Below are 144179 nucleotides of genomic sequence, written 5' to 3'. Positions count from 1 at the left end.
ATCATCCTAGGGTGCCTATCATTTGTTTTGGCCTACAACTCCCACCATCCTTGACCATTGGTTGTCCTCACTCAAGCTGATACGAGTTGTAGTAAAAACATCTGGAGAGTACCACACTCGTGCTAGTTGCTCTGCGTGTTCTCCGACTGCTTTAGATGCAGTGTTTTTCTATATTAATCCATCCCACCACATGTTGATAGGATCTCTTCCGCTTTACATTTCTGCCCATTAAATCATGACATTTCTGTTTTTAGGGATTTCCCTAAACAATAATGGGAACAGCCACAGCTCTTGATGATTTATGATCGCTGGCATCACTCACTAGGACAGGAGCAGACCACGTGGTTCCCTCCAGATGTTTTCCCCCACTACAACTTCCATCAGACCCTGCCAGCATAGCCAGTGGTCAGAGATGATGGGAGTTGTGGTTCAACAGCTGGAGGGCATCATGTTTGCTAACCCTGCACGGAGGGGGAAAGTAAGAGAAATTGTGTTTCTTGTTTTATGCCAATTTATAATTGCCATTGCTTGGCACCCATCATTAGATCTTCCTGCAGGCTTCATACTCCAGAGCCGTATCACAAGTCTACAATTTCTGCTCATTTCAGTTAAGAAGAGACAGAGGGCTAAAATGGCCAGCTGTGCATCTCTACCCCATTTACTCCCATTGAACTCCTAGAGGGCTCCATCTTGTTCACACTTCTTTTGACTGTGTGGTGAGATTGCATGGAGGTTTGGATTCATATGCTGGTGTCACCCAGCTGTGCTGCTTTTTAATCTGACCCGGGTCCTACAGAGTCTGTGTTTCTTGCCATGGTGACATTTTGGAAGTAGGTGAGCTAACTGAAGTTGAACCACACTAGACTGAAATAATTTTGTTTGACACCTTTCACATGCTTGTCTATTTGACCAGGATACGATGACGTCAATTCATGCCTCTGTAACCTCAAGGTAGTCTGTTGTCACTTGCGTGCTCGATGTGGACTGTCATTGGTGACTGTTCAGGAACATCAGTTTGTATAGAACATGCCAGCTCTTTTGATCGCAGAAAAGAACTGTGTTAGTTCCCCATTGTGTTTTGGACACTACTGCTATGAAGTCCTCCATATCTATATCTACATTCCTCAAAGACCAACTTATTTTCTTCATTATATTATGAGCTTCAGAATCAACGAAGTGTATCACCAATGGGCCAATTACAAACAAGCATGGGAATGTAGAGAGGGGCATGCCCCACAGTTGCTGGGAATGCCCCACAGTTAATAACATAGGAAGAGGTTTGCAACAGGCCAAAGACCTGCCTGAACAAGGGGGTCTTCACTTGCTACTAGAATGCCATCAGAGAAGGGGCCAAAACAGCCTCTCTTGGAAGGGGGTGCCTAAGCCTGAAAACCTCCACATCCTCACATCCCTGCCTGAAGAATATTTGAACCCACGAAGGTTCATATTGATCCCAAGCCATTTAAGGATCTAAAGGTCATGGCTAGCACTTTGAATTGTGCTCAGATAGAAACAGTCAGCCGGCGAATATGTTTCATCATAACAAGGAAGGGAGTTTCACGTTCCCAATAAGTTGACCTCAGTCAACAATCTGGTTGTGGAATCTGAGCAAGTTGGTACAATGATGCTCTTCTTCCTAATTTTTTGTTACCCTTGCTGTGTGTTTGGCAAATGGTGGAAAAGAAATGGAACATAGTAAATGAGTGAATACATCAATTATAAGCTTTTTCAAAAAGGTCTAGCCAGTGGTTCTAGGCCATTTCTTTAATGTCAATAAATCAAAACTCAAATATGGGGTAAAATACACCATCCCTATTTTGGTCATTTGTGCATTTGATCAAGTTTTTCATTTGGTCAAGTTCTAGGTGCTTCTGACTTGGAGATATAGTTGATATAGCTATAGATATACAAGATATCGGTATATGTCTCTCTCTCTCTCTCTCTCTATATATATATCTTTAAGAGCAGGGAGTGGGAAATCATTCATTGGTGCCAACATATTTTTGTTGCATTGTGTGTTCTGCTCTACAGTGACTCATTTTTCCAGGTCGGGGAATTTGATTTCAGTTTGGCAATGAAAATTGTTGGCTCTGGAGTCTGCTGGGATTGTTGTGGGCCAAAAGTCTTGCATGGCTATCATGCAGGAAATATATATATATATATCTGTTTTTAGCATTTGGAACTTTGGCTCATGGAATTCATGTCATGGCTGCTATTTATACAAATACAGAGGTGTAAGCTTATCTTAACCTTTTTAATTAAAAAAAAAAGCACTGTAGGTCTGGAGATTCTGCGTGGCCATTTGGAAAAAAAAACCACTGTGCTTACATAGGTAATGCCTGTGTATGCTTACAGTTCAAACCCACTCCCCGCCCCCACTTTATTCAGTGGGGCTTATCAGTGGCGTAGTGTGGGGGGTGCAGGGGGGGCCGGCCGCACCGGGCGCAACATCTGGGGGTTAGGGTTAGGGGGCGCAAATCCACGGGTTAGGGGGCGCAAATTACTTGCCTTGCCCCGGGTGCTGACAACCCACGCTACGCCACTGGGGCTTATTCCAAGGCAAATGTGCATTGGATTACAGAATTTCTTGCCTTTGACTGCAATCTCATATTTCACAGAGTTTCTCAGTAGCAATCTATTAATTTTCAAGCTTATAAATGTATAACTCATTACGTCAAACTTCAAACATACCCTATTGTAGTCTAATAACTCTTTTGCCCTGCTTTCTGAAATTTAGAATTTCAGGGACCCCAAGGGAGTTAATATGACACAGAAATGACTAGAGATATTATAGTGATGTATACAACTATACCATTTTTAGTTTGGAATGTACCTCTACTTTCTCTAACTTTTAGATGAATAATGCAAGCCAGAGGAACTTAAGGATGAACTAGTCCTTATTTAGTTGTGGGATTTTAATGTGTGATGTTTCCACACAATGCAGAATTGTTTCTTTTCAGTATGCATTTTCATATGGTTGCATCTGTATTGCACAGTGGCCTGCTTCAAACATCATGCTAAGCCAGGGGTCAGCAACCTTTTTCAGCCACGGGCTGGTCCACCGTCCCTCAGACCTTGGGGGGGGGCAGAATATATTTTTTGGGGGGGTGAATGAATTCCTATGCCCCACAAATAACCCAGAGATGCATTTTAAATAAAAGGGCACATTCTACTGATGTAAAAACACGCTGATTCCCGGACCGTCCATGGGCTGGATTGAGAAGGCGATTGGGCTGCATCTGGCCCCCGGGCCTCAGGTTGCCTACACTTGTGCTAAGCTAAACTGTGGCTTAGCAGGGGCATGGAAGTCTTATTGGCTCCCAGAGAAGAGAGCTCACTGCTGCTCTTCTCCTTCCGGTCATTTTTGCTACCACACCAACATAAGGTAGGATTTGGCTTAGCATTTCATCTGAATCAGGAATTGTAGTCAAGCTTTCTCCCCAGTAATCATGAGCTACACCAAGGTTTTTTCTTGGTGCCTTGGTATTTTTTATCCCGTAATTTATAGACCTATTTGCTTGCTAGGAAATAATTTTCTGTCAGGTTGTACTGGCTAAAGAATGTAAAAGGTTGTATACTGCCATGCGTGGCTTGACTTGCTTGCTTGAGACAGATGGAAATTCCTTGCCTATGAACACCTGTGATTTTATGTAATATAGAGCTCCTACTTTTTTGCTCTGTGCCATGCTTTAAGCTCCATGATGTGGAGCTGCTATGCTAAGAATCTTGTTTTGCAATAGGTTTTGAAAGTTGCAAGTTCTGTGATTTCTTTAAACTGCAGCATCTCAGATATGCTTGGATCAAGCCCAGTATTGACTGTGGCTGTGACGAAAACAGTACCTCTTAAAAAAGAACGGCTGTTCTTGCTGTTTACATTTCTTAGGATTTAGATTTTGTTTTTCTTGGTTTATCTTTATGGTATAGCTGTGTTAAAAGAGGTGGAAGGATTGCCAGTTAATTTGCACGGTTTCAGCACTGTGTTCAAAATAACAAATGTAAGCATTGGAAATAGGTCATATTAGCCTCGCCCCTCTTTTTTTCCTAAATAAATGAAGATACAGTAAAGTATGGAAAACATCTGTTCTGTTTTCCCTTTCATCCTTATCTTCAACTTAAACAGTATAAGTTGCTTAAATAAAGATAGCTTTTGTGGACAGATCATTGGTTGGCTAAAAAATGTGCTAAATTTCCATCGATTATGTACTGCTTAATCATACAGTTACCCTGTTTTTGAACTAGAGCATGAAAATGAAAATGGAGTTAGCATAGTGATTCAAGAGCCCAGTCCTATGTATGCTTAATTGGAAACAAGTCCTGCTGAATTCAATGAATTATTCGCTAAGTGCTCCCCTAGAGAATGAACCAAGAAGTTCCAGGTTCAAATTAGAGCTTTTGCAGGCCATTTGTCCTCCACATAGGATAATCAGCTATTTAGGGGGGAGTGGTGAATTTTCCAAAATGTTGTCTTATCATATACTGTAGCATCAAAAAAAAACCCCTTCAAGCAGCAATGTTTTTTTGGGTTGTTTTTTTAAAAATAAAGAAAGAGGAAAAATAATTGGAACCTTTGACATACCTAATAAGGCAAGACAAAGTAAATAGAAATTTGCTACTCACTCTGCCTCCCCCTCACCCAAAACTAATCCAGTCTTCTGTGATGGTTTTTGATGCACCCCCTTGAAAATTGTTGGACCAAATACTTTGTTCTAGCAAAAATGAAAAATCTTAACTCAGCCACAAATTCACTAAGTGGTTTTAGACAACTCAGCTCTTCCTCAGTATGTAGATAATAATACTGGCCTACAATACTTGAAGGTTCTCAGACTTGCTGGTAGGAGAAGTTATTTGAACCTTTAGGAAAAATGACCTGCACTTTTCCTATAAGCTCACATTTTTAATTATTACTATTTAAGTAAGTTAGGGTTGCCATATTTCTTTTGGCAAAGTTGTTGAGTTTTTTTCAACATTATGAGCTGCCATATGCCTGGGTTTTCCCAGATGTTTCAGCCCATTTCATACCTGGATGCCATTTCCGATGGACAAATCATGGTTATTTTGGATGTATTGCAGCCCTAGGCAAGCCTTGTGCATTTTCTCCCCTCATACACATATCAGTGTGGTTTTGTTATGGTTTTTACAAAAGTTGTCTTACTGCTCTGCATGATATAATTAATAGTACCCTTCATATGTGGGCCATCATGACATTTCCAATTGACTAGGACATCAGGAGTTTCCTGAATGTTGATGTTCCCCTCCCTGGTAGTGTAGGAATCCCCCGCACCCTCCATTGTTACCATTGAGCTGGTTCGCATAAACATTGACTTGGTGAGATAGCTAAGGAGGTGGGCAGACTTCGGGAGAGGAGCTTGCAATTCCTTTGATCCACCTAGGGCCTTTTTGCTGACATGCACATTCATGTGGTCCCCAGATGGGGTGGAATTGTTATCTGGGAACCCAAGGTTGAATTATTATAATTATTATTAAGGCTGAATTATTATTTTGTTTACATCCTACCTCCCCCCCCCCAGAAGCTCAAGTTGGCATACATGGTTCTCCCCTTCTTCATTTAATCCTCACAACACCACTGTGAGGTAGGTTAGGCTGAGAGGCTGTGACTGGACCAAGGTCACTCAGTGAGCATGATGGGCAAGGGGGGATTTGAATCCTTGTTTTCCAGGTCCCAGTCCAACACTCCCAAGTACTATATCAGCTTAGGGGGTCTTGCAACCAGACCATTATGCTTGTGTTCCCTCCGTTGTGTGTGTACTGATCTTAACATTAACCACGATTAGCTGCACGCTAACATTTGCAACGTTAGGGGACGTGGGTGGCGCTGTGGGTTAAACCACAAAGCCTAGGACTTGCCGATCAGATGTCAGTGGTTCGAATCCCCGTGATGGGATGAGCTTCTGTTGTTCGGTCCCTGCTCCTGCCCACCTAGCAGTTTGAAAGCACGTCAGAGTACAAGTAGATAAATAGGTACCGCTCCGGAGGGAAGGTAAACGGCATTTCCGTGCACTGCTCTTGTTCGCCAGAAGCGGCTTAGTCATGCTGGCCACATGACCCGGAAGCTGTACACTGGCTCCCTTGGCCAATAAAGCAAGATGAGCACTGCAATCCCAGAGTCGGTCACGACTGGACCTAATGATCAGGGGTCCCTTTACCTTTACCTTTAACATTTGCAATCATGGTTAGGTAATCATAGTGTCCCTCAAATATATGTTTGTACTGCAACTCCCATCATCCTGCCTGGTTCTGTAAGCCATAGTATGAGAGTTGTAAGGTGTGAGCGAGAAGATAACAAGACAGCATGACAGACAAAAAGCTCTTTCACAGTTGCTTCGTTTTTGAAATGCCCTGATTGTCCCAGTTTCCAGAACAGTTGCCATGTTTGTGTGCATCTTGCAAGTGCCGCAAGGCAGGTGTATTCTCAGTGATTCTCAGTGATTGATTGAATGATTGGGAAGGTTGTTTTACACTGTGTACATAGTTGTGAAGGAAGCTCCTTCGCATGGAAGAATGTCTCTTTGATGTGGCCATAAAACACTAATGCAGGATGTAAATGCCAATTTGGCTCCTTAGCCTGAGGTAATGTTTTACTGCCTTAACCTTTGCACTAGACTCTAGTTAACCAGACTACCGCCTACTTTGCCTGATGGAAATACATCTAATTACTAGGTTACAAAAGATTAAAGAATTTAGATGGCAGGTTCAGAAGAACCTAAAGTGGGAAATAGAGTTAGGCTCAGTTCCACTGAGAGGTAGCAGCTGTATTCCTAACAAGTAAAATCGAACTTTAATTGGTCATTAGTATTTTAGATGCCTTATTTAAGATACTGCATTGTAATCTATTCAGTGTCTATTAATCTATTAATGCTGGGATAGCTCAGTCAGTAAAACATGAGGCTCTTAACCTCAGGGTCATGGGTTCAAGCCCATTGGTGTTCCATGGTGTTCTCTCTAGGGGTGTCTATTTGACACAACACATGAGGATAAAGTCCCATGGACTGCAAGAAGATCAAGCCTATCCATTCTGAAGGAAATCAGCCCTGAGTGCTCACTGGAAGGACAGATCGTGAAGCTGAGGCTCAAATACTTTGGCCACCTCATGAGAAGAGAAGACTCCCTGGAAAAGACCCTGATGTTGGGAAAGATGGAGGGCACAAGGAGAAGGGGACAACAGACAACGAGATGGTTGGATAGTGTTGTCGAAGTTACCAGCATGAGTTTGACCAAACTGCGGGAGGCAGTGGAAGACAGGAGTGCCTGGCGTGCTCTGGTCCATGGGGTCACGAAGAGTCGGACACGACTAAATGACTAAACAACAACAGCATGAGGATAAAGCAGGTCTGTGCCCACTGCCACAATCCTCTGGTGGATGCACACAGACCTTATAAGAAGGAGCCTAGGAGGGTCATTTGGCCTTGGGACTCAGGCTCAGAGAGGGCCTCAGATTTAGGCATGTGTTAATTTTTTAGCATCTGCTAAGTTTCACAACTTGTTTTATGTACAAAAAAGACACCCTCACAGTTTAAAACTGGAAGTTTAAGAAAACCAGAGATGTGGTTTCGTAAAAGACATTTGTCTGTTTATTAAATGATATAGCTATCACATTTAAGACTTCAAAATGTTATTGACGTGGTCAAAATAGTAATTCCAAGGCCTACAACCTTCCACTCTGGCTTTGAAGTAAATCCCCATTCCCTCTGGTAGAAACTATGCTGGAGCAATCTGTGGACACATGTGATGGCTTAGTTACCACTTGCTTCTCTCCCCCTGGCTCCCACGGCTTGCAGAGAGCTGCCTGTTTGGGGGCTGGGGTCAGGGGAAGCTCGGGCTTCCCCCACCCCAGCCCCGCGCCTGGGGAAAAAATAATTTCCCCCCCTTTATTTCCCCCCAAAAAAACTAGGTGCGCCTTATGGGACGGTGTGTCCTATAGGGCGAAAAATACGGCATATTTTATTTAGTTAATCATGTAGCAGGTTTATGCTAGGAAACGAATATGGATGCTGAATTTGATGTTTGTAATTTTTCTTTTCTTTTTTTGGTTTTTTTTTGGGGGGAAACCACACCAAACATTTAAGGGTGGTGGTAATCAGCTTACTTTGTTTCCCAGAAATCCTTTTTGGAGGAGGAGAGAAGTGGGGAGGGGTGTATCTTTTCTTCTCCCCTCCTATCGTCACCTACAAAGGCTTCTGAAGAATGGGAATTGAAAGAAAAACAAGAGCATTACTTTGGATCCCACTTCGGAGCTTTAAATCAGGCCTGTATTTCCTTCAGGGCCCTCAGACCCATTTGTCCAGCCCTGCCAGTGGAGTGACACTAGTATCACTCTGCTGGTGCAGAAGCCCTGGAGCTTCCTAACCAACTGAAAGACCCAACTTGGGGTGTTCCAGGGGAGAGGCTGAGCTTGCCTGGGATTTCCTGTATCCTGAGCTGGCCCTACTGTCATCACTTGACTTAATCCAGGACCAGTCTCTACACCACCTCCAGGCTGGCATAGCGGTCCAGGCTAGTCTTTGCCGCCATCTTCTGCCCAGGCTTTGAATTCTTTGCTGGCTCCACTGATCCATCACAGCCTGCGTTTGAAGTATGCCCATCACCTTTTTTCCATTTTAATGGCCACAGTGAAGTTACTGTCTGCTAAACGGTTACAGATTATTCAGTAGCTAATGTTGAGTTCAGAATATCTTGGTCTGCAACCTAATTGAGGAAAGTACCTTTGAATTACAGCTGTATCCATTCATCTGTAAAGTACACTAGCTTACCTATCATTCATTTATTTATTTTTAGTGAGCACACAAAGCTTTGGGAAATATGCTGCTTAAGTTAATTTTTATATTATTCTTTGAGACAGAAATCAATTCAGTGCAAAAAGGAGAAGGGATTGTTTTCCACATATTTCTAATGAAGTTTATCACTGTTTATCCTGCCAGAATCAGAGGCGGGTGATGTATTGCACAGAATTTAAAATAGTTCATTCTGCTGCCAGTATCTGTAAAAGGTTACATACAGTATGTGGATGTAACCCAAATAGGTGTCAAGATTAGAACAGTGGAACATTTTACTTATACTGTATCTATTCTTTATTCTTTTGGATAGGGAACTCTGGCAACTTTGGGGAGTGCTACAGCCCATTAAATAGTCCCCTACAGCAAATCTTTCAGAAGTGCTTTCAATTTTAAAGATCTTGAATGCCCCTTAATAAGTAGCATTATAACAAACAATTGCAGTTGAAGATGTTTGGATTATGGATTTTGGTTTAATTATTCTAGAACGCTGATAAGCACTTGAAAGCTTCATTACCCCAGTCCCAGTGCCATTAACTTTGAGAAGAGGTTTTTTTGACAAAGATATGTCTATATCTTATGAGTGAAGAGTTTTCTACCCCAAGATTGCTTGCTACTGCAGTTTCTACAATCATGATAGCGTGTAGTAATGGCCACCAACTTGGGAGGCTTTAAAGGTAGATTAGAGGAAATCATGTACGAATGAGCTAGCTGTTAGAGACTCTGTGTACAAGGTTCTGGGACCTGCCTGTGGGCTTCACATAAGCATTTGGTTGGCCACTGGGAACAGGGTGCTGGAATAGATCAACCCTTGGCCTGATGTTCTTCTTATGTTTCTTCAGAAAAATGTGCCTGATTACTGGTTGGTAGTAGACAGTTGGGACACACTGTGCCTTTATTTACTGGTTTACTGGTTAGAAGAACGGACCTCCGGAATGAATTAAGTACTTAACCCGAGGTACCACAGTACCTTTAAAGACCTAAGTGGTTTAAGATCGGGTTAGTTCAGGACTGCCTTAATTCAAACCAACTTGTCTATACCATGTGATCTGCTTCAGAGGCCTCACTCACTGCCTACCTGCACAGCCCCATTTGTTGAGCTCTTAAAATATCCTACTCATTTCTGATGCAACTTTTTGCTTACCGTATTTTTCGCCCTATAAGACGCACTTTTCCCCCTCCAAAAATGAAGGGGAAATGTGTGTGCGTCCTATGGGGCGAATGCAGGCTTTCGCTGAAGCCTGGAGAGCGAGGGGGGTCGGTGCGCACTGACCTCTCTCGCTCTCCAGGCTTCAGGAAGCTATCCGCTAGCCGTGGGAGACCCAGCTCTCCCAGGGCTAGCGGAGAGCTTGCCTGCACCCAGAAGCTTGGGGCGCGCTGAGCTCCGCACGCCCCAAGCTTCGGGATTAGCGCAGCGCTCCGCTAGCCCTGGGAGAGCCGCGCGGAGCCGCGCGCCTCTCCCACGGCTAGTGGAGACCTTGCCGGCACCCAGAAGCTTGGGGCGCGCTGAGCTCTGCACGCTCCGAGCTTCGGGCTTAGCACAGCACACCTGGGGGGGGGGTCCTTTATTTCCCCCCAAAAAAACTAGGTGCGTCCTATGGGCCGGTGCATCCTATGGGGCGAAAAATACGGTAAATAAATTCTAGGGAGCAGAGCTTGAAAAGCATTTTGGTAGTACTAATAGCTCACAACAGTGCTGTTTTCCATATCTGTGCACAAAGCATCAATTCATAATTTGACTGATGTCATGTATGGCGCACAGGCTGCTTTGTGAATACAAAATGTATTCCTGTGGGGTGGAGGAAGAAATGTTGAATGGTAGTATCCTTTTTGCAGAGAAATGCAAAACGTTTACTGATGTTAAAAAAGTTACTTGAAGCCTCTTCACAAGTTACTTTTTAAAGGTTTAAACCAAAGATGTTTTTATTTATATTCTGCAAGCAATTGAGAATACTCTTTTTTAAACAGGCTTTTGATTCTGTTGCTGCTTAATGTTTTGATTGCTGGTGCTCCTCTTAGCGTTTTTGTTTGTGCTTCTCTTTCTCATTTGTGTTTTCATGGGTGGATCATTGTTGCTTTTATGTTTCACTTTATTGTATGCCACTTTGAGCAACTCCTCTGTAGAGCTGGCAAAATGCAGTACAGTGGTACCTCGGGTTAAGTACTTAATGCGTTCCAGAGGTCCGTTCTTAACCTGAAACTGTTCTTAACCACTTTAGCTAATGGGGCCTCCTCCTGCTGCTGCACCGTCGGAGCACGATTTCTGTTCTCATCCTGAAGCAAAGTTCTTAACCTGAAGCACTATTTCTGGGTTAGCAGAGTCTGTAACCTGGAGCGTATGTAACCTGAGGTACCACTGTGTACATTTAAAAATAAATACAGGTGGTGACCATTTCATATGGGGGTTCAGTTCCTGGCCCTTGTGCACATCAGTGGAGCGCATAGACGTGTGTCCCACCCTGTTATACCCTATTCTGTCATACCCTTTTTATGACATGTTGAGCGACATTTTCAGGTCACTTCCAAGTTCTGCACCGTACATGTGTGTGCAATTGCACATCTTCTGGACATGCATTAATCAGTCATTGGTTGTTTTTAAATCACCATTTGCAGCAGGCCTCTGATCTCATTTTATCCCCCAAACAGTTCTAAGGATCTGAAATAACATGAATTTCCGAAGGATTCTTGCTGCAGAGAAGCCACATACTTATTACTGAAGTGCTGCAACTTTTCTGCAAAAGTTACTGAACAATTAACGGAAAGCTTATTTTTCCTGTAAGTGTCCCAGCTCCAATTGCAGTGGTGTTGGATTGGCATCTTGGGCTTTTAAAATAAAAGGAAATAGATAAGAGGATGCTTCAAGAAGTGATGGTCAAAAGCTCTGTGTACTCCCAGGAATCAATCTAGTAATATTTGCCATTTATTTAATTGTTTTTCTGAAAGTCATTAGCAGCCCAGTATAGATGCTATTCAGCTACTTAGGGAATCTCTCTATGTATTACATATTAAAATTACCACTTTGCATAAAGCCTTTCGTCTGCACCCAGAAACTCCAGTGGGTGCAGAATACCAATGCGAGACTCCTTACAGGGTCCTTGCCACAGGATCACATTCATCCAGTGCTATACCAGCTGCACTGGCTCCCAGTGGAGTACAGGGTCAGGTTTAAGGTGCTGGTTTTAACCCTTAAAGGCCTATATGGCCTAGGACCCTCATACTTACAGGACCGCCTCTCTTGGTATGCCCCGCGGAGGACCTTACAGTCTGCAAATAATAATACCTTGGAGATCCAAGGAGGTTAAACTGGCCTCAACCAGGGCCAACGCCTTTTGGCTTTGGCCCCTGCCTGGTTTAATGCTCTGTCAAAGGAGACCAGGGCCCTGTGGGGCTTGACATCCTTCCACAGGGTCTGCAAGACCCTTCAGTCCGGGCCCAGTTTGACCCCCCTCTATGGGACCCTGTAAATTACCTCTTTGGCCCTTTTATTGGCTCATGTGGGACCAACATAGATAGCTAGCCCTGATGAATACTTGAGGTTCCCGACTCCTATGGTAGAAATTCATGGGCAGTCATTTAATTTTATCCTGATTCTAATTTTAAGCTGTATTTTAATTAATTGTTTGATTGTGTTTTAATGTATTTGATATTTGATGTTTGCCACCCTGAGCCCAGTCTTGACTGGGGAGGGTGGGGTATAAATAAAAATTTACTTACTTACTTATTTGTAAAAGTCAGTATAATGTATTTTTATAGCCAGTTGCTACATTAATGCCCATTCTCCTACTCATTTCCCAGCTTAAAGGGTTTTAACCAAGCCTAAAAGTAAAAACACCATTGGATTCAGAAACAGCACCTGCAGGAACTTTAGAAGCCTCTGGCTTCAATAAATTTCCTGAAAGAAAATACAGGTGACTCCCTATTTTATGCAATTTGACCGACACACACTTTGGGTTTGGAATGTAACCCCCCTGTAAATGGGGAGTCGCCTGTATTGACTGACCTTCTAATTGGTGACTTGCGCAAAGGCTGTGGAACCTCTTAGGTTGAAAAAAATCCCTTGTGCATAACTTTTGGGGGGCCATATTTATATTTGGGCTTTAAAATAAAGTCCTCAGTTCCAAATGTAGATAAATAATTTCTGAAGAATCTGTGGTTTTCCTTTCTGAAAAAAGTATTCCAAATTTAAGCTATAGAACAGACTTGAAAATTACATCTCAGTTGTAGCTTCCTTGTACCAGTTCCTGAGAATTGTATTTTGGACAAGCTGCAGAACAGATGCCTTGTTGTTTAGTCGTTTAGTCGTGTCCGACTCTTCGTGACCCCATGGACCAGAGCACGCCAGGCACGCCTGTCTTCCACTGCCTTCCGCAGTTTGGTCAAACTCATGTTGGTAGCTTCAAGAACACTGTCCAGCCATCTCGTCCTCTGTCGTCCCCTTCTCCTTGTGCCCTCAATCTTTCCCAACATCAGGGTCTTTTCCAGGGAGTCTTTACTTCTCATGAGCTGGCCAAAGCATTGGAGCCTCAGCTTCAGGATCTGTCCTTCCAGTGAGCACTCAGGGCTGTTTCCTTCAGAATGGATAGGTTTGATCTTCTTGCAGTCAATGGGACTCTCAAGAGTCTCCTCCAGCACCAGAATTCAAAAGTATCAATTCTTCAGCGATCAGCTTTCTTTATGGTCCAGCTCTCACTTCCATACATCACTACTGGGAAAACCATAGCTTTAACTATACAGACCTTTGCTGGCAAGGTGCTGTCTACCCCAGTTTAATTGGTCTCCAGTCGTCCACACTAGCAGAACTACACTATCCACATCATAAATTGAATATGAAAGGTTACCAATCCATGATGTCATTAAAAAGGAACTTGGTTTTGGTACTGACCATATTTTGCCAGCAACCTCTTCATTGATGCTGAGCTGGACAAGTGTATTAGCAAGGCAGCTACAGCAATGGCTTGCCTCTCCAAAAGGGTATGGGAGAATGTGATGTTGATGTCCAATACCAATATGAAAGTCTACCAGGCTTACGTGTTGAACACACTGCTTTATGGAAGGGAGTCGTGGTCAACCACCAGGAGCAATGCCTTGACGCCTTCCATGTGCTGCGTTGGGAAGATTTTGGGTATCACATGGCAAGACAGTTTCTCAAACAAAGATGGGCATTCCCAAGCCCACATTCCCAGCATGTCCGTACTCCTGTCTCAGTGACATCTATGCTGGCTTGGTCATGTCCACAGAATAGAAGATGGTAAGACCCCCAAGGACATGCTCTACAGGGAGTTCGCTTCTGGCACCAGGTTCGTTGGCAGACCAACTCTGCGTTACAAAGATGTCTGCAAACATGATATGAAAGCTGGCAATATCAGCCCTGCCATGTGGGAATTCCTTGCAGACAACTGCAGTGCCTGGACACAGACAGATTGTGCATCCATAGCAGTGACCAGAGGAGGAAAGACTGCTGGGAGGAGCACTAATGGAAGAAGCACTGTGGCGCATCTGCAGCAGCACAACTGGATGCCTTCATCGGCTCCAGCTGCAACCAAACACCTTTCTCCAGTATCCATCTCTACAACCACAATAGGCTCTGTAAAATTCCAACAGTTCGACTTTACCCCCAAAGGCGCACTTCTCCATTGTCTCCCAAGACAGACAGATTCCGCCAACAAGAACAACATTTAGAACCTTAGCACTGGTAATATTCGCGGACATTAATTGGGCCATATAGTTTTAGGCGGCTTTGTAGGTATTCAGCTGTAGGTGAGATCTTCTTAACAATAATTAATCACATTTTCACAGATATTGAGGGCAAAATGAAACCAATATACAGATTAATTCCACAACAGGAGCCATGTCCAGTGGTTCTGGAATCATAGAGGCAATCTTCTATTGTTTCACAAATTTTTGTAGACCATGCAGGCCTGTTTTGGACAGTCTATCCAGCAATGAATGGGGACTGGCAAAGTGTTTTTTCAAACGCTCTTGTTTAGCTGTTCGTTAGGTAGAAAAAATAGGAGATTTATGGATCTCCTGGTGGGCTGCCAAAATAGCTGGTGGGCTATGTTTGGTTTGGTGGCTCACAAATTGTGCACTCCAGAACAGTTTAATGCTGAAGTGCATGTTTTGAAATATCTTGTGAGGATGAACCAAATAATGAATATGAACAATTATACAAAGTGACTGAGTGAGAGCTCATGGGTAATGACCTGATACAATCTTGCAGATTTGCTAGGTCAAGGGAGAGGCTGTGGTTTGTAGAGGCAAGGGAGAAGAATGGAGGTGCAATAGCTAAACTGAGTTCAGGAATGGAAGGTCATCACTCCTAGAACATGTTATTTTGCCCTTTGGGTACTTTGCCTTTCCAAACAAACTTGGAAGCATTAGTGGAACATGCATTTATTTATCCTTCCACACCTAATAGGAAAAATAAAATTCTTCCTGACCATGATGCTTGAAAAATATCAATAAATAATGCACCTTTGGGAAAAAATGACGGATTGGGAACCTCAGGTCTCCTGTTTGACCCTCTTCTCAGGCCATAGACCTTACTGGCCCTGCTCTTCATCATTCTTGAGTATTTTTTGCTGAAATGTGGCCTTGAACTCTGATAATGCTTCTCACTTTGCTAGATGGAGAATTGAAACCTCTACCTTGTGTGTGTGTGGCTAGAATATTGTTGTTGTTGTTGTTTACTCATTTAGTTGTGTCCGACACTTCGTGACCCCATGGACCAGAGCACGCCAGGCACTCCTGTCTTCCACTGCCTCCTGCAGTTTGGTAAAACTCATGCTGGTAGCTTTGAGAACACTGTCCAACCATCTCGTCCTCTGTTGTCCCCTTCTCCTTGTGCCCTCCATCTTTCCCAACATCAGGGTCTTTTCCAGGGAGTCTTCTCTTCTCATGAGGTGGCCAAAGTATTGGAGCCTCAGCTTCAGGATCTGTCCTTCCAGTGAGCACTCAGGGCTGATTTCCTTCAGAATGGAGAGGTTTGATCTTCTTGCACTCCATGGGACTCTCAAGAGTCTCCTCTAGCACCATAATCCAAAAGCATCAATTCTTCAGCGATCAGCCTTCTTTATGCTCCAGCTCTCACTTATAGCCAACTACAAAGGCAAGAGTTGGATACATTGCTCCACCCAATTTTGCTTCTGGCCCTGCCCCCCCCCCCCCCCGATTTTCAATGAGGGGAAAAAGTTTCCTTGCTCATGGAATATTGGGAAGTGTGTAGGACACTGAAGAAAATGTGTTATAACAACCGTGTGTAAGAAGGAGGCAGAAGTAGATTCCACCATGGCATGTGATGCTTAAGATTGTTGGTTTGTGTTTAAATCTGACTCAGAAAAGCAGGGCTCTCCCTGGGCATCATTAGTAATGCTAAAGGGACCCCTGACCATTAGGTCCAGTCATGGCCGACTCTGGGGTTGCGACAATCATCTCGCTTTATTGGCCGAGGGAGCCGGCGTACAGCTTCCAGGTCATGTGGCCAGCATGACTAAGCTGCTTCTGGCAAACCAGATCAGCGCATGGAAACGCCGTTTACCCTCCCGCCAGAGCGGTACCTATTTATCTACTTGTACTTTGACGTGCTTTCGAACTGCTAGGTTGGCAGGAGAAGGGACCGAGCAATGGGAGCTCACCCTGTTGTGGGGATTCGAACCAGCGACCTTCTGATCAGCAAGTCCTAGGCTCTGTGGTTTAACCCACAGTGCCACCTGCATCCCAGCTAGTAATGCTAGAAAGATATTTAAAGAAAGGACCCTTCTTAGTGCTAATCAATCTGTACTATGAGCACCATGGCAAATACCACTTATCTATATAATGGGCATTAGAAGCCCGTATATAATCAGTATGGGAAGTTCTCAACATTTTTTAAAACAACAACAAATCAGAGGAAAGAATATCCTAGGTAATAAACTAGCATTGCCTGAGCATCAGTAACATAGTGCTAGGAAGGAACTGAATCTGGGTATGTTTATCTAAAGAGAAATTTCTCGACTCTTGAGTATATTTCAAGAAGTCAGCAGATTGCGCAAGTCTAGCAATCAAGTCTGTGTTTGAGGGCAGCTGAGACACAGAATGTGTCAAGTGTCATTTTAAGAAAAGGACAACGGAGGAAACTGGGGGGGTGAGGTTTTTTTAAAATCACCGTATGCTCCCCCACTTCCTATAGAGAAATAAAGTGCTTGCGCTGAGTGAAGGGTGAAAGCAAGCTCTGATACGAACACATTTAACATTTTATTGAACAGCACAGAAATAGTGGAAAGAAAAAAATGCTCTCTGCAAGCCATAAATAGTACAGTAGTACAAAGCTTCTGTTCAAGGCTGTCTGGTGTCCTGAACAGGAGCGTTCTGTTGGGGCTTGGGAATACACTGCAAAAGGTTGTTGCAGGAGATCACTTTCGCTGAAGAATTTGTCAGCTGTCATGGAATTAAGTTCCATGCATTTGTATCTGCACATTTTGCAGCCGTTACATGAAACCTGTTAGCAATCTTCACTGAAGTGATATGTAGCTCGGTTTCAATAGACTTGGGTAAGTTCTCTAATGCCAGTGAGCTATTGAGCTTTGCAACTCAGACAATCTCAACTGAAAAATACTTGATTGTCTAAAATCCTTTACTTTGGAAGATTCTTTGTGGAATCTTTAGATGCAAACTGAAGTCAGATGATCATTCAGATTGTAGCTTGGAGAACTGAGATATGTGTGTGTGTGTGTGTGTGTGAGAGAGAGAGAGAGAGAGAGAGAGAGAGAGAGAGAGAGTGCAAGTTGGTTTCATTGCACCCACTGTACAGTGGTACCTCGGGTTAAGTACTTAATTCATTCCGGAGGTCCGTTCTTAACCTGAAACTATTCTGAACCTGAGGTCCCACTTTAGCTAATAGGGCCTCCCGCCGCCGCCATGCTGCCGCGATTTCTGTTCTTATCCTGAGGTAAAGTTCTTAACCCGAGGCACTATTTCTGGGTTAGCAGAGTCTGCAACCTGAAGCGTCTGTAACCTGAAGTGTCTGTAACCCGAGGTACCACTGTAAAAGGCTTCCCTATGCAGAACTGCCTTCAGATGTCTTCTAAAAGTTATATAGTTACTCATCTCCTTGACATCTGATGGGAGGGTGTTCCACAGGCAGGGTGCCACTACCGAGAAGGCCCTCTGCCTGGTTCCCTGTAACTTTGCTTCTCATAGTGAGGGAACCAGCAGAAGACCCTTGAACGAAGAACAATGGGGGTAGAGACTCTCCTTCAGGTATACTGGGCCGAGGCAATTTAAGGCCTTAAAGATCAGACCAACACTTTGAATTGTGCTTGGAAACGTACTGGGAGCCAGTGAAGATCCTTTAGGACCGGTGTTATATGATCCCAGCGGAAGTCACCAGTCTAGCTGCCGCATTCTGGATTAGTTGTAGTTTCCGAGTCACCTTCAAAGGTAGCCCCATGTAGAGCGCATTGCAGCAGTCCAAGCGGGAGATAACCAGGGCATGCACCACTCTGGTGAGACAGTCTGCGGGCAGGTAGGGTCTCAGCCTGTGTACCAGATGGAGCTGGTAAACAGCTGACCTGGACACAGAATCGACCTGTGCCTCCATGGACAGCTGTGAGTCCAAACTGACTCCCAGGCTGTGCACCTGGTCTTTCAGGGGCACAGTTACCCCACCCAGGACCAGGGAGTCCGCCATACCTGCCCACCCTCTGTCCTCCAAGAACATTACTTCTGTCTTGTCAGGACTCAACCTCAATCTGTTAGCCACCATCCATCTGCCAACCGCATCCAGACACTCACACAGGACATTCACCGCCTTCACTGGTTCTGATTTGAAGGAGAGGTAGAGTTGGGTATCAGCTCCATACTGGTGGGCTCTCCCAGCAACTTCATGTAGACGTTAAAAAGCATGGGGGAGAGGACGGAACCCTGAGGCACCCCACAAGTGAGAACCCAGGGGTCTGAACATTCATCCCCCAACACCACTTTCTGGACATGGCCCAGGAGGAAGGAGCGGAACCACTGCATAACATTGCTCCCAGCTCCTCTAGATGGTCCAGAAGGATGCCAGGAGAGCATACAGAGTTCAGCACTTTAGTAACTCAAAGAAGCAAAACCCATTTCAATACCCAGGATTTTTCAGTTGGCTAAAACGAAAACACAAACTGCTTGCATAGAAATATCTAAAGTTTTTCATAAATATAGCTGTGCCAAATATGAGCTGAGGTGCAGGGGCTGCAGCACAAAATCAAAGGGATAGTTTGTATCCTACACTGGTGCTGGTACACCCACCACCCAATTCTGCAATATGCTTTGCGATTGCAAATTTGTATACAGAAAGCCTGCAAATTACGCATATTTAGCTCTATGCACTTAGCAAAAAAAGAGAGAGAAAGAGAAAGAGAAAGGGGGCGTGCGTCCCAGGAGGAAAAGGACTTTGGCAGTCCTGTGTTTTGACTATACAGTATGTGGATTAGGCTTTAGGTGCACTCCCCAGAATGTAAACCCAGTGTAAGTTGGGGCATACTATACTTGGGATCTCAAAACACTTAAGATCCTTTGCAGTTACAGCTTTGTTTAACTGGAGTTTTAGCACATTAAAGGTTTTCTGAAATCTAATTTTAATATGCATCTTTTAAGGATTTCTGAAATCTATGTAGGATTTCTCTTTGTGTGTTGCTGTGTATGTTGGATGAAAATGGCTGTTGGAAGTAGCACTTGGTCTTTTCATGCTCAACTTTCTTGTTTTATGTTTAAAAAATGGTATTTCACTTAGTTTTAGGTTGTTTTTTGGGGGGTAAATGATTATTCACACAGGTTTGTTGCATTAATCCATCTAGTAATTTCTTTTGACTTTTCTAAGGTCCTAAAACGTCTTTCTGTCTTCTAGGCCCAAATGTCAGCATGATTGAGAACTGACTCAGAACCTCAAGTCTTTACTTAAACATCTGATACGTGAAAGGAAGGGGTTTAACAGACCACTAACCATGGCAGACCCTTCAGCCGAAGTTCCCTTTTCTGTGATCACACAACCACAGCTAATTGAGGTAAGCAGAAACAGTTACAAGATTTTTACTAAGCTCTGCTGCTAAATTTTTAAGTATGTGCAATTGTCAAGCTTATATTTCTAAGCTCTCGTGTAAAACAATCATGTACCATACTAAATGGCAAGAGTTGACAGCTGGTCAGCTGAAAAGGACCCCAAGCTGTGACATATTTTAAGCTTTTTCTAGCTACCACCGCTGGTAGGGTTTCTGAAGTATTTTTGGGGGGCTGGGGGAGGGACTTAACTTAATTCGGCTAACATTTTGCAAATGTAGTATAGGTAGAACCATATTTGGTTTTGCAGTACAGGTGGTAAAGTGGCTAGAGGCCAACACAGATATAGCTTTGTGAAATGTCTATATCCATTCTTAAAGGACAAAATGAGGGAAGCCTTTCTCAGATGATTTTGAAATAAAACATATATCCAAGATGTTGATAAACTGTCGCTGTAAAATGTACAGTTGATAAACTGTAAACTGATAAAGATGTTCGTGAAATTCTGTAATGTGTAGACAGTGCATGTTATTGCTAAGGAGTAGTGTATCCTGAGAAGTAATCCTCTGACAGCATTTTTTCGCTTTTGGTATGCCTGTTACAGAATATGCTTGTCAGCAGAGTAATTGCACTTTATATTCATTCCCGTCAAACCCCACCCCCACCCCCAAATGATTAACCTTCCAAAGTTACATGAAGATGAATTGTAGTGGCTTAAGATAAGATGGAAAATATGTGAAAAGCAAACAAATTGAAACAACCAGGGCAGCCTCCAAAAGCAATGCTTTATAGAATGCCAAGTATTTTCCCCTCCGTGATGTGGAATAGTTAGCACGTAATGCATATATTGAACACTAAAGCTGTAATGAAATTGTGGTCTCCTTGCCTGACCTGACCTCAGTGGGTCACTGATAGAAAACCCATTTTTCCCAAGGCCTCAGATTTCTGTTTACTTAGTTGTATATGCTGTTTACATATTTTTTCCCCCTGGGAAGGTTCATCAAAGCAAGTAAACCTTAGTTGAATGTCATCTATGTTTGCAAGAGTCTAGTATATTGCCAGGATTTTTTTAAAAGTAAAAAGTTTAGTGGTGTGATCATGCCCCCTAAAACCTTCTGTCTCCTGTCCAAAGGAAATATAACTTAATGGGGTCTGGATAATGGCTTTGCTTACTTTTTCTGCCATTCTATGAGTTTCACAAGTTGATTGTTCATTACCATCTGAGTGTTATGGTACAGTATTTCATACTGAGGAGTGTAGGTCTACAAAAACCAGGCAGCACTGAAAAACCCACTTGCACATCACTTTAAACCATAATTTAAAATAAGTTGTTCCACCCCTACTCCTGGTGTACCAGAGGAAACAAACTACACGATGGCCTTCTCATTATTTGTGGTTTGTTTCTCTGAAGTTGAAGAAGAGCAAATGTTTAAAATAAACTGTGGTTAAATGTGATGTGCAAAACCTACTCAACTTTGCACTGTTTTGAACATCTCCACTGCACAAGCATTTCAGAACAATCTTGCCTAAATCGACTCCCAGTACGTTTCCGAGCACAATTCAAAGTGTTGGTGTTGACCTTTAAAGCCGTAAATGGCCTTGGTCCAGTATACCTGAAGGAGCGTCTCCACCCCCATTGTTCTGCCCGGACACGGAGGTCCAGCACCGAGGGCCTTCTGGCAGTTCCCTCGCTGCAAGAAGCAAAGCTACAGGGAACCAGGCAGAGGACCTTCTCGGTAGTGGCGCCCTCCCTGTGGAACGCCCTCCCATCAGGTGCCAAAGAGATAAACAACTACCTGACATTTAGAAGACATCTGAAAGCAGCCCTGTTCAGGGAAATTTTTAATGTGTGGCATTTTAATGTATTTTTAATCTTTGTTGGAAGCCGCCCAGAGTGGCTGGGGAAACTCAGCCAGATGGGTGGGGTACAAATAATAAATTGTTGTTGTTGTTGTTGTTGTTGTTGTTGTTGTTGTTGTTGTTGTTGTTGTTGTTGTTGTTATACCTCCCCCACTTGCTGTTCTGGAGGTTCTTTCGGTTCCCCACCCCCCTACAAGCCAGTTGTGTGGGGCATGGACCTCTCTCTTGCTATTTGCTGAACAATTCACAGAATAATAGTTAGCATGTTTTATTACATAGTTGGAGACTGTGAGTTTGAGAATGCTAACCACATTTAAAAATCATAGCCTGATTGATTATATAAGGCCAGAATAGGCAGTGTGTTGTTGTTTTTCTGGCTTGAAGCAGCGTGACAGGGCTGTCCCGCCTCTAAGGGAACGAGACCCATGCTCGGCTTTCTGACACCACAGCAGAAAAGGAAGTGTGGTAGGAGAGAGGGCAAGAGGTAGAGTAACCCAGATGAGCACAGTAGGGTTTCTGCTGATTACATAAATTCTTTGGGAGTGTGTGTCGTGTGGGTCATAACTGTCTTGGCCACCACTATTTTTGTATGCTGCCCCTGGATTCAGCTTAATACAATGTCAACCCTGATGAAAGAGTGTGCTATGTTATTTGTATAAATGACAGTGATAAAATACTGGAAGTAGCCCTTAGGGAATGTGGCATTTTGAGTTTAGGCTATTCCCTCACTCTTTCTCAGAAAAAAGTCATTTGAGGGTTAAGGACAATGTGACTTCCTTGTGTATATTCTATTTCTCTCTCTCTCTCAAGCTATTTTCATTTTGTTGTTCCTTTGTAGTAATTTTACAATGAATAAATAGTAAGGAAGGTCAGCACCCTATTTGGTTTTTTCCTGGCAGTCTGTGGAGGTTTGTAATCATAGCTTCCAACAGGGTCTCTTATGGTTTGTAATCATAGCTTCCAAAGAGGTCTCTGACCTTCTTGACACACAGTTGTTTCCACGGACTCCCAGTTGCTAAAAATCCCTTTTTGGTAATGCACACTTTGCACAAGCTCCTCTGTCACACACAACTGTCCAGCTCATATGACATTCTTCGACAGTTGGTGCATATTATATACTCAGGTTTCAAACTAAAATGCAAATAGGAGAAAATAGATAATGGGATTTTCTTGAATTTTTCCTTTCGTCCTAGCAAGGAGGTGCAAGACAAGATTCAAACACTAAGATGTTGAAACCAGAACTTCCTTCAAAGGCTAATAGTTGGTTTGCTTTTTATAAAACAAGTAAACATAGAATCAAGAAGATGGTGTCTTAAAATGCCTTCTGCTTGGAGTTCAAATCTGTGGCCATATTTTACATAATACTTTAGTTGGAAGAACTGTTTGCTTGCAGTTGTTGACTGCTTTGGAATAGTAGCTGGCTGGATCAATGACTGAAGGATAATGGAATCTTATTTGGCATACTGTTGTTTTCTTAAAATAAATTACAGTTTGTGTATCTTATATTTTATTGAATAGACTGTATTTAGAGTTTGTTTATTTTTAAATTCCTTTCACAAAGAAGAAAAAGTTCCTAACTCACACTAGAATTTTCAAGGTTTAAAAATATATTTCTACTGAAATCCAACCTAGATACCATTTGCTCTGAACCAAAATTTAGGAACAGTAGCAAGTTTTCAAAGCGTATCAAGAACAGCAAACCACAATCCAATTTTCTCATATTACAGCTCTTCATTCCTATTTATTTATTTGTTTGTTAGGTTATTGTGACTTTTCAGCACTTGAAGTGAGCGAGGCAATATAGGGGACATACAACTCAGTACATATTTGCCAAGGACAGAAGTGTTTGACTCTCAGCCCATTACAGTGCAAATCTGTCCTTGCAAAACCAAAAGTGGATGATATAAATAGTGGGAATGACTGAAAGTGGTATGTTCTGGTACTTTTAAAATGTCTAAATATAAATATACACAAATTTATTATGAGTATGGAATGAATGAAGAGAACCAGAGGATAATGGAGATAGATAGTTGGTGCAAAAGATAAACAAACATTAAGGGACAGTGTGAGCAGAAGGGAACAGCATGGATTCCATAAAATGAAATTTTCATGTTGCCTCTGCCCACGGTCTAAGGTTTACTGTCATGCAGCAGAATAGAGCAAGCAGGCTTGAGAATTTACGTTTTCTGCACCTAAGTAATAGGGCCCCCCCTTTAAATACCACCCATAAATAGGTAACACAGCAGGGAGTAGCAAACCCAGTGAATTGCATTCTGTAATCAGGATCTGTTCACAGCATTGTTTCGGAATAAAAATTGTTGCTTATACAGTCATACCTTGGATCTCGAACAAATCAGCTCCCGGACGATCAAAGCCCAGAAGTGAGTGTTCTGGTTTCCGAATGATTTTTGGACGCTTCCATGGCTTTGGTTTCTGAATGTTTTGGAAGTCAAACGGACTTCCAGAACGGATTCCGTTCGACTTCCAAGGTACAAATGTAATTAACTTTCAAAAAAGTAGGCAATATTGTCTGCTGGGATATTCTTAGCTGAAGCCTTTCAAATAACTTAGTCTATTACAGAGGCAGTGATAGATTGCATACTCCTGTTGACTTTTCAGCTCCTGTAAGATTTCCATTGAATAGTTTTCAGACTTGCTAGTTCCACATTGTCTTTTAGCTAGAAACTGAAATCCACTGATGTTCTTACGTGTAATCCTGCCAGAAGAAATCTATTACGCATTGCATTCTCTAATTACTTACAGCATGCATACATATGGCCACACTAGAAGGCACAGTTACATTACAGACAAAACTAGTTTAGCAGTTGTTCCCTTTTCTTAAAGAAGCCTTAGAACTATAATTCTGCGAGGAAACTTGGAGTTCGCTAACTGATAGCATGCAACAATTTCATCAAAAGATGTTCCTTAGCTTTGCATGGGAGAAGCTACCCCACATAAACTGGAATGATATATATTTAAATTGTCAGGACACTTTTTGTTTTCCTCACATTAATTCTGAGGGTGCTATGTAACTGAACTACTTTATTCATTCATTGCTATCCTATTGTGCCATACATGCCTAAGGGAATGTTTGGTTCTTTATCTTTTTTATGTTTCCCCTCCTTTGATTTTGTTGTTGCTTTCCTTGTTTTGTACCTATAGAAAAATACAATAAAACTGTTTATTAACAAAAGTTTTAACATTTGTAGCGCAGTGATAGTTAATGCAGTACTGGTGTGAAACCTAATTACTGTATTTTTCGCGCTATAAGACACACTTTTCCCCTCCTAAAAAGTAAGGGGAAATGTGTGTGCGTCTTATGGAGTGAATGCAGGCAGGAGGCTCTGCTCAGCGCTCCCTTTAAAGAGCTGTGTGGAGCATGTGTGCGGCTCTTGGGGGCTTTTCCCCCATGAGGGAGAAGGGAGCGCAGCTCTTGAGGGAGCCTTCACCCCCCTGCCCGGGAGAGGCTGCATGCAGCTATCCCATAAATCAGAACACCAAGAGGCTATCCCAGAAACCAGATCCCTCTTGCTGTTCTGGCTTCTGGGATTCAGAATACAGTGGTGCCTCGCAAGATGAAAAGAATCCGTTCTGTGATTCTCTTCGTCTAGCGGTTTTTTCGTCTTGCGAAGCAAGCCCATTGACGGATTAGCGGATTAGTGCTTTTAGCGGCTTTTAGCGGCTTATCGGATCAGCTGATAAGCGGCTTAGCGGCTTAGAAAAGGGGGGGAGGAAAAAAAACCAGCAGGAACTCGCAAGACATTGTCGTCTTGCGAAGCAAGCCCATAGGAGATTCGTTTTGCGAAGCACCTCCAAAACGGAAAACTCTTTCGTCTAGCGAGTTTTCCGTCTTGCGAGGCATTCGTCTTGTGAGGCACCACTTTATTTTTTTTCTTGTTTTCCTCCTCCAAAAACTAGGTGCATCTTATTGTCTGTTGCGTCTTATAGAGCAAAAAATACGGTAGCTGAATTTTCTCTTCCAGTGACTTGTGTAATACTTACGCAATCTATTTGACCACTGACTAGACAGCAAGGTGGGAAATTAATTAAGCTCGAAAGGCTTTTATCTGTTACATATTTTTTTACCCATAGAGGTAACTTTTGTTCAATACTACACATTACTATTAAAGATGGGCAAGCTCCCTCTCCCTCATGTCAGGTTAGCTCAGAAATGAGTTGAGCTACAGTATTTCCAAAACAAGTCCCAAGCCAACCCAGTCTTGTCATGCCCTGGACTGCCCTTCTCTTTAAGGATAACTGGCCAAGTCAGTGGCAGTGGAAGCAGAAGCACATGGGGAGAGAGAATTAGAGGAATCTATCCCTCCAGGACAAGATTAAAGGCTCTTGGGTATATGAGCTCCATCTCCTGCAGCTTCTCCCAAGGTCCATCCGGTCCACCAGGTCTTTGGTCCTGGCACATAGTTATGTGACGCAAACCTCCCCACATTTCTCCCCCCTTGCCCCACCACTTCTCTCACCTTCAGCAGCCTGGTAAGTTATCTTTAAAGTGGATGGAGGAAGGTGAGTTGGGAACTGCATGGACTGATGTGGAGGGTAGGAGTGAAACTGGGAATTCTTCTCTGGCTCAGATTATAACTTGGGGCTTGGGAATGTGTTGATTTTTTCCCCCTTTTTCTTTTTTTGGAGGCAAAGTATTGTTTCCAGACCTGAGCCCAGATAGGTTCACCAGCATCCCTATTCAATGCATATACTTCTTGTGGAAATATATTAATAGTATCTAGAACAAAACTGGTAAATTTGAAATGGATACCAGTGACTACAGATCTGACCACCTGTTAAATTAGACAGATTCAGCTCCACCAACATGTCATTTTCCATACATTCTTTTTTTTTAAAATAACCACAGTTTTAAAGCTTTTGTTTTGTTGTTTTGTTCTTTGATTTTGATTGCCTTTTCTTGTGGTCTTTAGTTTTCTAGCACTGCAGTACTTCCATAGCCTAACTTCTAATTCTGCTCTGTCTTCTTCTTTTCAGTCTACAGTGATGAGTGAACCCCAGTGCTACTACAACGAAACCATTGCTTTCTTTTACAACAGAAGTGGGAAGTACCTAGCCACTGAATGGAACACTGTGAGCAAGCTTGTCATGGGCCTCGGGATTACAGTATGTGTCTTCATCATGCTAGCCAACCTCTTAGTTATGGTGGCCATCTACGTCAACAGGCGTTTTCACTTTCCTATTTATTACCTAATGGCTAACTTAGCTGCTGCGGACTTCTTTGCAGGGCTGGCATATTTTTACCTAATGTTTAACACAGGACCCAACACTAGAAGACTGACCGTAAGCACCTGGCTCCTTCGCCAGGGTCTCATTGACACTAGCCTGACAGCCTCTGTTGCCAACTTGCTGGCTATCGCCATCGAGAGGCACATCACAGTCTTCCGCATGCAGCTACATACCCGGATGAGCAATCGGCGCGTGGTGGTGGTAATTGTTGTCATCTGGACTATGGCTATTGTCATGGGCGCCATACCAAGTGTGGGCTGGAATTGCATCTGTGACCTCGCCCACTGTTCCAACATGGCACCACTCTATAGTGACTCTTACTTGGTCTTCTGGGCTATTTTCAACCTGGTCACCTTTGTAGTGATGGTGGTCTTGTATGCTCATATCTTTGGGTACGTGCGCCAGAGGACTATGAGAATGTCTAGGCACAGTTCTGGACCACGTAGGAATCGGGATACCATGATGAGTCTTCTGAAGACTGTGGTCATTGTACTTGGTGAGTATGTTTGGCAGATTTTCTTTTCTCACAGCCATCCCAAATGGGACACCATTCAATCCTTGCTGGGAAGATGGAGGACTCCTTCCCCGCCAATACTCTTGTTGTGTTGCATTTCAAGAAAATGCTGAGTGTTAAAAGTATTTCATGATGTAAAATACACATTTCAGTTGTGCCTTGTTCTGTGACTGTTTATTCCTAAGTCTTCCAAGTCATAGACTGCTGGGATGAATGACTTGCTCAGTTTGCATTCCTATTTTTATAAGATCACTTTCACCAACACTTAACACCAGCATTCTAAATTGTACAAGTTACAGAGTTAACTTCCCTCCGTCCTGCACCCCAGCTGTATCCAGCATTTATCGTGCAGGTGGAAGTGCCGCTGCAATCGTGGAAGGCCTTCCACATGAGCTCCAGCTATTGATGCTACTAAAGTACAGTGGTACCTCGGGTTACAGACGCTTCAGGTTACAGACTCTGCTAACCCAGAAATAGTACCTCGGGTAAAGAACTTTGCTTCAGGATGAGAACAGAAATTGTGTGGCGGCGGCGTAGCAGCAGCAGGAGGCCCCATTAGCTAAAGTGGTGCTTCAGGTTAAGAACAGTTTCAGGTTAAGAACGGACCTCCGGAATGAATTAAGTTCTTAACCTGAGGTACCACTGTACTGTGGAAAGGAGGCTCACTGCATTGGCTTCCTCCTTGCTCATTGGAAGGGACACTTAACTTTTAAGGCATAAGAAAAGCCCTTCCATGTTTAATAATAATAATAGTTTATTATTTTTACCCCACCCATCTGGCTGGGTTTTCCCAGCCACTCTGGGCAGCTTCCAACAAAATATTAAAAAAACAATAGTCTGTTAAACATTAAAAGCTTCCCTAAACAGGGCTGCCTTCAGATGTCTTCTAAAAGTCTGGAAGTTGTTTTTCTCTTTGACATCTGGTGGGAGGGTGTTCCACAGGGCAGATGCCACCACCGAGAAGGCCCTCTGCCTGGTTCCCTGTAACTTGGCTTCTTGTAGTGAGGGAACCGCCAGGAGGCCCTCGGCACTGGTATGGTATACAACAAAATAACTATCTGAAGATATTATATTTGGGTCTTTTTGTTTGATAGTTAATGCCTAGCATGTGCAGTTTAGCATGTCTTGACGCCAGATGGTTTGCTGGCTATTATTCAGCATCCTTTTATTCTGTTGGTTCAGTATGAAGATAACTACATTCTGAAAGCTGGATGTACATTCAGGCAGTTAATAGGAGTGAAATGCTCATTTTCCCCTGCTGAAAATATAACAAAGGCTTTGCATGTTAATGTTAGTCATACCCGACTAAGCCTCACTAAGTAACAGTGATGATTCTTACATTGTTTTGATAGTAATTGTTAGGACCGGAGCCAGCACGTGCTGTGGCTTTCAAAATATTTAAACACACACATAGCTCTCAGCAGCAGCAGCCCTCATTTTACAGTCTCTCTCCAGTGTTTACATGCACAGGGATGTGAATTTAATCATGGTCCATTATCCTTTACTAATTATTGTCTGTGGGACAGAGATGTACTTCTGTTTATGAAGCTGTTAACAATAACTTTGCTAGCTATAGAAAAGAAGATTATCCCTCTTTTCCCCTTAACATATCTGCAAGCAATATTGTAAGGAATACAGGAAATTTAGGCAGCTGTTTGAACGTGTTATGCTAAAAATCTTGGAAGTTAAAACTAAAGAAGAGGATTTTCAGGAATTGGTGTTTGAGTGAAAACTAATTTCAAGGAGAGATACTAAGTTGACTTTGCCTTTGGCATAGAAAGGCAGAACATAAATATCAACACAAATGGGAAAAATTAATTCCACTTATTAAGGTGTAAGGCCTGTTGATTTGAGTTGGATTAACTTCTGAGTAAACAAGTTCAGGATTGTGCTACACTTAGAAGTACTGCTTACTTCTAAGCAGTAGCGGATGGCATGGTGCAGCCACAACACTCACCTGATCCCTCATCTGTTGCATCACTGCCACTCACCTGAAGGTGGAGGTGCAGGGGCAAGACCAACACTGCAAATACACCAACAGAGCCAGTCTGGCACTCTTGCTAGTGCGTTTGCACCTCACCACCGCCTTGCCCCTCTACTTCCCAGAAAGCAGAAGTGACACGGACAACCTGGGGTCAGGTGAGCACCACCACCTGGTCGTTATCTAAGGCCCCATCTGCACTATGCGCTTAAAGCAGTATTATACCAATTTAAGCAGTCATTACATAGTGCAGATGGGACCTAAATAAGCATGTTTAAGACTGCACTACACAAATACGGGTGACATGTTTAAACAGTGTGTGGCGCTGTGGATTAAAGCACACAGTCTAGGACTTGCCGATCAGAAGGCCGGCAGTTCGAATCCCCACAACAGGGTGAGCTCCCGTTGCTCGGTCCCTGCTCCTGCCAACCTAGCAGTTCGAAAGCACCTCAAAGTGCAAGTAGATAAATAGGTACCACTCTGGCAGGAAGGTAAACGGCGCTTCCGTGCACTGCTCTGGTTCGCCAGAAGCGGCTTAGTCCTGCTGGCCACATGACCCGGAAGCTCCCTCAGCCAATAAAGCGAGATGAGCGCCGCAACCCCAGAGTCGGTCACGACTGGACCTAACGGTCAGGGGTCCCTTTACCTTTTACACAAACACCAGGGGATGCCAAGTGCAAATGTTGTTTTGATGGCTTACAAGAAGAGGTTGCCTGGTTTTTCAGGGGTGATAATTACTTTTCAATATATAAAATAAAAACATTACCGTATTGGCCCAAATATAAGCCGTACCCGCAAATAACTCGCACCTTTTAAATTGAAGGGGGGGGGGGAGAGAAAAAAGACAATACCAGGGCTGCTTCTTTCCTCCTTCTTTCCAACGGCTTAGGGGAAGCTTGGGAGCGGTGGGCGGACTGTGTGCCATTGCCCCACTGTCCCAGGCTGCTCTCTGGGGAGGGGGAGCCATGTCGCTTTGCAGGTGGCGTAAGGTCATGAATATAAGCCGCTTTTTAACTTTTCACTGTTGGAATTTGGGGGGAAAGTGTGGCTTATATTCAGGCCAATACAGTAGTTTTCTTTAATAAGGAGAAGAAAGAAATGTGTTTGATGGTTTCCTGAGACCATCTTTTTAGAATTCTACGAAAGCTTAAGCAATTTTATAATTAAAAACTTGTAAACACTTCTACAGAGTTCTGAACACATTGAGAATAAATAGCTACTGAGATCTGTCACATCATATCTGAATACAGTGGTACCTCGGGTTACATATGCTTCAGGTTACATACGCTTCAGGTTACACACTCCGCTAACCCAGAAATAGTGCTTCAGAACTTTGCTTCAGGATAAGAACAGAAATCGTGCTCCGGCGGCACAGCGGCAGCAGGAGGCCCCATTAGCTAAAGTGGTGCTTCAGGTTAAGTATAGACCTCCGGAACGAATTAAGTACTTAACCCGAGGTACCACTGTATAGCACTGTTTATTATTAGGTTTATATTCTTTACCTTTCTTCCAATGAACTCAAGGTCTGTATGTGGTTTTCCCATTTTATCCTCACAGTCCTGTGAGATAGATTAGACCAGGGGTCAGCAAACTTCTTCAGCAGGGGGCCGGTTCACTGCCCCTCAGACCTTATAGGGGGCTGGACTATATTTTTGTGTGGGGGGAATGAACTAATTCCTATGCCCCACAAATAACCCAGAGATGCATTTTAAATAAAAGGACACATTCTACTCATGTAAAAACACGCTGATTCCCGGACCATCCGTGGGCCGGATTTAGAAGGTGATTGGGCCAAATCCTGCCCCCGGGCCTTAGTTTACCTACCCATGGGTTAGACTGAGAGACTATGACTAGCCCTGTGAGTTTTATGGCTGTGTGGGAATTTTAACTAGGCTTCCTCAGTCCTAGTCTGAAACTGGACTCTAAGCACCACATTGTACTGGCTACCCAATATCTGCCTGTCAACCCAAAGCTGTAGTTTTTGTTCAGACAATTAACAAATTTGAATAGTGCCCCAAGTATACATTATTTTTTAGTGTCAGAAGCATGGCTGTATGGTGTTCATCACCAGTTTAGTAGGCTTCAGAGAAGTGGGAGCATAATACTTTCTGTTTGGACTTTCAGATTTAGACTTCCATAACTTATCAAGCACTTGGGTTCTTCCAAACTGAAATGTTTTAATGGAGTTCCCGAGTAGAAGGTCAAGCTGCCAATTATCCCTCATTTTTAAAGAGCTGCCATCACTGAAAGAGCAAATGAGTGGAAAATTCTGCATTCTACCTCAGGCATTTCTTTCTGTACAGCATGAATGGCAATGTTAGCAATCTGACTCTGCCAAGACTGTATTTCCTAGTCTTGGAAAAGCTAAATAGGTCTAATATATGCTCTCAGACATGCGTGTGGAAAAGATTACTGAATGTTTATCCACATGTTGCATGGATTTTTCCAAATAAACTTTTGGCTTTATGCATCAGTAAACCTTGTATACAATACTGTGTGGAGAGAGAGAGTAGTACTTCGGCTTCTCCATTGCCCTAGACCTAGTTGTTGCATCTGTTATCCGAGACAAAATGAAGGCTCTTGATGTGAAGGAGGAAAGGGGGAAAATAAATATTTGTGTTCTTTTAAAGGAAAAGTCCCTGCAGCTAGCTTTTAAACAAAGTTTGAGCTGCCTTAACTCTTTTTATATTGGGAGAATTAGGTATACACCTAATCCGATTACTGGATAAATGGCATTTTAATGTCTGTTGCATGAATGTATGGCAAAGAATGCCTTAGAGTCATGGCCTGCATGTGACAGAATGAAGAAGTGTGCGAGTTCTCCCTTCACACAGCTAGGAACGTAATCGGGAGATGCTGCAAGTCATTCAGCCATCGCAATAGTTTTTGGATATTGAAAGAGGAGGCGTCCTAACAACAATAGAAATAGGATCTTCACTTGCATATATAGAATATAAGGTAAAGGTAAAGGTACCCCTGACCATTAGGTCCAGTCATGGCCGACTCTGGGGTTGCAGCACTTATCTCACTTTATTGGCCGAGGGAGCTGGTGTACAGCTTCTGGGTCATGTGGCCAGCATGACTAAGCCGCTTCTGGTGAACCAGAGCAGCGCACGGAAACACCGTTTACCTTCCCACTGGAGCGGTACCTACTTATCTACTTGCAATTTGACATGCTTTTCAAACTGCTAGGTTGGCAGGAGCAGGGACCGAGCAACGGGAGCTCACCCCGCCGCAGGGATTCAAACCGCTGACAAGTCCTAGGCTCTGTGGTTTAACCCACAGTGTCACCCGCGTCCCTGTATAGAATATGGTGGCTCTTCAAAAAGGAAGCTGCACTCATGTCATGGAGATGTGCTTTTGTGCAATGAGTTTAAGATCAGAGGTTAAGTGCTTTCGTTTTTGAAGAGCCTGTGAATCCATTTAAACCCACATTGTATACAGGCAACTTCTCTTTCTTTCTCTCTGAAGTAATTCCCTTTTTAGTATAGTTGAGGGGTGGGGGCACGGATCTTTCCAATGAACAGAAAAGTGTTTTCATCCATCCCCTCTGTACTCATAGAAGGGCCAAACAAGAGAATCTTGTTTATCTGCCCAGTAAATGCCTAACATTGTGCCTGCCATCTCTTTTACAGCCTTGCTTTGCTCCAATAGGATGGTTTCCCTTCTCCAGATGGGGGGAAATCTGCTCCTGGTAGCATGAGTGATGTGGGATCCAATCGAGTTTCACAAGAGGGTTCATTGTTTTGACTTATGACTAAGATGACTTGAACCTCTGGCTGGAGCAGTCGGGAGCTGGCACACTGCATCATCCCACAGAATTGCTGAAATGTTTAATCTTGGGGCAAAGTCAAAACAGAAGAGATGCCCCCCCCCTTCATGCTCTTTTTGTGTTTCCCCCCCTCGGAATAAAATATTTTAAACAGAAGGAAATGATTTCATAGTTTGAGCTCTTTTCTCTTTTTAACAAGGCTGCTTTTGAAATAGCTAAAGTAATGGAGAACATAAAACTCCTTCTCCATAGCGTGCCTCTTTGCTCTGGGGCTTACATAGAAATTGATTTATATAGCATACATAGGCATGAAAATGGACCTTGGTCAGGCACTGATTCAAAGCCTAGCAGAAAAGTTTTAAATTTGAAATGTGCTTTAGAAAACAGAGCTTACGGGAACATTGTTGGTGCAGTATACTTGTGCTTCAAGCAGACTGAAATACTAGGCATCCTTTCCTGGATCCAAGGCCCTCTGAGTAAATTTGTCCAGGATTCAGGTGTTAAAAGAATTTATTTATTTTTTTAGTTTTATGGAATTTCCAAGACAAATAAAAATGCACTCAGTACATTAGCTAGGCAGCCCAGGAGCCACTTAAACACATCTCTGTCTCATGCCACTAACGGGGCATGGAGGGAATTTGCAGTGGACTGGCCACATCACACAGTACAAAAACTTTGTAATGCTGTACATGGGTGTTGGAACAGTTGTCATTGGGAGGGCATTTTCTGAGGCACCCCTATTACTAATATTTTCACCTGGTTTGCACATAGTACTAAACCATGGCTTATTAAACTGGCTTAGCATTATGTGCCAACCATGCCCACATGCTTGTTGTTGCTTAGTCATTTAGTCGTGTCCAACTCTTCATGACTCCATGGACCAGAGCATGCCAGGCACTCCTGTCAAACTCATGCTGGTAGCTGCGAGAACACTGTCCAACCATCTCGTCCTCTGTTGTCCCCTTCTCCTTGTACCCTCCATCTTTCCCAACATCAGGGACTTTTCCAGGGAGTCTTCTCTTCTCATGAGGTGGCCAAAGTATTGGAGCCTCAGCTTCAGGATCTGTCCTTCCAGTGAGCGCTCAGGGCTGCTTTCCTTCAGAATGGATAGGTTTGATCTTCTAGCGGTCCATTGGACTCTCCTCTCCTCCAGCACCATAATTCAAAAGTATCAATTCTTCAGTGATCAGCCTTCTTTATGGTCCAGCTTTCACTTCCCACATACTTAACTTTGTAATAAATCTAGATGCCAACTTTGCAGCCACATACACCCGGACAACATCATTATTGGCCCCAGTAACATCAAACATACCATCTCAGGCCTATTTAATTGTTCATCTTCCAACATTATATATGCTATCAAAATACCAACAGTGCCCTTCAGCTCTCTATATTGGACAAACAGGACAGACCTTACGCCAAAGAATAAATGGACATCAGGAATCATAAAACAGAAAAACCAATAGGAGAACACTTTCTCCCAGAACATTCTATACAAGATCTTAAAGTAGCTGTCTTATGGCAAAATAATTTTAGAAATACACTTGAAAGAGTTGCTGAATTATAAATCATTACCAAACTAAAAACTATGGAGAGACCTGGTCTGAATAGAGAGATTGGATTCATGTCCCATTATACATGCTAAAGCTAATTTTGATCATCTATCCCTTTAAAAATCCCTTGCCCTTCCCTGTGGAACCAGCTGCCATCATTAACAGTCATCAACAGTTATAAGGTTATAGTGACCTCTGGTTCAGAGTATCTGAAGAAGTGTGTATACACAAGAAAGCTCATACCTAGAAAGTTTAATAGTTGGTCTTTAAGGTGCTACTGGAACATCTTTCAATAATTTTTTAAAAAATCTTTCATCATTGTTATTTATTACGACAGACCAACACAGCTATCTACCTTTGGTTTGTCTACTGCCAATAAACCATGATCTGAAGCCATAGCTTCTTGTTGCCTTACAAACTGTGGTTTGTTTTAAGTATGGCTTGGCATTATGCTTGATCAAACCCATCCACATTTCTTTAACCATAGTTTGACCACCACACCCCAGAGGTTCGCAAAACTATAAGGTGTGAGAGCAGCTAGAAGGCAGATCAAGCTTTGAAGAGACAGACTATGGTTTGTTTGATCATCTGGAGGCTAGCCTGTGGTTTGTTAAACAACCATGGCTTAATGTTATGTGAAAACTAGGCCATTTAATAAATGCCCCGTTATGCAGTGGGAGCAATGAACATAAAATGAAAGCTGTATTATCACTAGTCCAGCATTCTCTTTCCCACAGTAGCTAACCAGCTACCCATGGAGAACCCAAAAGCAAGGCATATCGGCAATAGCCATCACTCATATTGTTGCGTGTCGAGACCCCGCAGCCCCCCCCCATTGGAAATAACTCACACAAGGACACGCATATTAGGTTTATGTTTTTGGGCAAACTTTACAGTGGTACCTCGGGTTACATACGCTTCAGGTTACAGACTCCACTAACCCAGAAATAGTGCTTCAGGTTAAGAACTTTGCTTCAGGATAAGAACAGAAATCGGGCTCTGGTGGTGCGGCGGCTCTGGTGTTCCCATCGGGGTCGTGTCAAGGCCTTAGCTCCCCCAGCAGGGCTTCAGACTAGATCAACACCCCCAGATTCCTTTAATGGAATACCCTTAAGCATGGAGGGGCAGGTGATGGCCACACCTCCCCTCCCCCACACAAGGTCAAAGTAAGGCATATCGGCAATAGCCATCACTCATATTGTTGTCTCCCAACAGCTTGTAACTGAGGCAAGCTGCCTCTAATCCTACTAACCATTGATAGCCTTCTCCTGCTTTACTTTGCATGAGCAAGTCACCACCACATCCTGTGGTACTGAATTCTGTAGTTTCGCTACACGCTGCCTTTTGTCTGTCTTGAATCTCATCACTCTTCAGCTCCAGTGGACGATCTGAGGTTCAGTACTGCAAGAAAGGGAGAGGGAGTCTCTGTCTACACGCTTCGCACCATAAATAATTGTACACAGCGACTTAAATTATGAGATGAATACTGAGTCAATTGCAATAATGCACCGCATGAATAAATTTTGTACAGACATATATATATATATGTGCACATTGGCTTAGATAGGGGCCACTGTCTTTCATAAAAGATTCACCTTATTGAATTTGGCTCCCAAGAGGACCTCTGACACAGCAGCGTTGGTGTTCCTAGAGATTTTGGAAGATAACTGGGTTTTGTAAGGGTTTTTGAATGGCCAATGGAGCAGATCATTGTTTGCACAGCTGCAGTTAAAGAATGTCTGTTAGAGTGGGTATTCCAAGTACTTTGAAGTGTGTGAGTGAGTGAGAGAAAGAGAAAGGAGGATGGTTTTTTCCTTTGCACAATAGCTTCGTTTTATATCCACATGTTCTGTTAAAAAGCATGTATCCTAGTCTCCTCCTATATTTTATATTACCTGTTTTCATTGCTGCCTGATCATCATTGTTGTTAACAATAATTCACCTAATAGTTTAGTTTGAAATCACTTGGGAAACTGAAAGCAAAGTAGGCTGGTCAAGCAAAGAACCTCAATGAAAGATTAATTAGTCAAAATGCCACCAAATAGAACAGCTGGTTTTCTCCAGTATTTACAAGTAAAGCATATGTTAAATAACTTAAAAAAAAGATACAGGTTAGTAATAAATTACACAATTTTTGAACTGTTAATTACAAATGTAAATCAGTTGCCAGGAACTTTAGAACAAATTTGCACAATCATTGCAGAATCAGAAATGCTTAGTAACCATTACCAGGCAAAATGGAAGGCAGACATTCTAAGAATAATACCAGTAGAAAAATGGATATGGAAAAATATTCCATGATTTACCTTCTGTAGGAATCTTCAGGATTTTTCTTAGTAAAACAATCACTCAGTGGGATTTAATACCAGCCAGACTGAATAGAATTTATCCAACTTGGACAAATCATTGTTGGAGATGTAAAGCGTCCAGTACAGATCATGTGTTATGGGAATGTCGTATAATTAAGACCTTTTGGCAAGCTGTTTTACAAGAAATAAGAAATATCATTGGTTATGGGATCGGGATTTTGTTTGGTTATCTTAGAGCTACTACATCTGAGGAAGATTTAGAAAAGGTGGTCTTATTTATTAATGTCAGCTAGAATGCTAATTTGTCAAAACATGGGGGGAAACCTAAACCACCATCTATAGACACTTGGATTTCTAAGGTATGGGAAATTGTCTATATGTGATCAAGCTGACAGGCACAATTAGAGAAAAAGAAGGCAAAATGAATGACAATATTGTGAATGTTTTTTATCAACCGTGACCGGCTAATGGGTTTACGACCCAACTTAGCTTTTTACAACAGCCCGGCACGCTTCCTTCAGCTGCGCGTTCTTGCTTCCTCTGGTCACGGCTAGCAGAGTGAACACAGCGGTCAAAGCTGTCACGTTGCTTCCCACAGACACACAGAGCCTTCTTTCGTGTCTATTTACAGTTCTTTATTGTAGGGGGGAAAAAGAGTTTGGTTATCATTTGTTGGAACAATGAAGTACAAGATCCAGTTAATCCATATCTGTTGTTACTAGGAGAAATATTATAAAAATTGCCCATTTTAAAATGTGATGAGTGCTAATGTTGATATTTGTAAAGGAAAAAACAATTAAAAGAAGGTAAAGGGACGCGGGTGGCACTTTGATCTAAACAACAGACCCTTGGGCTTGCCGATCAGAAGGTCAATGCTTAGAATCCCAGTGACAGGGTGAGCTCCTGTTGTTCAGTCCCAGCTCCTGCCCACCTAGGAGTTCGAAAGCACGTCAAAATGCAAGTAGATAAATAGGTACCGCTGTGGCGGGAAGGTAAACAGCATTTCCGTGCGCTGCTCTAGTTCACCATAAGCAGCTTAGTCATGCTGGTCACATGACCCGGAAACTGTCTGCGGACATACGCCAGCTTCCTCGGCCTATAGAGCAAGATGAGCGCCAGAACCCCAGAGTCGTCCGCGACTAGACCTGATGTTCAGGGGTACCTTTACCTTTACAGGAGATTTACAATAATAATTAATTCAATGCAAAGCTATAGAAAATTACTGTACTATACCCAAAAGTATAGTACAAGCACTTTTATTCCTGACAAGCTACAAGTTAAGGTGTTGAATATGGTGCCGGTACACCTTCATTATTGCGTTCCTCCACAAAAAGAAAGCTTTGTTTTTGATGACCCAGTAATTCCAGCAGTGTGACACATCAGCTAAGGGTGATTCCAATAGGAAAGAGTTTAACAAGGCATGCTGGAGTTTTGACCATTTCCCACTTCCAACCTCCCCCCGCAATCAAGAACTCTTTGCTGTCATAGCAGATTGAAGCTGACATTTCACCATGCAGGCCTTACTATCTGTTTGCTGTACAGCTCAAGGAAATGCTACATTTTCATAGCTTCAGTGAGGATTAGTGACATAAGTGGAAGGTAGTTATTTTCAGTAAAGTATCTATATGAGGTCATGGAAACCTGTTCAGTGAATTGAGCGCTCTCTCTCACTCTATATATATATATAAAAGGGAAGAATTTCAAGAGGTGCTGCTGCAACTGAGTGGAAAGCACTACAGCAGCTTTAAGTTTTGATGTCTGTTCCTGTTTTGTCAACCCTTCCTGATTACTAATGGCAATGGCCATAGAATTGTAGAATTGTGAAGTTGGAAGGGATCCTGAGGCTTATCTAGTCCAGCCCCCTGCAATGCAGGAATCTCAACTAAAGCATCCATGGCAGATCCAACATCTGCCTGAAACCTCCAGTGAAAGAGTCCACCACTTTCTGAGGGAATCTGTTCCAGTGTCAAGCAGCTCTTACTTTCACAAAGGTCCTCCTGGAATAGCATTAGCCTTTTTTGCTGCTACAACACTCCATTGACTCACGTTAAGCTTGTGGTCTATCAAGACCCCTAGATCCTTCTTACATGTACCCCTGGCAAGCCAGGTGTCCTCCCATCTTCTGTTTCTGCAGCTGGTTATTCCTGCCTAAGTGTAGAACCTTACATTTGTCCATATTGAAATCCATTTTGTTCCTTTTGGTCCAGTTCCCCAATCAGTTAAGGCCATCATGAATTCCGATTCTGTCATCTGCGGCATTAGCCAACCCTCTCAGTTTGGTGTCATCTGTAAATTCGATGAGCACCCCCTCAATTTCTTGATCCAAGTCATTTTCAAAGACGTTGGACAACAACGGGCCCAGGATAGATCCCTGTGGCACCCCACTTACGAATTGTGAATGTTATGTACTGAAGTTCTCACCCTGGGCCAGCAGGGGGATACTGTAGATAGTTATGCAAATGAAGGATCGAAAGTGACGTTCAGTGATTGGATAGTTTGCATGCAAATGAAGGATCGAAAGTGACGTTCAGTGATTGGATAGTTTTAGAAAGAGCTCCTCAGTTCAGTTCAGTTCTGGCCTTTGAATAAAGAAGAGCTGTTTGAAGAATTGCTGTGTCGTCTGATAAGTTCACCCACAACTTAACAGTGAATATGTCAGAACTGATCGAGTTCCTGCTTATGTTTTCCTCTCCGCCTTCAACTCTTATTTACTTTAAATTTTAAAAAGGTGGTATATTGCTAAAGTGAATATGGAGTGAGGGAAGGTTAGGTCATGACATGAGCATTCTGTGTTATCTGGCAGTGTGATGCTTTGTTGGTTTTAAAAAATAAAGATAATACTGTGTGTTAATGGAACCACAGGAAAGCAGCTGTCTTTCAGAGGTAACGAAGGCTCTGTGGCATTGCTACTCATAAAAAAAGAGAAAGATGTGGTGACAAGCTGTGAAACGAAACAAAACTAAAGGGCCAAGAAGATCTAATAATCTTCGGATATCCACACCAGCTCATTCTCACATGATCTGTCATTCAAAATTGTCCAAGGAACCATGGACAGTTGACATCTCATGCTCTTCTGAAATGAGGTTCCTCCAGCAATAGAGAGCCTATGGTACTTTCCCATGGAGCAGTTGACACAAGGTTTACAACAGGTGAGGATGCATCAGGGAAAGAAGTGTTGTTGTTGTTGTTGTTGTTTAGTGGTGTCCGACTCTTCGTGACCCCATGGACCAGAACATGCCAGACACTTCTGTCTTCCACTGCCTCCCACAGTTTGGTCAAACTCATGCTGGTAGCTTCGAGAACACTATCCAACCATCTCGTCCTCTGTTGTCCCCTTCTCCTTGTGCCCTCCATCTTTCCCAGCATCAGGGTCTTTTCCAGGGAGTCTTCTCTTCTCATGAGGTGGCCAAAGTATCGGAGCCTCAGCTTCAGGATCTGTCCTTCCAGTGAGCACTCAGGGCTGACTTCCTTAAGCATGGATAGGTTTGATCTTCTTGCAGTCCATGGGACCCTCAAGAGTCTCCTCCAGCACCATAATTCAAAAGCATCAATTCTTCAGCGATCAGCCTTCTTTATGGTCCAGAAAGAAGTGTATTTCCTCCCAAATAAAATTAAGAGCTTTCAGAAAATGTCATAGGTGCAGTACAGAAGTGTAGCAATGATAGAAGTCTGGACCAGAGTCTATAACTAATGGTGTGGGAAAACTCCTCAGTTCCATTGTGGGAATTCTAGGCAGAAGAGCCATATCAAAAATAAAGAGGGTGTGGCAGAATTGTAAGCTTAGGTACACATCATTAACATACATCTGCATACTATTTTCACGGGTATCATCCGTGCCAAGCAACTGAGAGTGTGCTAAAGCAACATTCTAAAGTCTTAGCAAATCTTGAGTCAGCCCTTGAACAGTTAATTCATGACCTCATGTTATTGTTTCAGTGTTTCTTATTATATTTGCCATCTAAATTGCAGGCAAACCCATAAGGACATAAAAATTATTGTTCTATGAGTAGCAGCTACAATTCTAATGATAGAAACAGATGTGTAAGCTGCAGCAAGATTCCTTGGTGGCTGTATTTTTTGGCCTCTGTGCACTACCCCCCCCCCCCGGTAGGGTGAATTCTTTTTGCACTCATCTGCCTATTATTATTATTAATAGTAGTACTATTATTATTTAATTAACCACCATCCCTGAGATATAGCACAGCTCCAGAAGATTTTACTGAGTTAGGCAAAGCCTGAAGCTGGAAAAAAGGTATTCTTGAGTGGATGGCTGCTGAATAGAGAAGAACTATTTAATTTCCTTTTAGCTGGGTTTTTCATCAACAGTGCTTGTTATTTCAGCTCAACCAAGCATTAGGAGCCTCCATTGCTTTTCCACATGGCATGGCTGCTCTTACATTTAAAATCCCCTCTCTTTAGTGGAAAACTTCCATAGTAACTCTGGAATGCTAAGGAGTGCGTTGGGGCTTACAGGCTGTGCTTGACCCACTTAAACCCCTCTTTAAAAATATATATCAAAATATCAAAAAATGAGTTGTAAAATGAGTTGTAAAATGGACTGTTTCTAGAACAGAGACTGAATAAAGGCTTTCAAATAAGGAAAACTACTGCAGGGTCACCACTGAACCCAAACATTCTTAAAAGAGATATTATTCTTTTCTGATATATTCCTCCTCCTTGCAGAAAATATTAATTAGAACTAGGTTGGCAGGAGCAGGGACCGAGCAACGGGAGCTCACCCCGTCACGGGGATTCGAACCGCTGACCTTCTGATAGGCAAGTCCTAGGCTCTGTGGTTTAACCCACAGCGCCACCAGCGTCCCTTACTTGCAATTAAACATGCACAGGACTGCCCCTTTGTACCTTAGCTCTTGAGTCGCATCCTTGGCCGACTGCTAACACTGTTCTTATATGGCAGGAGTGGGGAATGTTTCCAAGTGCTTATGGGCTGCGGCTCCCAGCATCCTTGACCACTGGTCATGCTGGCTGGGGGCCTGATGAGAGTTGGAGTCCAAACTTTGTGGTACAGTACTGAGTCCTTATATAAAAGCTCAGAAAGAGCTGGCTCTAAATATAGACCAATATGTGCTTTGGGTTGAATGTCAATATGACATGAAAGCATTAGTAAAATACGATACTTCAACAACACAGGGAAATGTTGGCAGGCCTATATTTTTAAAAGCAAGAAAGGTGGTTTTAATTTGTTCCAGTGCGCAGGCTGCCTTATAGTTTGGGGTTTGTCGCTTGGATTCAAATCTACCCAGAAGTTCACTGGTGCAAATGAAAACAAGGGCATCCCTATCAGGAGCATGGAGATTACTCAAAGAGACTTGCTTTTGAATTTTGCCCTCGGGTCAAGTTCCCAGGTTTGAATTTTGCCCTCGGGTCAAGTTCCTAATAATAATAATAATAATAATAATAATAATAATAATAATAATAATAATAATAATATATTGCTGAACTTTAAGATGGATTTTTTAAAAATAGTAGCAAATATATAACTTAACGGTTTTAAAAGTAGCCCCCCTGCCCTGTGATGGATAAACTAGAGAAATGGCAAAGCTCTTAGATATATTTATCACACACTTGAGAAGTCAAAAGTGAATAGTGCCTTTGAGCCAATTATTTCTGACTTTCACTTTGTGCTTCAGGTGACCTCTTGTGGCGAGCCATAGATCTTGCAATAACATGGTTGTGTTGCTGCTTCATTGCCACGGGGATTCTTCCAGCAGTGGCCCCGATTTCAAAATATCTTTGCATTCACAGAGCTGGTGTATCTGTTGTCCTTAAAGCAAAATTGGCAAATGTTTTGTAATGTTTTGAATGTATTTGGATTAAACCCTGAAAGATGGTTAAGCTATTCAGCTTGCCTAAGTTACATGTTTTCATCTGGGGAATGGTTTTAAAAAGAGGGTTGCCTGCCATTTTTCTGAAAATAGCATGCCCCTTTTAGACCATTGTTGTTTGCTGTGGGAAAATGTCAGCTCCATCAGTGCATTAAGGAGCAGCTTTAGATGGCAACCCTTTTAGATGTTGTGTTTTTACAGGGATGCGGTGCTTTCCAAAACAGTGCTTAGAAATGTGGAACCGCTGAGCATTGTTTGATTCAGCTATCAGTAAATTAATGGACCCAGTTCAACACTGTAGCTCAGAAGCGATGAATGGCTCCCTGAATTCCTTCTGCTCCCAGGCCTGTAATCTGCATCCTTTAATTGGCCTGCCTTTATTTTGGCTGATGCCTAATGAGTGGCAGTACTTTGGCTCGTGCCAAAGACAGAAAGTGCTGCACTAATTTCCTCATGCTCGTTTTTCAACAACCACATTTTTCAGGTAGTAGTATCTCAGAAAGCTGGAAGATCATTCAGTGCAACTGCTTGCACTCACGCAAGATCCCTTATGCCTCAACATTTTTAATGAATTAGCAAGAGTATCCAAATGTATGGTTTGCCAGCACCAAGGGTGCTTGCAGCTTAATACTGTAGAGCAGGCATCCCCAAATTCAGCCCTCCAGATGTATTGGGACTACAATTCCCATCATCACTGACCACTGGTCCTGTTAGCTAGGGATGATGGGAGTTGTAGTCCCAAAACATCTGGAGGGCCGAGTTTGGGGATGCGTGCTGTAGAAGGACCGTACAGATGTTGTAAATGGGTTTTTGGCAACAGGTTCCCTTTTAAAACAACTGGTTGTATTTTCTGTGGAAAGGGTCTATCAGGATTAAGTGAGGGGGAAATACAGACTACCAGTTTGATGCCAACATATGGAAGCTGTGGGGAATTTCCATGCATGAGGAGCACCGATCAAACAATAAGCACCCATCTGGAAGCAACCAAACTTCCATTATACTGGAGGAGCTTATAGAGCAAGAAGTACATTGAGTTACACAAAAACACATGCCTAGGAGTAACAGCTAGGGTCTATTGTGTTGTGTGGCAAACTAAAACCTTAGAACTTCCAGCTTATCCTGACATCCGCCATTTTCCCTACCACAAGGCCAGAACTGAGACAACCTTAAAGGAACCTATTCAGAGATGAGCCTTACTGAGTTTAATAAGACATGTAGTTCAACTCTATACATACCCACCTGGAATTAAGTCACACTTCTTTAAATAGTAAGTGCATGTAGGATTGCAGTCTTATTCCACCCCCCCCCCCCAAAAAAAGCCCAATATTCTTTTTCTATGGCTGTTTCCCGTTATTGTGATTTCCCTCTGTGCCGCCTGGTGCCGTTTCCCTCATTACGCAACTGGGGTTGCGGCGCTCATCTTGTTTCAGGCCGAGGGAGACGGCGTTTGCCCACAGACAGTTTTCCGGGTCATGTGGCCAGCAGGACTAAACCGCTTCTGGCACAACGGACAACGGAACACTGTGACGGAAAACAGAGCACATGGAAATGTCAGTTACCTTCCCGCCACAGTGGTACCTATTTATCTACTTGCACTGGCGTGCTTTTGAACTGCTAGGTTGGCAGGAGCTGGGACAGAGCAGCAGGAGCTCACCCCATCACCGGGATTGAACCCGCCGACCTTCTGATCGGCAAGCCACTCAGTGGTTTAGACCAGAGCGCCACCGCATGTGGTGTGTAGTGGTTATACTAAGACCTGTGTTTCAGTTCATGTATTGCTTCAGAAAGTGCAAGGTAGCTGGATTCACCTTTAAATGCAAACTAAATTGAATTTCTCTCCTGACGTACTTAAATGGTTATTGTGAGCCTATGTACACCACACTGAGTTGCTTGGAGAAACGTGGGATATAAATGTAATGATCATCATCAGAATGGTGCAGGGACATGGCAATGTGTCTGCCTGGTTGCCTTCTCAACAGGGCAAAGTTGAGATGCCTTAGTTATTTGCCCAAATGTATTGGCCCATCACTGATGAAACCAAAGAAACTGCCAATGCAGTGCAACAGAGGAAGACAAAGAGGGGCAGCCCAGTTGCTTTAGTAAACCCCATTAACACTTTCACACAAAAATAGCTGAGGAAGGGAGAATTTTTTTGTGAAACTCAACCCTCTCTTTCCAGCTCACCACTATTCCTGATGTTCTTTAACTTGAGATTGCTCTACATTAACTATATCTCCTATTCTGGTGTATTTCAGGAGTATAGTCACATTGCCAGCAGAAATTGAAAACAGCAGAATAGTCCCCTTCTAACCCCAGTTGGCTGCTCATAGAGCATCAAATTAAAACTCGTGTTATAATCTATAGGCACCAACACTGGCCAAATGCCTCATATGCTTTAATGCCATATCTCGGACTTTTTAAATAGCATTTGCACTGAAGCAGCATAGCAGAGAAGTTGTTTAACTGATAAAAGATGATAAAGACACAAACACTTCCTGTTACTGTCAGAGTTTTGGCAGGGATGGGATTCCATGGGGACTGCATTATAACTTTTGTAGTGGGTAAATGCTTCAAATTGTCTTGACAACAGCTGGGCCTCATTCATAACATTAGTTTCACATTATCTTTCTGGTTTTAGATACCATTGAAAACCCTGACTGTCCTAACTCAAATACTTCTGTCCTCTTTAAAGTTCCTCTGTTTATCTAAGCAGTTCAGTTTGTTAACTGAAGAATGAAAACTTACTTTGCCTGCGTCATTAAGAAATCCAGCCCTAGCATTTGAAGTGCTTTCAGTTTTCCCCAATTGATACTGAAATATAAATTCCATTCTACGTGGCACCCTACGAACTATGACTTTTTGCTCCATAAAAGAAGACTGTGTTAATGGGTTCTTTTAAAAAATAAAAATCATTATATGTACAGTGGTACCTTGGTACTTGAAAGGCTTGGCTCCCGAACAAATAGGCTCCCAAATGCCACAAACCCAGAAGTGAGTGTTCCAGTTTGGGAACATTTTTCAGAACCCAAATGTCCAACACTGCTTCCGATTGAGTGCAGGAAGCTCCTGCAGCCAATCGGAAGCCGTGTCTTGGTTTTCGAATGGTTTCGGGAGTTGAATGGACTCCCGGAACAGATTAAGTTCGAGGATCAAGGTACCACTATATGTGTGAAGCCTGTTACTTAGCTCAGCTCAGATGTGAGTGGTGTTGCCTAAGCTATACTGTGAACCTTAGAATATAATGTGATATGTTTTGTGCAGAAATCAGTGGCACAGCAGAGGGATATTCCCAGAACCTTATTTTGTGCAAAAACCTTCCTTTTAATACAATGTTCCTGGCTTTTCCGAATTTCTTTTTTTAAGCTAAGTATGCTGATAAGTATTTTTGAGCATCACTCCTGTCCCAAAACATGTGACGGAAATAAATGTTAGTTTGAAACATGGAGAAGAAACTCCCAAGTTGGATTTGTGGAAAAGCTTCAGGCATATTCCCCCCTCGCTCTGGGTGACTGGTCATTAGGGTCAGTTTCACACAACTTTGCCTTGACCTGTGGGTTAGGCGCAGCCCAACTGCAGTCAGAGTATAAAGAGGTACTTTTTAATTGCTGCAACATATGTTCAAAGAACTGGCGAGCCCACAGTAGGCCAGAGCTACTTGACAGGCAGTCTTGAGCAGGTGGTGAATGAATTAGGTAACCTATTTTATTTTACACGTATCAATCCAATTGTTATCCCATCCATCTTCTCAAGCCTACATAGGGATCCCGTCAACCCCAACTCAGCCATGCCCATTAGACTTCATTGCTTCTCTCCATGGATGAAGCTAATTGGTCCACAACTTTGGATTTGCAAACATTCTTCCCATGCCTTATTATCCCTTGTTTAGGAATCTGGAAGCAATGATGATAAAAACAAGATTCCTTTGGATTACAAGGATAAGACAGGCCTAGGAGCCAGGAGGTATAAATTATGTAGGAGTAACTGAGCCCTTTCCAATGCTTCCCCTCTCTCTCTCTCTCTCTCTCTCTCTCTCTCTCTCTATCAAAGCCTTGAAATAACTTCCCTTCTGCCATGCTCACCTTTAAGATTTTCATTACCTTGGCACCATCTGTTCATTCCTTCTAGTTTTGCCTCATTGATTCCTTCTCCAAGCGAAACAAAAAAATAATAATCCTTTTTTGGTTCATGAAAAATGCTGATCTACTTTTCATGTTCAGGAATAAGGGATGAAATATTTTGGAACTGGGAGTAGCCTAGAATAGTAGACTCCCCGTGGTGTGTGATTTGGAAAGGGCAGGCACATTCCTGCGTCACCAGATAATCCTACCCCATAAGAAAAATAAAATGTGTCATGCTTGAGAGATACTTCAGCTGTTTGTTGGATACCTTTTCAAACAGACTCTTACCCTGTCATTTGAAATAAGAATATTGTCCCATTGCAATTAGTACAAGAGTTGAAACGGGATAGTTTTGAGCTTTTGGATTTCAGATTTCATATCCTTGGAGAACCCTTTGCATATTGTAAGCAAAAGAACCTCCAATATGTTCTATCTAGAGCACAAGCTTAAAGGTAAAGGGACCCCTGACCGCTAGGTCCAGTCGCAGACAACTCTGGGGTTGTGGGTCTCATCTCGCTTTATTGGTCGAGGAAGCCGGCGTACAGCTTCCGGGTCATGTGGCCAGCAAACCACAGCTGTGCACGGAAACGCCGTTTACCTTCCCGCTGGAGCGGTACCTATTGATCTACTGGCACTTTGACGTGCTTTCAAACTGCTAGGTTGGCAGGAGCAGGGACCGAGATTAAAAGATGACACTGGAAATGTAAAACCAAACCAAAAGAAAACAAGACACTTAATGGCATTCTACCTGCTACTTCATGTTTCAACTGACCCAGACCACAGTCACCATGTATTGAACACCTATAGAGATCCTCGATCCATAATATAGTAAAGCTGCAAGCATGAGTGATATAACCTGATTTAAGTGAGATACCAACTTGCATAGAACCTCACATGGGTTTTTCTCGCATCCCTGGTGCAACATTTAAATTGGGTCTTAGTTTGTCCACAGCAGTGGCCAGGCATGCTGAATCTAGCTGTCGTGTCATGCAAAGTGAGTCATGCCATACCATATATTTGCACATTGCAGGGGAAGAAACATAACAATGGAAAACCAGTCTTTCAGTCTGTTTGGTTTACAGAGCTGCTGTTCATGGAGCTGTTCTTATTCTGGGAACTGGGACCAGTTCCAGGTTTGAGTGGTCCCTAGGCATTGTGCTCTTGAGAAAGCCCCCTCATCTATCAGTAGGTCCTAGAGGATTTACTTGGCTGTGGCAGCAGCAACACTCTAAGTAGCGTCAGATCAATGTGATGTTGTGGTTGGAATGTCACCATATGTCAGGAGCCAGGCCCTGTGACCAGTAGGACTTTGCAGGACTGGGGCCTTCCTAAGTTTGTTCTGAAGAGGGAAGGCGCAGCCTCACAGGTGAGGCCGATTGGTAACTCACAGCACCTGGTGGCAAGAGCCAGGAAGGGTTATAAGGTCAGCATTTTCCCTTCGGCTCTTTGCCACAGCAACATGTTCCCTGCCTTGCTTCTTGATCCTCGGACCCTTGACTTCGTGACTCATTGTTTCCTGACCCTCTGACTCCTGGCTTCTGGAACCCCGTTCCTGCTCCGACGCTGCCATCTTGCCCCCGGTCCTGACGTCCCCTGCCAGGACTTTGATCACCCATGAACCGGACCGTGACACCATAACACCTGGAGGACCATGGTTCCAGTGCCATTCAGCCATGAGGCTCACTAGGTGGGCTTGGGCCAGTCATTCACTCTCAGCCTAACCTACCTTTGGGGAAGAGGACAGCTATGTATGCCAATGGACTGTCAGCAATGGGATCTGTCATGGCATTGGGCCCCTGGCAATTGAGCTGCTTGAATACCTCTGTTTTAAGGCTTCTGTGGGAATTAACCTGCAGTGTAGAGCCTTGTTCTCCAGCATCTCCATGCTGAGAGGTGATCCACTGAGGACCAAGACAACCATTTTGATCCTTTTCATATTTTTGGCCCAGGAGTCGGTAGCATGCTGTATTCTTTCAAAATGCCTTATTTACGTATGGATTTCATTTCAAGATGGTTGCAGCTCTTGCTTTTCAGTCATGTGTTGAAATATTCGAAATCATATTTGAATTTTAGAGTTGGAATATATACCATGAGGGCAATCTAAGCCCCTGGAATGCAGGAATCTTTTTCCCAATGTGGCGCTCAAACCCATGGCCCTGAGATTAAGAGTCTTGTGCTCTGCCAACTGAACTATTCCTATGCATACACCAACAACAACCTTCTTGTTATGTTACCTCTGGCTTGCTTAAACAGTTCAATACAGCAATTTCCTTCAAGGAATAGCTAAATCGCCTCCCACCCCCAAAATGTGGGGACAATAGGTAATCTTGCTTATCTTTATTGCAGGTATTTTAATAGATGTAGAGAAGCTGTGCTGCAGAAATCCACATAGTTGTTTTGAAGGGGTATGTTCCCAAGTCAAATAATAAATTAGATTTTTGCTCACTTATAGTAAGTGGCCATCTGTTCAGAATCTTGGAAGCTCAGTCCTTGATAGAATCATTCATTTCATATGGCCACCTCTGCAAAAGCATGTAAAAAGGAAAATCTGATTAATGCAAGAGTACCAGGGTTACTTTTCTCACAGCACTCAGGAAAAATGGCATTATTATGGCTAGAGGAGAATTTTGTTTGGTCTGCATATGTGACGAGGCTGGAGAAAGCAAGCTTAGGTGTAGTGGAGCAGGCATAAACACACCTGTAAGGAAGATTTTGAGTGTGGCTATTGGTTTGTAGGAGGGAGCAGAAAGAGAGAGGCTGTCTTCTATCCTGCCCTATGATGAGCTGAGGCTATACGGGCCAAGAGGAGTTGAAGACACTGCCATCTGGCATAATAGGGGCTGCAAACACCCTGAGGTTTAGGGGACCATACCACAGCATATTTGGGCAAGCTGAATGAATATACAGGTTGGAACATTCCTATATTTTAGATTCCACACTTATCCAAATTTTGCGGTGCAGTTATTGGCGGGGGGGGGAGGGACGGGACACCAAAATGTCATTTGTATTTTAAATGGTGTATTTTGGGATAAAATACCTTTAGAAATGCGTGTGTTGAGATAAAATACATGTGTAAAATGTATTTTGCGATAAAATGCAAATTTAAATGTGACTTTTCATGCTTTACTTTTTAATTCACATAAGTGGTACCTCAGGTTACATACACTTCAGGTTACATAGGCTTCAGTTACATACTCTGCTAACCCAGAAATAGTGCTTCAGGTTAAGAACTTTGCTTCAGGTTGAGAACAGAAATCGTGCTCCGGCGGTGCAGCAGCAGCAGGAGGCCCCATTAGCTAAAGTGGTGCTTCAGGTTAAGAACAGTTTCAGGTTAAGTACGGACCTCCGGAACGAATTAAGTACTTAACCCGAGGTACCACTGTATTTATGAGGAAACAGGACGGAAGTGAACCAACCTGTACAAAACTGACGCGGATCAGAAATAGACCGATATGACTATCCCTGCTTCTCCCCCATTCCATCAAATCCCATGTTCCACTGAATGTGTCTTGCAAACTTTCCCTGAAAGGCATATGAAATGGGTTCATTCCTACTTTGAGGCTTGTTTGTTTACTCAAAAGATTTCTATACTATCTTTCACCAAAAATGGTCACAAGGAGGTTTACAACACGTATTTTGGAATATGGTTTGTCTGTCTGTTCTCTGTAGGTTTAGCCGCTTCTTGAGGCATGAGAGTTCCCAATGGGGGCGGGGGGAGGTCTTCGACAACTTTGGGATGCTGGCCACCATTTTGAATCAAAATGGCAGACCCAAAGATGACTTTGGTGTAGCTTCAGCCAATTTTTGGCATGACAGGTCCAAACTTATAAATTACACTGTCCATTTAAAAATCGTAGTATTTTTTATTATTTTTTGCTTCTAAAAATACCTGGGCAGCACCAAGATACTGGATTCTTACCACAGACTTAGATTAAAATCCCTGCTTAGTCCTGAAGCACTCTGTGCTAATCAATATCTCAGCCTAGCCTAAAAGCTGAGGATTAACTGGTCTTCACTCAAAGTAGACCTGTTGAAAGTAATGAACATAACTGAATACCATGTGTGGCATTGAGTGCCTTGGAGGAAAGGCATAATATTTAAAACGTGGTGAATGTGTTCAGAATATGTGGATGGATGGATGGATGGATGGATAGATAGATAGATAGATAGATAGATAGATAGATAGATGATAGATAGATAGATAGATAGATAGATAGATAGATAGATAGATAGACAGACAGATAAAACTTTATTCGCATTAGCCAATGGCCATAGCAACAGTAAAGCATCACAGTATATGCAGAAAAGGTGTGCTCCCCATGACCCCGTGGACTGGAAGATAAGGCCCAAATATTTGAAAACTTTGACCTATTCATTTGGCTGATTGTCCATATGCCAACTCTGGGGCCTATATTTTCTTGAGAGAACCATAACTTTGGTTTTCTGATAGTTTACGACCAGGTGTTCTCTCTGGCAATACACTGAGAATTCTCTTATCAATCTTTTTAGGCCTATTTTTGTTTGAGATAAGAGAACTGCGTCATCAGCATATAATAGTACAGAGATTGGTTCTGAGGCCAGTTTAGGGGCATGGAATTCTGGAGATGTTAGACACTGGACCATGTCGCTTATGTATAGGTGAAAGAGTGCTGGAGCTAAAATGCATCCTTGCTTGACACCCTTTGTGGCTGGTACAGATCCTGTAAGTTGGCCATTTGTAGAGCAACACACTTTCAGCACAGTGTCTTTAAAAAGGCAGTTAATCAGATATAATAATCTTTTGTCTATGCTTGAGGTGTTCAGTTTAGCCCATCGTCTTCCTCATGAGATATTCATATATATTATTTCTCCCTCTTCATTCCAGGTGCTTTTATAATCTGCTGGACTCCAGGATTAGTCTTGCTGCTCCTCGATGTTTGCTGCCCACAGTGCAATGTCCTGGCATATGAAAAATTCTTCTTGTTACTTGCTGAATTCAACTCTGCCATGAACCCCATCATCTACTCTTACCGGGACAAGGAAATGAGTGCCACCTTCAAACAGATCCTTTGCTGTCAGCGGAACGAAAATGCCAACGGCCCAACAGAAGGCTCTGACCGATCTGCCTCATCGCTCAACCACACCATCTTGGCCGGAGTGTGTAGTAATGATCACTCTGTGGTTTGAAATTAAACTGAAAGGGGGTTTTTTTGTTTTTCTTTTTTTAAGGAAACAAAAAGAAGACACCCACACATGAGAATTTAGTGCTGGGTGGATTACTAGTTATAAAACAATTGACAACATTGTTGGAGGTCTTGGAAGCAAAGGAAAATAACAATTTTACTAAGCTCTACTTTAATCACTAATGGACGATAGTACTTTATTCACCAGTGCCCAGTCCACAAAAACTGCCCAGTCTTTAGAAGCCTCACTGTTGTTTTGTTTTTATCTTCTGCATGGTGAAAGTAGAAAACAAGCTACTTACACTGGGAAGCTGACAAACGTTTGGGAAAGCCATTTTTAAAGCTACTCATAACTAGCCTTCATCAGATGATATTTTTGTGATGGCCCTAACTGAAAGCATCTCCAATTAATTAAGCTTAATAACTGCTTCAGTGCCTTTTCATTTAGAAATTTAGGCTTCCTCGTTGTTGTTGTTTTTAAAATGCATTTCATTAATAATTATCCCCATCAGCATGCTTTGTGATGGACATTTTCAGGGCAAGGACAGAAACCTGTTGTAGCCGTCATTTTTATTTACACTGCCAATAACAATGAAAAACACCTGTTTTACTACTACAGTTGTCAATATAGCGGCTGGGAAATGAATGTCTTTCCCTTGATTTACTAGAGTTTGGAAGCAGGCTTGTTACAGATATGGATGTGCTTAATTCTCACACTGAAATCGGTGGGAATTAAGAGTTGTTTGGTGACTGGCTATATTGCCCCCAAGACATTTACCATTCTTTAGTAAAGAATTAAGCAATCTGCGTGACATATACTGGAAGTTTTAAGAAGTTTCTCATGGCCAGATCTTATGGTGGATTATAAAATTCTGAAAGAGCCACCTTCAAATTGGCTAAAGTGAAGCATGACCATGTGTATGTTTTTTAAGTGTATTTGTAGTGTCAAGTCTTCTAATTAAAGGGATTTTACTTTTGGGGAAAAGTAAAACTTTTTTTAAAAGAAGGAATTTTCTTCGCTGTTTTGCACAGAGTGGGAGATATTTCTTTTTGATTTTTCATATTGCTTAGGGCTGGGATGTATGTGGCCAGTTTTCCTCCTACTCGCCCTAAAAAAGCCTGTGACAGGATTGAGGGGGATGACAGATTTATCTAGTTTCGGTTATCTAGAATCTAGTGGGGATATCGCCGTCTTTTCTTTATTTATAAATCCACTGGCTGTGAGAATGGCAACAGAAGGCCTCTCTCCACTCATGCCAGGACTGGATCTCATATTCTGTTCATTGAGGTTTAAGTTTCAAATGGCAGTGGGTAGAGAGATGGAACTTACCACCACCATCACCCTCACAGACAGTGTATTTTAAGATGAAGGAAAAGGCAATCTTACTATGGTAGGCAACTCTTGCCGGAAATCAGATGAACCAATTCAGTCACCCCTCCCTGCCCACACACACAAAAAAGTCACCCCACATTTGCTACCTAAGAAAGAGGTGGCAAATTCTGAGTGCTTTTGCACCTCAGCTCTAATTTTCCTTGTCATCCAACTATTTCCTTGACTCAAAGTCCAATTTGTTTGGTTTTGATTTTTGTTTTACAGGCAACATAAATCAGTATCACAATGAAAATGTGTTAGTATTCCGTTCCTACAAACAAGATTTGTTATTTAGAAAAATGGATTTAGAGTTAAGCCTTTGCTTTTGTTACTGTAATCTCTTGATGGAGATTAAATATAAAGAGCTCTCTATAGCAAAGGCTAAGGGTTAAAAAAAAAGGAAAAAAGAATTTGGGACCGTTGTGATATTGGTGTAGCTCGCTACATCAGTAACAAATTTGCAGGCCTTCTGTGCTGAGAATCTGCATACATTGGACAGAACATTTGCTTGAGACCTTTGCTTAAAATAGATCCCTCATTCTAATGTTCTGGAGCAACACATTCAAGATAGTACCATGTTTGTGAGGTAGAGTATGTAGATTTCTAAGAACAACATATAGCAATGTCAAAAAGGTAAAGAGTATGTACAAACATAGAATATTTAGTGATATCCTAAGTGAAAGTAACAGAGAAGTGTGGCTCATCCTACCAAAAGGTACTCAGAAATCACCTGCCAGTTAACCAAAAGTTTGTGAGATGGCAAATATGAAATGAAATTAAAAGCAATGAACACATTGTTCTTTACTTATGTAATTTGCCTAATGAAGAAGTCAGACTGTTAGAATTTTTTTTTAAAATGCCCTCCATGCTAAGCCACTAATAAAGTTCTCTCGATGAATATGTAATGTTTCATGTACATGTGCCTGTCATCATTCACTGGATTTGTTTGGCATCCCTCAACTAAGCAGAACTAAAATGTTCCTCTATACTACAACTATAGAAATCGTATAAATGGCTTAGAAGCCACATTGGCAATTAAGCAGTTTATAAATAAGTAGAAAAGTAGTTATATCCAGAACAGTTGTGGCAATAAGATGTGTAGGCAAGACTCTACGGTCATCCTTTGGTGTTTGGACAGGTTAGTTCTTGAACGTTTTGGCTCCCAAACATTGAAAACCTGTAAGTGACTGTTCTGGTTTGCGAACTATTTTTGGAAGCCAAATGTTCAATGGGGCTTCCGCGGTTTCTGATTGGCTGCAGGAGCTTCCTGCAGCCAATCAGAAACCGCGCTTTGGTTTTTGAACGTTTTGGAAGTTGGGACTTCCAGAATGGATTCCATTTGACTTCCAAGGTACGACTGTACTGTAATGTATACACAAAGGGAACACAAAACCTCACACCCAAGAACTGATATGGAAATGTTAAGAACTGAGCTTAAGATTGAAAGATGAGAAACCGATAGGAACCGAAACTGACAGATGCACTCATCCCTAGCTTCACCTCACTATTCATCTACCTCTTCTGCGATTGTTGCTGTAGCATTAAATCTTCTCTAGTGAAAAGCAAGCAGACCTTCAACCCATCTTGCATGTCACTGCACCTCCCTCCTCCTTGTGCTGCCCTATGAGTTGTAGGGTTGTTGGTAGAGTTTGGACAGCTGTCCGCAGGCACATTGACTCATGCGGTCACCTGCTCCTACAAGAGCCATCCTTACTGTCTCACAAACACAGAACATCAAAGCACATTGTGGGCAGCCATAGAGAATGTTAACTCCATTGCTTGTTTATCAGCGTTCATAAGGAACTCCCTCCCCGCTTGTGTTTTGTTGGCAAGCATGAATGAACTGGGAATGTTCTTAGTAATTCTATTCCCAAAGGCAGCCCAACACTTCAGTATGTCGCTGAAGAAAGAGGAGGTGATCCTCAAGGGAGAAGGGAGGCCCACCTAAGGACCAACTCTTGATATGATGGCATGCCTCTTCTCTCTCGGTAGCAGAAATGCAGATTCCAAGGCTGCTCTCAGATCTTTCACACAGAGCGACCTCTGAAGAAATAAACAATCTGGCAGGCTAGATCAAAATAGAAAGGCCAAGTGTAGTGGTTAGCAAATGGTTTCTCAAATGTCAAGATTAAAAACCAGTTGACTGTGCACATCACACACAAGAATTCTTCCAGATCCACCCCATCTTTGTGTCCCTTTAAGACTTGTAGCATGATTGTGTTTAGTGTAATATATCTGTTTCTTAGAACTGTGGTAGCCCCAACTCCCAATGAACACACAACCTCTGACTCATAAGGGATGCATCTTGTATAAATGTGACAAAAGTGCATTCATTCCAATGGGTCCTTCCATTTATGGAAGGCTGTTTGCTCCAGCAGATGCTTCTATTATCACCTTCTTTGCAGCGGCATTATTTACAGAAGTCATTGACAGTTCTAGTGTGCAAAAGCAGCAGCAGCTTCTGTTTGAGCAATGGTAGTGGCTGTTCCTCTCTCTGTGTGTCCCCAAAAGCCACAACTTCCTTCCAAGCACACGGAAAGGTGCGCCCAAAATTGCTTGAAGAGGCATCCCCCTTGCATGGACAAGAGGGACAGCATACGGTGGAACTTCTTTGTCAGGGAACTGACATCTGAGCCAGAGGCGGAGGGAAGGCTCCCAAGTGATGCTGGAGAAGGGCCCAGCAGGGAGAGAGGCAGCTCATCAGCTGGGGAAGGAAATCAGCGCAACAGCAGGGATAAAGGGGGGCAGATGGGGGAATCGGAGAGAGGGCTCCAGGACTCTTCGCTGGACACCAGCGGGGAGAGCACGGGTCCTCCGCTACCCACACCCTCCCTGCGCAGAAGACTTCCACGCAGGGAGAGTAGGAGGAGACTTGGCGTCAAACAGCTTTTATGCTGGAAAAGGTTTAAGAAACGCCCACTGACGGATTCTGCTAGTGACTGAGGCAGCCACGAAGTGAAGGGCTGTCCAGACAGGAAAGGTTTAACAAGCCAACTTAACCAGGAGTGGTGGCAACTTACGCACGAGCAACCCCTATACTCATCACATTCGTGTTACATACCATCCCCCTTGCGAACGCTTCAGGTTACAAGCTCTGCTAACCTGGAAGTAGATGCTCCCAGTTGTGAACTTTGCCCCGGGATGTGAGCGGAAGTCACAGCACAGCAGCAGCAGGAGGCGGCATTAGCGAAAGCGCGCCTCATGTTACGAGCGGTTTTGGCTTAAGAACGGACCTCCGGAACGAATTAAGTTCATAACCAGAGGTACCACTGTATTGAGCATACACAATCTGCATCTTTTGAGTGGAGCAAAAAACTTGTGAATATGCATGGTCCAAATAGCATGAGAAGGCAAATAAATGGCCTTCTTCTTAGGGCTATGCTTTAAGCAGGTCACTTCCAGATGACCTGTTTATTGAGTGTTCATCCTTGTTTGTTTTCAGGAAGGCTATACAGCATACTATCAAACAGTAGTTATTTCACACTTTCCAATGTAGTTCCCCATGCCTGGAAAAAAATTCCATTGGAAAAAGCAGATTTGTTGTTCAATAGCACCAAATCCACTTTAACTGCACAAAATTGATTTTGCAGGTATGCTGTTGAATCTCACCCACAAAAATACCAACAGCTTCAAAGTGCCCACAGTCACCTGCCCGGCTGGATAGATGTTTAAATCAAGCCTTAAAGAAGACTGGGAAACTTGTTGGAAGGACTATAATGTGTTACCTTGGTTTTAAAGTGTGTGTTTGCTCTTTCTTGGCTCAGTTTTCAGGCAGCTCATCCGCACATTCCAGTGTTAATCCCTACGTATATGTGCTTTCCTATTTTACATGATCCATTTTATACTTGAGCTCAGTTTTATAAATATAGATCAAAGATGTTACGGTTTTATTAAAAATTCCTTTGAAGTTCACATAACAGTACTTGACGTGAAGGTATCAGGAGAATGTGTGCTGTTTAAATTCACCTAGGCTTCTTGGATTTAAGCTGGTTGTGTGATGAAATGCCCCCTGAATTTCATATAAACTTTAACTCTGCTCTGCTCAACACTCCCTGCTAAAACATCCTTTCTAGGGAGGGGGGGAAAAGTGGTTCAAAAAGTGTGTGCTGAAGACTGACTCACACATTACCAATGTGGTGCTGGAGCTACAAAAAGATTTCAGAATTATAAAGCGGTTCTAGTTTTTACTAGATCCCCCTCTGTTTGGTCTAATAATGTAAATCTAATTTGTTTGTTAACCAGGGGGGTGTAGGAGTCATTATAGGAGGGATTCCACCCAATTTCAGCATCAATTTAATAACTGAATAATGTAGGTTGGTTGAATCACAAAAGACGTTCCCACATTATGGAGGAACCAAAAATGCATATCCTCCGACATTTTCCTGATAAAAATAGGGACGCCCTAATCAAGAAGAAGGAGGAGGAGGAGGAGGAGGAGGAGGAGGAGGAGGAGGAGGAGGAGGAGGAGGAGGCCTGTACACAGGCCTGCCTTCAGATGGTTCGGGGGTCGGATAACTCCATACCCTCCAACATTTCTCCGATAAAATAAGGACATCCGTGTAGACCCCAGACTTTCATATATGGCAATGTGTGAAATGGTTTGGAACTGAGGTTGACAATATGAAAGTGTACTGTACGCTAAATTTAAGCTGTGTTTAATAATAATCTAATATCAACTTTTATTTGTAATATTCTGGTAAAGGTAAAGGGACCCCTGACCATCAAGTCCAGTCGCGGACGACTCTGGGGTTGCGGTGCTCATCTCGCTTTACTGGCCGAGGGAGCTGGCGTACAGCTTCCGGGTCAGGTGGCCAGCATGACTAAGCTGCTTCTGGTGAACCAGAGCCACGCACGGAAACGCCGTTTACCCTCCCGCCGGAGCGTTACCTATTTATCTACTTGCACTTTGACATGCTTTCAAACTGCTAGGTGGGCAGGAGCAGGGACCGAGCAACGGGAGCTCACCCCATCATGGAGATTTGAACCACCGACCTTCTGATCGGCAAGTCCTAAGCTCTGTGGTTTAGCCCACAGCGCCACCCGCGTCCCAATATTCTGGTAGCTAGGCCCAATTTCTGACTTTTGAACACAGATATCTCATCATAGTTCCCAACATTAAATGCACAAACTTACTGCTGTGAGCGGCAGCACTTTTCCAGGGATTCTGACAAAAGGTCCCTCTCCGTCCCACCTGGAGATGCAAGGGATTGAACCTGCAACATTCTGCCTGTAAAGCTGGTCTTCTAGCACTGAGCTATGCTTAACAGTTATGGTTAATTCTGTGATTGCCTGTTTGGCCTTCGGCCGCCTCTGGAAGCCTGCCTCTTGTGTGCAATAAAACAGCTTGTGTGTGGTCTGAAAGGCCACACAAGGATTGTTGGATATCGACTTTGGAAGGAGAGCTTTTGAACTCTGGTCCCCTTTAAAACTGGAGAACTTCATTTAGAACGTTCGGGAAACACGAGAGAATGAAATAAACAGATAGCTAAGCCATGGAGGATTTTTTAAAAAGCCACACAGGCCAAAACTATAAATTATTATATATTTTTTCTTGAAAATCATTGTGTCTCAGGATGAGGTCGCCCCACCCTGAGGTGCAGTGTATCTGATGGGGAATATTTCCTGCCAGGAAGCAGCTCGTCAATTAATATTTCTGTTAACCACAACGGTGACTGATCTCACTGGAAAAAATAGAAGTTCAGAGTGTTGCAAAGATGATGAAAATCAATGTAAAGCTGTCTTTTTAAAAACAAAGTTTATTAAAGCAAATAACATTTTTTTGTGGGATGGGGCAGTTGTATTCAACACAGAACATTCCATCAGTGCGATAATTTCTTCTTATGCAATGGAACATTCTCCCCCTGTCCCTCCATGTTGCCTACTAGATCTGTTTTGGGTGCCCCCTCTGGAGCTGATCGGAGAGAGGGAGAGAAAGGTACAGAATTAATTGTTTTTTCTCCTTTTGCCAATAAGCGCTGTGGAATTCCTAGGTACTTGAACATCATGTTTTGCTCTCTTGGGAATTCTTATGGAAAGCGTTTGTGCGCGCATGTGTTTTGAGGCCCTCTTATGCCTTGCATCTGCCAGGAGAAGTACGCAACTCTCAGGGAGTGACATTCTACAGAGGGGAGCTTCAGGGTGTGTGCTGTGTCCAGCTTGCTGAAAAACGAGTGTCTAGGATCAGTCAAATGGTTGGGATCCCAACACATTTTTGTAATGAATAGATCTCCTGTCGCAAACCCGGGAAGCTGCCAAGGAAGGTCAGACACAGGCCACATTTATGTAACTTTAGCAATAGCATGAAACAATTCATAAATCTGTGTTAACAGTCTATGAGTGCACGGGAAAAGCTTCTGCCGCTCCTTGCCTTTGGAGCCATAAATCTTAATCTTGCAGAACCGCCAATGTTATAAGAACCACAACTTGGGAGTCCCAGGTGGGATTTTAAAAACAAAAAAACTGTCAGCGTTCCACTATTTCTGCTCCCCTTGAAGCCAATAATACAATGGCGAACCTTTCAGGTGAAGCTGAGTGTTTCTCGAAAATGCACATACATAATCACCTCGTGTCACAGAACTATTTCCAACATGGGACACGAAGCAGATGTTGCACGTAGGGTAGCCAAAGTATAAGAGGTCAACTTTTTTTGGGAAACGAAGGGAAATTCTGCAGCAATGGTGCTGGACTGTTTTGAAATCTGCCTTGTTCATTGTGTTGAGATGCTCACTAAATAGCAGAGGGGTGTGTGTGTCTTAAAATCAGCTTGCCATTGGTCCCATTCAGATGATAATATCTCAGCTGATTAAGCCAATGATCGCTGAAGAATTGATGCTTTTGAATTATGGTGCTGGAGGAGACTCTTGAGAGTCCCATGGAGTGCAAGAAGATCAAACCTATCCATTCTGAAGGAATTCAGCCCTGAATGCTCACTGGAAGGACACCTCCTGAAGCTGAGGCTCCAATACTTTAGCCACCTCATGAGAAGAGATGACTCCCTGGAAAAGACCCTGATGTTGGGAAAGATGGAGGGCACAAGGAGAAGGGGACAACAGATGACGAGATGGTTGGACAGTGTTCTCGAAGCTACCAGCATGAGTTTGACCAAACTGCGGGAGGCAGTGGAAGACAGGAGTGCCTGGCGTGCTCTGGTCCATGGCGTCATGAAGAGTTGGACACGACTAAATGACTAAACAACAACAAATCTCAAGTTTTTCCCACCTCCTTGCAGCCCCTTCACCTCTTCTTTTAGGAAGCCATAACTAAACCAGGAAGTCTGGGTGGGAGTTGGGAAGTTGACTGGTTGTTTTGCCATTGTTTCGCAGAGTGTGGAGACGTTGGAAGGAATTGGTGAAGACGTTGGAAGGAATTGGTGAAGACAGACAATTTATGGACAATTTATGTAATTTATGGACCACTTCAAAGGAGTTTTAGAAGCAAGAAAATCCTCTCTTGGGCTCAAGGGAGAGAAATGCATTGCATTGGATTTGATATGCATAAATAGCACTGCTTGTTAATAGTTGCCATGAAGAGTCATCTTCAAAACCTTGTGTGTGGAGTCTACTCCATCACTAGGGCTTCGAGGGTGAAACCGCTGTGTCACTCTGCATGATTCAGAAAAATAGCCAATTCCTTCAGTTGCTCATAGTTCAAATCCTGCTCGCAGATTCATAGTAGTATAATATTTCTTTAAGTAGTCCAAAAAAGGTTTCCATTCTTCCACAAAACAATCGTAACTAGGTTTTCTCAGGACTCAGCTACATTAGTCAAAAAACAGTGTTTTGAATGTGTTATAAAAGTGCAACACCAGATGGTTCAGTAAAGCAAAAAAAATTGTTAGCAATTTTCCATAGCACTTTTTTTCTTTTGTTATAACGATTTAATTTCTGACTTATTTATAGTGAGGGTTTCCCCCCCTGTGTGTAGATACACCCTTATTTTAGCTGTTAGCTTTGCTGATTCCACATAGTCCATGGCGATACTTATCTATTTTTCTTTGGTGGGAACTTCTTCTTCCTTCGATGTTTGTGCATGCAAAATCCTAGTTGCATACATATACAGCTTAATAATTGTTTTGGAACTTATATCACTATAATGCCTAAGAGAAAAGCTTCAGGTTTTTTGTTTTTTTTAAAGGTATAATCACTTTAAACATCTTTTCTTATCGTAGCTAGGCATTTTTCTGGAATAAATGCCTAATCATTAGAAACAAAGCAATGAGATACAGAACCAGTATATTTTTGAACTAACTTAATGGGTTAGTTCTTAATGGGTTAGTAACTTAATGGGGCCTTAATGGGTGGGACACTCTCTGGAACATGAGAGTGAACGAAAGCGAAGGGGCCTTCTCATTCCTGGGCCTAATTTGACAGTGTGCTAGGATTGGCTATACTCTGAATGGCAATCTAACCACCTTCTCATCCAAAGAGCCATCTGTGGCTGAATCATGGAGCAAAACCCTTGCTCCCAGAGGAGGTCAAGAAGCCAGTGGCACATATTATTGGCTGCAATGTTTATACTGTAGGAGAGAGAATCTTGGCCTTCATCACCAAGTCTGAATACTAATATATACAACAGGAGAATGTTGTGAGTGGAAATACTGATTACTGTGGTGTTTGGATTGTTGGCAGCAGATGTGGCTAACTGAGGATCAAATCCTTGCTTAGCCAGGAAGTTCACTGAATAGTCTGGAACAACTATCTCCCTGTCTAATAAAGATAATCATTTTATTATTTGTACGCTGCCTATCTGACTGGGTTGCCCCAGCCACTCTGGGCGGCTTCCAGAATATAAAACATAACAAAACAAAACATTAAACATTAAAAACTTCCCTATACAGGGTTGCCTTCAGATGTCTTCTAAAGGTTGTATGGTTACTTATCTTCTTGACATCTGATGGGAAGGCGTTCCACAGGGAGGGTGCTACTACCAAGAAGGCCCTCTGCCTGGTTCCCTGTAACTTCACTTCTCATAGTAAGGGAACCAGCAGAACACTCTTGGAGGAGGACCTCAGTGTCCAGGCTGGACAATGGGGGTGGAGATGCTCCTTCAGGTATACTGGGCCGAGGCCATTTTAGGGCTTTAAAAATCAGCACCAACACTTTGAATTGTGCTTGGAAACATGCTGGGAGCCAATGCAGGTCTTTTAGGACCGGTGTTATATGGTCTCGGCGGCCATTCCCAGTCACCAGTCTAGCTGCCGCATTCTGGATTAGTTGTAGTTTCCGGTAGCCCCATGTAGAGTGCATTGCAGTAGTCCAAGCGGGAGATAACCAGAACATGCACCACTCTGTCTAGACAGTCTGTGGACAGGTAGGGTCTCAGCTTGGAGCTGGTAGACAGCTGCCCTGGACACAGAATTGACCTGCACCTCCATGGACATCTATGATTTCAAAATGACTCCCAAGCTGCACACCTTTAGGGGCACAGTTACTCCATTCAGGACCAGGGAATCCCCTGCACCTGCCCATCCCTTGTGACCCAGAAACAATACTTCTGTCTTGTTGGGATTCAACCTCAATCCGTTAGCCACCATCCGCCCTCCAATTGCCTCCAGACACTCACACCTAACCTTACGCAAGCAAAAGTCATTAGCACACTTCCAGGCAAAAACATTTGAGGAGGGGAAGATAACAGCCACAGAGGGGGTGAAGCCTGGGAAGAGTCACAAGGGCCAGGCAGAGAGGCCTGGGGGGCCACACTCAGTTCCTGAGCCTGAGATTCCCCACTACAGAACAAAACAAACTCCTCTGTCCTGAATCAGAATCTTGTTCTGAGCTCATTATCGTTTGAACCATATATTCTTGTTTTCATGTCGAAAACCTGCTTATCTTTCTAAACCGTCTAGTATGTAGTATACCATAATATTTTATCCAACGCTTTTTAAACACTGCCGTCCAATAAGTAAACCCTTGGGCTTGTTCGACATAGGCTGGTGTGGAAAAAGGAACATTGTTTTGAAGCATCTGCTTCATAGTGCAGTGAGCTCGCCAAGAAAAATATTTGTGCTGCTTCGTGCTGAGTCAACATATGGTTCAAAATAAACAACGCGCTCGTTTTGCTTGGCGCAATGGTTTGTGTCATGGAAGGTCACTGGCAAAACATGATGGCCACTGAGATGCTGCAGCTTGTCCTCCTCCGGGATCCAAGAGAGTGTTTATAGCACTGTGTTTATGAGATAACATTGAGATAAAGGCTTTGTTGCTGGTGTATAGACCCAGCTGGGTTTTTTTAAAGATATATGTAGAGCACCGTGTTTGGCTAAAGCAGCCAGTTTGGAAGGATGCCAAACAGGGCTGTGGAACTTGTGGCCTCCAAAGGTAGCTTAACGTTCTCTCCATCCTTGACCATTGGACATGCTCACTGAGGCTGATGGGAGTTGGGAGTTCTACAACTTCCAGAAGACGGCAGGTTTTCCATTCCAGATGCAGAAGATGTTCAACCTTATGTGTTGCCCTCATCCCTACTGGGACCCAGAAGTGGCCTTGACAGGCAAGGTAGGTGAACTGTTGCCTTTGGACCCTGCTTCTGAGCTTCCAGACAGCACCTAGAGAGGTCTGCTTTTGGACACAGGGTGCAAGATTGGAAAGGCCAGCTTTTCCCAACCTGGGAAACACAACTCCCATCAGCTCCAGCCAGCATGAGCAACTGTCAGGGAAGGTGGAAGTTAAAAGCAACAACTGGAAGGCACCAGGGTGGGAAAGGCTGAGATCAGGGATGGAAGTGCCTGAAAATCTCGATAATATTCACATGTTGTTGTTGTTTCTAATTCACGCATTGCTCCATTCTGTTCTCCCAGTGGCGAACCGGAAGCCTGAAATCAGGACCTGAGCACCACAGCACTGTCCTCATTTGGGCTTCCCAGCAACTAATATTCAGAGAAGTGGAGGTGGAAATATAGCCATCAAGCCATTGATAGACTTATCATCCATATCTCTCCCGAATCTTACAACCTTCAGCTTCAGTAAATGCCTCCAAGTTCTAGAATTATGAGAGAGGAAGAAAAAAAATATCTTTGCTCCACAACATGCAGAAGGGCTGAGAGATTCCATATCACAACAGATGTCAAAAACTGGAAGAGCGGGTGGGAGGAACCAGCTGGGGAACCCCGAAGAGAAGAAGGCTCAGAGTCTGGGAACTGGTGGGGGGGACGATGATGAGTGGCCAGAGGGAGAAGACTGGAAAGAGAAGGTGTCAGAAGATGAAAAGATAACAGGGCTTTGTGAGCTTGGGGGAGTTGGTGGCAGAGAGCAGTCCAGAATCAGAGGCAGAAGCTGAAGCAAGAGGGTGGGAGGAGGAAAGCCAAGAGGCAGAGATGAGTCAGGCTGGTGAAGAGTCACAGGGGTCTCCCCTTCCTGCTATAACAAGCTTCCCTCCCGCCTTGTCTCCCAGAACCTGAAGAGAGCTGAAAAGGGCAGAGCAGAGGCAGACTGCATGCAGATGCAGTCTCCACTTGCTTGGGGAAAGCCCTGGAGACGAGGGGACATAGATGGCAGTGGGGAGGCAGGAACTTTCAGTCTTGGCAGCTGATTCATGGAGCCAGACCTACTGGGGATGAGCTGCTGTGCTCATTAGGCCTGAGCCTCAGCTAAGTGTGCGGAGATTGTGCTTTTGCTAAAGCCACTTCCGAGCTGGAGAGGAGGTGGGGTTGCCGGCCCACCCCCTTCCCATGCATGCAGGGGCTGGCTCTCAGCCCCCGCGAGAGTAGGGGAATCCCGGGGAGGCGTGGCCTAGCACATTTAAGGCTGGCGCACCCGGGGACTTTCCTCTCTTCCCCGTTCCAGCTGGCTGCGGTTTCCCACCCTGCCCTCCCTTAGGCTTAGCTTCCTGACCTTGCTATGGACTCCGGTTGGTCACCGCAAGGGGCCTCGTAGGAATTTTTCCATCTGGCAAATTTCCAGCCATTTGGTTTTTTCGCCTACCTCGTAGCAAACGTCACAACTTTCCCGGTATTGGTGGTTAGGCATTGGCAGGGGTATTGTTATGCAAATGAAGGGGGGAGGAAGTGCCATCACCTTCCCCAAAGCAAAGGTTAGTCCGGTAAAGGACTCTGGGGGGGGGCTGCACTGTCCGAAGCCTATGGAGGTGTGGGCCTAAGGCACGCCCCCGAGCAGTGACACCCGGGGGATCCTAGTTGGCGTACTTCAGCAGGACTCCCCTGGCTGGTGGTTAACCCTTCCCGGTCTTCATGCAATTGGGCTGAAGCCGAGTAGTCGATAGGAACCAATGCCTAAGGCCAATACCTCTCAATTCCTGTAATCAATAAAGTTGTGGACTTTTACGCCCATTAACTTTAAATAAAGTGTCCTGTGTCTTCATTTCACAAAGGGGGAGGGGTCTTGCCACGCAATGAAGAGTTAACTCAGACTTTGAACGGTGTGATTGAGTGCTGGCTGACAGCTGATTATGTAAACTAGATTGGTGGAGGAACAGAGAGAAATGACTAACAGAGATGGGAGCATGAAATTTCCAGTCCTGGGCAGGGCCCTAAACTTCAGCTCAGGAAGTTTACACATTTATCCCCTATGTGCAAAGGCATTCTTGTCTGGGTAACTGCGTGTTTGCTCAAGGCCTTGCAACCAGGGCAGCTGTGGTCCCTGACCATTTGTCAGTATGTGCCTTGGGACTTTGTGGTGGTTGCAAACGGCAGCTAAGAGGACCCCAAGGCACTCCATAGTTCTGCAGGCTTTTCTCTCTAGGGGTCAAGTGCACTTGGCGTATCTCTCAACAGACTGTCACATGTCTGGATGTTAAGAACTTCCCGTTCCCCTGCTGTTCCTTTCTGGAAGACATGCTGTATCATCTTGTTAATGATCGGCAGGGTACCAAAGACTTCCAAGTCCCCTTCGCTGTAACCCAACTCCGACTGCCTTATTCCCTGGCATCCCCGTCTTGTGAACTGAATCCAACTCCCCCAACGAAAACTGATAAATTTAGAAGGTAATTTAGAAGGCAATGATCTCACCACCAAGGAGAGTGAATGACGCTCTTTTCATTCACATAACCCTGCTGGCTTCATGCGGTGTATAGCTCTGCTCATTCACCACCAAGTTGTTTGTTTACACAAGACATCGCTCCCCCTCCCCACATCTAAAGTTCCCGAAAATTCTGTGTCTCCTGTGATGGATGCACAGAAATATACGTGCATGCTCATTTGATTTGCAGCCAGTAAGTACATACAGTGTATTCCGTTTTCAGACAAAATAAATGAACGAGGTTTTAAAGGGGGTTAGAATTGCAGGACATCGATCAGTGCTTTTCTGTTCTTAACCCACACATCTAAAATGGTCTCTCGTGGAACAGGCTGTATACAAGGAATTGATTTCTCCATTCTTAAATTCAGTTCTCCATATTTCTGCAGCAAATTTGCAATTAACAACAACAACCCTCGCATCAGTGCGAATTTCTTCTAATAAACACATTTTGGAAGCAATTTTCCAATAAAATACATACAAGATGAAATCCTGTACTCTTGCCTGCCTAATCAGATTGAGCAATGTTGTGACTCAGGATAAATCAAGACATGAGATATAGACACATGTTCAAAATCACCTGTGAAGAACTTCCTGCTCTGGAAGGAGTTGGGTTTTTAGAATTGTTCTGAATGCTCCTGCTATAATATCCAACATGCCCCCCCCAAAAAAACTCTTCATTTCCTCTTTCAATTGATTGTATTTGAAATTCTGCTGCTGCTTTTAGCTTATTCTCTGATCTTGTTTTAGTAGTAGTGGATTTTATTTTTGAACGTCGTGGTTTTTGGCATAACAGAAAGTCGTGATAAAAAAAGTTTTAAAAGAAAACGGAAAACAAAAATGACATTTCAAGAATAGTGTCCTTGCTGGTTATTTTCAAAATACACTCGTGACGCTTCCTGAAGTTGCGGCCTTCACTCAAGTCAACAACCACACTTGCTTCAGTTTCCTATTGGGAATGTTGCCTAAGCAGCAACTACAAAGACTGTGTTGGCACAATTGATCCTGCTGATATATTGAGGTCCAGACTCCTTCTTTCACCCAAGCTTAGTCATTCAAGAGAGGAGGCCATGAAAAGCTGCCCCTGGTCGCACAGCTCATGCATGATCAGCTGCCACTGCCCTCTCATACATGCGCTCCAGAATGCGATAGATGCTCGCAAAGCTCGGCCTGTCAGAAGGGAGCTTGCTCCAACACAGGCGCATGAGATTGTACAGCTCCAGAGGGCAGTTATCTGGGCAAGAGAGGACATTTCCATCTCTCACGTAATAGATGACTTCCTCGTGAGCCATCCCATAATAGGGCTGCAGGCCGAAGGCAAAGATCTCCCACAGGACCACGCCGTAGGCCCAGACGTCAGACTCAGTCGTATAGCGATTGTAGAAGATGGACTCGGGGGGCATCCATCGTATGGGAATGGCGTCGTTCTCGTTGGCTTTGTAATAGTCTGCTGAGTACATATTCCTGGAGAGACCAAAGTCTGCAATTTTGACCACCATGTTTTCTCCCACCAAACAGTTCCTGGTGGCCAAGTCGCGGTGCACAAACTTGCGTTCCGAGAGGTAGGCCATGCCAGCTGCCACCTGTTTGGCAATGCAGAGCTGGTCGGTGCACGAGAGACCGGGCACGCTGGGGCTCGAGGGCCTGATCCGCATGTCAAGGTTATTGTTGCTTAGGCTACAGAGGTTGCGTGGCGATCGGTTGCGCAGGTATTCGTTGAGGTCCCCAAAGGCCATGTATTCAAAAAGTAGGCACATGGGCTTTCCAACAGCACACACCCCTGAAATCAAGGATAGACATGCAATAAATATTTGCTTGTTTGCAGGCCAACAAGTTTGTCGGCAATAGCAATGTGCTATTTAATGTGCCATGATGTGCAGGTATTTAAATAATAACAATCTTATAGGTCCTTTTCCCCCCTACAGAGGATGTCCAGCAGTTAGCTATTTAAGAAAGGAAGTCCATAAAATGCTTCCTCAACTGGTTAATTGGAATTGCAACTACCAACACTCAAACTCTGGGTTTTAGGAGTTTTATTGCTTCTGTTGTTAACAAGATCAACGATAACTCATGTTATGATACTGAGTTGCTGGAAGGGCAAGTTGCATCCTACAAAGCCACTGCATGGCTCAATAAATGTGTTAGCGCTGTGCGAATAACCATGGCACCAATGTATGTACTAATTGTGTTAGGACCATTGCTGGGAAGAGAATCACCAGTCCCTTCCTGCCTGGGCCCTCTCAAATGTGCAGCCTAGCTCACAACACTCTTCCCTGGTTGTTGTTTTTCCTCTGAAGGCTGTGCATGAATGCTCTTCGGTGAAGGAGTGAGGACCAGGGGTCCACCTGGGTCCACTTTGGAGAGCCAGGGTGGAGCCATGTTATAAGCTGAAAGCTAAAAAAGACATTTCTCTCTCCCCTGCTTGCCCCTGCTTGCATAAACAATATTTTTGCAACACAGCGAGTTTGCAAGAGGATGCGGTCAGGGGATTTTGGAGCTGTTCTGAGAAACTGTTCGTTTGCCCAGGATGTCTAGCCCACCACAAGGTTCTAAGCCGAGCAACCTGTTAAAACCACAAAAGAGGAGGGGGTCAAGGAGCATTTACTGGAACCAGTAAAAGGGGTCAGAAAGATTTTAAACTCGCAGCGCCACCTAGTGTATAATGCAGTTTGGAACCGAAAGACCAACATCAATTATTTAATTGGTTGAGCTTCAATGAATATGCATAAAGGGGAATGTTTGAGGGCTGGGTCAAGGGTTGAACCATTGTTTTGCCTAAGGGGATAAAAACTGTTTGCCCCTGGTGTTCGGGGGCATTTTCTCTCATTTTGGCAGCTGAATGCACCCCTTTGCTTTGCTTGTCTGACAAATAAACCAAAGTCAATAAAACTTTTGTAATTAAAATATTGCTGCCTGGATTTTTCCATTCTGGTCTGTATTCTGAAGTCTCTAACATTTCTGGTGCTTGCGTGACTCGGATAGGGACCTTAAGTCCTCAAAAAGACCAGAAGGCAGCTCCCTTGTCCTTTTCTAGGCAGGACACAGGGGAAGGGCCAATAGGCCGCTTATCCTGGCGCCACCGAGGCTTTTCTTCGGAGGAGGGCGAAGCCAATTTGACCCTTCTGCTGGATCCTGGAAGAGAAGGCAATGGATTGAAGGACCGAACTTGACAGGACAGGGCAGAGTCCAGCCGGCTGGTGAGTACATGACAAAGGGCCCTGGGGACAGAGGAAGACAGAGACCCCCTTGTAATTAAAAAGGGGAAGGGGCATCCTGATCACATGCCCAAGCGTGTTTGGTGGCACTAAGGGAAGGATTGGCCCCTGATACCCACCCACGCTTAAGGATTTAAAGGAAGGCAAAAAGGAAAAAGGGGGGGAACCGGGAGGCTAGTTTGTGTGGTACAGCGTCCAGTGAAAGAGGCACTTGGTGCGTGTGTATGTGTAACCCCAGGGTATTCCCCTGGGGTAGAACCAATAAGTACTGCGCTTCCCAGCAGCGCGAGTTCGACTGGGCGAGGAAAATTGGGAAGTTTATGTGTGTTTGTTTGGTGTTTGGGGACGCTGCACAAGGGCCATATTAAATATGGGAGGGAGTGGCTCAAAAGGTCTAATAACTCCCCTAAAGTGCATGCTGAACAATTTCAAGAAAGCATTCAGCGGAGACTATGGCGTTGTGATGACGCCAGAACGCTTACACACTCTGTGTGAACTGGACTGGACACAGCATTGAACTGGGAAGAAACATAGGGGCCCTAGCTGGGACAGGGCAACAAGGAGTATCTTTTGAGGCTGAGTAGTTACTTAGAGAAGAGTTTCAGACTCAGATTCAGATTTGGGAGCGATGGAGGGGATCGCTCCAGAGATCCCTTAGGTTATCCAAGTTAGTATACAGAACCAGAGTGCATACAAAGCTTTCAGATCTCTGGACCTCAATGAAGGCAAGAGTTCAGCCAGGCAGAGCTGGAGGGTTCTCTGCTGAGCTGTAAGTTTGATAGTAAGTACAGCTTGACCAGGGAGGGCAAGCTAAATCCCAGAACTTAGCTAGGGAAGAGCTGGGTATCTATGTGACCAGCGGCAGTTTGGAACACATCAGGGAAACCACCAGTAGTGCCCTAGTTTCTCTGATGACCAGTGAGAGGTGGTCTATGGCTAGGGAATATGAAATGGTTTTAGACCTATAGCAGTTATAGCTGAGACAGGGAGGTCAATTTAATTGGTGTCCTTAACCAGGCACCAGCTGGATGGCTCAGTGCTCAGGTGTGTCTCAGAGAACACTGCAGCAGACCCCTGGTTTGAGACTCAGGCAGAGAAACCTCAAGAGAAGACCTGCATCTTTGTGGCCACCACAGTTGACAAGTTAGTTGCCACAGAGAAAGGATGAGGGAACAGATAAAAAAAAAAAAACAAAACACAAAAAAACTGCATAAAACTAAAAGAGGAAGAAGAACTTTCTCCATTTAACTTGCATGAGTTTGTGAACATGGATGAAGTTCTAGAGGTTCACGTGATAATAGAGAAACCCCCCCACCCCCCTGGCTGAAGAAATATAAGACTGATCAATTCAAAATTAAGGAGCACAGGCAGGAAAACGCCTCAAGAAGCCCATTTACCAGGGATCCGAGGCAAAAGTCCTGGCCCCACCCCCATATGATCCAAGTGCCGTGGTGGCCCCCTTGGGAGGACAGGGACAGCCCCATATCCCCAAAGCTCCACCGCCGCCCCGATATGTGGCCCCCAGGAGCCGAAGCGGGAAAGGGGGGCTGCCAGACACCCCAGATGTAGACGAGGCAGAGCCCAGTGACCAGATCCTGAACAAAATATACCCCAACCTTAAAGAATTGAGGGAAAGGATGAACAAATACAGAAGTTTGACCACTATGTATCGAGAAGCTGCAGAAGCTTATTGCAATATTTGAGGCAAAGCATTGGGGGAGCACATAAAGCGGTCCAGGTCCACCGCAGAGGCAGGAGAAGCAGAAGTCCTGACCCCCCCCCCTTCGTGTAGTTTGGGACAAGCCACTCCCTGCGCCTCCGTTCACCCTTCAATATGTCCCCTTCACTACCATCCCAGGCAGTTGTGGACTTGCGGTCCTCTATATTTGCAGCGCATGAGGCTACCTGGGCAGATTGTCAGCAATTGCTGAGCACTCTCTTTACCTCAGAGGAAAGGAGGAGAATTAATACACAGGCTTTAGAATTTCTTGGAACGCCTGATGGAGGCATACAGAATTTGGACCCCCTTTGACTTTGAACTCCCTGCACATGAGTTAATGGTAAATGCCTCCCTCATAGGACAATGTGCAAAGGACATTAGAACCAAAATCCAAAAACAGCCTGGGTTCCAGGGCATGTCCAGATTTCAGGTCATGGCCATCGTTTAGAAGGTGTTTGAACAAAGAGGAGAGGCTGAGAAGAGGGAGAAAAAGCAGTGGAGGAAAGAAAAGGCAGCAGTGTTAGGCACAGCAATGGCTCACAGGCCAGGGACCCGAGGGGTCCGCCGTAGCCATTCAGAGACCCGCGGCCAAGGGGGAGGAAGATGCCTGTTCAGCAACAGTAAGGCCATAAGAATTACCCCTGTGAAAGGCTGCATGGAGCCAATTGGGAAGCCTGGTCAAAACGCATGTATTACTGGCTGGCAGAAAAGCAACTATGGGAAAGTACACAGGCTGAAACAGGCTTTGCCCAGCCCATTAAGAAGTTTACAGGCGCAGTGGAGGCTTGTGAAGGAGACGTGGCTGATGCTCTAGAGAAGCCCTGGGTTGCGTGGCAGGGATTGAAGACGGCATGTCAGGCTGCAGTGGAGACCAAGCCCAGAGGGGGCTGAGTACCAAGCCCAGAGGGGGCTGAGGCTGCTTTGGGAAGTTGTTTCTACGGTTCAACGCATCTGTGTGATGCACTGTGTGTTGGAGAAAGGCTGAAAAGGCAGTTGCAAGCTGTTCCTCAGGCAATGGAGCACCCAAAAGTGGGGGTGCAGGCCAGGCAAGCCATTCCAAGAGTTCTGAGGAGGCCAAAGTCTCCAAGAGTTATTTGTCCTCTGAGGTGAAGTCCAACAGCGAAAGGCATTGCCATGCAATTGGCAGCTGGATGCAAGGCTAACATCTATATTGATTCTAAATATGCCTTCTTAACCCTGCATGCGCATGGCGCCCATACGTTCCAGAAGTTGAGACGTTACTAGAAACTGTATGGGCCCCCAAAGAGATTGCTGTAATGCACTGCAAAGGCCATGATAGAGGTTGGGACATGGTCACCAGAGGCAACCGGAAAGCAGATAATGCAGCTTGTGAGGCAGCTCTGAAACCTCCACCAGTGGTCACCACCGCCCTCAACCCAGCTACCCTGTTGCCGGTAGGAGAAGGTGAGGAGCAGACGCACGATTGCATTGAGGTTATGGACACAAGACTGGACCAGGAGAAGTGGCCAGAGGAAATCGATTGGCAGACAGAGTGGCCAAGGAAGCAGCCCGGGAACCGGCCCCGCCTCAGTTATTGGAACAGTGGTCCCAGAAGGGATCTTGAGCACTGCTGACAAACCAGATACTATGTATCCACCCACATGAGGCTAGATGCCACAACCAAGCAGCTGGAGAAGTATGTCTATATAGCCAACCTTTATCAACTGGCGGCCCAGATTTCCAGGAAATGCCTGCTATGCCAAAAGAATAATCCCAGAACTCACTCCAGACGATGTGGAACCACGTTACACCCTTGATGAACAGCAGTGGACCAGCCAAGAAGGAGCAACGCTCCAGGAAGGACCAGACAGCCGTGTTTTTGTGCCCCAACATCTGGCCAGCACAATTGTAAAGAATTACCACGAGTCCACCCATTTGGGAGGCCCAGCTGCTAAAGCACACGTTGGGAGAATATTCTATCTCAACTAACTGCTGCTATAACTAACTGCTGCTATATCCCAAAACTGTGCCCTGTGCGCCAACCAAGAGACTGAGACTATCACCCTTTGAACTTCTATATGGCAGGCCAACCCCTTTCGTCCGAGACATCCCCGCCAGTTTGGGGCAGATGGGAGATCACATCACCCAAGAACAAGTGCAATCCCTGTGTTTGTTGTGTGTGTGTGTTTGCTTCCTTTCCAGGTATTCCCTCGAGCGTACACCTGCAGTCCCGCGGCAGTCTCGCTGAGCCGGTTCACCAGTTCCTCTGGGTGACAGCGTCTGGCGACCCCCTCATCCCCAACTGCAGTGAAAGTAGTCGAGGTGATCCCCTGGGTACATCACACGCATCTGAAGAAGGGTGTCTGGACTTGCAAGAGAAATCCTGCTGACCCTCTGAAGTTGATCATCACCTTGTGTCTGACGCTACCAGGGAAAAAGCGTTAGGCCACGGGCAACGAGATCCTGCGACTAATCATCACAAGGACAGTTACAAAGACTTTCTCTTTTCTCTCTTATTTTCTTTATTGACTTGCTAATGTCTTATTGCCCTGACCCTACCGAACCATACCAACCCTATTGGCCTGCTGACCTCTGCTATGACTGGTTTGTCTTGCCGGTGGTAAGAGACGGCATACTCGTAGGCTCTTGGGAACGAGGGTTCAATAGGGCGGCCGCAGTACAGCATCCCACTCTCCCACTGTGGCTCTTTATTCACTGCATTGCCCAGCGCACTTGGATGTGGCTCCTCCGGGGAGCTGCAGGATTGGTCGAAATCTATCGAGTTCTAGACCGCTCTTGTAGTTGTGGGAGAATAGCCTGCTGGTTGCAGGGTAGAGCACTGTACCAACCCCATTTGATAATCAGGTGCACATTAAAATTACTGAACAGGTGCCTGTAAGTTCTGCAGCCCCACCTGTGGTTGTCGTGGTGGCTCAAGCCTCCCTAAATCCCAGAATACTACCTGAACTACTGGGCCTGGTAACTCCACACCTAATACCCTTGAATGTGGCAGGGTATTCTTGTGGCTGCATAAGAGTTGCCGCCCAGTAGACAGACAGGGCACCTAGTTCCGGAAGAATTGGATGGGAGGGGTGCCCGCGGGCAGGGTCCCCAACGTAGAAACTTGCTCTCCAGCAAATTTAGAGGCACCACTAGGACTTTTGGTATTGGGACCAGAACCCCTTGATATAGTCACCCCGTGTGTCAGGCCGTTGCAGGGGTGGATATATTCTTGTGGGTGCATGGTGATATATGAAGAGGGGGAAGCCCCTTTTGGGTATAATCTCTTGAGGAGACAACACGAGGGCCCAGTCCACCCACAAGGGATTCTAGGGAAATTGCTCCATATAGTGGGTGCCTCAGCAAAAAGGTGGAGAGTCACCCCTGAGGCCCAGCGAATAATTGAATACGAATATCAGTCGGCCCTTCAGCAGTAAAAGAACATTAGGAATGGCCCCCGAGTATTGGTGGGAGGAACTATGGAAATATTGGGGTTGGTGGGTAGGCGTGGTATGTACTGCCCTACTTCTCTGGATACTCCTGTATTTTTGCTGGCATTGGCCAAAGCGGGAAAGAGTTCCCTGGTCTCCCCTGCCAACTTTTCCCGTCTAATGACTGAGTGGGGCGTCCATAACCCCTACACTAGGTGTTTACAAGTGGCTGAAGTGGTAACCCATTCTGCCAATAAGTCACCCCAACAGATGCCACGAGTGGACTACCACTCCTCCCACTGCCACTTAACCGTTCCGCCATTGGTCAATGCAGCTACATGTACGCATGTCCTGGCTCTCTATGATGTGGTACCTATAGGTCCATCAAAATGAAAATGCAGAACCATAATCGGTCGGCATTTTCATGATGGAAAGGGGGGAAATGAAGGAGTGAGGACCAGGGGTCCACCTGGGTCCACTTTGGAGAGCCAGGGTGGAGCCATGTTATAAGCTGAAAGCTAAAAAAGACATTTCTCTCTCCCCTGCTTGCCCCTGCTTGCATAAACAATATTTTTGCAACACAGCGAGTTTGCAAGAGGATGCGGTCAGGGGATTTTGGAGCTGTTCTGAGAAACTGTTCGTTTGCCCAGGATGTCTAGCCCACCACAAGGTTCTAAGCCGAGCAACCTGTTAAAACCACAAAAGAGGAGGGGGTCAAGGAGCATTTACTGGAACCAGTAAAAGGGGTCAGAAAGATTTTAAACTCGCAGCGCCACCTAGTGTATAATGCAGTTTGGAACCGAAAGACCAACATCAATTATTTAATTGGTTGAGCTTCAATGAATATGCATAAAGGGGAATGTTTGAGGGCTGGGTCAAGGGTTGAACCATTGTTTTGCCTAAGGGGATAAAAACTGTTTGCCCCTGGTGTTCGGGGGCATTTTCTCTCATTTTGGCAGCTGAATGCACCCCTTTGCTTTGCTTGTCTGACAAATAAACCAAAGTCAATAAAACTTTTGTAATTAAAATATTGCTGCCTGGATTTTTCCATTCTGGTCTGTATTCTGAAGTCTCTAACATCGGCACTGACAATTCCCAAAATTACAAATACATAAAAGGAAGGTAAGGAATGCTAAAGCTGTAACAAAACTATGCCTGCTCCTTCCTATTACATGGAGGCCGAGCCCTAGAGGTCCTGAATTTGCTAACATGTGCAAAGAAACGAGCGAGAAAGCAAAACAGAATTGTAGAAAGGCCCGGCGCTTGAAGCACAGAAACACAACACGTAAAATACAATGTCTTACCATAACACCCCCCCCAAAAAAAAACCCCAAAAGGAAGCAATTGATTCATTTCATCTGGAAGATTAATGTTTAGGACCCAAAGGGTCTGTGCACCTTGGTGAGAGCAGTACATAAAGTAGGGGTATATACTGCTCTTTTGGCTTCTATGTCCAAACAGCCTAAACACTGTCCTGTTTTAAAAGCGGCTTGCTTCTTTCATACAATAGGTGCTCCTGCTAACAGATCTCTGGCTACATTTATGGTTTTCTCCCACATGTCCAAATATCTTGTTTTAATGCCAGCTAATAGCTGTTCAGGATTTTTACAGATTTCAGCTGCCGGAGCATTAACCACTGGAATGAGCTAAATGATTACATTGTGCAATTGTGTAGCTTTTGAAATATGAATTGCTGAAGTATACAGCCTTACACAGCTCGTATTAAACCTAAAAATTGGAGTATGAAAAGTGAACAAAGAGTGCAAGTACATTTAAGCCTCTGATGTCCTGGTGGACATTTCTGTCCCATTTAGTCACTGAGGCTGAATTTTCACTCCTTCTCGCCATTGGGGGCACGGGGGACGGGACAGACACAGACATTTCACATTTCCAAAACAGCTGGTCTAGGCTAAAAGAGAAGTGTGCACGTAAAAGGGTTCTCGGGTCAAGTGATGTTCAACAGTCCCACACCCCCGCAACATGAAACTGATGGATTCCTTTGGCCTTTCCTAATTTATCCAGCATGGTGATAATAAACAAAGGAATCTCTCCAACTGAGTGTCCACTTCCTGTTTCCCCTTTCTCCTGCTGAAATGTACACAGTCGCTTTGGCCTGAGGAACTAACTTCAACCCCCCCCCCCTGTAACACCTCCCCCCCAAAAAAAAAAACACCTTCTGGCTTGACAATATTTCTAGCAAAATAAACTTTGTTTGGATTGATTACTAGAACCAGTCATATTCATTTGGAGAGATTTGCAGCTGACCAGCCCAATGACCTATGATGTTGACGGGGAGAAAGGAGGCATAGCATGATAACATCAAATCATGCATTGTGTTACTCTAGGCATTATCAGAAAGAAGGCAGGAGAGGCAGCTCTGCTTTTGCAAAGGATTCTGGGAGAACACTCAGTTCACACACGGACAGATAGATCAAGGACTTCCGCTTAACATGGCAACAGGTTAGGCAGTTGGCTCTGGAGCTCTGCAGATAGCACAATTTTAATTGAGTTTCAATGAGTTTTGACCTCTTTTAAACCAATAGCTCAGTTGGTTAGAGTGTGGTGCTAATAATGCCAAGGTTGCAGGTTCGATTCCCTTATGGGACAACTGCATATTCCTGCATTTCAGGGGGTTGGACTACATGCTTCTCAGGGTCCCTTCCAACTCAATGATTCTATGAATTAATTTATCAGTTTCACACACGGAGCCAGATGCGTCAGAGGCCTGGGTTGCACAACGCTGTTTTGTTCTTGGCTATGGCATGCAGTTGATGAGATAAAAGATAAAAAGGTAAAGGACCCCTGGATGGTTAAGTCCAGTCAAAGGCGACTAGGGGTGCAGCACTATTCTCACTTTTCAGGCCAAGGAAGCCAGCGTTTGTCTGCAGACAGCTTTCCGGGTCATGTGGCCAGCAGGACTAAACTGCTTCTGGTGCAACGGGACACCATGATGGAAACCAGAGTGCATGGAAACACCGTTTACCTTCCTGCCACAGTGGTACCTAGTTATCTACTCGCACTGGTGTGCTTTCGAACTGCTAGGTTGGCAGGAGCTGGGACAGAGCAATGGGAGTTCATCCTGTCACCGGGATTCAAACTGCCAACCTTCTGATTGGCCAGCCCAAGAGGCTCAGTGGTCTAGAACACAGCACCACCCACGTCCTGCAGTTAATGAAGAGAGTCCTTAGCCATGAGTTCCAGTTCAGGTGACAAACTAAGTCAAACCTTAGCTTAGTTAGAAAGGAACACAGAAGAGCAAAATGGCAGTCTTGGTAAGCCACAGTTTGGCTCCCTGTGTCACGTGAACCAAGTCAGAAGCAGCACAAGAGACCAGACTCTATGTTCTGCTGCTTTTGGTATGGCAACTGCTTCCTCAATATGTCACCCAAGATGGCTGCCTAGTCTGCCTGCATCTTTGAGCCAGTGCTGTGGGACAAGAAGGGGTTCCATAACAATAATAAATGCATATTGATGGTTTTAAGAAGAAGAAGATGATGTCAGGTTTGGTACCTAAAAGTTTCACAATGTTTGGATTATCAAATTCAGCCATGAGGGCCGCCTCTCTCTGGAAGTCTGCCTGCATGTCCGCCGAGGCTTCTTCTTTGAGCATCTTCACAGCCACCATCGTGAACGGCTCATAAGGAAGCAGTCCAGGAGCCCTAAGAGAGGAGGAGAACAAAAAGGAACGAGGCAGACAGAAAAGTCATGTGCAGCTGCAGAAAATGAGAGCATCCCTTTTGCTATGCATTTTCAGAGAGCAAAACGTGCACCCACATGAAAAATACATATTACATATAAAATATGTATTATATTATATTATATTATATTATATTATATTATATTATATTATATTATATTATATTATATTATATTATATTATATTATATTATATTATATTATATTATATTATATTATATTATATTATTATATTATATTATATTATATTATATTATATTATATTATATTATATTATATTATATTATATTATATTATATTATATTATATTATATTATATAAAAATACATATTTTTCATGCAAAAGATGCGTACAAAATGCATCAATTACTGGTGATTACACAGAAAAGTATTTAGAAGTGTGTGTTATAAATAAAAGTGCAGGTTTTATGGAAGACATGCTCACAAAATGTGTACAAATGCTTGCCATAATGGCATACAATGGGAGAGAAAGGGAGAGAAAGAATTCAGGATTGTGTGACAGTGAAACCAGAATGGGATGGAATGAGCTGCTCAGCTGATATCTAGGATCTTGCCCGTCCCGTCGTGGTGTGACATTCTTTGTCCCCGACAGCAGAGAGCAGCATCTCCCATATATAACCTAAGGAATAACTTGCTGGCTGGTGACACCATTCACTTTTCTCTCTCATTGCCTCATAAACACCAATTGTTCATCTAGCTCTGAGGACTTTGTGTGTCAGCTGCTGGCTATTGTACATAACTCTCTCTGCCTCTGCCTCTGCCTCCCTTTGATGTCCACAGGTGGCAACCGCAGAGGTACAGGTATGAATAGAAGGAGGCACCCATCTCCTTTCTGAACCAGGTTCATCGCTTGCAGCGCTGTTTCCATTCTACTGCAGTTCGGCTTCTGACGATAACTACATTATTTCGCTTGCTGTGGTGCTGCAGCAGATAATGTACAGGCAACCCCCCATTTACACACATTCAATACGTGTGTGACTGCGCACATGCCCATCGTGCCAAACCTGGAAGTGCAAAGGTCAGGAAAATGTCACAAAAGGGGGCGGAATGGGGCAGGGCAGAGGAGGGGCAGAACGGGGTGTTTGCAGACTTTTCCTATGGTGTTTCAAATATGTCCGTTTGCCCCTTTTGGGGTGGGTGGTTTTGTGGGAGGGCCCCGGGCCTCCATTGTGAAATGGCATATCACCGGCCGGATCATCCTCCTGCTGCCAAATCAGCCCATGGCGGCAGGATTCAGAGATCGTCCCCTGGGTGCGAGACCAACTGCCCAATAGCAGCGCTTGGCACTGCAACCAGGGCCAGGATAAATTCCCGGCCTGCCAAACCTTCAGCCTCCTTTGTGCCATGCTGGTTCTGTGGCAGCAACAAGGATGCTCACTTGTTAACCTACCAGTGGCAGCAGGTTCCTGCACCCTTGCAGTCCCCATCACAAGACAGGTGGGCCACAAGTGAAGGGGTTCATACCATGGAACTGGTGCAAGAATGGGCACTGTGCCTGCTCCTCCGCTGCTTGCCTAACCACCATCCGAGGTGTGGGATGTAATCCACTGGGAGCAGTCAAATACAACATTCCTTGTTTTCCTAGAATGGACATACAAGGGGATGTTGGTCCAGCCAGTCGAAAATTCCTATTCCTCCTGGGCTGGAGCATCCTTCCCTTGCATGAGACTAGAGGTGGGCGTGACCTTACCTGTCCAGGTAACAAAAGGACGAGTCATGCAGCACTCTCTCCCTTCTCGCTTTTTCTCTCTCTTCTTTGCTGGACCAGCTTTTTAGCTACAAGTGCTCTGCTAGCTAGCAGAAGCACTGGGGCTATTCCGCATATGGGGTAGATCCACATGTACATATTTGTAACTAAGTCTGCCTTCAGGAATCCAACTGTGAACTGATGTGAGTAAACTTCTTTTATTGACTTTAAATAAGATTGTTGTGTCTTTATTCTTTTAAGAGGGGTTAAAGGGAACTTACCAGGAATGCACAATTCAATCTTAAAGGTAAAGGGACCCCTGACTGTTAGGTCTAGTCGCGGATGACTCTGGGGTTGCGGCGCTCATCTTGCTTTACTGGCCGAGGGAGCTGGCGTACAGCTTCCGGGTAATGTGGCCAGCATGACTAAGCCGCTTCTGGTGAACCAGAGCTGTGCACGGAAATGCCGTTTACCTTCCCACCGGAGTAGTACCTATTTATCTACTTTGATGTGCTTTCGAACTGCTAGGTTGGCAGGAGCAGGGACCGAGCAACGGGAGCTCACCACATTGCGGGGATTCGAACCGCTGACCTTCTGATTGACAAGCCCTAGGCTCTGTGGTTTAGACCACAGCGCCACCCGCGACCCTCCTAATTCAATCTTAGACAGACTGAATTGTTTAATAGAGAGAGGCTTACACAAGTCTGCAACCAGCTATCTGCTGTATATGTAAGAAAGGGGAATGTGCCACATAAAGAAACTTGCTAGCGCAAGTTAGGAAGGATATTAATAAACAATATATCCTCTCCTGCCACCCTGAATATTCCCACATGAGGCTCAGGAGCCCTGCTTAGAAATCCGTTTCCCATGTCCTAGCATGATCTGAGTGTATCTGGCCTCAAGATGGGGCTCAGAAGGAGATGGGAAGGGAAACTGACAGCCTCAGAGTGGCACCTGCACTCCCTCTTGCCTTAATACCCCCCCCCTTTATTCAGCTGAGATTATTTATGTCTGAGCTGGCCCATGGCCACGCCTATGGGGATGCCATCTCCGTGCTGTCCCTATGTATGGCATTATATAGAAGGAGACGCCTGCCTGGGGAGATGTAGCAGCCATCCCCAAGCCAACTTGCCCAGCTGTTGCTGAAACGTCAGGGTGTTTTACTACCCAGTAGCTATAGGAAGTCCCAGTCTCCAAAGCAAACTTCCAGTTCTCGCGTCGCCCGCTCCGGACATGTGGCAGTGTGACAGCTGCAGTGTGGATACAGTAAATGTCACATCATTGTCAAATGCCTGAGAATGGCCTCCTGCCCATCTGAAAACAAATCTTCCAGGAGAGCAACACAGCTGCAAGGCTGGCCCATGTGGTTTGGCAACCACGAGCATCACCGTTTTCTGCACATGCCTCAGCTCATGTTAAGTGCCTTTTTGACCTCTGCCTTTGGGGGCAATGGCCATTCTTTGCTTAGCTAATTCTTCGAAACAAAGAGAAACTAAGACAGAAAACGTGTCTAACATTGGGGTTCATGTAAACAGAAACGACCAGAGATGACAGCTGGTCATTTACCTTGCTTGGAAGACCCGGCCGAAAGCGCCTTCTCCAATATCTCTCACATATTCGATATTGTTCCGTGGATACTCCAGACTGAATAACTTTGGGTTCAAGAGTAGAGGCATGCGCTGGTACATGGGATTGGGGTGCAATCTGTCCAATAAGAGCTCAGAAGGAAGTGTTGTCAGGGCTGGGGGTGCTGACTCCCTGAAACAATGGATGGAAGATTTGTTGCAAGATTAGAGCAAGCATAACGTTGTTGATGATGATGTTGCTGTGGATACTAAGCAGTTTACCAGTAAAAAAAATAATAATCAATTACACAAGTATTAAAAATAAACTTCAGTAATTGAATGCATCCACAAGTAAAAAGAAACACAAGAAACAATCCTATTAAAACATCAAAACGTAAGCATCCATAATTAAAATATGCAATAAAGCAATGCCTTTGAAACAGCAACAATTAAAATAGGAGACCCTTGTTGAGAGATCAAATAGCACCAGCAGGCAACTTTTCGAAACCATCAACTGTAGTAGTCAGTCTGCAGAGAGGTGTATGTGGAAATAATTAGTGCATGAAAAATATATAAAGGATGGGATATCTGTATGAAGCTATTTTTATTCCAGGAGTTGACAGGGGTACAATTTATGTAGGAAGAAGTGCCATCCCTTCCCTTTGGTCCCCAAGAACATCTGTATTCCTAGTTCTTCACACTGAGTGACAATTAAACTGGCCTACATACATAAGTCAAATGTGCCAAAAATACTTTCCCTTTACTTCAGCAAAGGGCAGCTATGTGGCCTCGAGTTGGGAAGACTGCTATAGTTATTATGAGTTATAAAAAGGTAACTACAACAACTGCTCCTAAAATACACTGCTCTATTGTAATCTAACCTTGCCCATATCCAATGCCCTTCTACATCTTACTGAGAATCTCCCCATCCCTGAAATATTCTTATCCCTCTGCCTAATGGTAGGGCTGGCATGACCCCTTGACTATTCTGCTTAGCTAGCTTCTCGAGCAAATTTTTAAACCCTATTTCTACCACATTTAAGAGAATCGTTCATGAACAAACATAGAAAATGGTTACCGGAGAAGTTCTTGCACAAAGGCAAGATGCCTTCAGTATGTCTGTTAGACAGGTGGTAACCAAAATGGGGAGAGAAGGGTTTCAAGGTCAAGGGTCAAAATGTGCATTACGTCAGCCAATGACACGAGTCTGTTTTTAATATGAGCAATTGTTGTGACCCAGCCTCAACTAGGCATAGATAGGCCTGACTATTTCTAGTCCACAATCGTTTCGCACGTGCTGATCCATAAATCCTTTCCATCCCATTTCTGCTTCAATCTGATTTTTTTCAACAAAAAAGAAGTGCGAAATGTTCACATTACCCTCTAAATGCACTTTCCCACAATAGACACAGCTCATGCATTTATCCTAAAATATGAATTTTTGTATGCGTTTTAACCCAAATACCGTATTTTTTCGTGTATAACATGCCCCCATGTATAAGACGACCCCTATTTTTGGGGACTGCAACAAAGATGGGGGGGAATTGCTCAGAGTTCTTGAGCTTTTTGGGGGGGGGTCGCCAAGTGTTATAGAGATTCTTTGGGGGGGGGGTCACCACCACCAATCGCTCTACAGCCTGCCCACCAATGCAAATCACACTCATTGCCCTGGCACCAATTGTCTGAACGCTCGGTGGAAAAAGCCCAACTGCCCACCCCACGCATCCACAGCCAATTGCAAGCACGCCTTGACACTGCCAAGGCAGCAATGTCCAACTGCCACAACCACAGCCAATCATCATCAGCCCTTGGTGCAGCAACCAATGACAAAGCCAATTGCCACTGCCTATCTCCTGCTGGCTGCTGCAACCAATCGCCCGTCATGAGAACAAAGACTTGCAATGACACCTTGAGTTCATATTCACAATGGAAACAGCGAGTGCTCTACTTGGCACAGAAACACTTGCACTATTCAGGAGTGGGGAACCTCAGAGTTCAGGGCCACATGTGGCTCCCCAGGCCTCTTTTTTTAAAAAAATCTTTTTATTAGCAATTTCAACATGACAAAATATCGAAACATATCCTATTTATTATTTTCCCCCCTTTCCCCCCACCTCCCCATCAACCCCCCTGAGTCTTCCCTCAGCTCCTCTGATTTCTCCACACATATTATTCTTTGCATATTGTAAAATTGTATAAACCTTTATATTATCCTTTTACTATGTTAACAATCAATAAATTTGTGTATGTTTATTCAAAACCAGCCAAGGAGTCCAGTTCATTTTGTTGTCTTTTTAAGTAATTTGTAAAAAGTTCCCATTCTTCTTTGAAGTCATAGTTGTCCTTATCTCGCAATTTGTATGTCAGTTTAGCCAGTTCTGCATAGTTCATCAATTTCTCTTGCCACTGTTCTTTTGTCGGGATTTCTTCATTCTTCCATTCTTGTGCTATCAAGACTCTTGCCACTGTTGTAGCGTACATAAATAAGTTCTTTATTTTCCTTGGCAGGTCTTGTCCTACAATCTCTAACAAAAATGCTTCTTCTTTTTTTTACAAATGTCATTTTAAATATTTTTTTCCATTCATTATATATCATTTCCCAAAAATTTTTAACTTCTCTACATTCCCACCATATGTGATTAAAAAGTCCCTTCTTTTTCTTTACATTTCCAACATGTATTTGACCTGGCTCCCAGGCCTCTTTATCTGGCCCTCAGGACCCTCTTTAGACCCCACCGCCTCCTTGATCCTGTCCACACACCCTCCAGATCTTTTGTCTGGGCTTGAACACTTCTTGCTCCCTTGAATGCTCCTCACTTCCTGCATGGACAGATGTTGCTCTGACTTTTGCATAGTTGGACTGTAATCTCTTCTGCAAAGGCAAGAGTTGCACCCATCGCCCAGTCTACCACTAGGATGCCAGAAGGCTGCTCCCTAGGCAAGGCAGCTTTTGGGTTGAAATGAGTGCCTCACCTCTGCTCTACTACAAGAACTATTAGTCCAACTGGGACTTCTTCATCCCCCCCCCCCCAGTTATATTTTATTAAATTTTCAAAAAATTCACATAAATAATAATTTTTTTGTTTGTTTTGTTGACTTCCTACCTCGTTTTCCATACTGTTTTTTATTTCTCCCCCTTGCTGCACCCTATCTTCTCTCTCTCTTATGCCATAATAACAATACAATAATCTCTCATTTCTTCTGTTGCTCATAGATCAAATCCTGCATGCGAATTCGTCGTGCTATAGTATTTCTTTAAATAATTTGAAAAGGGCTTCCATTCTTCCACAAAACAGTCCTCATTAGGTTCTCTCATTTTAGCTGAAAATTCCACTTAATCCATCACTCTGTTTATCCATTCTTCTTTGGTGGGAACTTCTCCATCTTTCTACATGCAGAATCCTAAGTGCTGCCATTACATTAGACCAAGTGGAAATTCTGATTAAATATGATTAGGACTGTCCTTCTGCTGAACAAACCACACACAACGTTGGTGAGCCAAAGTCTTCTTTGCCGCCCTTGCTCCTAATTATTTTCCCCGGCGATGGAAGAAAAGTACCCCTCCTTTGTATTAAAATAAATCAGCGCTGCAGTTTCAACTGTAAGCACCATTTCAAAGCTGAAATTAATGGAATGAAGCACTCTCAAATGAAATCAAATATCCTTTATTAGGCATAGCAAACCACACATTATCAAACAGACACTGTATACAAATCATGCAAAATAAAAGCTCAACATAACAAGGTTTGTCCCAGTCAGATCTTTAACTCCAAAGAAAATCAATTTGCATAAATAATACAATACAACCACTAAATCTCTTTATAATGGCCCAGTCTTTCTACATGGACAGCACTCAAAAATTCAGTCACTATTAAAGTAATTTGATCATTACTGTCCGAAAGCAGGTTCTGAACCGTTGGTAGCGTAGAAGTCAGTCTATTGAGTTGTAAGGCCTCTAATAATTGTCTTCTGGCATAAATGCCAAAATCACAAGAAAAGAAAATATGCTCCAAAGTATCAGGTTCCTGTTTACTACATTTGCAGAGACGCTCTGATTCTGGGAGAGCTAAATATCTCCCTCTCACTATCATCGAGGGAAACATATTAAATCTGGCTAACATAAACAGCCTGCACAATTCATGATTCGTTAAGCTCTCTCTCTCTCTCTCTCTCTCTCTCTCTCTCTCTCTCTCTCTCTCCCTCCCTCCCCCCCCCCCGGAGTTTTACTTAAAGGCGTTTCTCTCTGAAGGAGGCTGCAACCAGGGAAGCCCCAGATCTTACCTTGTTTTGTTTTTCAGCTGCTTGCGCCTCCGGCAACAAATAAGAGCCAGGATCACAAGGATGATCAACATCGCAAAACTGGAGATGATGGAGATAATGACAGTCATAGAGTATGTCGGGGAAGAAGAGGGGGCGAAGGGGAAACGTGGAGGAGCCGCACTCAACTTCGTCGTTTCCTGGGTCAAAGATGCTGAAAGGGAAACAGGGAATTTGTGAGTGCTTGCTTGCCATTTATTTATTTGATAAATGTTAACTTAGCACAGTGGGACACAGGTAGCGCTGTGGGTTAAACAACAGAGCCTAGGACTTGCCGATCAGAAGGTTGGCAGTTCGAATCCCCATGAGGGGGTGAGCTCCTGTTGCTCAGTCCCAGCTCCTGCCAACCTAGCAGTTTGAAAGCACGTCAAAGTGCAAGTAGATTAATAGGCGTGAAGGTAAACAGTGTTTCCGTGCGCTGCTCTGGTTCGCCAGAAGCGGCTTAGTCATGCTGGCCACATGAACCGGAAACTGTACACCGGCACCCTCAGCCAGTAAAGCGAGATGAGTGCCGCAACCCCAGAGTCGGCCACGACTGGACCTAATGGTCAGGGGTCCCTTTACCTTTAAGTTAGCACAGACATAGCTTTTATACATGTATTCTATCAATGAGGAGACCCCTATTCCCATCAAAGAGTGACAATTCCCAGGGTGGTTTAATGGTTAATCCCTCTTCTCAGGGAACCCTGCATACAGACCCTCCAAGTGTCCCTATTTCCCAGGGACAGTCCCGGATTTACAGAAGCCGTCCCAGTTTCTGATTCGATCCTGGAATGTCCCGCTTTTCCTTAGGACGTCCCTATTTTCACTGGAGAAATGTTGGAGGGTATAGAGTTTAGCAACCCTTGAGCCAAGAAAATAAGTAACTATACCACCTTTAGAAGATATCTGAAGTCAGCCCTGTATAGGGAAGGTTTTTTTATTATGGCCACCTCATGAGAAGAGAAGACTCCCTGGAAAAGACCCTGATGTTGGGAAAGATGGAGGGCACAAGGAGAAGGGAACGACAGAGGACAAGATGGTTGGACAGTGTTCTCAAAGCTACCAGCATGAGTTTGACCAAACTGTGGGAGGCAGTGGAAGACAGGAGTGCCTGGCATGCTCTGGTCCATGGGGTCATGAAGAGTTGGACACGACTAAACGACTAAACAACAAAATGTTTTTATATATTTTGGAAGCCACCCAGAGTGGCTGGGGCAACCCAGCTGGATGGGCAGGGTATAAATAATAAAATTATTCTTATTATGGAATAGGACATCCCTATTTTCATCAGAGAAATGTTGGAGGGTGTGTTTATAGTGCAGATGGGTCCTATTTCTTGTGTATATAATTTTTATTAAATTTGCTGTTTTAAAATTTAAAATATTCATTTAAACATCCTTAAAATATCAATGACTTCCTTTCTTCTCTTTCCAGGTTCATTTTGCATACCCTAAATACCTACATATTTTACAAAAGCTAAACCATTCAGTATTTCATTATTGCATCCATCAAAACTTATTTACACTGTTGAATTTATCTTAATGCTGCCAAAGTTTTCAGGTGTACACAATCCCCCCCATATATTCAATAAACGTTTTCCAATCTTCTCTAATGATGGGGCCTATTTCACATTCAACAGTGTGAGATATATATATATATATATATATATATATATATATATATGGAATCGTGAATTAGCAAGAAGGCTAGAAATGTAATAGGTAAGAGACTATAATCTGCTAAACCCTATAATCTTTCTAAATCTTGAGCAGTTTCTCCTTTACGGTATCTTTTCTTGCAAACTAAAATGTTGCAGTGTGTAAATGTTAATGTTCAGGGTCCCAGAAACTACACACCATTCCATTCTTAAAAAAACAAAACTAAAACCCATCAGTTTTCCTGCTGCAGCTGTCATAAAATCATAAAATTGTAAAGTTGGAAGGGACCACAAGGTTCATTGAGTCAGTCAACATTCCATGGTCATTGAGCACATTGAATGCTCACTGGACTGTTTTGGGGGTTCTCCCCCACTTAGGTATTTGCCCTCCTATAGATTTTCTGTACTTCTGCAAACTCTGGAGTTCCCCTAAGCCTGCTGAGGCCTCCAGTGTGTGCATGCAGGTGGTGCAATTTTGGCGACATGAGTAACGGTGCTGACAGCCTCAACATCAGAAATAGACGGGGAGATAGATTTGTGGTTCTGCATTCCAATATATGGCAGACTGGCTCAAAGCTATCAATAGCGCTATGCAGCTCAGATCTACGGCACCCCTGCCACATCTCTCAGCACAATTTATTGATTCAAAACAAGCCAGCTAAAACTGGACGCACCATATATTGTAAAAAAAATACGCAGCGCTAAACATTCTGAAGCAACGCATCTGCAGCTTCCAGGGCTAATGGTTTAAAGATTTCTCAACATTAAGCGGTTCAGAAATGCATTTCAATAAATAAAGAAATGAAATGAAAATGACTGGACCAATGCGTAATAAGATCAACACCCAAGCGGCACCTTTTGCTATAAACCGTACATTATGGTTTCTCACCATCTCCACAATGAGGCACGTTGCAGTATTCCCATTTCACAGATGAGTCCCTCGTGTAACACCAGGGCCGTGCATTTTCACCCCCTGGATTGCGGCAATAGTTTTCTGCATTGGACAGCTCCGGGAAAGCCAGAGGGGTTTTCCGGTGTGAATGGGGTACCTGGTGACAAGGAACAATGAAAACGAATGCTTTTTCAGAGTGAGTTAAATTCTGTTGGCATCTTGAAAAACAATAATCAAATGTCTGACGGACTGGTTGACGATGGGACCTGCTTCCATGGAAGTGATTTGTACCACTGGCTCCCAGGTATACCTCACGTCAGTGCTATTTTTCTAGAAAAAGAGGTGCCAGAACTCACCATGAATGCCTTCCTTGTTCTCTTATAATGGCAATGGCGCCCACTTGACAGATCCCAGAACTGATGAGTTCTGGTGAGTTCCAACTGGACAAATCCCTGCCTCGTTTGCTTTAAACCATCACCGCCCTCCAGCTTCAAATAAACCTTCTTACCTGTTCATTCCACTTCTGACAGGGAATCCCAGAGGTTGTGACATTGACAGGACCCTCATAGGTTAACCCATTGCCTTTGTAACAAGTTGCTGAAGAGAAACAGAGGAAAACGGAATCGTAAAGCAAGGTGCCACATCCCACTGGGCTGAACAGAAGGCCATGCCCCTATCTCAGTGCCCTCCTGATGGGCAATAACTGGGCTGAACATCTTAGAATGTCCTTTTACCAGTCACAGGTAAAGGTGTGTCACGTTTCCCTTGGGAGGAGCGTCACTTGGCGATGGCTGATCGGGTTCCAGCCAGGGTAATGGATGGTGAATTTCAAGATCAACCAAGGGGCTACTGGAGTGTCCTGTCTTTGACTTATCTAGATTGGGCTGGCGTTCTTTATGTAGCTGGCCTTTTTGCTCTAAGGTTTTCCACTCCAAGGGAGTGTTATGGCTGGGTGCACCGCGCGTATCCATCCTTACCGGCCCTGCCGAATGAACCACAGGCCTAGGGCAAGGGCCCTCCGACAAAGAGGACATTGATTGCCCGGGGTCAGTCCAGAAATACGACAAATTTGGCAGTAGTTATTTTCGTTCTGTGTCTTTAAAAACTCGCCTCAATATTATAGTCCTGTAAGAGGGCCCTATATTTCAGGAATTTTTTGGAGTAGCCGAGTCAGGAAATGTCAGCATGAGTCTGGTAAAGGTGAGTGCTTTAGTATCCAGCTCCTGCTCGCAGGGTTCCCACAGGCACAACAAGGTTGGCCACTGTGAGAAGATGGTCTACATGGACCTTTGGCCTGATCCAGCAAAGCTCTGCTTATGTTCTGTTCCCCTGCCCGTCTGCCAAATGCCATAAATACCCATTTCAGCAGCCTCCTTATCACCCTTTAAGTCTTCGACCGCATCCAAAAATATAGCACAGAAACATGGTTGCTGGCATGGAATCAAATTTAATGCCCTACAGTCATATGAGATCTGTGGGTATAGGGCAGTACACAAATTTAATAAATATGAATATAACAAAACACCAGGCTATATAATAATTCTCATTATATTAGTGCAACACTGGGTGCTTCCACACAGCAGCTTATAAAGTGCTTGGCACTGTCAAGGCATGCACGGTTTTTGGCACCACGTCGTCATCAAAACACCATTCCTCTATTATTGTCCTGTTTCATCCCGATTTACCGTTACTGCAGAAAGTTTGATAAATTAAAAGAACAACAACAACCACAAAACATTTCCGGTAAAGTGCAGATTCTGAAGAGAGCCACTCACTTGTTATATCCTCCTTTCTGAGCTCTGAGGAAGGAAAAAGACACAAAGATGTCATCAATTTGTATCAGAAAGATTTTGAAATGTCACTGTCTGGCGGTGTTAGCACTGCCCCCCCCCCGCATGCTCTGATTAGGGAGTTGCCAGTTTCAGCAGTTTTCAGCCACTTGCTACAGCTGTGCCTTTAGCTAATGCTGAAGACATTTGCAAAGTCTGATGTACATTTCCATGTCATGAATATTTTCTGATTTCCGTGTGTCAAGCTGTTGCTAAAGGTCACAGAGCCCCTAGATTAAAGGTGGCTCAAACACATTCACATGCTACATGCTGAAATTTAGGTTATTTCACAGGAGGGTGGAGCAGGGCTAGTTTTGACAGGTTCCTGGCCCAGAAGAGTTAGCAAGCAATGCTGTTAAAGGCATTGAGATTCTGACACTGGAGCAAAAGCAGTCTTGCTTCCCAAAGCAAACCGGGAAGGAACTCCAGGCAAGTTCTCCAGGATGGTAGCTAAGATAGCAACTCTAGAGGGGTTGCAGCATTCAGCTTCAGTTTAAAGTTTACACCCCATGAACACCTAATAAATTAGCTAAAAGGTATAAGAAGGTTCCTAATAACTGCTGGAAGTATTATAATAATAATAATAATAATAATAATAATAATAATACCTTTATTGTCAGTGTACAACCTGTGTACAATGAAATTAACCAAGCCTTCCCCCCCAAAAAAACACACCCAATCTCATTGCCCTCTGTGTGCTTGTTGCACAACACACCAACCCTGAAAGTCAGTTGCACTATATTATTTTCAGTTCAGCAGCCTAACAGCCCATGGAAATAAACTGTTTTTTAGCCTGTTGGGATGACTGACTATACTTCTATATCTCCTGCCCGAGGGTAGAAGATTAAAGAGGTGCGGGCCGGGGTGTGAATCATCCCTGAGAATTTTTTTCACTCTCCTAAGGCAACGATCCCTTGTGATGTCATCTAGCGGACTCAAGGGACAGCCCATGATATCATGCGCTGTGTTCACCACCCTCTGTAAAGACTTTCAGTCCGTGGCTGCCAGGCCAGCATACCACACTGTGATACAATATGAGAGGACGCTTTCTATTGTGGACGGGTAGAAAGAGGTCATCAGTTGTTGTTTAACATTGTTCTTTCGCAAGACCCTGAGGAAATGGAGTCTCTGTTGGGCCTTCCTAACCACCTGAGTTATATTGTTTCTCCAAGTGAGGTCCTCACTAAGGTAAACTCCCAGAAATTTAAAGGAGGAGACTCTCTCCACACAACTCCCCCTGATATACAACGGGGCTAGTTCCCCTCTCTTCCTCCGAAAGTCCAACAGCATCTCCATTGTCATCCATATAGATGGATCCTATTTTCATATGTGGTGGACTTGTAAGAAAACAAGGGCATTGCAGGAGATTATATATGATGAGGTAAACAACAACAACAACCCTGAAGCTTTTCTCTTAGGGATTATAGGGACAGAAGTCCCCCAAAAGATGATTAAGTTGTTTGCGTATGTTACAAGTGCAGGTAGGAATCTCTACGCACAAAATTGGAAAGAAGCAGAAATACCCACTAAAGAAGACTGGACAAGCAAGTCAAAGAATTATGCAGAACTGGCAAAGTTAGCCGCTAAAATAAGAGAACCTAATGGCGAAGGTTTTGTGGAAGAATGGAAATCCTTTTTGGATTATTTAAAGAAATATTATTATATGATGAGCAAGCGAGCAGGATTTGAATTATGAGCAAGAAAAGGGATTGAAGATGATAGGAATTTTGTTTAATATATAGAGGACATCTATTAAAACACGATGAGAAAGGGGGTGAGGAGTAAAAAAAAGTTTTTATTATGTATTGAAATGTTTGTGTGAGATTTCGGAAAACTTAAAAAAAAAACTTCAGGGGGGGGATATAAAGTTTACACCACATAAATTTGTTGAGACAACAGGCTGCGTATTGAACTGCTTACCAAACTGTGGGATCCTCGTGCAAGTATTAGGGTCCTGCTGTATGCTGGGGAGACTGTTGCACTTGGGGAGCGTAAGCAACATCAATCCAGGCTTATAGATTCCTTTGCGGGCATTTTCTTCCATCGAAAGCCATTCTTTAAAGCAGTAGAGATCCTTTACAGCAAGGTAGTGCTCTCTAGAGTGTTTCACAAACAACAGCAGAATGCACAGTCAATGATGTGACGGCGACAATATTACCCTAACTATGGACAGCCAGCAGCATACAAGAAAGTCGTCATGTGGCGTAAATCAGTACAGATTACATCGATTCTGATTTTTTTAATGCTAGCTAAGTATCTAGGGACGCGGGTGGCGCTGTGGGTAAAAGCCTCAGCGCCTAGGGCTTGCCGATCGAAAGGTCGGCGGTTCGAATCCCCGCGGCGGGGTGCGCTCCCGTCGTTCGGTCCCAGCGCCTGCCAACCTAGCAGTTCGAAAGCACCCCCGGGTGCAAGTAGATAAATAGGTACCGGTTACCAGCGAGAAGGTAAACGGCGTTCCGTGTGCTGCGCTGGCTCGCCAGATGCAGCTTTGTCACGCTGGCCACGTGACCCGGAAGTGTCTCCGGACAGCGCTGGCCCCCGGCCTCTTGAGTGAGATGGGCGCACAAACCCCAGAGTCTGTCAAGACTGGCCCGTTCGGGCAGGGGTACCTTTACCTTTACCTTTAAGTATCTGGCCAGACACTGCCATTGCCCTACTCTTTTACCATTGATTTCAATGGAAGTTGCTTCTGGCATGCGATGCATTCGGGTACTCTATGCGTCATTGAAACGTTACCAGAAGCATTTGACGCCACCAGGCCCTCTCCACAGATCAGACAAGAATATAGTTTGAATATTTCCTTGGTTTTCTGCACTTCTTTCTCTTTAAGGAAAGACTTCCCACATAAGTTTAACAGGTTTTGTCCTGTGATTTTGTAAGCATATTCACATAGGACTTTCTTCTTTAAAGAAATAAAAATTCCATTCTCAGGATAAGGTTTGGCAGTAGCACAGAACATTCTGGTGCTTCTCCTGAAATTCTGGTTTGACATTAAAAACAAAACTCAAAAACAAAGCCCGTTTAGACAGTCCCTGAGAAAGTGTCTGGCTAAAGCAGAGGAAGAGGGAGAGACAGTGTGGCTTTGGTTGAGACCAACTGGTTTCCAGAACAGTCTCTGGCATGTTGACATGAGAAATTATAAATGAGAATGAGCAGGACTGGTGAGCACTGCTGAAAAGCCCCCTCTTTGTTCTTGGTCCTGATGAACTGGGAGCAGCAAACCAGAAGCATCGGCATGTCACTTGGTCCAAACCCAGCTTTCGGGTTTATTTCCAGCAACAAACCATGAGCGTTAGGCTACAACAAACCTTGGCTATTACTCGTGATTTTGTTTGGAAAGCCACAAACCGCCAACCCAGGTTTGGGTCAGTGACGGAGTGAAGCAGGGATTTTTCAGCTGAATGCACCAGCATCCTTCATGTTAAACCATGGCTAAATTAATCTCTAATTAACAGAAGAACCTCTGCTTCTTAATGGCGGTGTTGGGGGGTTATTGGCAGGCGAAGTGCTTTTGCACTCAGCGCCTCCCTGCCTCTCGCATTCCATGCCAGAGCGACAGCCAGGTACTGAGACGAACCGCAAGTGGAGCTCATCCCCCCTGTCCCTGGGGGGAATTTGCAAGGATAATTACCCTCAATCATCCTTGTTTTTTCTTTGCCAATGATCTCCCGCTGTCATGGGAGGTGCCTCCATTAAGGCAGACAGGAACCGGAAGCCAACCATGGCTAGATGTTAACCATGGTTGAAAGTAGCAAGTGAACCAGGCCTCCATGGGTAATCGCTATGGAACAGTATGGAAGAGTCCATATCTGGATTTACTCAACTTACTCCCTCCTTCCCCACTCTCCCAACCCATCCCATCCCCACTTTATAGCAAACAGTCAGGTACAAGCCCCATGGCTGTTATGACTCAGGAAGTTCATACAAGAGAACAGCTTCCGGTTCTTCACTACATGCTAGCGACTGGCTCCCTACCAGGAAATAGCTATACACCAACCATTAACTAACAACGACGAAAGAATATAGGTTGATTTCTATCGATAGCAAGGAGCACTGGCAGGTTCATTGCTTTCCTATGAAAACAAGGGCTTGCTGGTTGCCCACTTTATTTGGGGAAATCAGAGTTAGATGGAAAGAATGAATTGCACAGGACTGTTTATTTATTTATTGGAGGTCACATCTAAAAATGACCCGATAAATGCTCTTATAAACAAAACACAAAGCCACACTTCTCACACGAAGTAACAGGTGGTGGTAGCAGTGGCTGGTCAGCCCCATGCAAGCCTCTGGGGAGAAAGCCCTGTTTTAGGATGGATTTAGGAAGGCTTAACGTTTTCAGAATGACCTATGAGTCAACGCATATATTCATTGGATGAAAGGGTTCGCTGGCTGGGATCCAAGGAGCTCTCTGATTGGTTCCAAGTACGGCACGCCCAGCAAGGCTCTCGCTTCAGGATGGTTCCTGAATAGCAAATAACTTTGGGAACCCCTGGGGGTTGGCAAAAGCGGTTTGTGATATGACATGACAGCAGTTGTGGATGGGGAGGCCCAGAGGAAAGCAACTAGAAATGCCACAGAGCAGATTCGATCTTTTGAGCACTTTGGATCAATGCCATAAGAAACGCAGTCATGAAATGTGCATTTGATCTGGAATAATGACCAAAGTAACCCAAGCCAATGCGGTTCGTTGGGCCTGATCCCCTAATTAGCTGAGGATACTTGCAGCATTCCAGTCAGGGGTGGTGGGTGGTGGGAATGAAACAGACACCAAGCCAATCCTTGCCAAATGCTCAGGAATGTCTAGCATACAACGTCTGCAATTTGTCTCCAATAATGGATAGTACTAATGATTAAAACTTAACTTCCACATCTACTTAGGCACAAGCATAGCAATATTTATACACAGCAGTCATCATCGTCAACGCCAATAGCCAATTAATAAATAATCTGATTTCAAAGCAACTCACATTTGAGGGGAAAATTTTTCCCCAACTCGCATTGGGGGAAAATATAATTGGAATTCCAAAATATAATTTGGAATGTAATTCCCAAAATACGACATTTTTCTTTGTATTTCTCCATGCGTACCCTACCCTTTCCTGCAGGATGTCGTGAAATTTTGGGGGGCGGGATGAGGATCAGGTTTGTTTGTTTTGCTCACTTGTGTTACCTGCAAACAGGTTTTGGAGCAGCTCCGATCCTGGAGGGATTGCACTCCTGGAAGATGTAATGACACAGCAGGGACTCAGCGGCTGGGCGGCAAAACGGACTCACTGTTTTCAACTCAGCCCACGCTGTGCGGACAAGCAGTTCTTGGGTCTCCTCTGGGTCTCCATAGGAGGCGTTGAAGAAAACGAAGGCGTCCTTGGCCAACAAAGAGCTACACACCTCTCCACGGTATGTGCTGCAGTAGCCTGTATCACCCTTGTAGAGTCTGATGGGGAAGAGAAAAACACACATGGGGGGATTTCTGAGTGTTGACAAATCGTGCAGACAAATCTGCAGACTATACCATCAGCACTTGAAGTGTTTAAAGCTGAACCCCTAGAACAGTTATTATATGGGGCTCAGATCTGGACAGGCATTCCCTTTGGATCTACAGAAGCTGTTTAATAATAAATAATATTTTTTTTTATATTATACCCCGCCCTTCCCGGTTCAGAAAACCAGTCTCAGGGCGGCTAACAACAGCTTTAAAACACTTAATTGATGCAACAACAAAAACAGCATAAATTACAGTAAAAAAGTGAATAACAATAAATTCAGAATTCAAAAATCAATTTAGGGGGGAAATCCATCCAATAAACATTAGATGATCACCAGGGCTAGCTGACTAAATTAGTCCTATTTGGGCCAGCAAGGAGACCAGGGGAGAATTAGCTGTGGGATCCCAGAGCGGGTAATCTTTATAAAAAGGGGAGGGGAGGGAAGGAAGGGGGGAAAAGATCAGGCCAAGTCCAAATTGAAAGCTAGGCAGAATATCTCTGTCTTAAAGGCCCTGAGAAAGGAAATTAAATCCTGCAGGGCCCTGGTCTCATGGGTTTAGTCTAAGTTCCTAAGGCAATTTTTTCATGCTCCATCCAAATGCTTCCTTGCACTTGGAGACTAATCTCACCTCTGTTGAATTACAGACTTGGCGTAGGACATTTAATTATTGGCTTCGCCTAAATTTAAACCCCTCTGGCCTACCACCCTTAGTATTGCAAGATTGTCATGAGAGCACTTGGACTAAAATTGTCAGCCGAAAGCTTTACTTTTCTGGTTTATCACCACAACAGTTATTAACACCGGGCTTCCATAAAGCAAATAATTTAACCAGACAGAGCCTATGTCTATGATATCGAGTGACAGAATAATATGGCCACATTAAGGAAATTTTGTCCATGGTATGATTATTTTCCACCTAGTCCTTTTGACACTTTGTCACCCTATTTGCAAAATTTAACAATTCCAAAATACAGACGCATTTTCACTTTCGCAAGATTGAATATACTGCCTTCGGCTGTAGCACTGGAAATACGGTTATGTCCCTGTGGAGCTGGCAGTACTGAGTCTGTGGCTAATGTCCTTCTGGCTTGCAGTCTTTATAAAGATTTGAGGAGTAAGGTATTACCCCTCTACTGTGGTCCATGCTGGGTTGCTCAATCACTGTTACGGTGTCCTTTCTCTTGGCAGATCAAGATGATCAGGTAACAGCAAAAACTGCAAAGTTTTTAGTAGGGGCAATTAGAATAAGATCTATTATTTGATTATTGATGTAAAGCCCCAAAATGTATTTGCTATAGTTACGTTTCCTGCTTGGCAGGGGGTTGGGCTCGATGGCCCTTGTGGTCTCTTCCAACTCTATGATTCTATGATTCTATGATTCTACGTTTTTACCTCTATCTTCGGTACATTTTATTTTATTTTATTGCTGATGGTGAAGCCAGCAAGGACAGTGACTTTGGGAGTGGGCGGGGCCAGCACAGGTAAGCCCCTTCCACTCCCTGCATGTTACTTGTATGTGTGAAGGCTAATGGGAGAGGCTGTTTCTAAGGCAAAGAGGAAGAGAAAAGGCATTCTGAAGCCTAACTGGTTATAGAGCAAGGGAGTGTTGAAAATGGAAATTCAAAGAGGGGTCTCTTCATTGCCTCGCCAATTCAACATGAAAGAAAAGCCAGGAGGATCATACTTAACTAGAAGCGTGATTGCTGTTTCGTTCTGTCTTGACCCACATCATTCTGCCCAGACACTGAGGTCCAGTGCCAAGGGCCTCCTGGCGGTTCCCTCACTGCGAGAAGCCAAGTTACAGGGAACCAGGCCTTCCCGGTAGTGACACCCTGGAACACCCTGACATCAGATGTCAAAGAGAAAAACAACTACAGTGGTACCTCAGGTTACAGATTTTTCAGGTTACAGACTCTGTTAACCCAGAAATAGTACCTCGGGTTAAGAACTTTGCTTCAGGATGAGAACAGAAATCGTGCTCTGGCGGTGCGGCGGCAGTGGGAGGCCCCATTAGCTAAAGTGGTACTTCAGGTTAAGAACAGTTTCAGGTTAAGAACGGACCTCCAGAATGAATTAAGTTCTTAACCCGAGGTACCACTGTACCAGACTTTTAGAAGAGATTTGAAGGCAGCCCAGTTTAGCGAAGCTTTTAATGTTTGATGCATTACTGTATTTTAATATTTGTTGGATGCCGCCCAGAGTGGCTGGGGAAGCCCAGCCAGATGGGCAGGGTATAAATAAATTATTATTATTATTATTATTATTATTATTATTATTATTATTATTATCATCATCATCATCATCATCATCATCATCATCATCATCATTACACAAGGGTCACAGAGTTCAGTTTATATCAGTCCCAAATATTAGGAAATGCCAAAGGAGCTATCTGCACCTCTGTTAAAAAATTTCCTTCCCTCGGCTGACTTCCATCACTAACTTACTTGCTTGAAGGATGTGAGCTGCCTGCCACTGACAAGATGATTCAAGGTTTCCCCAACACTCAATATGTGTAAATATGCTTCCCAGCTGTAGGGACACTGATTTTTTTCTCTCCCTCTCTCTCTTTCAGCATTCCATACCAAGGTTGCAACGTTCTCCCTTGACTCCATTTCTTCTGGGATACGATCAGGGTTGGATTAAAAATTTTTGCTCGTGTTTGCAGAAAAGGAAGTGATTCATCACGACTGTAACCTGATAGCAGTGCAATGTCCCCGTGGACATAGCAGACGAGCCAAGATTAATGTTTCTCCTGTGTGTAGCTCAGTCCCTTTTCATGAATGATACATGCACACAAATGCAGCGCTTGCATTCATTGAATTAATTTTACTGGCGTTTCTGCCTGGTTTTGAACATCCCTTTTACACTGTAGTACCTTGTTCTGTAATAGAAGTGTGGCTTAATAATAATATAAAAAATCATTGTAACAATATGTTGCCTAAATTTTAAATGCCAACAAGAATGGTGTGCTGGTAAAACGACATGGATCTATCAACTTTGAATCTTTTCAGAATAAGATATTTACAACTGTCCTAAGTATTCGTAACAGCATGTCTTGAGTTTCATTTAAGGCCTCAAGTCGGCATATTTTAGGCAGAACAAAGTGTGTACTTAATAGTTTTTTCAACTTGTTGGTTTATGTAACTGAAAATTCCTGAAGACATGCTCTTAAATGTTTGTTTAATGGAACAGATCCAATCAAGTTCAGTTAAACAAATGACATGCTTTTGGAAGATTAGAAAGATGATTCATCCTGAAGGCTTTTCCATGAATTATTTGCTTTTGTTCTATCAGTTTTAGGGCAGCAATTACAAAACTGGATTTTTTAAAAAAGGTAAGAGATGCATAATTAGTTTATTTTGGCCAACACTAAGGTTGCGTCTTAGTCTTTTCTGACATTATCAACCTGAGACTGAAAAATGTGTTTCCCTTTTTTTAGATCCAGTCAAATTCTTCATACAGTCCTTGCTAGGAGATCCCATACCATCTTTGCACTGAAAAGAGGCACACAACCCACAACTTTTGCCCTGGTTGTGACTGAAATGTGCTTACGGTAGATATTGTCAAGATCCATATGGTTTGATTAATCTGGTGCCATTTCATTTTGGGTCTCTGTATCAAGAGTAGGTCTTGCAATGCTGGTGTTTTCGTTTTTATTTTGGTCGGATTCTGTATTTGTTTTACTTTGATTCTTACCTCTGCTTTTATCCAGAGCTCTGCAATAGCTTACGGCTAAAAACAAATACATTTGACGCTGGCTTGACTTGTATTCTCCAACAACAGCAATGGGTTGCTATAACAATTGAAACATATTAGCTCGAAACCAAAGGAAACCTAATCCCTTCCATCGTTCCAAAGCGCTGTTGGTTTAAGAGGCTTAGGAGTTTGCAAATGAGTGAATACCAATCGGTAACTTACAGTCTCGTGCATTGTTACCACTTTGCAAGCTTCTCGTTTCCTCCCTTTGCCAAGTGGTAATGGAAATTTCACCTTTCTGCTGTCCCCTATAATTCACCACACCCTAAAACCCTTCACTCCACAGACTGCTGTTAGGAAGAGTGGGGTCAGTGGCAGAGGAATCCTCTCTGGCACCTGTGGTGGTGCACCCAGGGCCAGGGCGAGCCCCCTATAGGGGTGGGGTGAGGCGCACAGCACCCATAGGGATGGGGCAGGCGGTGCCCTTAGGGAAGGGCGGTGTGGGGCGCATGACACCCACAGGGATAGGGTGCGCGGTGTCCATAGGGACGGGGCATGCCGCGGGGCCTCAGCCACCCTACAGCTGGTGGGGAGGCAGCGGACAGACAGAGTGGAGCCTGCGGGTGCCTGAGACACTTGGCTCGGGTGCGCTGCACAGGCCCAGTGGTTTGTGCCGCCCGCCATTTTGTCACCCCCTCAGTGGGGACACCTGGGGCAGGCCCATAGCTGTCAACGTATCACTTTTTTAAAAGGGGAAATTCCCTTATTCCGAATAGGATTCCTCGCAATTCCACGCTGATTCCTGGACCGTCCGCGGGCCAGATTTAGAAGGCGATTGGGCCGGATCTGGCCCCCAGGCCTTAGTTTGCCTACCCATGTGCTAGAGGAACCAAAGGTCTGACTCCGTGAAAGGCAGCTTCCAATATCCTTAATTTCTACCCCAGCAGGAAAAGGTCTGTGACCTGCTTAGCAGGTGGTTCCATCTGCCCTGTTTGTGTCACACAATCTTTTGCCACACAAAATCCATCCCCAGCTGACCCTTACCTCCATTCTAATAGCGCAAGCATGAGGTCCATCCAAAGAAGACAGTTGCGTTGGAGGGAGCGAGAGGAGGAAAGAGAGAAAAAGAGAGATGAAATGGCAAGGGCTGTTTGTGCTATACTCAAAATAGATTTGCATCTTTACACAAATGAAGCTTAGAAGAGCTCTGTAGCGTTTTTCTTTTAAGTTCTTAGGGAGAGGGAAGAGAATAAAAATAACTTCTGGTAGTGCCATAGCTGGGGAGGGGGAGGGCAGGGGGGCTAGCCAGGTTTTTATGCCCTGGGTGAAACCTTTAGAGGGGCACCATTGAGGCTCCCTGCCTGTGTACACAAATGTGCAGGGTATGTGAGCAGGGCTGGATTTAGGTTTGATGAGGCCCTAAGCTACTGAATGTAATGGGGCCCTTTTGATGTCCAGCTGTGCTTTGTCAACAACAAATTGTCAGTGTTTTTTGTGTTGAATATATGCTATATGGTAATTTATGGACCTAATAGTTATCTCAAGCCATTTGCACATGTTGCTGTGCAACCAGTCCATGCAGAATGTAGGCATCCTATATATAGAAATGAGCAAACCAGTGATATTATAGGGAGCAGGCTAGCAGGTGTGGCCCATTACTTACATCAGGTGTAGACAAACTCCGGCCCTCCAGATGTTTGGGACTACAATTCCCATTATCCCTAGCTAACAGGACCAGTGGTCATGGATGATGGGAATTGGAGTCCCAAACATCTGGAGGGCCAGAGTTTGCCTATGCCTGACTTACATCATAGCAGCCTACACAACACAAAACACTGTGGCTGTCTGTAGGTTTTCTTTCATTTGTTTTTTTATCTTATATTTTGGAAATATACATCCAGGTTTTTTTCCTTTAAATTTTTTTGGTCCTCCCAAGAGAGTGGGGCCCTAAGCTATAGCTTGCTTAGCTTATACATAAATCATGAGTCAAACTGGGTCTTTCACTTGGGTGAAATGAAGCCTAGTTTTACCCCTGCCCTCTGAAGAAATTGTTCTCCTGATTTGGTTACAGGCATAGAGGCACAGAAGCAAGCTTCCGAAACAGGTATCTAGCTGGATGAGGAGTCCCATAGGGGCAAAAACAAAAAATCCTCCCAAAGCATTTTCTGTATGTCTATTTCCCCCTTCAGTTCACTTCCATGACAGTTTGTGTGATGCCCGCTGAGCAAATCGGAAAATCCACAAAGGGATCCGATTGTCTGTCTCCCACATCAGTTTTGGGAGAAAGGGACAGAGAATACAGACATTATTAGCCTTGCCTGGTTTAAAGCAGACCAGATAAGGGGTGGTACTGGACATCAACAAGGCTTTAAACAGCCTGGTTCTCTCCACATCTACTCAGAAGTAACTCCACGTTAAGTTTGATGGTACTTAAGGTAAAGGTCCAGTCGTGACCAACTCTGGGGTTGCGGTGCTCATCTCGCTTTATTGGGCGAGGGAGCCGGTGTACAGCTTCCGGGACATGTGGCCAGCAGGACTATGCTGCTTCTGGCGAACCAGAGCAGTGCATGGAAACATTGTTTACCTTCCCGCTGAAGCGGTACCTATTTATCTACTTGCACTTTGGTCTGCTTTCGAACTGCTAGGTTGGCAGGAGCAGGGACCGAGCAACGGGAGAAGAAGAAGAAGAAGAAGAGTTTGGATTTGATATCCCGCCTTTCACTCCCTTTAAGGAGTCTCAAAGCGGCTAACATTCTCCTTTCCCTTCCTCCCCCACAACAAACACTCTGTGAGGTGAGTGGGGCTGAGAGACTTCACAGAAGTGTGACTGGCCCAAGGTCACCCAGCAGCTGCATGTGGAGGAGCGGAGACGCGAACCCGGTTCCCCAGATTAAAAGACTACCGCTCTTAACCACTACACCACACTGGGAGCTCACCCCGTCGCAGGGATTCGAACCACCGACCTTCTGATCGGAAAGTCCTAGGCTCTGTGGTTTAACCCACAGCGCCACCCGTGTCCCAAGTAAATGTGTCTAGGGTTGCAGCCTGCCATGGGCGGTGAAGGCACTATGCTGAGCCGTCTTTCCTAGTGGGCTTACTGGCACGTTGTGCCAGGGCGCTGGCCTCTCAGGGGCTCCCCAGCGAGTGGGGGAGCTGTGCGGCTTTGCCAGCAGCCTCCCCTTTCCCTGCATGCCTGCCAGCTGTGCCCCATCAACCATATGGCTGGCGGGTGTGCAGCTTGCCTCTGCGGGAGGAGAGCGATACCCGCAAAGGCTTAGGAAAAGGTCAACAATTCTGGGAAACGGGGGGGGGGGCGAGAGGAGGGGGCTTTGAACCATAGCACCAGATATGCTTAAGATGGCCCTGGCACTATGCTACCTTCCCGTTCCTCACCAGCAGGGAGGTCAGGGCGATACATTTGCACCTTGCCCACCTCTCTGCTGCCTCACTGCTCCCGGCGGAAGTTAGGGGAGCTATACAAGTCGTCGTGTTCAGAAAAATATCTGAAGTGGCGCCCCCTCCTACACTGAGCTGCATGGGTCAGCAGAGGAGGCCCAGCTATTGACGCTGCCACGCTCTGTGGGTTTGAGCAGGTGCAGCCTTCTCTGTGGTGGCCCCTCCAAGTTGTAGACTGCCCTTCCCTCTGAGGTGCGTCTTGCACCATCACTGCATGCTTTTCAGGGACTGGTCAAGACACACCTCTTTAGCCAGGCCTTTGGTCAAGAGGATGTCTTCTCTGCCCCCGCATTGCTGTGCTCTGCAGCTCTGCCTGGTCATTTTGATGTTGGTTTTATTTCATTATTTTATTCGGCCTTAACTTGAATTGTGGCATTTGCGGGGGGGGGGGGGCAGGGGTTGCTGGGAGCATTTAGCGAAGTACAAATAATAAATAAATGAAGACCACACACAAGATCAAAGTAATCTCGGCGTGATTTTTGCACCTTGTCGTGTTGTACACATTATGAGCAGAATGGGAAAGGGGGGGGGGAGACAACATTTTTCCTGAACACTTTGGTATTCCATATACAGTGGTACCTCAGGTTACATACGCTTCAGGTTACATATGCTTCAGGTTACAGCCTCCGCTAACCCAGAAATATTACCTCAGGTTAAGAACTTTGCTTCAAGATGAGAACAGAAATCGTGCTCCGGCGGCGCGGCAGCAGCAGGAGGCCCTATTAGCTAAAGTGATGCTTCAGGTTAAGAACAGTTTCAGATTAAGAACAGACCTCCAGAACGAATTAAGTACTTAACCTGAGGTACCACTGTACTTTCCTTTGGGACCAACCTGTCCCCGGTTCATGTAAGTAATACTCAAGATGTTCATGCCTCCCTGAACTATTTTCACATGGCTGTTAGGTGATATTAATATAGTGCTTCCTCACAGCTACTTCCTTCTCCTGGATGAGTTTACAGAGTGTCTTGGGACACCGTAACCAGGACGGCAGCAAATATGTCGGAAATTATAGCTGTGCCAACCTCTGAAGTGTAATAATATAGGAAGAAACAGCCGGGAATGAGGTGCACTCCTAGATCAAATTTATTCTGCTGCAAATTACAAGGAAGCCAAGCCCTTCAACTTTCTATGAGGTCTCTCTCTGTGTGCGAGCGAAACCCCAGGCAGAAGTTAAAGGACATTTGATTCCCCCACAAGTGCCTCTTTCTCTAAAAGCATACCTGATACGTTGATAGTGGCAGCAGCTTTTGCTGTGCCATAAGTCTCGCTGTGCTTATTCGTTGCTATGCAGGTGAACAAACCCGGCCGGGTGACGTAGACTTGCAACCTGGAATCGATCACTCTGTCTTTGACGGTTTCTACGATGGATCCTGCTGAGACCTAAGACAAATGAGCGACGGTTCAGATGTATTGCGTAAAAACCACAGGTCATCACAATACAGAAGCAAAACAAGTGTAGCTGGTGCAGAATTCAGCGGCCAGGTTGCTCACCAGAGCAAGACGGTTTCAGCATATTACACCGATCCTGGTCCGACTGCACTGGCTACCAATTAGTTTCCGGGCCCAATTCAAAGTGCTGGTTTTGACCTATGAAGTCTTAAATGGCTCAGGACCACGATACCTCAAGGACCGCCTCTTCCCATATGAGCCTAAGCGGTCCCTGAAGTCATCTTCTGAGGTTCTGAAAGACCTACATTGGCTCCCAGTATGTTTCTGAGCACAATTCAAAGTGTTGGTGCTGACCTTTAAAGCCCTAAATAGCCTCAGCCCAGTAGACCTGAAGGAGCGTCTCCACCCCCATCGTTCAGCCTGAGGGAACCAGGCAGAAGGCCTTCTCGGTAGTGGTGCCCTCCCTGTGGAACGCCCTCCCATCAAATGTCAAGGAAATAGAAAACTATCTGACTTTTGGAAGACATCTGAAGGCAGCCCTGTTTAGGGAAGCTTTTAAAGTTTGCTGTTTTATTGTATTTTTAATATTTTGTTGGAAGCCACCCAGAGTGGCTGGGGAAACCCAGCCAGATGGGCGGGGTATAAATAATAAATTATTATTATTATTTAAGAAGCAACTTAATAAGCTCAGTCAATAGGGCACAAGACTCTTAATCTCAAGGTCGCGGGTTTGAGTCCCGTGTTGGGTAAAAGATTCCTGCATTGCTGGGGTTCAGACTAGATTACTCTCGTGGTCCCTTCATATGTATCACGGTAGATTATGACTGCTTTTAATTATAAATAACCAACCTGCTTGCAAAGGGGGGACATGGACTGCAAGGTTGGGACCAATGATTTAAACCTGTAATATTAGTACATTAATGTGGCTCTCTTGCCTAGGAAACGAATAAGGGAGAAGGTGTTGAAGAGCCAGGGATTTAACGCTGATATTTTATAGCCTGCTCTGATTCACACCAGCATTTAGAGTCACTTGTTCGCTTTCATTAGGAGCACATATTTCCTACATTAATAGGTACGCTTGTACAAATACAAGAACAAGCCAGAAGTTGGTCTGGTGAAAAAGGGCCGGTGTCAATTAATCCACAGGTTGTCAGGTTTCTCGTTTCTGTCTAAATATTTCGTTGATCAAAATATTTAACCAAGTCGTTCTTTTAGTCAGAAATCACTTCTCTGGATTTAGTGTGCAGAAGCAATTTCCTCAAGGGCATGAACCCAGTTGTGCTTGAGTTCATTGAGGTGTTATAGTGTCAGAGGGAAATGCAGCAGATTTAATAAAGTCCCAGGTTTAAACTGTTTTTCCTTATTTGCGATAGGATAAAGGCAGATTTCCCTGCAGTCAAGGAGGAGGTCAATGATGCACTTTCAGCGAGACATGTGTGTCAGATTGCATTTCTTAGTGCAGAAAGTATTGATCTCATGTGTAAAGATCTTTCCTATGCTTTCCTATTCTGATTAATTCTAGAAGCTACTAAAAGTTTCTCTATATGAGAGAAGCAGGGGCAGAAGGGCTAATGATTGTTTGGGTTATACCTTCAGAGAAGCTGAGTACAGCTGCTTTGAATTAGTTTTCTCCCAATTAAGGTCATGGTGACTATAAATATAGGCCAGAACGAGCCTGGGTTTTTTACCTTTTCTCTTCTCTCTCTCTTCTTTCTGGCGTGGTGTTTCTGTACATAGGATGCTTAGTGCTAAGGTTTAGTCTTATTATGAGTTAAGTTTATAAATGCTGCAACTGGATTTTGTATAGACTGAGCCAAACCTCATTGTATTGGCTTTGATAACCATTACACTACATTTGCCTTCAGCACAAGTAAAGCTCTGTTGAATGAAGTACTATTGTCATAGCTGTAAACTTTTCCCTTTTCTTGCGAGGAATCCTATTCGGAATAAGGGAATTTCCCTTTAAAAAAGGGAAACGTTGACAGCTATGGCTATTGCCTCTGGTCTATTTTTGGGAACTCTGCTGAACTTGGCAACGCATTTAAGGTTTTCCTCCACACTTATGACAATGTGGACCAGATCCAGATTTACAGAATCATAGAGTTGCAAGGGACACCAAGGATCATCTAGCCCAACCCCCTGCAATGCAGAAATATCAGATAAAGCATCCAGGACTGATGTCCATCCAACTGCTACTTAAAAACCTTCAAGGAAGGAGAGTCCACCATCTCCCAAGGGAGACTGTTCCTCTGTCAAACAGCTCTTACTGTCAGAAAGTTCTTCCTGATGTTTAGTCAGAATCTCCTTTCTTGCAACTTGAAGCCATGGGTTCGAGTTCTATCCTCCAGAGCAGGAGAAAACAAGCTTGCTCCATCTTCCATGTGACAGCCCTTAAGATATTTGAAGATGGCCCTCATATCTTTGGGTTCATGCCAGAGTGGTGCATGCTCTGGTTATCTCCCGCTTGGACTACTGCAATGCGCTCTATGTGGGGCTACCTTTGAAGGTGACCCGGAAAAGCAAAGGGTGCCCCCCATTTAATGTGGGGAGTGGTCATTGTAAAATCAAATAAAAATGATGAGAGAGAGAGAGGGAGGGAGGAAGAATTGGGTATAGAATAATCAGAGGGAGCAATGTGGTGTAGTGGTTAAGAGCGGTAGTCTCGTAATCTGGAGAACCGGGTTCGAGTCTCCGCTCCTCCACATGCAGCTGCTGGGTGACCTTGGGCCAGTCACAGTTCTCTGAAGTCTCTCAGCCCCACTCACCTCACAGAGTGTTTGTTGTGGGGGAGGAAGGGAAAGGAGAATGTTAGCCGCTTTGAGACTCCTTAAAGGGAGTGAAAGGCGGGATATCAAATCCAAACTCTTCTTCTTCTTCTTCTTCAATGGAGGTATAGGCCTTCTGACCTTGTTGTTGTTGTCTTTTAGTCGTGCCAACTGATTTGTTCAAAATTGGGAAAAGAGTACGACAAGGCTGTATATTGTCTCCCTGCTTATTTAACTTATATGCAGAATTCATCATGCGAAAGGCTGGGCTGGATGAATCCCTAGCCGGAATTAAGATTGCCGGAAGAAATATCAACAACATCAGATATGCAGATGACACAACCTTGATGGCAGAAAGTGAGGAGGAATTAAAGAACCTTTTAATGAGGGTGAAAGAGGAGAGCGCAAAATATAGTCTGAAGCTCAATATCAAAAAAATGAAGATCATGGCCACTGGTCCCATCACCTCCTGGCAAATAGAAGGGGAAGAGATGGAGGCAGTGAGAGATTTTACTTCTGACCTTTAAAACCTCTATTCTGCAGTGTGATAATTTCTGGGCTTTGGCCCTTCTTTTTTTTAACACCTAAGAATGGGCAGTTGGTAGCGCCAACATGGCCCCTCAAACGTCCTTTCCCTTCTGTTCCTCTTCATCTTAAAGGGACCCTGTCAAGTCAGGGAAATTTGTGTGTGTGTGGCTTTCCGTCCTGGCTGCAGATTTTGGAAAGGAAATGTGAGAACTCGGAAGGCTGAGTCAGAAGGCTTCGCTCTCAGCCTGGACCACACAGCCAAGGAGACTTTCCTTGCCACGTTCGCTGATAGAACTCACAGGGACAGGGAAATAAACGCAGGGAGAATTGAAAAGAGCTTCAGTTCTAGGGGTAAGCTCTGTCGCCAAGCTCCCATTAGGTAATAACAATCCCTTACTGCCTTGGCACAGCTAACTTCAGACCAGCTTGAAAGACAGTTAAGCGCTGCACTCTTTGCCATTTGCACCGTGGAAACGAGGAGAAAATAGCTGCAGGAAACCTCGTGAACATTGCAAGGGACTGCATTTTTAAGTCCGGGCAGCTTTTCAACTTGAAATGTGAGACCCTGGTAAATTATGACAATTTATTTCGTACAAAAATCCTGTCACTCACTCTCAAGAAATCGCCTTTTTTTAATCCTTTAAAAAATAAAAATAAATCAATTTAGGAATTAAACATGAGACAAGATCAAGTATATATTTAGGCTACAAATTCAGATCCAGTTTTACACCCATTCCACTGACGAAAAGAATGCAGAGAGCGGTACTTTGGCGGGAAAGCTGATACTTCCCTATCGCGGGTCCCCATGCTCTCAGTTCATAGCATTCCTTCAAGAGAGAGAGAGCAATGCCTTGTAACTGATAACAAAGTTCAACAAAATTAGGGAAGGGCAAGTGGGGCCTGCAACAAAAGATTGCAGGGCAAAGTGCTCCTGTTCAGAGTTCCAGCCAGACATGTTTGCTTTCATTCCATTCAATCCCCATCAATCTCATTTTCTATTTCCCCACCTCCAATAGACACATGGTATTCTGTGTGTATTCTAGGGATGCGGGTGGCGCTGTGGGTTAAACCACAGAGCCTAGGACTTGCCGATCAGAAGGTTGGCGGTTTGAATCCCCACGATGGGGTGAGCTCCCGTTGCTCGGTCCCTGCTCCTACCAACCTAGCAGTTCGAAAGCACGTCAAAGTGCAAGTAGATAAATGGGTACCACTCCGGCAGGAAGGTAAATGGCGTTTCCGTGCACTGCTCTGGTTCACCAGAAGTGGCTTAGTCATGCTGGCCACATGACCTGGAAGCTGTACGTTGCCTCTCTCGGCCAATAAAGCGAGATGAGTGCTGCAACCCCAGAGTCGGCCACGACTGGACCTGATGGTCAGGGATCCCTTTACCTTTATTCTGTGTCCCCTGAGTATATTCTCATGGGGCTTCTTTATTCCCAGTTAGTTTACCCCTCCCTCAGTGATTGTTTGTACTTCTGCACTCTTGTGGATGGTTGGTGCAGTTTCAGCTACAGAATGATCAGCACTTGAGCCAGAGCATCGCTAACAAAGGGCATATGTTTGCATGCCCAGTTGCAGACTCTCCTCCCCGGGAGCCAGGCCCAGATAATTATATTTGGTCATTTTTTTCTATTTTTTTCTTTTTCACACTTCAATTTTAAAGGTGCGGCTTATATTTGGGTGTGGCTTATGTTCGTGCTGTGATAAGAATTTTAAAGTCTTAGATATATAATAAATGTCCATAAACGTACCAACCAAGCACGTACATAGATCAGCATAGGAAGGCCGACCCGAAACCATTTTTGATTCCCCAACTGACCAAATGTTTTCTCTGCAAGGTCAAAGGAAAATGGAAAAGCCTCATACTTGAGTAAGGATCTCATGTTCTACTGGCTAAACTGGGAAACCCCCTGAGTTAAAACTGTGAGCACACCTCACCTTGCAGTGACTCTTTCTAGACCTCCATTTATTTTGTCTTAGCCTAATAATTCATAACCTCTGATGTCTTGAGGACCGTTTTCTTAGTTCTTGTTTTGGGCGAGTCACATATTTTCACATATTTTCCTGCATTGTAGCTGCTGCAAAACTATCCGGCTCGCAGACCCTCCAAGTGTCCCTATTTTCCAGGGTCAGTCCCAGATTTACAGAAGCTGTTTCCCAGTTTCTGATTTGATCCCAGAATGTCCCGCTTTTCCTTAGGACGTCCCTGTTTTCATCAGACAAACATTGGAGGGCATGGAGTTATGCGACCCCAGAGCCAAGGAGATACGGAACTATACGACCTTTAGAAGCCATCTGAGGGCAGCCCAGTATAGTGAAGTTTTTTTTTAATTTTATTTTTTTAAAAAATGTTTTTATATATGCTGGAAGCCGCCCAGGGTGGCTAGGGAAACCCAGTCAGATGGGCAAGTTATAAATAATAAAATTATTCTTATTATGAAATAGGACATCCCAAGTTTTCATTGGAGAAATGTTGGAGGGTATGCAGCTGCCTGAACAAGCAAGATGAATGAAAAAGAAGCATGAATGAAAGTGTGAGAGACATTCAAATGTCAAGGAGATAAAGAGCTACACAACTTTTAGAAGACATCTGAAGGCAGCCCTGTTTTTAATGTTCGATATTTTGCTGTGTTTTTATATATGCTGTAAGCCACCCAGAGTGGCTGGGGAAACAGAAGAAGAAGAAGAAGAAGAAGAAGAAGAAGAAGAAGAAGAAGAAGAAGAAGAAGAAGAAGAAGAAGAAGAAGAAGAAGAAGAATTATAGATTCTCATAGGTAGCTGTGTTGGTCTGACGCAGTCAAAATAAATAAAAAAAATTGTCCAGTAGCACCTTAGAGACCAACTAAGTTTGTTCTGGGTAAAAGCTTTTGTGTGCATGCTTACACCCAGAACAAACTTAGTTGGTCTCTAAGGTGCTACTGGACAATTTTTAAATAATTAGTATTATTATTATTATTCCAGGTTTGTGCATGCTTCACATCAACTAGTTATGTGTCAGTCAAAACTGATACAGGGCTGATCATTTAGTCTAGCTCCGTTGGAAGGTAGAAAGAGTTGAGTTTTCATTCAGCATTGCTATTTACTTTGCAAAAGCCTTTGGCATTTTCTTGCATGTTTCCTTTTTTACTCCCCGGCCTCCTCAAGGTCCAGCTGACAGCATGTGGCCTGCAGACCTCAGCTGAAGAATCACACATGTTCCCAGCAACTGCAAAGACACTTACGGCTTTTCCATTTTCAAGCCATGTCACCGTAGGGGTTGGAATGCCTGTTGCTGCACATCGCAACGTCACCACAGAGCCAAAGCTGACATTGTAGGATTCGGGAGCTTTCAGGATTCGAGCGAAAACTGTATATGGAAGAAGACAAAGTTGTGGTTAATATTCATGGTCAGCCACTGGTCAAAACTCTGGGGATTTCTCTGTCGGAAAGCTGATCAAACAGCTGAAAGTCAAGCTAATCCAAGGTAAATCCAAATCATTACTGAAGGCAAAAAACAAGCAGCAGCAGCATCATAATATTTATATGCCACCCATTTGACTGGGTTTCCCCAACCACTGTGGGCAGTTCCCAACAAAATAATAAAGACACAATACAACATCAACCATTAAAAACTTCCCTAAACAGGGCTGCCTTCAGATGTCTTCTAAAAGTTAAACAGTTGCTTATCTCTTTGACATCTGATAGGAGAGCATTCATCCACAGGGAGGGCTCCACTACCAAGATGTCAGTTTCTTGTACTTTTGCGCATATACAGTAGACCCTCTGGTTACAGATATAATTCATTCTGGGGGTCTGTGCGCACCCTGAAAAATCCATAACCAAAGGCCTGCTTCTGTGCACGCATGATAGAGTGCTTCTGCGCATGCGCATGTGGCGAAACCCAGAAGAATACACTTCCGGGTTTGCCGCATTTGTAGCCTGAAAGTTATGTAACCGGAGGGTCCGCTGTGTGTGTGTGTGTGTGTGTGTGTGTGTGTTTTCTACAGTCCTGTACACAGAATTATGTACACAGAATTATGCATACCCTACAAAAGAAATACCAAAACTATCTATCATGCTAAAATAAAGGTTTGTGTCAAAAAGCTGGCTTCTGTTGCATGAATAAATTATACAAATTGCATCCCCGATCATGCCTGGATAACTCAGCCAGTAGGAGCCTGGTGTTGATAAGGTTGCAAGTTTGATTTCCATATGGGACAGCTGTGTATTCCTGCATTGCAAGCGGCTGGACTTGATGATTCTTGGGGTCATCTAACTCTATGATTCTATTATTCTTTTTACATCTTTTACTGCTTGAGCAGGCAAAGAGGGCTGCCAGAAAAGGCCCCAAGGGCCACATGTGGCCCTCGGGATGTGTGTTGGACTGCCCAGATCTGGAGGAACAGACATCCCCCTTCCCTGCCTTACAGAATCAAGCCAGCCCCTGTAAATCAAATAGGTTGCAGATTCATTTAGCAGCGGTGGTGGTGGGGAATCATACTGCATGTATTCCACCAGTAGATTATATCAGAAGAAACCTCTTTAGACACATCAATAATACAGAGACCGAAACAAAATGTGAAGAATTTTTGTCTGGCATCCCTATACAAAACCCATGTAATACAACGACTCATTTCTATATTCGCAGCAGCAAATCCCTAAAGGCAAGTGCATGGAAGGATAAGATGTGTTCGAATTACCTTCCTAAGGAAATGAGGGAGGAAGTTCTTTTCATACCAGACCTTGTTCTGTGCACGTAAAGGAGCCTTTAGCCGCATGTATAAAGTTAAAGGTAAGCCAAGTCTGTTGGCTCAGCTGTCAAGAGCATCTGATGACTCAAGTCCAGGAAATAGTACACCATAATAATTGTTTCAAAGATGTCTCAGGACTCTGGACTTATCCATTCATCCCTTTGGCCCTGCGGTTTCTAGGCACAGGTTTGCACTTTAAAGCACTGAGTCCAAGCATTGCTGTTGGTTGGTTGTTTGCTTGTTTGTTTTGCCCTGCGCCTTTCCCTAGGAAAACCTACTCTTTAACACTGTAGCAATTCGGGTTTTCGTGGATTGCCTGTTTGCTCTGATTCAGCATTAAAGAGCGGGCTTCCGTGGGGAAGTTATTATTATCATTTAATTTATTTATAACATTTATATACCACCATGGGACGCGGGTGGCGCTGTGGGTTAAACCACAGAGCCTAGGGCTTTGCCGATCAGAAGGTCGGTGGTTTGAATCCCCGCAACGGGGTGAGCTCCCGTTGCTCTGTCCCTGCTCCTGCCAACCTAGCAGTTTGAAAGCACGTCAAAGTGCAAGTAGATAAATAGGCACCGCTCTGGTGGGAAGGTAAATGGTATTTCCGTGTGCTGCTCTGGTTCGCCAGAAGCGGCTTAGTCATGCTGGCCACATGACCTGGAAGCTGTACGCCGGCTCCCTCGGCCAGTAAAGTGAGATGAGCGCCTCAACCCCAGAGTTGGTCATGACTGGACCTAATGGTCAGGGGTCCCTTTACCCCTGCTCTAACCAATATGCCACGTTGGTACAAATAATAATAATAATAATAATAATAATAATAATAATAATAATAATGATGATGATGATGATGATGTTCAGACACAAAGCTTTAAAGCACAAAGCTTTAAAGTCTCTTTGTTTAATTCTCCGTACTCTGTCCTTTGTAAAGTTTGCCGCGGCAAATATTACAGGACTGACTAAAAACCCCAACAGCATTCTGCATCTCCATCCATATGCTTCAGGGAAATAGTAAAGAATAATTAAAATGGCAACAACAACCATCACTGCAAAGTTTTGATGGTGCCCCAAAGTCTTAAGTGAATCAGGACAGGAGATCAAGTTATTGCCTAGTAACTTGTGAAGTTCACACAGTCAATCTGGAAGCCTCCTGCTAAAAGAAGTGGAGGCAGGGAAAGGCTTTCATAAAAGAAGGGCTCGGTGGATTGGGCCCATCATCTGTTGGAGGCCAAAGGCACAGGCTGGGCAGCAAACCAAATGAAATCTCACTCTGATCGAAACCAAAAATCCATTTGTTCCCAAGGTACCACAGACACAGCAACAAAAGAAGATGAACCACTGTGTTTTCCTCGTCTCCCCAATAACATTTAATTTATTTATGACATTTATATACCATCATAGTCTTCCAAGGATCTCCTTGGACAAAGAAAGCACCAGTGCACATTAGGGGATACCAGTTTCCACCAACACTAATTATTCTCCCCTGCAAATACACCCCAGGCTGTATGGATTTATTTTTCCTTACTGGTCTCCAGCACTGAACTCAAGCCAGCTGAGGGGGCAAAAATAACCAGATGCAGCCCTTTCGGGGGGAGAACTGGCTCGCGTGGGAAATATTAAGTACCCTCTCACTGCCAACTTCCACATACAAAAAACCTCCCCCTGTTCCAAGCCCAACATTCTGTTAACACAGCAAATGAGGGTTTGGAGATACACACTGGACAACTTGAGAAGCGACATGCCCTCAAGTTTAATGCGGACATTTATCTAACTCCCCTAAGCAAGGAATTCGGGGCCGACTTGGGTGCATGAGAAGAAACACAACAGTCTAGAGACCTGGTCGTGGTCCAGAGAAGAGACCGGGAAGCTAAAGGACCTTCTCCTTTCTCTGAGTTTCATTGTGAAGGTTGCAGTTCTTGCATGTCCCCTGCCAAGGACTAATGATTAAGCGGGGGGGGGGGGATGTTTAGCTTTCGAGATCTGCTTTTTTCTTTTTCTTTTTCTAAAAAATTTTTTATTAAAGATTTTCTTGTTTTACAGAAGTGTAATGTCTCTCATATTTTTTCCATGTAACATTTTTACAAATCCGTTTCATTTGTTGAGGCATTAGGGGGAAGGGGGAAAAAAGAAGGGGTGGAGGGAGGGAAGATGGGTGGGGTGGGGTGGGGTCGGGTGGCGATGTTTCTGTTATGCTTAATGTATGTAGGGTTTGGTGTCAGCATTGCTTGTGCTGTTCACTTGTGTTCCTTTGGTGGTGAGAGAGGTTGGGGTTGGCCTAGGGTGTGATTGTTTCTTTGTTTTCGTGTGTAAGTGGGGTGGGTGGGTGTTTTGGATCAGGTTAGCCATATTGATTCATATGCTGTTGGTGGATTATTGTCATTGTCTTGTTGGGCTGTGTATGTGATAAAGGGGAGCCATACCGGGGTAAAGGCGTCTTCTTCTGTTTGTCCCCGTGTCAGTTTCAGTTTATTGGTTAATTTTTCTAGTAGGGCTGTTTCCCATACTATTTTGTACCATTGGTCCATGCTCACTCCTGACAGGTCTCTCCAGTGTCTGGTTATGGTGTTTCTGGCTGCTGAAAGTAGGTGGATTATGAGTTCTTTGTGGTGTAAATGGGCATTGTTGTCTTGGAAGATGTTTAGTAGGGCCGATGTCTAATATTTGCTTAGTTATTTTACATATTTCTTGTGTGGATGTTTTCCAGAATAGATCTGCTGAAGTCATTTAGGTGCCATCATTCATGCCCACATATCAAGTCCTTTTCACACAGACTTTGCCTTTTGCTACACGCTGGACTGAGCCCAACAAGTTCTCTAGTTTCTCTGGATTTTGTAATGTGGAGAGCACAGTCCTGCGGATGACCGTGAGGTTCTGAGACTGCCACAACTTTGTGACACCCACATGCATCAGCATAATTGTTACAAAGCCCCCTGTTTAAGACATGCACTTTGTTAAACCATGCAGATTGCGTGTGCGAGAGGGAGCCGTTTCCCAATGAGGTACGCACAGCCATTTATCCTGGCTGACTTCCAAATTCTTCAGATAATTGGAAATTTGGATAAATGGGTATGGCAGCCACGCGAGGTTACATTTATACTGCTCTGTGGGGTGAATACACAGTGAATGCACAGAATGAACTTGTGCAATGTGGTGTTTAGATTAAATCGTGTTTGATTAATGGGGTTCTACCGAGTAGACAGTGGCTTGCAAGATTCGCCCATGCCAAATTTCTCGTATGTTCTCTTTCCTCCATCAGTTCCATTGAGCTGTTGTTAGTGTCATCAACCAAACAGAGTTGATGGGTTGGAATATTGCCACTGCAAAGATCATTAATGCTATAAACACTAAAACACAGCACACATGGTCTGAAAATACCTCCGTCTGTTGCATTTCTCTCATTAAGAGCTGCACAACAAAGAAATTGATAAAAGAGATGAATGTTCCAAGTTCTCCAAACAAACAAGCCCTGCATATGTCACAATTTATATATTCATTTTTTTATTAAAAAAAACCTACCAAATTACTTACTGCCATGACCGCATCTTAAGTGCAATGCTTAATTTTGATAGGAGGCAGAATTAAAACAGAAGCTGTGTTAAAATATCATAATTCCTTAAGGGGGGAAGCAATGCAAGTTTGGAACATCTGCAGAAGACTTTTAAGGCCTTTAGTCTGTATCCCTTTCGTCATTGTTTATTTAGAATGAGCATTCCAGTACTGCAAGCAGATAAACCCTTCGAGTGAAGCGTCATATTTGTATGATTTTGCAACATAGAGCAGAACAGTCTGTGCATTAATCAAAGTGAATTAAAGAGATTATTTTGAAGCAGACCATCCCCATTAGTGGCAGTTTTATAAATTAAGAAATCATTTAAGTGCAGGGGAGGAATGTATCAAGGACATAGTGTTCAGAATTTGAATATTTTGTACATTTAGAAGCAAATAAATTGTTGTAAAAGTGCTGCCAACTTCAAATAATAATAAAAATCTATAGGAAAGTACTAAAGAGAGATGGGCAAGGTTAGTTGGTATACTCATTATCAAATATGAATGCTTATGCACAGGGGAAAGTAGTCACAGCTGGAAGTACCATAAAAATAAAAACTTTCTTATTTTTGTAAATGTAGGCATATTTATGTTAAGCCTGAAGAAGAGAAGACTGAGAGCAGTCGTGGTTGGTTGGGTGGTGATCATAGGCTCCAGCTCCTATGGGGCTGAAGACACCTTACTTCACCTCCCCCCAAAGTATGGGGGAAAGGAGCTGAGCCCCCTAATTGTGAGGCGCTGAACGACGCCAGGCCTCTCTGCAATGGTCCGATGTGGCTTCCGCTTGAGTGCAGGAAGTTCCTGCAGCCAATCGGAAGCCCAACCTTGGTTTTTGAATGGTTTCAGGAGTTGAACGGACTCCCAGAACGGATTAAGTTCAAGAACCAAGGTCCCACTGTAGTCGCCAGGGGTCCAACATGACAGAGTGCCCAAGATGGACCTCAAAATGCTTCCTCCCCAGCTACAGTCAGAAAGTTCTGCCAATTAATATTGGATTGAGGACATGAAGGCTCATTTAGAGAGATAAAAGCCAATGGCTACTGCCTAGAAATTGCTGATTCTGGTTCCACTTATACATTACCCATAAGGTGTGTTTGCTTCTATCTCTGTGATTGTTCTCACAGCATAAAAGGTAAAAGGACCCCTGACCGTTAGGTCCAGTCACGGACGACTCTGGGGTTGCAGCGCTCATCTTTACTGGCCAAGGGAACCGGCGTTTGTCCGCAGACATGTGGCCAGCATGACTAAGCCGCTTCTGGCGAACCAGAGCAGCACACGGAAACACCGTTTACCTTCCCGCCGGAGCAGTGCGTATTTATCTACTTGCACTTTGACGTGCTTTCGAACTGCTAGGTTGGCAGGAGCAGGGACCGAGCAACAGGAGCTCACCTTGTCGCGGGGGTTCGAACCGCCGACTTTCTGATCGGCAAGCCCTAGGCTCAGTGGTTTAGACCACAGCGCCACCCGCGTCTCACAGCATATTCAGTTCTTTTCAGACCATGTGATTACGTATCATTGCTAATATGATTATGTGGCATGTTAGTGACGTAGAAGGATGGGCTGCTAGTATGGTCTAGTCCACGTGGCTGGAAGATCTAGATTAGGATGGGGAACCTGTAGAACTCCAACTGTCTGCATAACTCCAACTACTATTAGCCCAGACAAGGCAGGGATTATGGGAGTTCTGTTCCAGCTACATTTCAGGAAGGCCATAGATTTCCCCACCCATGCTGTAGATGTTCCTGGAAGCAACGGTGGAGCAGCTTCAGGGCTGACAGTAACAATATAATTTCTGAAGGAAGGCAGAAATTAGGGAATCTAGGGCAGTGTGTACATGCCATAACGTCTTGACGGAACTATTGAGATAATTGTTGAGGTACCTTCTCCCCTACCTTTCCTAGGGTACCTAAGACCTGTGTGCCTTGCAAGAGTGCAAAAATGAAGAGGTTCAAGCCAGGGACCTTGTGTCACGAGCTCCTCAAGAGACCATTAGTCAGCCCGAGAGACCTCTGTTGTTCTATCATTTGCAGCATTTGTTTATTTTCATATTACAAAACTGCTTATCTGCCTCGAGTGCCTTGTCAGAAAGGCAACATATCAGTGGAATCGAAGTGATCTCATTCTCTGGCACCTTCACAGAAGACCCCATTCGGATGTTACCCATCACCCCAAAATATCTTAGAACGGCTCTAATTTACACCCTGCTAGTAGCAATGGCATGATTAGGAATCCCCAAATGTATGTTCCTAGAAAAGTTTCTTTATTCAGAATTTCCATAGTAACAAAGCTGAGCTTCCCAGAATAGACTGAGTGGTTCACTTTCAGTTCCCTCCTGAAAACTAGGCTAGTCTTTAGGCTCAATATCCCAAGGTCTTTCTTCCAAATGGACATTGGATCCAAAGTTGAGTCTCTAGATGGACCTTAAGGGCCATGAATAATCATAGTTTAGAGGTCCCGGGCCCTAAGGAAGTCAGATTATCCCCCATCACCTTTTCAGTGATGGCTCTGACCTGGTGGAATGCTCTGTCCCATGAGACTAGGGCCCTTCAGGATTTAATCTCCTTCCGTCAGGCCTGTAAGACAGAGCTATTCCGCCTGGCCTTTTATTTGAATTCAGCCTAATCTTTTATTTCCCTTCCCTTCCCTTCCCTCCCCCTCCCCTTTTATGAATATCACCCACTCTGAGACTCCACAGCTAATTTTCCCCTGGCCTCCTCGCTGGCCCAAGTAGGACCAACTCAGCTAGCTAGCCCTGGGGATTATCTAACTGATTTTTTATTTTTGAATTTTAATGTTATTCATGTTTTTATACTGTATTTTATGCTGCTTTTATAATTAAGTATTTTAAAGTGTTTTAAATTTGTTGTTAGCCGCTCTGAGCGGGGTATAATTAAAAAGTTATGATGATAATGATGATGATGATGATGATGATGATGGATCACTCACCTTCCACTTCCAAAGTTACAGGCTTTGAGTACGCCGTCCCAAGGCTGTTCTTTGCCATACACCAATAGTGGCCACTGTCTTCTCTTCGAACATTATGAATCCTCAAGTTGCCTGATTCAAGAATAGCAATCCGAGCATTTTCCTGCCAGAAAAAAAGGCCCAGAGTGAGAAAGGAAGGGATTTGTTTTACTCCAGGGCTAATGAGCTTTCAGACGATGGGTCAATAAGGGTATTTTGAACCCAGAGCCACCACTCACACCTGAAACGGGTTGCTCACCTTTATAACATTTTCTCCTTTGATCCACGATACTGAAGGTTTGGGGTTCCCCATCGTAGTGCATGGAAGAACAGCCTTTAGACCTTCTATTACTTTCACATTGGAAGGTGGGCGGGTTATTTTGGGTTCTAGAACAAAAAAGGTCAAAATGAGATGGAGATAGCGATAGCTGCCACATATTCAAAAGTCAAGTAAGACTATAAAAAGGAGGGTGGGGGAGACAACAGCCCTGTTTTCCTCTCACTATTTGTGCTATAGGTATACTCACTTTCTTATAGTTCAGAGCAGAAACAAAGGTTTCCCTAAACCCCTGTCGGGGACTGGGCAGGGGAGGAATGATGGAGACCACCTCCCCAGGCTGACCCTTCCAGGGAGGAGGAAGAGGGAGACAGTATAGATTTACAACAGGGGTTTGTGGGAGGTCACAGCTCAGAGGCAAATGAGGGGAAAGTTGGGGAATAATGGGAGACAAGGAGGCAGAACCGAAATGGCAGCTGGCTGACACGGTGCCTTTAGAAAGCATTCCAGACCCTCCTTTCCCTTCCTCCCCCACAACAAACACTCTGTGAGGTGAGTGGGGCTGAGAGACTTCAGAGGAGTGTGACTAGCCCAAGGTCACCCAGCAGCTGCATGTGGAGGAGCAGGGAAGCAAACCCAGTTCACCAGATTACAAGTCCACCTCTCTTAACCACTAGACCACACTGGCTCACTGTAAGTTATCCTGACTACGCATCCCTGAAGTTGGGTGTCTCATGAGGCAACTGCCACAGCTATGAGCAATTCATAACCATGTCCCAAATCACAAGGGCAGAAAGAGACTGAAACAAAGGCTGCATCTACACAGCTATAAAAAAACGCTCTGGGGAAAAACGTTTTAAAGCTCACAATGGAAAATTTCACAGTGCCCTCCAGTGTCACGGTGTTATAACACATTTATAACTTTTTTTTTACTAGTGTAGTAGAGTCCATATAGTATTAAGGCAAATAATATATTGTGCCCTGTTTTCTTTTCCATGTGAAGACAAAACCAACTTTACGTTCAGTATGGAGTGTGTATACTCACTCATTTTCACCTGCAATGCCCCACATCTTTCTGCCGGTACCCCTACGCCATTGTTTGCAGTGCAGCAATAGACTCCATCATCACTTTCCTCCACACTCAGAATCGTCAGGAGCTGCCCATTTTTCTCTATGCTATACCGTGTGTCAAAGAACCTGAAAAATACATTTAAGTGCATTAAAGGGGGCATTTTAAAAGATGCACGTTACAGACCTGAGCTTATTCACTTGTTGTGAAATGTGGGCTTATCACATTCAGATATGTGAAATAGGCGTACACCTATTTTCTTTTTTTCAAAAATGTGTGGAAATTAATGTGCGGCACCAGCAAATACAAACTTAGGATGGGGAGTAATAACTGGCAGAAAAATAGCTGTGGAGCTTAAGTTGGTTACAAATGTTGGGTGCCTGCCCCTCTCTCTTGCAGTGGCAAGAACCCATGGGGTCCCAGGTAATCACACTGGATCTGTGCTCCTTTGAAGAACTGAAGACACGGCAGAGACCGTCGTGGCATGAAGAAAAAATGGTTTATTCACCCAATTCAAAGTGCTGGCTTTGACCTATGAAACCTTAAATGGCTCAGGACCGCAATACCTCAAGGACCGCCTGTTTCCATGTGAACCTACCTGGACCCTGAGATCGCCTTCTGAGGTCCTCCTTCGTGTGCCTCCTCCTCGAGATGTCCGGAGGGTGGCAACACGAGAATGGGGCCTTCTCTGCAGTGGCTTCCCGTCTGTGGAATGCTCTCCCCAGGGAAGTTCGCCTGGCACCTTCAATACACACCTTTAGGCGCCAGGCAAAAACATTCCTTTTTAACCAGGCCTGTGGTTGATCTTATTGACATCAAATCTCCTTTTAGAATGTGGTTTGATGTTATATGTTGTGGTCTTGTTTGTGAACCGCCCTGAGACCTCTGGGCATAGGGTGGTGTATAAATTGAATGAATGAATAAAATATTTATTTTATTTGGAAGGAGTCCAGATCTTACACCATAGTCCTTTCAAGAGGTGCTGGTAACCCACAAAGCAGTGCAGGCACCCTTCAGCCAACCTGCCCAAGATGGCTCTCAGCTCTTCTTCCTCCTCCTTCCTCTCAGCCACCCTTGCTCCCAGAGCAGTTACCCTGGCAACCTTCCAAATCCCCACTCTCGGTTCACACCTCAGGGCTATAGCTATCAACTTTCCCCCCTTTTTAAGGGAAATTCCCTTATTCCGAATAGGATTCCTCACAAAAAAAGGGAAAAGTTGACAGCTATGCTCCGGGCAAGGGAGAAGGAGTTCTCTCATATTGTTAATGAATTGTTCTTTTGATCACTGTAGCTCAGTCATGTTGTTTTGCATAAGCTAGGCCAGGATTTCCTCTGCAGCTTGCATTCTGCTTTCATATCCCAAATAACCCAAATCCTAGCATTTATTAATTTCTAGGATTTAGGGAGGGGTCCCCTCCTTAAATCTATAACAGTATTTTTGCATCGGTTTTCGCTAATTCATTTGTGGCGATGCCAACATCTTTTGCCCACGTAATTTTTACCTGATGGGAATGTTATTGCGAGTCCATGTGATCTCTGCCTGAGGATAAGCCTCGACTACACACTCAAAGATGGCCACCTCTTCGACTTGGGCATCCACTGTTTCAAGAGAAGCGGTGATGATGGGCGCTGCAAACAGAAGGAGGAAAAAGAAAGATGGCTTAAGAACACTAGTCACGTTCATGGTAGACTCTTGAGTTCACTCAAAAGAAATATACTTGTCTTTTATGCACAAAGCAAGCCCTCAGGGCAAATTAGAAGACAAAACCAGTTACACCCAACTGAAAGTTATCAAGATGAAGGACAATGAAGAGACAATCAGGTAATTTGGGATGAGGGAGAAATTCCATTCAGTTCAGTTTTATTTTTATTTTTTTAAAAATATTTTTTATTAACAGACCAATCAAATCAAATCACATAGATTCCAAATTACAAAGCCAAATTTTAAATTTTTGGTTGGGGGTACCCATATTTCAAGTTCCGAAAGGTATCCAATCCTCTTGTTGCTGCTGCTTTAATGTCCACAAATCTGTCCAAATAATGTTCACAATTCTATCCAATCCTTTCTTGTTGTTTTTCACATCTCTTCTTGTTATTTTCATATATTTTTCATTTCTCTTTGTCTTTGTGACCTCTGATAGTCTCCACAAGCGGGTTGAAACAAATTTATAATCCTGTGTGGGTTTTTCTATTCGTCCAAGAGTTATATTCAGATGGCTACCGTATTTCATCACTTCCATAAAGAAAAACACTCTTACCGTCTACTCGTTAAATTTTCACAGGTCTGTCACTGCCTTTCTCAGTCCTCTGAGGAGGTTCTGCCAGGAAGCCAATATGAAAACAAAGCTTCCTCCTCCCGATCATCAATCTTTCGACAGAAGCTGCCAAGATGGCGACTCCCTTTTTATTGCTGCGTCATCAAAAGCCCTTGTTCTTTTCTCGATCTCCATAAGCCAAACTTTTGGTTAGTAATTCATTTCCACACAGTTTTTAATCGTCCTGCTTAGGTCAGTTATGCGACGGTTCTTTCTTGTGGAGGGGTTATTGGTTAATCACATAGAAGAAAAGGAAAAAAGTTTTTTCCCCCATCCAGTCCCACTCCGACATACTGAACCTTTGATGTATCTTCTTCATGCTATATTCCGTTAAATCCAACCCGTCGCTCTACTTTCACAGAGGTCACTTCAATTAGCAGTCTTCACTCCCGTTCTTCACTTGAAATATGTGCATTTGCTTCTTTCTAATTGTTTATTTCAAGCTGCTGCAGCCAGTGCGCGATCAGAGACAGCGTCCGGAAGAGCCAGACCCACACAAGGGCTTTGTGCTTAGTAGCCTCACCCTCTTCTTTCGAATCCGGGGGTGATTTATGGCCACAGCAGGCAAGGCAGTGTTCCCCATGTCCTTGGGACAACAAGGGAAGCTGCATACTCCCATATCAGCCTCTTAATTACCTGGTGTGAGCCGGAGAGATGGTATTGGCGGCCCTCTTCCAATGCGCCCCTGGTGCCCCCCCCCCACGTTCAGTTCAGTTTTAAAGGCAATCCTACCCAATGCACACTTTACAAAGCAATGTATGAATTGAAAGACAGCCATCCTTCAAAAACCACACTTCTCTGAAACTGGCACTCCTCCAAATTTTGCAATGCCATTCTCAGTTAATTGCTGATGTGTGCAAAACCTAAAATGGTAGAAATGAGCAAGACCTCATTTAAAAAATATTAAGTGTAGAAGATGAATCTACTGCGGCAGAAGATGCCCCCTAGGCCTAGGCCATTTAGAACTTCAGAGATAAGAACTGGCATCAGCATTTTGATGCAAACATCTCCTAATAATCCATTTTATGCTGTTTTGACTAATATGCACATTTTTTGCCTAGTGTTTTTCCCTAATATGATGCGCTCTAGTGATATTTCCTTGAATGGGGGCAATTTTATGTAAACCTTCCTGTATTTACATTATTTGGTCAGAGAACTGCACCAGAAAATTAGGAGAATTTCTTACTTCACAGGTAGTTGTATTCCATTTTGCAAGGTTCGAATGAGGTACTTTCTCGTTAAAATGCAAACAAAGTTGACTTTCTACCCCCTTTCCCAAATACAGGGCATACTTCGCTTCTTTTTCTTTGGAGGTGTAGCAGATTTTGTGAGACAGCTGACAAATACACACACACACACACACACACACACACATATATATAACACCCTGTTTAATCCAAGGCCTTGGAGAACTGTAAATACTTTTATATCTTGTCACAAAGTTATGATTAATGGAGATCAAAAGGGCGCCTCCTGTGAATTCTTTTTCCTTTTCTTGGCGTACGAAGGCACACAGCAAACAATTCTTTCAATGTATGTTTGCCAAAGACATCCATCCAGTACCGGGCGAATTAGATATTGCTGACAGATCCGTTTTGCACTTTCTCTACAGCACACAACAGAGAATGCTACAAGCAGCTGGGAGAATCCCCTGACCATCTAAGGATGCTAAAACACTGCCCTCCTTACAGATAAATTACCAAATGGGCATCATGAGTGAGGCAAGTTTATGCTTGAGAGTCAAAACATCTGTCTCTTAGAAAGCCCTAAGCATGGATGAGACCTGGATCAGGGATGGTCGAACCTAACGGTTGGATTTTTTCTCAGTTTTATCTGTTCCCTGGCATGCATTCAAATGGGTCTAGTAACATGCTGGTTTGGGTATCCAGCTTCCACCTGAGATCCCACTAATGAAATCCTCAGTAATGAGTGCTAAATTGTGGGTGAACATATCAGACAACACAGCGATTCTTCAAACAGCTCTTGTTTATTCACAGGCCAGAACCGAACTGAACTGAAGGGTTCAGCCAGCCTGCTTCTATAGAGCTCCAGTACAACATAACTGTAACAACTTTCTGTAACTATCCAATCACTGAACGTCACTTTTGATCCCTTATTTGCATATGTGGACCTGAGTGAAAACTATCTATAGTATTCCCCTGCTGGCCCAGGGTGAGAACTTCAGTACATAACAATGAGGATTTGTTTTTAAAGATTGCCACTAAAAAAGTAACATATGAATATAGCAGGCTGTTCGTTGAAGGAAAACTATATGAAAATGATGTACCGTTGGTACCTAACACCGAGTAAAATTGTGAAAATGTATAGAACTAGTTCAAATCTGTGTTGGAAATGTAAAGGGAAAGAGGGTACCTTTTACCGTATGTGGTGGTCTTGTAGAGTGGTAAAAGGCTTCTGGGAAATGATACACAATGAGTTAAAGAAAACGTTTAAGAAAACTTTTGTTTAGTTGGACTCCTCGGCAGGTTTTGAATAAACATACACAAATTTATTGAGGCTTAACATAGTAGATAGATAATATAAGGATGTATACAATTTTATAATATACCCACCCTCCACTCCCTTAGAGCAGTGTTTCCCAACCACTGTTCCGCGGCACACTAGTGTGCCGCGAGATGTTGCCTGGTCTGCCGCGGGAAAAATTAAAAAATTCGAAAGATTTTTTTTTAAAAAAAAGTCAAATTTTCGATTGGGGCGCCGTCACTAGATGACCCCTGGGGTTCCCTCCCTCCCTCCCTCTCTGCGCCTCCCTCCTCCTCCTCCTCCGGGGAGGCCCTTCCTGGCTCTCGGCCAAGGCTTGGCGGCTGCCACTCACTCACTTGCTCGCCCACCCGTCCCTCCATCCCTGCACCCGGCCTCTCCCCCTCCGTCCCCGGCGCAGGGGCTGCCGGGATCCGTAGTCCCCTCGCCCTTGGGCTCCGCGCCCGCGCGGGGTGCACAAACTACGTTTCCCAGCGTGGCCTGGCGGGCCGGGCGTTTTGTTTGAAGCGCTCTTCTCCCGGCCATGGAATGAGCGCGGCGGCGGCCGGGCGGGCAGGGGCTCTTCCGCGCAGACCCCGCGCAGCCTGCCTGCGCCCCCGCGGAGATTGGGCGGCAGGATGGAGCCCGGGGATCCCCGCGGAGGCGGAGCGGCAGAGGCGGAGGCTGCCCCCCAGGTAGGGCTGCGTCGGGGGTTTTTTATTTTTGCAATGCTGCATCCGCGCCGGAGGGGATGCATCGGACCGCGGGGAGACCCCTTGGCGGGCGTGCAAGGCAATGCATGTGTGCAGGCGTTGCATGGAGTACAGTGCAATGCAATGGCAACGCGGCGCCCTGCATGCATGCATGCAACTTCCACCGGCGCTCCGGACTTGGCAGGTGAGGGGGGGTCCCCAGTGGGTGGCAGAGAGAGCCGGGAGGGCAAAGGGGAGCCGGGGGGAGCAGCGCTGCTCCCCAAGCCGAGCCCGGGGGGAAACTTCGGCGTCGTTGCGCCGGGTGTTGGAAGCGGAGGCTGGCGGGGGCCCCTCACCTGCAAAACCTGGTCGCCTCTCATATATTTCGTGCATTGCATTCATCGCCCGCTTTCTCCTCCAAGGAGCTCCCGGGGGCGCGCGTGGTTCTCCCCGTGTTATCCTCGCAACAACAGCCCTGCGAGGTGGGTCAGGCAAGTGGCCCAAGGGAGAACCCAGGGATTGTCCTGGCCAAGTGGGGTGATTTGAACCCTGCTCTCTGCCCGGTCTTCGTCCTCATTTAGCCCCCACATGTGCATGACTGTGCATGACTGAGGTTTTCCCCCCTCGTCTTGGCTATGGTGTGAGTCTGTGCTGTTAATTAATGGGGTTCTGCCTTCGGAGAAGATGAGCCAGCCCTCAAGGAGGTGATTATGTAATTTGCTAGCAATTCATGTCCCTCCCGGCGTGACGCTGCGCGCTGACATCACGGGGCTGTAATGGTGGTGTGCCTCGAGATTTTTTTTCATGAAACAAGTGTGCCTTTGCCCAAAAAAGGTTGGGAAACACTGCCTTAGAGCTCAGGGTCTCAGTTTTCTTTTGGCCTTGCTATGGACCTTAGGTTGGTCGCCCTGGTTGTCCGGGGGGCCTGGTAGGAATTTTTCCATTTAGCATTAGGCTTTTTGGGTTTTTTGCGTACCTCGTAGCAATCGTCACAACTTTCGTGGTATTGGTGGGTAGGTTAGGCATTGGAATAATGTGCCGTGGTGTCGAAGGGCTAGGTGTGGCCATCGCCTACGCCTTCAATTTTTGGGTATTCCGTTAAAGGAAGCTGGCGGTCGTGTACTCTGTCCGATGCCTGCTTGGCGGGAGGCCATGGCACGACCCTCGGTGACATCAGGGGAGAGCTTATAGTTGGATTAGCATCAACAGGCTCCACCTACTGGTGAATAAACCCCCCTTTCAGGCTCACCCCTCTCTGAGGGGGTGGAGTCAGCTGATATAATCCAATGCCTAAGCCAATACCTTTTCACTTGCTGTAATCAATAAAGTTGTGGCCTTTTCTTGCCCATGAACCTTATATCACGTGTCCTCGTGTTTTCATTCCACTACGCGGGGATCGGGTCCTCGAACCACAATAGGATGTTCCTATTTTCATCGGATAAATGTTGGAGGGTATGTGGGATCTAATATTCATTCTCTCACTGGAGCTCTGTACTGAGCCATTTTTTTGCAAAAAAAGACATTCCTAGGGTTTTCTTGACAGCTTGTTTGCATCTTAAAAGTCTTGTGTGACACATGATGATCCACATAAGCCTGACATCCTTTGGCTTTCTCAAGAAAAATAATAATTCAAGTGTGGGTGTTTCTTTGAGAGATCACGATTCCTTCGTGCAGAGTTAAGGAAAGAATGCCATCCATTTTGGGGGGTTGCATCCAGCTACTAAATCATTTCCACACTCAAAGTGGATTTTCTCCTCTGCTGTACCCATGGAAGTTGTTCCTTATGCACAATGATTTAGCTGGATACAAGTCTTTCTTTCTTCGCGCTTAGACAACAAAATCTGCCATGGCACCAGTTTTCGTGGGCCAGGCAGCTAATTAGGAGCTAATGTTTTCAACTTGTGACTCAGCCTGTTCTATTTACAAAAGCTGTTGACAGCATTATGCAGTTGGATTGTGGGCACAATCTTACCGCCAGTATTTTAATTAAGTTCATACAAACACTTCTTTGAAATATTTGTGTAAATCTTCCTCCCAGCACATTCCCCCCCTCCCACCACCATGTGAAAAATAATTTATAAGTAGTGTTCATCCTGAACTGATAAAAACTGTTTGCACAACCCATGGTCTTAGCAGCCAACCTCTGTGCTACGTGCAATTGAGTATCTGCTTCATCCAGTGCTTTGGTGAATTTTTAAATGAAAATCATAGCTTGGCAGGCAGTAACCAAGAGCAGAAAAGTGGCTGCTAACTCTTTCCCTTTCTGCTATAGGTAAAGGTAAAGGGACCCCTGACCATTAGGTCCAGTCGTGACCAACTCTGGGGTTCTCTCTGGTTTAAACTCTCTGGTTTAACCCACAGCGCCACCCGCGTCCCCTTTCTGCTATATGTCCACCCAAAAGTTCACCTGTCAATCTGCTTTCTCAGCTAAGTAGGGAAAGGTACAGGCTCTCCAAATTTCTCTCTCACAGGGGAGAAAGCCATGGGGAGTCGAATATGGGGACGGTGTTGAACAGACAAAGCAGGTTCTCCTTCATGGAGAGCACGTGTTGTGGTGGGAGCAACCATGACATCCCCTGTTGCTGAGCGGGTTAGTTTGGATGGCCACGAATTTGATTGGACACCTTCAATTGTTGCTGGGGAAAATTTATTGTTGCAATTTTATTTGATTGATGGGGGTGCTATATATGTTCCCTGCGTGCAGCGTTGAGCTTCCTCTTTTCGCTGCACACATCAGATTACTGCCCAACCTCACTTTATTTAGGGTTTGTTCGCGCTGACCTTGCTATGCCTGTCATGGGGTGGTTTGCTTTGGAGCAGGGGCCTGGTAGGAATTTTACCATTTGGCTGATTGGCTGGTGCCATTTCGGTTTTGCCTACCGTGTAGCAAATCATCACAACTTGTAAGGTTGCGGTTAAAGGTAAAGGTAAAGGGACCCCTGACCATTAGGTCGAGTCGTGACCGACTCTGGGGTTGCGGCGCTCATCTCTCTTTATTGGCCGAGGGAGCCGGCATACAGCTTCCGGGTCATGTGGCCAGCATGAGCAGTGCACGGAAACGCGTTTACCTTCCCGCCGGAGCGGTACCTATTTATCTACTTGCACTTTGACGTGATTTCGAACTGCTAGGTTGGCAGGAGCAGGGACCGAACAATGGGAACTCACCCCATCGCGGGGATTCAAACCACCGACCTTCTGATCGGCAAGTCCTAGGCTCTGTGGTTTAACCCACAGTGTCACCCACACCCCTACAAGGTTGTGGTTAGGCATTGTTTAATTTTTGGTTGGTGGTAGGGGTATGGTTGGCTGTGCCTGCCCCTCCAATGCTGCTGCTGCAAGGGTATCCCATTAAAGGAATCCAGGGGCTCGCCATGCTTTTGTTCGAACCCCTGGCAAGGTGCTAGGGCCATGCAAGAGCCCCTGGGAGCATTTGGGGAGAGGGGAGAGCCTGGTGCCCAGCTTTATTCTCTCCCCAAAATTGTTTTCCCTTACTGACTTCCACAGGGGTGCGGTTGTCCGTTCTGTTCCTACCTCCAAGTGGTAACAGATAGTCGCTAACCAATGCCTAAGCAACCACTCACATACTGTAATTCAATAAAGTTGTGGCCAAAATTATGCCAAAAAACAAAACAAAAAGGATGTGCGAACCATGTTTTTATTCAGAGGTGCCTTAGGAGTCCTTGACATGCAAAAGGTGCTGAACAGACAGAAAGTTAAGCAGCCTCCTTTTCTATGACTTGCCCTCCTTCTTCAATGTCAACCTTTCTCAGAGTTGCCTTTAAAAAATAGAGAACAATGTGGGGAGGATCACCAAACCTCCAGAAATGTGTCACTTGGGCCCTAAACAGATCTGTAAAATGTCAGCTGAAGACATCGTTTACAAACTGAAGTCTGAAAATTAAAAACTGAAGTCCGTCAAAGTTTAAACTGGATCATGCGCCATAGAGGTATGACACTCTATGCAATTGCATATATTTAAGAGATATAGTTACACATCCTCAAATGCATAGGTAGATTTAAAACATACCGTATTTTTTCGTGCATAAGACTTTTACGTGCATTTACAAAAAAAAAAGGTTTAAAATTGGGGCTCGTCTTATACATGGGTAGAGCTGAGGGGTGTTTTCTTAATTTGGAGTCCCCCAAAATAGGGGGCATCTTATACATGGAAAAATACGGTATAAAGCAGGAATAGGTCCGACTGAAATTGAATGCTGTTAACTGTTCAGAAGACTGCAATGAATATTTGGATCTGTGTGCATGAAACATATATAGCCATATGAGAAGATCTGTCTATCGATCTGTATTTCAATGCATCTTTTAAAATGTGTATTCTATCTGAATGTGATTTCTATATGGGCTTTCAGGATAAATATTTGACGTATTTTGTTTTGTTTTGTTTTTAGCTGAATCATGCAAGGAGCGCCAAAGTCAGTGGATAAACAGATGAGGCTACAGTCCCATGCAAATTTAACTAGAGGAAAGCCCTATTGAACACAGTAGGGCTTACAAACAAGCATAGAATTGCAGTGTTAAATTCTAATCCGCACCTTGGTCTGGGAGATACAAATCACATCAGTTAGCTTGCACTGAATGGGCAAAGATCAAATTCCTCAAGCATCCCTATATCTTCCTATCTGGCACACTTCTGAAGATTTATCTCATGCAGCCTGATGGTCTTATCTATTTACTTACAAGTCGTACAGAGTTCAGTGGGACTTAGTCTCAAAGGATTGTTAGCTGGAGCATATTCCAGCACAGGAAAAAGGTTTCTGTCTTATCACTTGTGTTTAACACGATACGGAGGATAAGCAGCCTTCCCACGCAAATAGCCCAGAGAAATTCCTTCCTCCATCACAGCGCCACTGATACGGCAGTTTTGTAAACACAAAAGAGACACCGGTTCTCCTTCGAAGACAATCGCAGGTACAGTGCTGGGAGAAAGGAGTTCCCTTGTGAAAATTTCTGCTGCTTGTATATCGATCACAGGCTTCGGAGCAAGTATAAAACTGGGGGCAAAGAAAATAGAAGATGGACATTTGCTTATACCAACCTTTAGGAGATTTCTCAGCCAAGCTGAAGGCCGCAAGAGTGAAGAAATGGACCAGTGGAATGTTGAGAGCGTCTTTCATGATTAATCCAGGAGGGAGAAAGGGATATGTCTCCTTCAGCCAAAGGCAGGCATATTCCTTCGTGGCGGCTTCCCGTTGAAGCACGGATTGCTGCAACGTCCCTCTCAGCCACTGTCCCTGCTGTGGGTACTAAGTATAATCAGGAATCCTCACACTTGCTTGCAGTGATGGACAGGACCAGCTGCTGTGCTTCCACTTAGGTCAGTATCAAAACGTGGGGGCTCATGAAACAAGAGAACACAAATCCCTTTAGTATTCCTTCTAAGCAAACATTCGGCAGCAGACAATGCCCTCGATGCCTTTCTAATATAATAGCTGGAGCCAGGGCGACAGAAAATGCCCGGCCTCTGCTGTGGCCAAGAGCTGACAAACTCAGTGTTCTTTCATGTTTCATTTGTATTTATTAAATTTGTATACTGCCTTTCATGATGCTCTTTTTTCTAGAAAAATAGGTGCCAGAACGCGCCCTTGTTCTCTTAGAAGGGCAATGGCGCCCACCTGAGAGGTGCCATAACTGAATTCCGGCAAGTTCTGGCTGAACAAAAAGGAAAAAGTCCCGGCCTTTCATCCAGGGCAGTTCGCAACATGAAAATGCAAAACGAGAACATGAAATACATAATGAAACCAAAACAAACGAAAACAGATTCATAAAAGGTAAAGGGACCCCTGACCATTAGGTCCAGTCGTGGCCGACTCTGGGGTTGCAGTGCTCATCTCGCTTTATTGGCCGAGGGAGCCGGAGTACAGCTTCCGGGCCATGTGGCCAGCATGACTAAGCCGCTTCTGGCAAACCAGAGCAGTGCACGGAAACGTCGTTTACCTTCCTATTTACCTTTGAGGTGCTTTCGAACTGCTAGGTTGGCAGGAGCAGGGACCGAGCAACGGGAGCTCACCCCATCCAGGGATTCGAACCGCTGACCTTCTGATCGGCAAGCCCTAGGTTCTGTGGTTTAACCCACAGCGCCACCCGTGTAGGTTTAAAAGGCTGTTAATCAGTCAAAGGCCTGGTTATAGAGAAACATTTTTGCCTGGTGCCTAAAAATATGGCACCAGGCAGGCTTCCTTGGGGAGAGCATTCCACAAATGGGGAGCCACTACAGAAAAGGCCCTCTCTCATGGTGCTGCCCTACTGCCCTTACACAGAGGCAGAACAGAATGCACACTCTCCAACATTACAGTGGTGCCCCGCAAGATGAATGCCTCGCAAGACGAAAAACCCGCTAGACGAAAGGGTTTTCCATTTTTCAATGCGCTTCGCAAGACGAATTTCCCTATGGGTTTGCTTCGCAAAACGAAAAAGTCTTGCGAGTCTTGCGATTTTTTCCCCTTCCCCCCCTTTTTCTAAGCTGCTAAGCCACTAATAGCCTTTTAGCCGTTAAGCCGCTAAGCCTTTAATAGCCGCTAAACCGCTAATAGCGCTAAGCCGCTAATAGGGTTGCTTCGCAAGACGAAAAAACCGCTAGACGAAGAGACTCGCGGAATGGATTAATTTCATCTTGCGAGGCACCACTGTACTCTGATTAAAATAAAGAAGTCCCATTCCATAATGATAATTTTACTATTCATACCCCATACGTCTAACTCTGGGCAGCTTCCAACATGTATAGAAACATAATAAAACATGAAACTTTTTTTTTAAAAAAACCTTCCTTTCCTATACAGGATTGTCTTCAGAGGGCTTGGGGGTTGCATAACTCCATACCCTCCAACATTTCTCCAATGAAAATAGGGACAACCTAATGAAAAGTGGGACATTCCGGGATCAAATAAGAAACTTGAATGGCTTCTCTAAATCAGGGACATCCCTGGAAAATAGGGACACTTGACAGGTCTAAGAGTGGTATTCTGACCAAGGCAGAATAGAGTGGTATTAGTGGTACTATTACTTCCCTTGATCTGGAAACTAAACTTCTATTGAAGCATTGGCTTTTTTTGCTGCTGCATCACACTGTTGACTTTTGTTAAGCTTGTGTTCCATCAAGACCCCTAGAACCTTTTCACATGTACTGCTAGTAAGCCAAATGTCCCCCATCTTATATTTGTGCAGCTGGTTCTTCCTGTCTAAGTGCAAAAGCTTACATTTTTCCCTGTTGAAATTCATTTTCTTAGCTTGGGACCACTTTTCCCATCTGTTAAGATCATTTTGAATTCTGATTCTGTCCTCTGCAGCATTACCTACCCCTCCCAGTTTGGCAGAACCCTGTGGCACCCCAATTGTCACTTTTCCCAGGATGATGAGGAACCATTAATAAGTACTCCTTGGGTTCAGTCAGTCAAGCAGCTACAAATCTGCCTAACAGTTATCTCATTCAACCCACATTTTACCAGCTTCCTCGCAAAAATATCGTGGGGGAATTCATCAAGAGCCTTCCTGAAATCAAGACACACTATGTCCGCACCGTTCCCCTGATCCACCAAGCTTGTAACTCCATCCCCCCCCCACCCAAAAAAGAGAAATGAGTCATGCAACTAAAAGATCGATAGCTGTAAAGAAACTGCTGGTCAGAAACTGCTGCCGAGGGAGAAAGAGCATATTTTGTTTTCATGCCAGCAACAGTCATACAAATTGAGATAACTCAGGTCTGCTATACAGTGGTACCTCGGTTCTCAAATGAAATCCATTCCAGAAGCCTGTTCAGCTTCCAAACTGTTCCAAAATGTTCGAAAACGTGTAAGCGGCCATTTTCAGACAGCTGGTACCAAAGCTTTCTTATTTTTGCAATCAAGAAAATGCTTTTTTAAAAAAATGCATTTTTTTATCAGACAAAATGCCCAAACAATCAAAATTATTCTGAAACTTATATAGAAAGGGCTGGGGAAGGGGGGACACACAAATTAAAATATGTGAAAAATAAGGAGGATACGAACAGGAATTCTGATGGGGTGAAAGAACGAGGCAACTTAAGGAGATTTTGGGGGGCACGTCAAATGGCGCAAGAGCCACACGTTGCCCACCTGTGCCTTAGAGCAGAGGTAGCCAAGGTGACTGTTAGACTACAAATCCCATCAGCCCCAGGCAGCACAGCCAAGGATGATTGGAGTTGTTGTTCAACAACATCTGCAGGGTGCCACATTGACTGTCTCTGCTTTAAGGGTCTGTGCGAGTTGCCGAACAGGAATCTTAATGAAACATCCAGAAGCACTTTGATGTGAAGCTGGCTATAAAGGCAGAATGAGTTGCCTGCGACTGAAACTGGCGGGCCTGGCAGGACCAGATCTTGCTTGCTTTCGAGTGTGCTGCAGTCACTCCAAAATTTATATATTTTGCAAAGGGGAGTTTGATTACCAGATTGAAGGGTGTGTTGTGCTGGGCTGTGTTCCCAGCCTTTGATGGACCTTATTCTTTCTGGACGCTAATAAATCATCATTGCCTGGGATTGTGAGCATTACTGAAGCAAATACAAATACTTAGAAAGGACAAGCTGTTTTGCTCTGAGAAAACAGATAACAACAGACTGTCACGTCCCACTGAAATCTGTTCCAAAGGGGGGTGGGGGAAACAGCTTCCTCGCTGTATCTAACCCTGCCCTTACTCTGGGGACCAGCAGCACCTAGGCAGAATCTGGCCCAAATGTTTAGAGGATAATAGAATTGGGAGTACTGTATTTTTCTGTGTATAAAACGACATCCTTTTTTGGGACCCAAAATTAAGAAACCAATATTTCTTCAGTTGTTGAGCTTTTGGAGGGGGGAGAGAGCAGGGAGATTGCACAACAGAAATATGTTCTTTCAAAGGGGAAACTGTCCACAGACCTGCCACAATTAGGAAAGCAAGGAACACAATGTGACCAGGATATTGTAGATTCTGCCAAATTCACTCGTATTTTAAAAGGAAAAGAGCCCCAAATGACTGTCTGTTCATGTTTAGTGGTACCTTGGTTGTCAAACGGCTTGGCTCCCGAACAAATCGGCTCCTGAACACCGCAAACCTGGAAGTGAGTGTTCCGGTCTGCAAACGTTTTCCGGAGGCTGAACGTTCAACGCGGCTTCCGATTGAGTACAGGAAGCTCCTGCAGCCAATCGGAAGCTGCGCCTTGGTTTTTGAACCATTCTAGGAGTAGAACGGATTCCCGGAATGGATTAAGTTTAACAACCAAGGTACTACTGAACACTTCCATCAGACTGCTGCGAAGTCTTCTGGGTAGATTGAAGATTCCCTTTGAAAAACAGTTATCAGTTTGATCTATCAATCCAAGATAGATTATTTCTTTTTCTCTTTTTATTATAGTTTTGTAATTGGCTTTACACAATTTTATACATTTTAACTTTGACCATTTCAAACATTAAAGGTTTTTTTGAACCTTCGGAACTCCTTCCCTCCATGGATTTCATATTTAAGATTAAATTTTCTCCATCTTTTACCATAATCCATCTGTTATATATCCATAGTTACCATAGTTAATTCCACATTACAGGTGTCATTACATTAATTACAAGATAGATTATTTCTAAGAGTTACTAATAAAAACAACTAAATAAGAGGAAGGAAGGAAGGAAGGAGATTGGCTTCCAATCCACCATTTGTGATCGTCTCCCATCTTCTCTGACCACAAAGCCATTTATTTCTCCCATCAACAAAAGAACTTTCTTTGTCTGCCTCTGTTTTTCCAGCAGGAGTTACTTTTCTCATCAGGCCATTGCCACAGAAGCATTTTAAGAAAGCTGTTGGCGGCGAGGCTGGCTTATGTTATGCGGACACCTGCCTGGGAGCGAGTACAATGAGATCAGCCACTAACAAAGGCCATGAGCCAGCTGCTAGGCTTTGAGTAGCTAAGGAGACCTCTGCCAAGTCAAAAGAGCAATCTCAAAGTGACACAAGTGTTAGGTCTTTTTATAGCCAGCCCGAGCTTTCCTGAATCGCTCTTCGCTGTAATGAAAGTGAAACAGAACACTTCGATTTCTCCGAACATACAAAGCTGACGCAGACCTTGGGTCCATTTTGGCCAGCATTGCTCTTTGCTGATGGGAGACAACACCTCTCTAGAATTGGGGGCAGAGGTCTTTCCCATCACCTGCTACCTGAACCTCTCAACTGCATATGCCACAGATTAAACCTGAGACCTTCTGTGTGCAAATCAGGGGTTCTTGAGCTCTTCTTGCCCTTCTCTGCTGATTTTGTCCAGCGTCTGGTATCTGAAGTTATACTGCCTGGGGCAGAATCTCTCCAAAGGCCCCAAAGTCTCTCCTAGCCCTGATACCCAAGATCCTTTTACACATGGAGATGCTGTAGTTGAACCTGCAACCTTATGCTTAGAAAATATGAGACCCACCTCTGAACTATGGCCAGAACATTTATCATTTAGCGATCATCAGCAGAAATCCCAGTGGATTCTTCTTGCCTCATCTCACCCCTGCATCGCACAGTTTGCTGGATGTATATGTTTTCGTGTGTTTTTTCTAGCTTTGATTTCCCAACTCCATCAGTATTGACATGTTGTCTTTCACCAAACCATTGATTCCTTGAGTTCAGGCTAAACAGTAAAAGCGACACACTGAATATTAAACCTCTCTTCCTTGCTGGAACTCCCAGCTGAAATCTCTATACCGATGCTGACATCTGCTGGTTGACTTTGTGAGCCACAAAGCTTTTCATTGAAAGGGCAGGTCCCTACGTTTGCAAGAGAAAATTGCTGCTAACAGAAGGCTGGGTTCAGTTTGAACTTTTGATTGCTATGGCCCCAGATACAAGCCTTCTGGAAGCTTCACCAGTTCTCGGGCAGGTCCCATAACAACAATGGGGAGACGTTTTGAAAGATGGGTTGGGATTTTCAGGAATGGCCTGGCAAGGGAAGGTCCCGGGTAGAGTTTGTTTGTGCATCTGTACTCAATTAAGAACTAAGTGTGGATTGATATTACCACTGAGTCTACGGTTGGCTGTTTTTCTTTGGTATGCATTTCCAAATGGAGAATGGGTGGTCTCCCATGGCCCTGGATCATGTTTGGATGCACCATCACTCAAATCATTTGTGGAGGGACACGCCCTGCGATGATGGAACCTCATATGACCTGGTCACTAGGAGCAAGCTCAGAATATAATGTGAGGTTTAGCCAGCCACAAATGGATCATAAGTTGAACTTAAGAAGAGCCCGTAGGATCAGGTCAGTGGTCCATCCATTCCTGCATCCTCTTCTCAAAGTGGCCAAGCAGATGTCCATGGGAAACCTGCAAGCAAGATCTGAGTGCAAGAGCATCTCTCCCTTCCTGTGGCCTCCAGAAACTGGGATTCAGAGGCATGTTATATGCTGAAAGAAAATTATATGAAAATGATGTACTGGTGGTATTTAGCTCCTAGTAAATTAGCAAAAATGTACAAAACATGCTCAAATGTACGCTGGAAATGTAAGGAAAAAGAAGGCATCTTTTACCATATGTGGTGGAATTATAAGGTAGAAAACGATTTTGGGAAATGATATATAATGAGTTGAAAAAAATGTTTAAAACAACCTGTCAGGTGCTGTTGCGGTTGCTCGAGACTCCGACCTGTCTTTTATAGGCATTATTTTGGTGCAAACTATTTACAGTGAGGGACGCAGGTGGCACTGTGGCTTAAACCACAGAGACTAGGACTTGCCAATCAGAAGGTTGGCGGTTCGAATCCCTGCGACAGGGTGAGCTCCCGTTGCTCGGTCCCTGCTCCTGCCAATCTAGCAGTTTGAAAGCACATCAAAGTGCAAGTAGATAAATAGGTACCACTCCGGCGGGAAGGTAAATGGTGTTTCCATGTGCTGCTCTGGTTCACCAGAAGCGGCTTAGTCATGCTGGCCACATGACCCGGAAGCTGTACGCCGGCTCCCTCTGTATAAAGCGAGATGAGTGCCGCAACCCCAGAGTCGGTTACAACTGGACCTAATGGTCAGGGGTCCCTTTACCTTTACCTTATTTACAGTGAAGAGCGTCATAAGTTCATGTCTGGCTCAATCGCTAGTAGTATCTGGGAGTGGTCTGTTTTTGTACCTCCCCCAACATAAAAGTCTCGTCACCCCCAGCCTTTTCCGCCCCTCCCTGTGCCTCAGACTACTGCGCAGGATGGGCGATGGCAAGGGTGTGCTTCCCGCCTCTCCGGCTTGCTCAAGCTCAGTGTTAAGGCTCTTCCTAGCATCCTCTGGTCCTTTCACCTCTTCTCCCCTGGAGGTGGGGCTTTCCTCCTCGCCGGAAGAGGAACTGCTTTGCAAGATTTTCGGAGGTTCCCTGTCACACAACTGCCCTTCTATCTCTCCCCTTTGAGCCGCTGGCAGTTCCCTGACACAACCTTTGCTTTAAAAAAAAGCCTGAAGCCTTCCTTTTAGGAATTCTAGGTGCCAAAATCCCAAAGGAGCAGAAAAGACTATTTATGTACACGATCACAGCTGCACAGATGTTACTGGCCCAGAAATGGAAAGAAGATAAAGTTCCTACCAGAGAAGAATGGCAGGTGAAGTTAATGGACTATGCTGAAATCGCTAAAATGACCAGAAAAGTCACAAATCGGGAAGACCAGAACTTTAACAAGGAATTGGGAAAATTGTAAACAGTTAAAATTGTTAGTAGGAGTGGAATATCACTTGTAGTTTAAGGCTGAATTCTGGACATAATGGAAGAGGTAAAGGATTTGGAGTATCATAAAATATGTGCCTCTAACTGTGGGTTTTGGGGGCAGTGCGAGAGGCACAGAAGGTGGGAGACATGATAGGAGAGTCTCCACCCCCATCGTTTTGCCCAGACACTGAGGTCCAGCGCTGAGGGCCTTCTGGTGGTTCCCTCACTGCGAGAAGCAAAGCTACAGGGAACCAGGCAGAGGGCCTTCTCTGTAGTGGCACCCGCCCTTTGGAACACCCTCCCAGCAGATGTCAAAGAGATAAACAACTACCTGACATTCAGGGAAGTTTTTAATGTATGGCATCTTAGTGTATTTTTGGTCTTTGTGGAAGCCGCCCAGAGTGGCTGGGGAAACCCAGCAAGATGAGCGGGATACAAATAATAAATTATTATTGTTGTTGTTGTTGTTGTTGTACATACAATTCTGCCTGGAAGGGAAAGTGAATAGGGCTGTTGCCTAATACTAGAACCAGGAGTCGCTCAATGAAGCTGAAGGTGGGAGATTCAGGACAGGCAAGTAGAAATACTTGTTTTATAGAGTGCATGGTTTAAACTATGGAGTTTGCTATTGCAAGATGTGGCAGTGGCCACCGGCTTAGATGGCTTTAAAAGGAGATTAGACAAACCCATGAATGATAAGGCTTTCAATGGCTACAAGGCATAATGGCTGTATATCCCATCCAGCATCATCATCATCATCATCATCTTCATCATAATAATAATAATAATACAGTGGTACCTCGGGTTACAAACACCTCGGGTTGCAGACTCTGCTAACCCAGAAGTAGTAACTCAGGTTAAGAACTTAGGATGCCCCAGGATGAGAACAGAAATTGGGCAGCGGTGGCGTGGTGGCAACGGGAAGCCCCATTAGCTAAAGTGGTGCCTCAGGTTAAGAACAGTTTCAGGTTAAGAATGGGCCTCCGGAACGAATTAAGTTTGTAACCAGAGGTACCACTGTAATGATTAATTAATTAATTAATTAATTATACCCCGCCCATCCGGGTGGGTTTCCCCAGCCACTCTGGTCGGTGTCCAACAAAAAGCTTCCCTAAAGAGGGCTGCCTTCAGATGTCTTCTAAAAATCTGGTAGTTGTTTTTCTCTTTGACATCTGGTGGGAGGGCGTTCCACAGGGTGGGTGCCACCACCGAGAAGGCCCTAGTCAAATTACTCTCTCTCTCTAAAAAAAAATAGAATTCCTACAAAATAATTTAAGTTTGTGTCTATTTTTCGCTATCACTACAGGGCTATAACGCTCTTCAATCTGAGCAGGCTGAAAGCAAAGAGTAAGGTTACCATAACTTCCATCAGAGAGCTTCAGTATGCTGATGACAACGTAATGTGTGCACGCTCAGAGGATGACATCCAAACCATCCTAAATATATTTGCAGAAGCTTACGAAAAGCTTGGCCTATCACTCAAAATCACAAAAACCAAAGTGCTGCACTAACAAGTACAAAAAAAAACCCTCTGTAGAACCACAAATCCAACTCAATGGTGCAACGTTGGAAAATGTTGATCACTTCTCCTACCTTTCCACAAGGGCCAACATTGATGCCGAAATCCAGCATCGACTGAGCTCTGCGAGTGCAGCTTTCTCCCGATTGAAGTGCAGAGTGTTTGAGGACCGGGACATTCACAGGGAAACCAAAATGCTTGTTTACAAAGCTATTGTACTACCAACCTTACTATATGCTTGTGAAACATGGACCACTTATAAACACCATCTCCAACTCGTTGAAAGATTCCATGAACGGTGTCTCCAGAAAATTTTACACATCACTTGGGAAGACAGGCGAATTAATATCAGTGTACTGGAAGAAGCAAAGATCACCAGTATTGGCAATGATTCTTCAACACCAACTTCGTTGGACTGGTGATGTTGTGCAGATGTCTGATTATCGTTTTCCAAAGCAACTACTCTATTCCAAATTTTAAAATGGAAAGCATAATGCTGGTGGTCAACAAAAGAGGTTTAAAGACTATTTCAAGGCAAATCTTTAAAAATGTAGTCCAGTGGTACCTCGGGTTACATACGCTTCAGGTTACAGACGCCACTAACCCAGAAATAGTACCTCGGGTTAAGAACTTTGCTTCAGGACGAGAACAGAAATCGCGCTCCGGCGGCGCGGCGGCAGCGGGAGGCCCCATTAGCTAAAGTGGTGCTTCAGGTTAAGAACAGTTTCAGGTTAAGAACGGACCTCCAGAACAAATTAAGTACTTAACCCGAGGTACTACTGTAGTAAAATTGTTACAGCTTGTATATTTGCTTTGCGCTGCAGTGCCACTGGAGGGCAGCAAAAACTCAGCACTTGATCCTCATTGCTGATTCTTACAGGGGGGGCTCATTGGTTTAAAGCCGCCAAGGCTGTTCTAGGATCTTTGAAAGCTTCTGATAAGTTCTTTAGTTACTGAATTAGTGAACCATTTTAGAATGGATTAAGATTTCAAGGCTGCCTATACCTGAATAAGGGACGCGAGTGGCGCTGTGGGTTAAACCACAGAGCCTAGGACTTGCTGATCAGAAGGTCAGCTCCCGTTGCTCGGTCCCTGTTCCTGCCAACCTAGCAGTTCGAAAGTGCGTCAAAGTGCAAGTAGATAAATAGGTACTCTCCAGATGTGGCTGGCCTCCAATTCCCATCAGCCCCAGCCAGAATGGCCAATGGTCAGGGATGATGGGACTTGTAGTCCGGCAACTTCTAGAACTATTGGCTTCTCCCGGCCTAAAGCTTTAGTTTCTTCATCTATGCCTTGTTCCAACTAAATATTGCAGTCCTAATTTATACACACACACACACACACACACACACACACACACTCCAATTTCCAGTTTTCTGTATGTGCTTTGAAAGACTACAGCTGACGGCTTTATTTTTTTTAATCCATCTTGAGCCCGTTTCTTGATACAAGGCAGTCATCATAAATGACAAATGCCCGGCTCCTTCTGCTAGAAAACAAAGTGGCTTTGAAGTTGATGATGAAACTTTGACAAGGCCAGGGGTCCAGCTCTGCTGGAAACTTGAAATAACCTCCACTGGAGACTCATGGTTTACTTAAAACAGGGTCCCTGACACCCACATAAAGCCAAGTCCTCCTTCTGTTTATCAAGGAACACATAAACAATGTCAGCAAAGGCAGTGTTAAGCCAGGAGACTGAAGTTGACCCCCTGAAATACTGCTTGATGGTCATCAAAGAAGCAAAATGTCCATTCATGGATAATTCTGGAAAGTTTTTATTCTGGTTCTTCTTTGAAAGGGTTTCTTACTTATGTTCCTTACTAGCATTATCACTCTATTTGGACTGGACAAATAATCCAGAATGCAGCAGCCAGACTGGTGACTGGGAGTGGCCACCGAGACCACATAACACTGGTTGTGAAAGGCCTACATTGGCTCCCAGTACGTTTCCAAGCACAATTCAAAGTGTTGGTGCTGACCCATAAAGCCCTAAATTGCTTGGCCCAGTATATCTGAAGGAGTGTCTCCACCTCCATCGTTCTGCCCGGACACTGAGGTCCAGCGCCGAGGGCCTTCTGGCGGTTCCCTCACTGCAAGAAGCAAAGTTACAGGAAACCAGGCAGAGGGCCTTCTCGGTGGTGGCACCCACCCTGTGGAGCATCCTTGCATCAGATGTCAAGGAAATAGACAACTATCTGACTTTTGGAAGACATCTGAAGGCAGCCCTGTTTAGGGAAGTTTTTAAAGTTTGATGTTTTATTGTATTTTTAATATTTTGTTTAAGACCGCCAAGAGTGGCTAGGGAAACCCAACCAGATGGGCAGGGTATAAATATTATTATTATTATTATTATTATTATTAATAATAATTTTTTTAAGCAACTTAAAAAGTCAATAGGGCACAAGGCTCTGTTTGAAGTCGCCCAGAGTGACTGGGGAAACCCAACCAGATGGGTGGGGCATAAATAATAAATTATTATTATTATATTATTATTATTATTAAATGCATTCACAGCACAGAGTGGACTGCATTTCCCAGGGGCTGAAGACCAGTAAAGGAATCATATGGCAGAATGTTCTTCACAGAATCATAGGATTGTAGAGTTGGAAGGGACCCCAAGGTCATCTACTCCACCCCCTCCAATGCAGGAATATTTAATGTCTTCCATTCAAGCAAACTCTCTGCATGAAGAAATCAGCCATGTGAGGGCAAAGGCTAGCTAGGGTTGCCATATGTCCTCTTTTTCCAGGACATGTCCTCTTTTTCAGGATTAAAATTTCTTTCCGGGCAGATTTTAATTTTTGGCAAAATGTCTGGGGGTTTTTGATGTTGTTTTTTGTTGTTTACAGTAACCCAAGATTTTTAAAAAAACAAAAACCATTTTAAAAGCCCCATGTGTCGTGCTCCCACCCCTCGCTATTTTTCATGAATGGAATGTACATGTTAAACAGTTTAATAAATTGTTCTGTGTGTAGTTATGTTCACAAAGATGTGAACATGAGCCCAAATACTTTCATGTGGCAAGCGAGGGAGCAACATGTATTATTATTATTATTTTCTCGTTGAAAGTTAAGAGCACTGCTATTAGCAATATATCACAGCTTCTATAGCCTACATATAGTTAGGGGTATTTAAAATGAGAGCCATCATAGCAATCTGTAGTTAGAAATTGCCCAGTGTTGGACTTCCGGGTTGGCGCCATCGCCGAATGGCGGACTCCCTCCGAGCTCCGGAGGGAGTCTGCTCAGCAGGGGCTGGGTCCTACCGCGCCGGCGACGCGAGGACCCTTAAAAACCACGGGCTGAACTCCGCACATAGCTGTCAACCGTCCTTTATTTGGTGGGAAACTCCCTTATCCCAGCTCCATGTCCCGCTGCTGTCCCTTATTGATGATGTCCCTTAAATTTCCCGGGTTTCAAAGGAAGCGACTCCTCTCCCTCCCTCCCTGCCAGCCAGGGAAGACGGAGGCTCCAACTGTGTTGCTTGGCTGCGTTGCTCACCCAATAAGGAGTCTAAGAACGATGGGGGGTGGAGCTTGCATGCCTTGTGCCGATCAAATCGGCCGCGTTGCCTGGGGACTCGCCTTTGCTCAGTGCTTCCCAGCGGAGAGGTGACAGTGGTTTTCCTTGCTGCATCCCCTTTGCTGGGTTGCTGTGCTGTGGGAAGCACCGCTTGAGGCTTTGTTTGGCTGCTGGCTGGGCTTTCTGCCTTTGGCTCAGAGGGGCTCAGAAGTTGAACATACCTGTGCTTGGAATTGGATGGATCGACGGCCCACTCACCCTTGCCGGGAAAAGCTCTTTCTGGAGCGGGGGTACATGGTGGGGGGAGAGGAAAGGAGCTGGTGGGGTGAGCCCCTTATTTTCAATCTGTAAGTTGACAGCTATGCTCCGGCAGCCTCCCTCCGCCTCTCGTGCTGTGGTCCACGTCATTGTTGCAGCACCTGGTGCAGTTGAACCAATCGTGCTACCCTAAAACCACCTCTGCAAGAGGCCCCTGAGCAGAGCCAGATTTCGGTTTGATGAGGCCCTAAGCTACTGAAGGTAATGGGGCCCTTTATATGCCCAGCTGTCCTGTGTCAACAACAAATTGACACTGTTTTTGGTGTTGAATATATGCTATATGGTAATTTATGGACCTAATCGGTA

The 144179-nt window shown here is 44.3% G+C and overlaps 2 protein-coding genes across 2 annotated transcripts in view; one reads left to right on the top strand and one right to left on the bottom strand.

Annotated features, from left to right (window-relative positions):
* The window catches only part of LPAR1 (lysophosphatidic acid receptor 1), a 57197-nt gene extending 2759 nt beyond the window's left edge, over window positions 1-54438 (top strand). The window contains exons 2-4 of the mRNA XM_082205096.1: window positions 19651-19807; window positions 26655-27402; window positions 51864-54438. Coding sequence (XP_082061222.1) covers window positions 19748-19807; window positions 26655-27402; window positions 51864-52165 — 1110 coding nt within the window. The 5' untranslated portion in view covers window positions 19651-19747 and the 3' untranslated portion in view covers window positions 52166-54438. The remainder of the gene's footprint in view (window positions 1-19650; window positions 19808-26654; window positions 27403-51863) is intronic.
* A 12484-nt stretch (window positions 54439-66922) lies between these two features.
* On the bottom strand, window positions 66923-131236 carry MUSK (muscle associated receptor tyrosine kinase). Its single transcript, XM_082205993.1, has 17 exons — window positions 130921-131236; window positions 121882-122008; window positions 120356-120507; window positions 119293-119420; window positions 119016-119157; window positions 111020-111144; window positions 104337-104496; window positions 97471-97504; window positions 95644-95907; window positions 92394-92569; window positions 90420-90443; window positions 89153-89241; window positions 88642-88801; window positions 86078-86267; window positions 81798-81989; window positions 78339-78487; window positions 66923-68281 (listed from the first exon to the last, which is right to left on the bottom strand). Exons 1-17 carry the CDS (start codon window positions 130997-130999, stop codon window positions 67599-67601), a joined length of 2874 nt encoding a protein of 957 aa, XP_082062119.1. The 5' UTR covers window positions 131000-131236; the 3' UTR covers window positions 66923-67598.
* Between the last annotated feature and the right edge of the window lie 12943 nt (window positions 131237-144179).

This window comes from Podarcis vaucheri (genome assembly GCF_965113315.1).
Source record: "Podarcis vaucheri genome assembly, chromosome: 17".
NCBI lineage: Eukaryota > Metazoa > Chordata > Lepidosauria > Squamata > Lacertidae > Podarcis > Podarcis vaucheri.
This window is presented reverse-complemented; position numbering and strand designations above follow the sequence as displayed.

What these genes read in the sequence shown, in the direction of transcription:
- MUSK (XM_082205993.1), bottom strand. Translation starts at nt 130,999, where the DNA reads ATGAAAGACGCTCTCAACATTCCACTGGTCCATTTCTTCACTCTTGCG. An exon ending in CACGAGGATCCCACAGTTTG is followed by an intron (nt 90,444 to 92,393) that starts GTAAGCAGTTCA and finishes TTCCTTCCTCAG; the next exon opens with AGCTCAGAAAGGAGGATATA. An exon ending in CAGAAAGGAGGATATAACAA is followed by an intron (nt 89,242 to 90,419) that starts GTGAGTGGCTCT and finishes GTTTCTCTTCAG; the next exon opens with CAACTTGTTACAAAGGCAAT.